Source organism: Macrotis lagotis, chromosome 3 (genome assembly GCF_037893015.1).
Source record: "Macrotis lagotis isolate mMagLag1 chromosome 3, bilby.v1.9.chrom.fasta, whole genome shotgun sequence".
NCBI lineage: Eukaryota > Metazoa > Chordata > Mammalia > Peramelemorphia > Peramelidae > Macrotis > Macrotis lagotis.
The window spans coordinates 288071335-288193230 of record NC_133660.1 but is presented as its reverse complement, the minus strand read 5'-3'; the positions used below and the strand labels follow the sequence as shown (position 1 = coordinate 288193230).

Here is a 121896-nt window from a genome sequence, read left to right as displayed (position 1 = left end):
GAGAGACAATTTGGAGAACTGGATTTAGATGTAAAGTCCCTAGACCTGTGTTTAAGAATTCTGTATGACTTCTGTTTCTCTCTTTTAAAAATTTTTTTGATCAGAGAATCTCCAAGATTCTTAACTAGTTTAAATTCCTTTTATCAAGTCTTTATTTATTACATGTAATGTAATTATTACATACATATATAATAATATATTATATATAATATAATAATGGGTTCTACATTGCTGAAAGGGTATTCATATATACTGAATCATTTGGGGAAAGGCTTTACTCTGTGCTTTTCAAAATCCCACTTATTCTTCCATGAACTTGATTGTTGGAAATCTTCTAAATTTTCCATATTTTTGGTATTTAATATTTACAATAAAATAGAAGAAATCCACAAGTGTAAACTTCCTGGGCTCTTACACAATATCGGTGTCTTAAAGAATATTTCAACACTTTCTGTTTTCAAGCAAGAAACTTTGCATGTGCCCAATGAGTTTGCCTTCCTCAGAACATTTTGGAGTGAAATCCAGAGAAAGAGGAAAAGTTGATGACAGGAAATAATATTTAACACACTGACATTTGCTCACTATGCCTCAACATGGTCTGTGGCTCAGGTTTCTTTTAGGTAAAATGAGAGGATTAGATATGACAAATTCTGTGTTGGTGTTTCTTTCTACCCATACCTCCTTCAGATAAAAGAAGGAGGAAACACCAGCAGTTGTGATATGTGGTTGAAAACTCAGCAGATTGGCTTGGCCTAGGTGGCAAGTGGTGGAAGTGGGAACCAGAGAAGGAAAGGAGACTATTCAGTGGTGGGGGAGAAGCAACCAGGCTATCCTTGGACCCTCAGCCAAACTAGAATAAAGTCCAAGAAATGGAGAACTTTTCTCCTTCAGACTTATGAATCCCAGCAGATGTGGGGAATCTTCTCTCTTCCCTCCTTCCATCCATTTAGACAGGAATTAAAAAACTCTTAGATGTTTTGTTTTCTTATCCATTACTGGTCAAATTTTGGTATACTGAATCTCTGAAAGCAAAGAGAATAGTACAAGGTGTAATATATTTAGACATTTCCATACTAAATCCTATTGATCTACCTCCCTTATATGCCTTTCTGTGACCCAAACCCAGCCTCCTTCCATAGTATATGATGCTTATGGGAAAAACTGAGGATAAGAGTGATGCTGTTCAGAGCAAGCCCTGAGTAAATTGGTAGACTCTTCCCAGGCAAGAAAAGGGAAAGAGAAATAAAAGAATCTAGAATGGAGATGTTATTTTTCAAAATATTTTGGAAAATTTAGTCATTTTCTTATCTTTAGTTGAGAAATATCCATTATAAGAAAATTCTGTCAGAATCTCTATGTTCAAAGGTGACAGTCAAGATGACTTCATGAGAGCAAATGAACCCTGAATCACCAAACCTTCACTGTATGTTTCAGCACTGGGGACTTCTTGCAAATAGGGAGAGAAAGGCATCATGAGAAAGGAAACAGTACCATCCTCATAAATCCCTGCTATGTAGGCCTGGAGATATTGGCCCTGAATGGCAACTTCAGGGGATGTTGCTCTGGGCCCCAACTGCTCTACACAAATACTGTCAGTTTTCTATCTCCTCTTCACTATTCCTCCCTGGCTGGTCTCCGACTTTTCTCCAATGCAGCACACAGAGGACTCTGTCTCTCCTACCTTTCACAGGGATGTTCTACCTGCTTCATCAGAGAAGAGATAATGGTTTTTGGTGATAGGGAAGCATTAAAATAGTTGATATGAGCTCCATAGCATGGACCTGACATTAGCTCCCCAATATGAACAATAGGCAAAGATGCCCAGGTATGTAGGAGGTAGAGATAAAGGAGTGACCATTGCCTAAGATTAGTTGTGTCTTCCTTTGATGTTCTCTCAGAACACAGTTTCTTCAATGTTCTGTCCTGGCCCTCTATCTGCTTCTCACAGTAAAGGCACATGGGACTGTGGAGACCACTCATCATCAGGTTTCTTAAACCAGTCCGCTTATAACTGGTTATATGACACCCAAATCCTGCAAGGTAGAAGAGGGTGAAGAGCAGCAGGAGAACAAGAGGGTACTAGAAGCCTAGTGGCAGGAGGAGGAGTGTTGTGGCCCAGGAGTTCTGCAAGCAAGAAGCTCTCAAGACTTCAACTCTTCTCCTATGATCTCAGACCCCAGTTGCTCCTGCAGGTACTCTCCTTTTTATAGAGAGGAGTTCATCCACACTCCCAGCCAAGATGCTCAAGGGAAGGTCAACTCGGAAGAGCGCATATGGGAGAAGCCCAAGAGAAGGTGGGCAAGCTAGGTAAACCAGTCCTTTCAAGGACTGAATCTAAGTCCCCCCCCAAAAAAAATTTGGGAAGGAAAAATCAGAGGGCAAAAATGTTCACACAAAAGGAATAAAGGAAAATAGGTGGAATCCTCTATAAAGAGAATGAAAATAACATGCTTACAGAAAAGGAGAAACTAAAGAGGGTACGATCTCTGATTCAGCCAGAGAGAAAGAAATCAAATTAGAAAAATATAACAACTCCTTTTCTGGTATGTCAGAAGAATATTTGTACCAATTCATGTACAAATTCCAGTTTTAGTAGCTCTAGAAACACATTTTAAAATCACAATTTTATTTAAAATATTTAAATAAGTGCAAGTTAATCTAAAATGGCTTTGTCAGCTTAGTTTTATATTTGTTTTAATATCACTAGAAACTAATAAAATGTTCATGGAATGGCGTTGTGTGTTATTATGTTTTAGAGCTTTTACAGCTTATTAAATGAAGCATAGACAGTAAATTGGAGAAGTGTCCATGAATTGTGACCTCTCCTCTCCCAGTCTTCCTACATAGTATTCCCTCTTCATTCCCACATGCATCAAAACTTTCCCAGGGCAGAGGAGTGAGATAAGAAGGCCAAGATGAGGAGAGAGAACTATCAGCCTTTGGAGAAAGTTACTCCTGGAACGAGTAGGAGTCATTTTCCATCATTCAAGTGCATGGAGGTGTGTAGACAGATTCTAGATGACAAGAAGAACGGGGGAAGGCCAAGAGTGAGGGATCTCTTTATGAACTTTAAAGTTCATAGAGTTTAAACCAGGATCCGTGCCCTTTCTTATTTAGAAGTCAATCAGGATGTGCTGCTTTCTCTTCCAAAGACATACCCTTGGTCCTTGGTTCCTGGTTTCCAAGCACACTCCAACATATCTACCCAATGGATTAAAATTTAAAATTCCAATTGAAAAGCAATGCAAAAAAATAAGTCTTATAGTCAAAAAGGAAGATTTTTTTGGTTAAAAAACCTGCACGAGACATTCCCCTGCTTTAACCTAAGCCAATGTGTGAAGCATCACAGAGATTGGGCGTTCGGTTCCCTAGCCTACGCCATCAATTAGCAAAGGCAGAAATAATCTTGCTCCATTTTACCAGGAATAGGAGCAACATTCACACTACTTGACCAGTGCCAGGAGATCTGAAAAAAACAGGGAAGTGGGGTGGGAAGGGGAAGTTTATAACATGAGCAAATTCTCTGCAGAGTTGTTCATTCTTGGAAATCCTCCTTGATTCAACCTTCAAGAGATCTATATGGAACTATGTCCAAAGAGTACTAAAGTTGTTCATTCCCTTTGACTCAGCAATTCCAATTCTAGGTCTATATCCAGAAGAAATCATAAAAAAATAGGAAAAGTCCCAGATGTTCCAAAATATTCATAACAGGTCATTTTGTTGTGACAAAGATTTGGAAATTGAGGAGATGCCCATATATTGGGGAATGGTTAAACAAGTTATGGTACATTAATACCCTGGAATGTTATTCTATAAGAAACATAAATGGTCAGACTCTAGAGAAGCATGGAATGAATTACAGGATTTGATGCTGAGTGATGGGGGCAGAACCAAGAGAACAATGTACATATCAAGACATTGTGAGATGATCAACTTTGATGGAAGTAGCTTTTCTCAGCAGTTCAGAGAGCTAGGACAACCATATTAGACCAGCTATGGATAATGTTATTCCCATCCAGAGGAAGAAAAACTAAACAAATTAAAACAAAACAAAAAAGAATTTTTAAAAAATTCTTTAGAATCTTATGAACACTTAATAAAAAAAATCTCTTTCCCTTAATCCGAATTTCTCATACCACAAATATATATGTACAATGTTAGCCTGACCTTGCCACTGAGGAGAAGGTGTTGGGAAGGGTGGGTGGCAGTAAATTTTGCAACTTAAAAATATGCATATGCATAAGAATGAATGTTGATAAACTTTCATAACATGTATTTGTAAGAATAAAATATCAGTAAAAAAGGAAATCCTCCTTGAGCCTGAGGCTAAGATCAAAATTGGGAAGTTCACAACCCATGTGAAACAAAGGAATTTACTTTAAAAGGGACAAATATTTTCAACCTCTCCATCTGAATTGGGAGGTTATAGAACCTTGGATCACAGTTCTCTTGGGCATTGGCTCTCTCCAACAATGATAATCTCCAAAATCCATAGAAACACACATCATCTTCTAAGTAGAGGGTTCCAGTTCTTCAAAGGTTGGATCAGAAAGAGCTGTCCTGAAGTTGGAATTGACATGGTGACCATGAAGTAGGAAAAGTGCTTTTCAGAAAGAGCCAAAAGGAACCTGGTCAGAAATGTCCACTGTGCCCACCAGCCCTCCAGGACTTCCTGATCTCTAAGCCGGATTCTCTTTAAGGAAGGACATTCCCTTCTCAAAAGGAGTTTGTTCTAAGCCTTATTCATCACCACCTACCATATGACCCCAGAAACATGAATCAATTGGACTCTCCCAGAGAAACCCCTTTGGGTTGTGATGGGTAAACCACCAACCCATTGGAGTCCCCCGACAGTCTTCTCTAGTCAAAAAGGGGTCCTGCCTAAAAAAATAAATAAATAAACAAAAAGGGGTCCCAAACAAAGCAATGCATCACTCCATACCATCATAGACATTGTCCATCCCAGACAGTGTCCACTGTGAACAGAGAAATGATGGCCAGAAAGGTTAGCCTTGTCCAGTGACAAACTGCGTTTGGGGTCCCCATGTGGGGCCCTTGAGGACAAAAACCACAGAGAAATCTAACAGAGAGCAGGCTCCTCTTCCACCCAAGAATCATGGACTTCCAGGGAGCAGAATAGAAGCACAAATGAGGACTGACTATGATCCCTTATCTTCCACTAATTTTCTATTAGCCTAACATGCAATCAAGGCCTTGAGTTATTTACAATTTTATTCACTTTCCTAATGAGCTTGGAAAAGTGGGTCCCCTAAGAGTCATATATCTTAAGTTGACCATTTCCCTGGAATCAGTTGTCTTTGGGGCCCCAAAGTCTTCTTTGGGCTTCTCTGTACTGGAAAATAAACAAAAGTCTGTATAGCAGAAGATTGTGCTCCCTTGCCCTAGCCCTGTGGAGAGGCCCAGAATGTAGTCTCAGATATTAATGAAAGATAAAAGGACCTGTTCAAAGGCATGTGAAACTTGAATTCTTTATGATTTGTAAATGCTTTTCTAGTTGAATCAAAGAAGGAACATCCCTACCACTGTGGAAAACAAATTAGTTCTATTTAAGGTTACTGAGTCTCAGAATAGTTGTGTAGGGAGTCTCCTGGACATTGGAGGAGGAGGTTTTTGCCTCTTCTCTCCCTTTCTTACCTCCATCCCTAGTCATGGCATCTTGTATCAGATGTCAGACACAGCTATTCCAAACATCAGATGCCAGGTTGATTCCCACCCAGTCTGTTAAAGTAATTGCCAGCTAGAAGGATGTATGTGGGCCCCTGGCTGGAAGGAATAATTCTCTCCTCCCTCCATCATACTGACCTGCTAGATTTGAGAAAACATACAAAGAGAGAAAGCCCTTCCAAGCCCCTCATGCCTCTATCTAGGTATAGGTCATAGTGAACTAGTTTTTGCCCACTTTCCACACTGACACTGTATATTTGTGAGAGATTGTGTCCTAAACTAATGAACTACCATCCTTGCTGTGTCATTTAGATCAATGCTCTAAATAGGATGTATTTTAGTGTCCTAATTGATTAACAGGAAATACATGGGGAATAGAATTATCAGAATTAACTACCCATTTCTATTAGAATCTCACTTAGCAGCCCACTTGGAAGAACCAAACTATAAGATGGAATAGATATTACGCTGTGACCTAGAGGGATGTTACAATAACAAAACAGCTTGTGTAACTTTTCCTAATCTTGGTTTTAAATGACTTGAGTAATCAGGGACTCTCAACCTTGGAAAGTCACTGGTAAACTAAAGTGGTGTGTAATTGGTTATTGACTTTGGGACCTGGAAGTGCCCCAATTCAATGCTATAGAGAATGGACAGAAAGGAACGTGAAGTGTACCCTCATGAACTGGGGGACCAGGTCAAAGGGTTAAAACAGCCAAATCTGCAATAAGTTATGAATAGACCTTGGGAGTTACCATCACATTTGGGGAAAGGCTGTTGATTAGAGCCATTTTTACCTTGTTTTGTACATCCCAATACCACAGAATAATCTCATTAGAGTTTCTCTGCCTTTTTGTGACTTTGGAAGAACTTAAAGCAGAGCTAACAAGAAATGGTACCCCAATGGGAAACTGAGAGAAATACAGAGATGAGAATTCTACCAGATAGGCAGGCAATTTATGTGATCACAATCTATTGAAAAAAGTCAACAGCAAAGAGCCCCTTTCTTTTATTGGGGTCACTCTAATCTTTAGTGCTAGGTGTAGAGCCAGGACTTGATGAATGTTTATATCAGAAAACTTATTTGATTATTTTATGTTAGCCTAGTGATATGACCCTAGAGTGAAGTCTCTTAGTCAACACTAAGTAAATATGGCAGTTACGGTATTAATTACTGCCAAGCTCTTACAATTTTTCTAAATCACCTATGTGACACTTTTGACCTACACCAAGTAATGGGCTTGCTCGATGTAGGGAGTGGGATGGGAGGAAGGGAGAGAATTTGGAATTCAGGGATTTTGAAGTGAATATCAAGACTTGCTTTTGCTTATAGCTGGGGTAAAAAATAATGTAAAACAATTAAAAAAAAGAAAAAAGAAAAAAGTTCTACAGCACTGGACATTGAAATAAAGAGCCTGCCTTATGAAAAATGAATACTTAAAAAATTTAAATAAATAAATAAATTACCTATGTGAATATTATCCTACCAAGTTCATGGTTACCACTAGAAAAATAACAGAGAGACTGGTGAAAATGTGATTTAGCAAATTAAAAACAATGTTGAGATTTCTATTTCTATTATCATTATTTTTCGTTCATTTATTCATTCACTCACCAGTGATTAGTGTGTACATCCAATGAACAAAACAATTTGGCTAATGTGATCAGGGCTAGAAAAAATGTAAAATTCATCTCATTCTGGGAACCTGTGGATGCATACCTTTTCACAATTGTTCATAGTTTCTGCCCTTGTCCTATCTATCACACTGCCCTCTGACTGATACAAATCTGCTTATTTTTAATCACTACAAAGAGATGACTGGGTGAGAGTGAAAGAAGTATTCTGGAAGGCTTGGAAAACCCAGTTTGAGAGAGAAAATGATCTTTTAGAAATCTCATATACAGATACTTAGTAATTAGCTAGCTGTGTGACCTTGGGCAAGTCACTTAACCCCATTGCCTTGCAAAGAAGGAAGGAAGGAAGGAAGAAATCTCTATACACATAGGAGCTGTGAAGACACCAGTAACTGAAAGAAATGGAGATGTTTCATAATTTACTTTTAGCACTTGAGTTTTAAAAGTTTTCAAGATGAAGGATGCAGGTGCAGAGTTTTGGGCCAGGAGACCCTCACTCTGATGAGGTCCATAGAGACTCTCACTTTGATTCTGATCAAAATATTTTTTACGTGCACCCAAGAGACATGAAAATGCATTGCCTTTCCATAAACCAAGATGATGAGGAATAATATCCAGGAGGGAGGAAACAGCCCATAAAAACAATCCTGCTCTTTCTAGTTTGGGGATCATTCTAAACAGAATTTGACTTCATGTTGCACCTTCTGTTTCCCACATAAGAGAAACTGTTCAAAACTTGAGCATCTTTTAGGGGAAAAAAATGAACAAATCAGGGCTATGTTTTACCTTTCATACTACTTGACTCTTTAGAGATTTGAGATACTGAACATGGGCTTGGGTAAATTGAAGCTCTTGTTCTCTAGATTATGTGTGATCTTGGTTTTACTGTTTCCTCTTTTTGAATACCAGATAATGAAGGGTCCTTGTCATTTAGAAAGAATATATAGTCCCACATATAGAAAAGAAGGAGATGTAATGATAGGGGGCTTCTTCTCCTTGTTTCTGAAGAAAGAGGAAAAAATTGGCAAGGTATTCTTTCAATATTCCCCTACCTGGATGGCTGCAGAAGAAAAGTAAGTCATTATTTTTTTTTTGATTGAAGAAATTGTCATCTCTATTTCTGACTGACTGGTATATTGGGAAAGTTGTGTTTTATTTACCCTCACAATTTTGATTAAGTAAAGACCTGGGTTCTTCTAGAAACCTGATAGTCAAGGAGGTTGATAAATCAAAAGCTCTTAATGTGCAACGCAACAGGTCAGAGCTGCAGAAACTATACATATACACTCTATATAGTCATTTTAAACAGTAAGTCATTCCCATAGATGAAAAAGTACTCACCTAGTATGTAAATTAAAGAGATCTATCATGGAGCAAATGCCCTCAAAGTTTGTGTTTAGATGGCAAAACTATATACCCTAAGAATGAACTTGGTTAAGAAATGGTTATTTGTTCCAAATAAGAAAGGAAAAATTCTTTGTCAGACCAATATATTACAAAGAAGTCCTGGAGATCACTTATGTATGTGAGCCTTAGGTGTGGTTTGGAGTAAGGGAATTTCTGTATCTTTCTGTATCTTCTAACTGAGGGAAAGATCTAATATGAACAATCTTAGACAACAGTTCACAACTCCGGCAACAGCATCTTAATGTCTCATTTCCCCTATATAACCTCCAGCATTTGTCATTTTCTATTTCTGTGTGATTAACCAATCTAATAGTTATAAGGCGGTATCTCAAAATTGCTTTAATTTGCATTTCTCAAATCAATGGAAAATTAGAACATTCAATATGGCCATACAGAACATTGATAACCTCATCTGAAAACTATTGATAGCCTGTGATCATTCGACTTTGGGAAATGACTTTTTTAGATTTGACCTAGTTCTGTATATACTTGAGAAATGTGATCTTATTAAGAAAAACTTGTTTCAATTATTTTTCTCACTTACTATTGCAATCTTTATTTCCCTGTTTTATTCCCCTCATCCATATTCATTCTGTTCTCTTTCTCCTTTCACTTTATCCTTCCAGAAAAGTGTTTTGTTTCTGAAAATCCCTCCCCAAGGGGTTTTTCTTTCTATCACTTCTTTTCCCTTATGCCTCCTCCCCCTCCTACTTTCCTATAGGATAAGTTCTATTTTCAATTGAGTGTATATGTTATTCCTTCTCTGATCCAATACTAAGGAGAGCAAAGTTCATGTAATTCCCTCACTTTTCCCTTCTTCCTCTCCCCTGTAAAACCATTTTCTTGCCCATTTTATATGAGATTCCATTCCTGTCCCCTTCCCAATCCACTCTTCTCTCTCTCTCTCTCTCCTTAACTATTTTATAGAATATGGGAAGGTAAGATAAGGTCTATGAAGGGCAAAAAATAGATCATACATTTACGGTCATAAGGAACAAGTTATAGAAATCAAATGGGGGCAATCCCCTTTGATTAAACAACCTATACAAATAGGAAATGCAAAAGGAGAAAGTAAGCAATAATATAGAATTATGGTTCATTTCTTTTCTTCTGGAGATATCTGATGTGCTTCTGTATGTCTGGATTTTCAGACTCTTTCACATAAAAATCAGTATGATAAGAGAAATATATCAAGCACAAATTTTATCAAGTCAAAGTTCATTTTTCCATTAAAGAAACTTGAAATTTAGAACCTCTTAGATCATATAAACTACATTTTGAATTCTTAATTGTTATACTGAGAACTTAGTCACTATTAGGATAAAAGATTCTATTACAAAAATGAATGTATTAAAGATTACTAAATTTACTTGAGAGTTTTTAACCTATATACTGGATAATAATTTTAGTGTATATCCAGTAAGTGATTTGCCCATAAAACAGTTTAATTTTTTTTCTGATGTTTCAAAAGAATCAATAGTCTTGGGTGAAAATGGATTTCTCTAAATAATTTTTTAAAAATTTGAAATAGATTACAGGTCATGCTGCTTCTGATATACTTGGTTGATTAACATTCCTTTCCTTAAAACAGAATTTGAGATAGTTATGACAGCAAATCATGTTTGCTTAAATATCCCCTTAGCACTTGAAAAGCTACAAGGATCTTAATTTCCATAGAAACATCAGCTGACAAAAGATGCCAAAATTATACTTTATTAGAACTAGATAGTTGCAAGCAAAAATGGCATAAAGTAATGTTATTTTTGTACTGATCACCAGCCATGAATACAGAAATTTAATACAAGGACTAGGGACATAGGAAAGGAAAACTTTCCCTTTTGATTTAGATGTCAGGTAAGTCTATGTGGATGACAAAATGCTGTGAGCAAGATATTCCAAGTCTGCCAGGTGAGACATTAACATAAGTCATATTTGAGAAACCTAGTTAGGAAAGTACAACCTCTGACTTGGTTGAACAATTATTTTTCCAACCTTTCCAAACTATCACCTGCAATGTCCATGTCTGAACTTCATAGGGTTGCTGGTCTCATAGGCATTGATGCAACCTAAATTTCAATACCCACACTCAGCCTCAGAAAGAAGGCTCATTTTCAGTCTCCTGAGGTCTTTAATGGAAATTTCATACAATCATAAAGAGATTTAGATTGAAACGTTATAGTCTTAAGGAATAAAATATGCCATGTGGTGACTATAATCTTATAGTCGCAATAATAATACATTATATCAGAAAACCTTTGCAATTCATTCTATTGTTTTACTTAAGAATTGTATTTAAAAATAAAATATAAATTTGGAATTAAAAATAATCCAATTGCATTTAGAACCAGCCTTTATAAAAAATATTTTATACTGGATTATATTCAGTTATTAACCACATTTAAAAATAAACATAGGGGCGGCTAGCTGGTGCAGTGGATAGAGCACTGGCCCTGGAATCAGGAGTATCTGAGTTCAAACCTGGCCTCTGACACTTAATAATTACCTAGCTATGTGGCCTTGGGCAAGCCACTTAACCCCCATTGCCTTTCCAAAAAAAAAAACCCATAAATGCAAACCAGAGCTTTTTGAATCCCTTTTTAAACAATTAGAACATGTTAATTGACTTAAAAATTCTAACAGGTGCTACTAATTTCAAATATCACTAGAGCTGTCATGAGAACAATCAGCTATCCTGGTAGGACAAGATATGAATTCCATTAAACATGTTTTCATTCACAAATATTATTGCTTAGAATAGTCAAAACCAAAAGGAGGTCCTTACCTTTAACCTTGTAAAGAGATTCTTCAGGGATTGAAACTTATTTTATGCCCTGAAATGATAAAAAGAAATTTCATAAATAAAATGAAAATAAGTAAGTTTTCCCTTCATTTGCATTTGCCAGAGCTAAAATGAAAACAAAATCATATCAGCAAAGCTAACAGTGAAAATCCTGGGACCCCGACCTCATTAGTTAAAGTAGTGAGAACACAATTGTTACCATCAACATAAGATTTTTACAATGAATTAATCTACAAATGAAAATCATTCACAGAAAGAAACTTTTGCAATCGTTTATCACAAATCTCCCAAGTACCAAAAAAGGGTAACAATGAATGCTGTCTCCCATTCAAGGAATGCAATTTCTCCTCATTTCCATGTCTCCAATTGCTATTTTTTTTAAATTTTCAACTCATTTGTCATAAAATCTTTTCTGTTCTCCTAAGCTGTTCAATACTTCCTCCAAATCTTGTGCTGTTACCTTATCTCTAATGTAATATACTGTTTGCTGTATGGACCTGCCTCCTCTGTTGACTAGAATGTCACTGCTTGAGGACAATTTGCTTTGTTTTCTTTTCACTTTTGTCTCTGCCTTCCCATTACTTCCAAATTCCTAAACTCTAGAGGGACCTCAAAAATGCTTATAAACTGACTGAAATCACTTCTTAATCATTTCAGTCTTTGCTCATGGGGAACTCTAGTTTCTGTCTTTCCATTTGTGATTTTGTGGGCATTTATTTAATTTCTCTTCCATGTTCGTTTTGTCTTTCTGAGGTCCTCAATACTGGTGATATTCTCCCCTTGGTGTCTCCTCTCTCTAAGTTTTAGAGACCAGTCTTCCCTGTTCTCCTGCCTACTATTCTTATTTCTCCTGCTCTGTCTCCTTTGTGGATCCACTTCTGATCACACCATCCGACAGTAGGTATCCCTCAGGGATCTGTCTCATACTTGCAAGTTCAGAATTAGATATGTATTTTGTTATATTTACACAAGCTAGAAAAACAGACTTCCTGGTTTTTTCACTTCCATTTCAAGACTAGAAATATTATAATGTCTAAAGCTATGGATAATTTCATTCTGTGTGTGTTTATGTGTATCTTTGAAAGGATCTTGAAAGCGATTTAGTCTCTCCTTTTACAGAGACTGATGATCATGGTGCTGAAATGATTTTCATATGACCATAGTTTTAGGAAATGCTTGGGACAGGAGGTTTTGAGTCCATGTCCAACACTATCTAACATGACAACTTGTCATTTCTGTACATATAAGTTTTGACTAGTTCCTTACAATTGTCCTCTCACGGGGGCAACTAGGTGGCACATTGGGGGCGGCTAGGTGGCACAGTGGACAGAGCACTGGCCCTGGAGTCAGGAGTGCCTGAGTTCAAATCCGGCCTCAGACACTTAATAATTACTGTGCTGTGTGGCCTTGGGCAAGTCACTTAACCCCATTGCCCTGCAAAAAAACCAAAAAACAAACAACAACAGCAACAGCAACAACAAAAAAAAATTGTCCTCTCACTTTAGGTCAATTCTCAACAATTACCAGCATTTGTTTGCTTTCCAATTTGCTGTGAATGAGATCAACAATGACCCCCATTTGCTGCCCAACATCACCTTGGGATACCAGGTGGTCAGCAACTTCCATAATGACATATTTGCTGTGGAAAACTCATTGGTATGGCTGTCAGGAAAGGGTCCAACCATCCCCAACTACAGATGTGACAGGCAACTCAATTCACTGGCCATCATTGGAGGAATGTCAGATAAACTCACCATGGCCATGGCGACCATTCTAAGACTTTATAAAGTTCCACAGGTAAGAAGTCCAATACTGTCACTCCTTTTCATTTCAAACAGTCTTTGTATTTAAATGAACAAATCCTTTATAATCTCTTTTCTGGAGCAGTGAGTCGATCAAACAATTAACAAGAAGTTCTTGGCGCTGTTCTGACAGAGAAGATACAAAAAATGGGAAAGATCCCCTCCATCAGGGAGCTCATTCTATCATCTAGATGAGCTAGTTCTATATCAATTTAACTCTTTTAATTTGAACCAATTAAAAATTGACCCACATAATAGTCCCTACACATCCTAGTTCATCTTTTTTGTTTGTGCTGAACTCTGGAGACTTTAGGTGGAAGAAATATTTCCATTTCCTCATCTCAGAAATTCGAGGGGAAAGGGAATGCTATCTCTCTTCAGTATGAAACTGATTTGTGTACTTTCTATCAAAGGAGAAACCTCTAATACTCGACTTCAACACTTTAGTTAACCAGTAGATCCAATTCTGCTTTTAGAATGATCTTTTAACTTGGATTGAGAATTTGCCCCCAGCTTGAATCTGGGCCCACCTGCGCAAATGTAGGAGATATTACTTCAGAACAGAAATAGCTTATATATTCTACTGAAGCAATGTCTAAGAAATATAATTTTATCAAATATCTTACAAGTATTTTCTAACTGGGTACTCATAGAACTTTATGATGAATCAGACAGGGTCTTTATTGCCATCCAACTAGTGAAAACAAAATTAGTTCAGAAAGGGCCATTGTACCTACCTAAATTTATTATGGTTTCTAGTTCCTGCATTGTGGTGAGAGAGTTCTAATAATCCTACAGGCAAGAAATTTCTTTACATATTCAGGACTGATCTTTGCTTCCTCTGGCCTGGCTCACTGATGATCTCTGTGTCCAGGGTGATATGTCAGATCTTTGACAGGATAGTTCACAGAGGGGCTAATCATCTTGAGATTCTTCTGAATTCATTGTTCCTACTAATGACTCTGCCTGTGTATCTGGATGTAAAGCAAATTTCCCCAAATCTTTCCAAGTTCATATTTTTTCATTTCTAGACACTTGTCAAAATTTCAGAAGAAAATGACTGGAAAAAATCATGTCAATAATTTTGTACTGAACTTTCTTTGTATGCTAGCATTCTGCTTCCCATAGGGATACAAATATATTTGTTGTGAGCATAATTCTGCACCTCAAAAATCTTATGTCTTAGGATGGGAAGTTAATATTTCAAAGGAGGCCTCAGTGAGGGGAATTTCCCAAAAGTTTTGGCTTACCTGTGAGAGGAATGTGAAGAATTCTATAGAGGACGTTGTCTGAGGTGCTAGATGAACTGAGCAACATGTGGAAGCACTTGCAAAGTCAAATTGATCTTCCAGGAAGAGAAGGTTCTTTAGATTCAGTGGGGTAATCTCCTGTTCAGAGCCGTAAGGTACCTAGTTGGGACAATAAAAGAACACAGCTACTATGGGATTCACTAGAATTGTCACCACATTGTGTGAAAGGACTGAGGGAAATATGGAACCTTGATAAGAATCACATCCTAGAAAGTCCTAGATCATCCAAGTCCAAGCTGTTTCCAACATTTCACAGGCTTGAATTGGCAGCAAACAGAGCAAGTCTGCTCATGCTTGATGGACTAGTCTAATAAGTCACATGCCATCAACCTCCACTAAACTAAGGCATACAATGAAATCTGTGCTCAAAATCTTCTCTTCCATGGAAACCCAGAAATGCATAATGTATAAATATATAGATATATAGATACCCATGGATTGTGCATTGTTCTTTTACTTTTCATTCTTTCTTTAAGGTTTGTGAATAAGTGCTTAGGGAAATCATAGAATAATTATTCTACTTTCAACTATTGAAAGGCTTTAACTTTCATCACTGGTCTCTTTATCACCTAGCACTGGTAGTATGAATAATAAAAAATAGCCAAGTCACATCTTTGACCTAATCCACAAGGGTTTTGACCTGTTAACAAAGAATCTTCAGAGAGTGAAATGATCTAGGTAAGGGAGTGGCCAGTCCAGACGTGTTTTGTATTCAAAAACATTCTTTCTCCTCATCCCCTAAGAAAATTCAATTTAACATGAAGAGACCTTTTTATCTGAGTTATTCCACAACCCTTAGAGTCTGATTGACTTTTGGTGATTCTCTGCCAGACCCTCCCTTTGAGAAAGGTCACCAGGTAAATCATTATTCATTGTCTCAGCTCTGCTTCTGAATTTCTGGATTCTGTCTTTAAACCAAAACAATAAGGAGTGCCTTATTCTCCCTACTCTCCTCATTTTGCTGAACTTTATTCCAGTTTGTCTTCTATTATATGTTCAATTGAACAAGTTATATTATATGATTGTGATATAATTATTATTATGTATAATTATATTATATATACTCTATTAGATTATATATAGTATAATGCAGTATTATATATAATAATATATTATAAGAGAATTAATGAGGTAGATTTTTGCAAAAACCTGAGAAGCACATGAACTAATGCACCATGAAGCAAGCAGAATCAGAATATAATATACCATAACAGCAATATTCTACAATCATCAACTGTGAATGAGTTAAACTTTATCAGCAACATAATGACTTGAATACAATTTGTGAGAAGTTTTGATAAGTGTGCCTTGATTATTCAGAGGAAAAAGTGATGGATTTTGAAAGCACATTGAAACTCATTCTTTTCTACTTTATTATTCTTGGGTTTTATTTGGTTTGAGTTTGGGGTCTTCATTTTCTTTTCAATATAAATAATATAGTCACTGCCTATGTTTGATCTATATAAGAAATCTATAAAAAATTTTAATTTCAAGGAAAGAAGAGAATTAGAGGATGTGTAACAGAAAACTATAAAAAACAAATATTAAATTTTGATTGTATAAAATTTAGAAAAATAAAATTGAAATTAAATGTGACACCCTGCTCAAATAAACCAAGGATTTTACTTATTTGAATGGAAATAGCACTTCAGCATAATAATTCACACATAGAAATTAATTGTGGAAAGACAATTACAAAAGAATACAGAAAGTTTACCAATTAGACCTCTTAAGAAACCAGACTTAGCTCTTAAAAATTATCATTGAGATGAGAATTATCATTCATTTTCCATTGACTGGCCCAGTTATAATGACAGAAAAATGTTCAGGTCACTAGAATGATAGACTTATGTACACAGTTTCAAGTCTAATTTACGATACCTCAGATAATGAGTGCCATGAGTGTAAATGAATATATTCATAAAACATAGGTATTAAGAGAAACTTAAACCATTGCGCTGTTTGGTTTAAATTGGATTTATACATATTTGCCTATATACCTTATTTTTCTGCATGCTCTATGGTTTAGTAGGTCTTTCATGGCTATTATTTCTATATTTATTTGCTTTTATTGAACATATTTTCATCTGCCATTGAGATATGTGCATGTGGCATATATTTCTGGTCATTAGCATAATCTACTAAGGGTCACTTGATTTTGTATGGTTTCTGTTGCAAGATTGTTTTGGCTGTTGTTGGTTTTCTTAAATATATATTTTCTCCATTTATTATTACTATTATTTCTCATAAATACCTCATTTTCTTATCTTCAATGAAAGAGTGTTTCCTTGTTTGCAACATACTCAGATCATCTCAGGCACCCACCTAGAGGAGGAAATATATTTTTTTGAAAAAATGTTTATTTATTACATTTTACATTTCAAGTTGTATTTATATCTTCTCCCCTAGCCCTCTTTGTAGAAGCCAAAACTGGAAAGAGATTAATATGGGAACAATACAATATAGATTGTATATATCATTTCTTTATATGGAGATGGATAGTATTTTCCCTTTTGAATCATTCAACATTAATTTTACTTTAAAAAAATTTTTTTTGCTCAGAAAAGCGTAATCATTAAGAGATAGTATCTCAAGCATATTATTGGTGTTGGGTTCAATGTTCTCTAGGTTTTGATGATTTGCATCATTTCAGGTGAGTCTTTGCATGTTTTGTTTTGTTTTGTTTTTCCCTAAAATAAAGATGATTTCATTTCTTATAGCATAGTAATATTCCATTACAATCACATGCAATTTATTCAGTCATTCCTCATTTGATGAACATCCACTTAAATTCTGGTCTTTATGAATCCTAAGAGAGTCACTTCAACTATTTTAGAATATATTTCCTTTTCCCATTATTACCTTGAGAAATAGATCTAAAGTGTTATTGCTCCATCAAAATGCATAATTGTTTTGTACAATTTTCAGTGTAATTTCAAACTGTTCTTCTGTTGGAGCAGTTCAGTTACACCAGCAACACATTAGTATCTCAAATTTTCCACAACTGCTCCCACATTTCTTTTATTACCCATTCTCTCTTTTAGCCAGTTTGATAGATATGAAATAGTATCTAATAGGTGTTTATATTTGCATTTTCATAATAAATAAGAGAAAAGGACACCTTCTTAGCAAATGCAGGTAGAACAGTTCCCAATTCATATAATTTTATAATTTATTAATTAATTTTTTTAGTCCAAGTATGTAAAGATAATTTTTAACATCCAGTTTTATTAAGTTTTCTACTTCCCACTCTCCTGTCCCCTCATAATAAAAAAGCAAGTAATTTGATTTAGGTTAAGCACATACAATCATGTTACATATATATATATATATATACAACAGGATAAGAGGGAAAATCCATGAGAAAGAAAAAAACAAAAAAATATATAAAAAGTGAAAATAGTATGCTTTGATAGGCATTCAGATTCCATTCTTGTTTCCATTCGCATTTCCATTCCGGGTGTGAATGCAATCTTCAGCTCCAGGTCTGTTAGAAATGCCTTTGATCCAGTACTGAATTGCTGAGGACACATAATGTGAGATGTTGATCATCTTACAGTGTTTGTGTTAATGTTCTCCTACTTCGTCTCACTACACTCAGCATCAGTTCAGACAAGTCTCTACAGGTTGTCTCTCAAATCCAGTTGATCGTTATTTCTTACAGAACAGTGGTATTCCACCAGATTCATGTACCACAATTTGTATAGCCATTCTCCAATTGATGGGCATCCTCACCATACCCAATTATTTACCACTACAAAAAGAGCTGCTTTAATAGTTTTGTACATGTGGAATCTTTTCCCCTTTTATGATCTTTTTGGGATAGAGACCTAGTCATGGCAGTTCTTGATCAAAGGAAATTCACAGATTCACAGATTCATAATAGAAATGATGAAGAATTTCATTCAAGACAATGTCAACAATGAGACAACATACCAAACCTTGTGGAATGCAGCCAAAGCAGTTATTCTGGTAAATTTCATATTGTAAACATTTCTTTGAATAAATTAGAGAAAGAGAAGATCAATTAACTGGACTGGACTTGCAATAAGAAAGCTCAAATCAGAAAAGAATTAAAAATTCCCTATTAAAGACCAAATTAGAAATTCTAGCAATCTCTGGGATTTTGCATTGAAATGTAAGAGTGAACTTAAAGGGGAATCAGTGAGACTTACCCTCATACTAAATTGGGTATAGAAATCTATCATACCCTGGAAGGGAGGGAAGATTGTGGAAGGGGATGATCAGATGCAAAACACTTCTGAGGTAGGACAGAGTGAAAGGAGAGAAAGAATAGAATAAATCAAGTGGGGAGAAATAGGATGGCGGGAAATACAGTTAGCAATATGAACTGTGTTGGGGAAAATATTGAAACAAGTTTCTCTGATAAGGATCTCATTTCTCAAGCAGAGAAATGAGTCAAATTTATAAAAAATAAAAGCCATTCCCCAATTGATAAATGATCAACAATTATGAACAATTTTCAGTTGAGATTATCAATGCCATTTAAATTATTTTTAAAAAAAAAAACATGTCCTAACTCACTATTGATAGGAAAAATGCAGATTGGAACTATTCTGAGGAACAACTTTATATCTCCTGGATTGATTAATAATAAGACAGAAAGAAAAAATGACAAATTTTGGCGGGAATGTATGGAAAATAAAACATTAGTACACTGTAGGAGGATTTGTGAAATTATTCAACAATTCTGTAATTTGGAGCTATGCCAAAGGGATAAGCAGTCATACCTACCCTTTGACCTAGCAGTACCACTACTAGGTTTATATTCCAAAAGAGATTAAAAAAAAGAGGAAGGAAAGGGACCTATATGTATATGGATATTTAAAGCAATTCTTTTCTATTAACAGAGAAGATTGAGGGAATGCCCATTGGTTGGGGACTAGCTGAACAAACTGAGGTATGTGAGTATGACAAAATGCTATTCTGTTATTAGAAATGATGAATACAATGCTATCAATAAAAACTCCACATGAGCAGATGCAAAGGGAAATGTGCTTTATGTGTGTGTATTACATACATACATACATACATACATTCATACATATATAAATACAGTAACTGCAATGTTGTCTGATGATCAGCTGTGAATGACTTACTTTTTCTTAGCAATGCTCTGACCCAAGAGAACTCTATAGACATATTGAACTAATAAATAAAACTAAACTGATTTTATGAAAAAAGGTAATGAATTAAACTTCGTTTAATCTGATTTGCAAATTTAAGAATAAAACCAAATTGCCAGTATCAAACATGAAAAGGAAATCACCATAAATGAAAAAGAAGTTAAAGAAATAATTTAGTTATTTTACCCAAGTGCATCAATAAATCAAAGTCAGCAAATCAATAAATTTGACAATCAAAGTGAAACATGAATATTTACAAAAATATAAATTGCCCAAATTTAGATAAGGGGAAATGAAATACTTAAATAATCCCACTTCAGAAAAACTAATTGAACAATGCATCAATTAACTCCCTAAGAAAAAGGAATTCCTAGTCAGATGGATTTACATGCAAATTATGGCACACATTTAATGAGAAATTAAATACTATTTAACATAAACCATTTGAAAAAATAGGTAGAGTCTTGCCAAATTCATTTTAACACATCAACATGGAGCTTATACCTAAACCAATCTCCCTAGTGAATTTTGATGTAAAAATATTAAATAAAATTTTAGCAGAAAGATTACAGCAAGTTATCACTATGATAATGCACTATAATAGGCAGAATTATAACAGATATAAAGGAATGTTTCAATATTTTGAAAACAATCAACAAATTGATCAAAAAGCCTTTGACAAATTACAACATTATTCCTATCAAAAACGACAGAGAGATTAGGAAAAAATGGAGCTTCTCTTAAAATGATAAACAGTATCTATCGAAAACCATCAATGGGCATTATATATAATGGGGACAAACTAGAGGTATTCACAATATGATCAGGGGTAAAACAAGGATGGCCATATCCAAATTACTATTCAATATTGTATTAGATAAGTTCATTATAGCAATAAGAAAAGAAAAAAAATAAGAAATTAGAATACATAATGGGGAAATTAAACTCTCACCCTTTGCATATTATTAAGTGGTAAATTTTAAAAACCCTAGAAAATCAACTAAAAACTACTTAAAACAATTGTGAAATATAGTAAGGTCACAGGAAATAAAATTTACCCATATAAATAATCAGCATTACTTTATAGTGCCAAGAAAACTTTTTGTAAGAGATAGAAAAAGAAATCTCTTTCAAATAACTGTAGACACCATAAATTATTTGTGAATATGCATGCCAAGAGAAACCCTGAAACTATATAAACATAATTACAAAGCACTTTTCATAAAAATAAAGTGAGACATACACAATTGGAAAAATGTTGTTTGCTCATGGTTAGGGGGAGTTAATATAATAAAAAATGAAAATTTTGCCTAAATTAAATTACTTATTCAATGCCATACCAATTAAAATACCAAAAAATATATCATAGAACTAGGAAAAATAGTAAAAAAAATTTCATCTGGAGGAGCAAAAGGACAAGAATATAAAGGGAATTAATGGAAAAAATGCAAAGGAAATGGGTCAAGCCATATCAGATGTTAAACTATATTATAAAGTGGCAGTCATCAAAACTTTCTGGTACTAGCTAAGAATTAGAAATAGAACAAAACTGATGTCAAGATTCAAATAATTATCAGAAGCTACCCCGGGGGGGGGGCGGAATCACAAAACTGATCAACACATTAAAAGGTCTTAAAATGTATGTAATGTAAAATACCCATGGAACTCCCATGTCTTCAGAGAAATGTTGGTGATAGAGGAAATGAACCTAGAATGGGAAAAGTCAAAACATCTGTAAAAAACACATCAAGTATGGGAATGTCATAGCTTAGATGTGGAACCATATTTTGCTATCATTGCTGGTATTTCCATTTAGACTATGCTCTGGCCTGCATGTTCTATTTACTGAACATGAAAAACATATATGAGTACTACCTACAGAAAGCTGTTGGATCACCCATCACAGCATCAAGAGCCCCAGTCTGGACTCAGGCTCTCCCATCCATCATAAAGGTAGAAAAAATGATGAAAATCCTACTACAACACCAAGTCCATGTGGAAATGGAAGAAGATGGCCTGCCCTTCCATGGCACTCATGCTGAAACGATCCAAAAGTTAATTGATTTTGCCATCACATAACACACACACACACACACACACACACACACACACACACACATACATTTTCTTTTTATAATCTCCATTACTTTTCCTAGCTCTCCATTTCCCCACCTCACACATACATATATATATATATATATATATATATATATATATATATATATATATATATATATATAGACAGACAGACAGACTGCATTCTTGTGCCAAGTCAATAGAACCAGACAATAGTAGCATGGGTAAGAATTCATCATCTGGTTGGTGGGTTCTTGTCATTTCTTCTCAAAGAAAATCAAAATGACATCAATATGTGAAACAAATGACAGTGTATCCGACTGTGGCTGATCAGACCAATATGAACTCTGAATGCTCTACTACAGGTCAGGCACAAACAGTCCAGGTGAACACCTGGGGTGCTTACTCTAAACATATGTATGTCAAGTTTCCTTTGAGCTGCTTCCTCATAGAGAGTGGCACCCTCACTAATGAGGACACGCTATGCTGGACAGGTTTCTGCCAGTGTCTCTCATGCTATATAATCAGTTCTAAAGTTACTCAGAGAGACCTTCAGGACTTCCCAATATCACTTCTTCTGACCTCCTTGTGAGTGCTTTCCCTGGGTGACTTATCCATAAAATAATCTTTTTAGTAAAACTATGTCTGGCATTCTAACAACATGCCCAGCCCATGGTAGCTGCATTGTAGTAGCAATGGAATACTACATAGTTTAGCTGGAGAAAGGTCCTCAGTGTCTTGTATCTTCTTCTGCCAGGTGATCTTCAGAATCTTCTTAAGACAATTTAAATGGAAGTGATTCAGTTCCTGGCATGGCACTGGTAGACTGTCCAGGTTTCACAGGCATATAGCAATGAGGTCAGCACAATGGCTCTGTAGACTTTCAATTTGGTAATCAGACTAATATCTCTTCTCTTCCACACATGTTTTGGAACCTCCCAAACACTGAGATAGCTCTGGCAATACATGTGTCAAATTTATAGTCAATGCGTACCTCCCAGGAAAGGACACTGCCAAAGTATCCATTCGCTGTAATTGATGGTCCCACATATGGATGATGTGGTGCTGGCTGATGGAGCACCTGGGTTTTCTTGGTGTTAATTATTGGTTAATTAACACAAGTAGCAGAGAATCAATCCACCTTTGCTGCATCTCCACTTCAGAGGCTGCATTGATGCACAATCATCTGCAAATAGAAGTTCATGCACCAACACTCCCTCTGCTTTGTTCTTGGTTTGTAGCCTTTTCAAGTTGAAGCATTTGCCATAAGTTCAGTAGCTGACCTTGAGGCCATGCTCAGCCTCAGAGAAGGCAATTGATAACATCACTGAAAACATCATGCTAAAGACTGTGGGAGCAAGGACACATCCTTGTTTCACTCCATTGGTAATTGGGAAATCTCGAGAGCATCATGCCATCTTGGAAGTGATATACAATGCTAGTGAACTACTCCAGGCAACCAAACTTTGACATAATTTCCCATAAACCCTTGTAAACCGACATTATCAAAGGCCTTGGTCAGATCTACAAATGTTGTATACAAACCTCTGTTCTATTCTTGGCATTTTTCCTGGAGTTGTTGGTCAGCAAACACTTTATTTACTGTTCTTCTACCCTTTCTGAAGCCACACTGGCTCTCAGGAAGATGACCAATTCCAGGTCAAGGACCAGCCTATTGAGGACTCTGGCAAGAATCTTATCAGAACTAATTTAAAGAGAAATGCCCCTGGGATTGTCACAGTACAATCTATTCCCTTTACCTTTCTAGAGATAGATGGTGGAGGCATCCTTGAATTCTTGGGGGGATAACCTCTTCACGCCATATAACCTAGGAAATGTCAGTGAGTTTTGGGATGAGCAATGGACCCCCCATCTTATAGATATCAACTGGAATAAAATCAGCACCAGGTGCTTTGACACTTGAAAGGAGTCTAAGGGCATTCAAAACCTCTTCTTCAGTTGGAACTTCAGCTAGGGACTGATTGACTTCAACTTGAGATAAGTGGTCCATGACTTCTGCCCTGATTCATGATGGCCTGTTAAGAACACTATGGAAGTGCTCAGCCCATCTTTCTAAGATCAAGTCCCTATCATTAATCAATGTGGATCCATCATCACTCAGTAGTTGAGATGCACCATATGTCTTTGTCCCATAAATAGCTTTCAGGGCATCATAAAGAATTTTGGCTTGTTACTGTCTGCATGAAATTGAATTTCATTTGCCTTCTTACTGAGAATATGAACAGGCAGTTTTCAGATGAAGAAATTGCAACTACTTATATTCATATAAAAATGCTCCAAATCTTTATTCATTAGAGAAATGCAATTCTAAACAACTCTGAGGTGTCACCTCATACCTATCAGCTTGGTTAAGATGACAAAAAGGGAAATGACCAATCTTGGAGAGGATGTGGAAAAACTGGGCACTTAATACCCTGTTTGTAGAGTGATAAACTGATCCAGCAATTCTGGAGAAGAGTTTAGAATTATATCCAAAGGGTAACGAAGCTATGCATATACTTTGATCGTCTAGTTCTGTATCTCAAAGAGGTCATAAGAAAGAGGAAAGGACCCACATGTACAAAATGATTTCTAGCAACTCTTTTTTGTAGTAGTCAAGAATTGGAAATTGATGGAATGCCCATCAATTAGGAAATGGCTGACCATGCTATGGTATATGAATGTTATGGAATATTATTATTCTATAAAGAATCATGACTTTAGAAAAGCATGGAAAGACTTGTATAAATTGATGTTGAGAGAAGTGCACAAAATCAGGACAATATTATATGCACTCACAGCAACATTGTGAGATGATCAACTATGATTGACTCAACTCCTCTTAGCAGCTCCAGGACAAATCCAGAGAGACCTGTTAAGAAAAATGCCATTCATTTCCAGAGGAAAAAGCAATGTTCATGTTACAAAAACTTCCTTTATGCTATTTTTTCTTTCTTTCTTAGGTTATTTTTCCCTTTTAATTCTAGTTCTTTATCAGTTTCACTAATGTAGAAATATGCTAAACCAGATTTTGCATGTACAACCTATATTGTTTGCTGTCATGGGAAGGGATTTGGGAAGGGAGAGTTGTGGGGAAATGTGGAGCTCAAAAGCTAGCAAAAGGATGAATGCTCTTTCTGCCATACTATTTTCCAGTCTTCCCAGCAGTTTCTGTCAAATAATAAGTTCTTCTTCTAGAAACTGGAGTCTTTGGATTGATCAAACAGTAGATGATTATTTATTAATGTGTCTTATCAACCTAACCTATTCTACTAAACTACTTTGTTTCTTAAGCAGTACCAAATAGGTTTCATACCTGACACGATAATATAGTTTTAAATCAGGTACGGCTAGGCTACCCTTCTTTCCATTCTTTTTGATTAATTGCCTTTATGGTTTGTTATTGCAGTTAAAAATTGTTATTAATTTTCTGGCTTGAAAAAGATTTTGATAGTTTGATTGGTTTGACAAGGAATAAGTAGATCATTTAGCTAAGATTTGCAGTTTGATTATATTTACATGGCCTCCCCATGATATTTTTTCAGTTGTTTAGATCTGACTTTATTTTTGAGAAAAATGTTTTATCAGAGTTCTTATATTGCACATGGTTCTCTTATATGAAATTGCTATTTCTACCTCTTGCCATTGGACTTTGTTGCTAATATCTAGGAATGCTGATGATTTATTTGGGTTTATTTTATATCCTGCAACTTTGCTACAGTTGGTTTTTTTTTAAAGTAGTTTTTCAGTTGATTTTCTAGGATTCTTTAAGTATACCATTATATCATCTGCAATGAAGGATATTTTTGAATCCACCTTATTTATTCTAATTCCTTCAATTTATTTTTCTTCTCTCAATGCTAAAGCTAAAATTTTTAGTAAAATATTGAACAATAGTGGACATAGCGGGTATCCTTGTTTCACCCCTGATCTTACTGGCAATTCTTCTAGCTTATTCCCATTACATACAGTGCTTGCTGATAGTTTTTGATAGACATTTTTTATGAGTTTAAGGAAAATTTCATTTATTCATATGTTCTCTAGTGCTTTTAATAGGAATTGGGGATGTGTTTTAGAAAAAGTTTTTTCAGCATCTATCCTTTCATTTAATTTTTTAAAATTTGTTTTCAACTCTATGTACAGATAATTTTCAACATTCATTTTTCTATAATATTTACAATTCCATATTTTTCTACCTCCCTCCCTCCCCTAAGAGTGACTATTGGTTATACATATTCAACTGTGTTAGATTTCCATATTAGAAATGTTCTGAAAGAAGAATCAGAAGAAAAGGGTACAAAATATCATGAGAAGGTAAAAAAAATGCATATATATATATATATATATTTTTTAAATGGAAAATATTATGCTCTGGTCTGCATTTAGACTCCATAGAGTTTTCTCTAGATGTGAGCAGTATTTTCCATAATGAGTTCTTTAGAATTGTCTTTGATTATTCTACTGCTTCAGGTTTGTAGAAGAGTTTCTCTGATTTACATTCACAGTTATGTTAACTAACTGTATTTCCCTTCATCCTACTTTGCTCCATTTATATTGTCTCACTCCTTTTACCCTATTACTCCATATATATTGCTTTTGATCACCAATTCCTTCATTATTTCCCCCCCCCCCTTCTGGTGTCCTATCTTTTCTTCCCCTTCCTGCTACTACTTTTCTCCTCCCTTCTAACAGCCTCTCTTTCCTTTATTTTTCCTTTTCCCTTCCTGCTTCCCTGTAAGTTAAGATAAATTTCTTTTTCTTTTTTTTAGGTTTTTGCAAGACAAATGGGATTAAGTGACTTGCCCAAGGCCACACAGCTAGGTCATTATTAAATGTCTGAGGCCACATTTGATTTCAGGTCCTCCTGACTCCAGGCCGGTGCTCTATCCACTGTGACACCTAGCTGCCCCCTAAGATAAATTTCTAAACCCTATTTTGAGGCTACTTTATTCCTTCTTTGAGCCAAATCTGTCCACTAAGATTCCATCGGTACTCACCCTTTCCTTTCTTTCCTTCTTTGTTCCTCCTCATGTGAGATGTTTCACTCTATTATAGCTCTCCCATTTCCTGACACAATTTTTTTACCTGCCTGTATTGTTTTCCTTTAATATCCTCATAAGCAGTCAAATCATCCCCACATGCCACATCCTTCTAACTCTCCTAATAGTAATACAGTTCTAAGGCATTGTTAGTGTTATCTTCTAATGTAAGGATATAAAGAGTTTAAATTTACTAACATTTTTTCTTTTCTCTCTTCTTTACTTTTTTATATATCTTACTTTTCTCTGTTCATCACATTTCTGTTCATCACATCACACAGAACATTGCAAGGCAATGGGGTTAAGTGGCTTGCCCAAGGCCACACAGCTAGGTCATTATTAAGTGTCTGATGCCTAATTTGAACTCAGGTACTCCTGACTCCAGGGCCTGTGCTCTATCCACTGGGCCATCTAGCCGCCCCCTAAGATAAATTTCTAAACCCTATTTTGAGGCTACTTTATTCCTTCCTTGAACCAAATCTGTCCACTAAGATTCCATCAGTAATTACCCTTTCCTTTCTTTCCTTCTTTGTTCCTCCTCATGTGAGATGTTTCACTCTCTTATAGCTCTCTCATTTCCTGACACAAATTTTTTACTTGACTGATTGCTTTTTTTTAATATCATCATAAGCAGTCAAATTATCCCCACATGCCAAATCCTTCTAACTCTCCTAATAGTAATACAGTTCTAAGGCATTGTTAGTATTATCTTTTCACATAAGGATATAAAGAGTTTAAACTTATTAACATTTTTTTCTTTTCTCTCTTCTTTACTTTTTCATATCTTTTACTTTTTTCTGTTCACCACAGATCTTTTTTTTTTTTTAATTTTTCAAGGCAATGGGGTTAAGTGGCTTGCACATGGCCACACAGCTAGGTCATTATTAAGTGCCTGAAGCCTGATTTGAACTCAGGTACTCCTGACTCCAGGGCCTGGGCTCTATCCACTGTGCCACCTAGCCACCCCCACCACAAGTCTTTTTATTAGGAAAGTTGGAAAGCCTCTTATTTCAACTTCTATTCATATTTTCCCCCCTAAAATATTATTCTTAATTTTGTTCAGTAGTTGATTCTTGGTAGCAATCCAAACTTATTTGACTTCTTGAATATTATATACCTGACCTTTCTATTTTCTAATGTTGATGCTGCTAGGTCCTATGCGATCCTGACTGTGGCTCCATAGTATTTGAATTGTTTCAAATGTTTGAAGCATAATCAGTATCCCTTGACATTTTCACTTCAGGGTCTCTTTCAGGAGGTGATCAGTGGATTCTTTCAGCTCTATATTATTCTCTCATTCTAAGATGTTAGAGGAGTTTTCCTTTTTTTAAATACAGCAATTTTATTATTTTAATCATACACATTTATTCAGTGATTTACTATGCTAGACACTGGTGCTACACAGGAAAAAAGAAATATTCCTGCCTTCAAAGAACTTCTATCTTTTTTTAAAAATTATTATCCCCATTTTATTTATTTATTCATCTATTTATCTATTTATTTATTTGTTTATTTATTTTTATTGATATTCTTTTCCCTAAAATATATGTTATGAAAGCTTTTTTAACATTGATCCATATGCTTTTATACATTTAATTCTAAAAATTTATTAAAAATAATTTTTAAAATTTTCTTCCACTACCCCCTCCCCTCAGTGGCAAACAATCAGGTTAATATAATATTGTACATACATATTTGTGTTAAGCATGTTTACAGATTTAGTCATCTTGGTATGAGGAATTAGGATTAAGGGAAAGAAATATATGAGATTTTTTTTAAGTGAATGTAGTTCCTCAGATTCTGAAGAATCTTTGTTTTGTTTTGTTTACCTTTTCTTCCTCTGGATGGGGATAGCATTGTCCATAGCTGGTCAAATAGGGTTGTCCTAGCTCTCTGAACTGCTGAGAGCAGTTGTATCCAGCAGGGTTGATCATGTCACAATGTTGTGAATGCGTACCTTGTTCTCTTAGTTCTGCTCCCTTCTCTCAGCATCAGATCCTATAAGTAATTCTATTCTTCTCTGACCATTTTTATGGATTCTTATGAAGCAATAATATTCTATCATATTCATGTACCATGCCTTGTTTAATCATTCCCCAATTGATGGGCATTCCCTCAATTCACAATTCTTTGCAACTACACGTGTGTTGACATGAATATTTTGAAACATGTGGAATTTTTCTCATTTTTTTATGATTTCTTCTGGATATAGGTATAGAATTGGAATTGCTGGGTCAAAGGGCATGATCAGTTTTAGTGCTCTTTAGGAACAGTTCCGTATTGTTCTCCAGAATGGTTAGATCCATTCACAACTCCAGCAGCAATGCATCAATGTCCCAATCCTCCCACAATCTCTCCAACATTGATGGTCTTCCCTTTTTGTCAGTCTGATAGGTGTGAGGTGATTCCTCCGAGTTGTTTTAATTTGGAGTTCTCTAATCAATAATAACTGGAAAGTTTCAAGCACAGATTAATACTTGTTTGATGGAGAAACTGGAGAAAGGTTTCTTGGTCAAGCACAGTTTCAGAATTTCCTTCAAAGTGTTGCATACCATAACAGGGATTGCTTTGTAACATAAACTCTTTTTTTTTAGGTTTTTGCAAGGCAAATAGGCTTAAGTGGCTTGCCCAAGGCCACACAGCTAGGTAATTATTAAGTGTCTGAGGCCGGATTTGAATCCAGGTACTCCTGACTCCAGGGCCAGTGCTTTATCCACTGTGCCACCTAACCACCCCCTGTAACATAAAACTCTTAATTAAATTAACAACATTTATTCATTCCCTGCTCTGTGTAAGCCATTGATATTAGCTTGATATACAAATGAAAAGGAAGATAAATTGCTCATGTGAAAGAACTTAAATCACATTCCAATCTCCTTTATTTTTCATTTAGATCAGTTATGGCCCATTTGATCTTCTCCTGACTGATAAATTCCAGTATCCATATGTCTATCAGATGAGCAGCAAGGAATCCATGCTTCACCTTGCATTCATCCAACTGATGCTACATTTTGGCTGGACTTGGGTGGGTCTGCTTCTTTCAGATAACACAAGAGGAGAAAATTTCTTCAGTGATTTGAAAGATGAGATGATCAGGAATGGTTTGTGTGTGGCATTTAAAGAAAGAATTCCCAAAAACTATAATCTTTTAATTGGTGAATATTATGAAGTCTCTTATAGGATCATGGCATCATCCTCAAATGTGATTTTTATCTATGGAGACACAGACTCTCTTCAAGATCTTTCATTTATATTGAATAATTTGGAAATGTATGGGAAGATGTTGGTCGCCACGTCTTCATGGGATTTTTCTGGTGGTTCTGAGTTTGAACTATTAAGACACCTACATGGTGCAATAATATTTTCTCAAACTCAGAGGGAGATTCCTGGTTTTACAGATTTTGTAAAAAGTCTGAATCAAAGTATGAATACTGAGGACATTTTCCTAAGGACTTTCTGGGAAGTTTTCTCAGCCTGCAAGTATTCAGAAAAAAGGCATGCAGAAATCTTACATTCTTTATGCCCAGAAAGACAGTTCATGACCCAAATACCTACATTAAATTTTTACACGCGCATAATAGAATTGTGTTTTAATGTTTACAATGCAGTACATTTTGTGGCACATGCCCTCCAGCAAATGCTCCAGTCTGAGGCAAAAGAGACATCAGAATATGGAAGAAACTCAGATCTTTCTTGGAAGGTAACATTTCTCTTCCACTCTTGAGCTTAGTAGAAGCTACTCACACCACTCAATTAAGTTTTCTGTTTTATAGATGATGTAACAATGACCTGATTCTTCAATATTGGCGTCTTATTTCCTGATTTTCCTGATTTTTTCTATTTTTGATTACATTGGATTCTATGTGAAAACAATTAAATTGCCCAAGACAAATATATTTCAATTGTGACATAGCATCCTTGATTAAATGGTTGATGTTTTTCTCTTATGCATGTCTCTGGGAATGGGTCTGCATAGCAGGAGGCTCATTAAAGTTGTTCCAATTTAGAATCTTTGCAGTGCCTTGGGTTATGACATTGCAAATGCCAAAATACTTTCTGGGATTTCTGATTGATAAATTTTATTTTAATTTCTGTCGTGATCTTTAACTGAGCTGAACAATTGATATTTGTACACATTACTCTAGCTAAAATGATGCACTATTTTTTAAAGGAGAGGAACCAATTCTTGTTGCTGTAATGGAAATTATGTATAACTGGGAACAAGGTAGTGATGATAGGCTAACAGAGTACATGATATAAGAGACAATATCTAGGTGAAAAATTACCAGTAGTTTAGATTTGGAAAGAACATATTTCAAACACATCAAGGAGAAAATTTCTGATGTCTAAAGTTCTGTCAGATCAGTGATCCCAGGATAGGCAACAAGGGGAAAAAGACAGAAAAAGCAAACTTGTTTGTATAGGCCAATGTTGAAGCAACAAAAATTCTGAAGTATACATCATATGTTCAGGAGAAAGAAAAATAGGCATGCAACAGATTGCCAAGACAAAAAAAATGAAATAAGCCATTAAGTATACTTACCAGAGAACCAAAGAACAGAATTAGCTGACTCAGGTGAGAAAATGAGATTAATAGAAACAGTTTGATAAGAATAAATGAAGAACAGAGGAGAACACAGTTCTGGGTGGAAAGAAAAGTGGTAATTTATAGTAAAACTATCTGCTCAGTTTATATTTCCTTGTTTTATCTTCTAGTCAGAATGCATTTGCAAAAGAATATAAAGAAAAAATAAAAATAAATAGCAAACTCAAAAAGCAGATGAGGAATTGTTTGGTCTGGCTCTGAACTGGAAAATGAAATCCCCATGACCAAATTTTCCAGCTAGCAAAATGAACTATTAAGTGTTCTGGTAGAAGACAGCCAGAGCAGTTCAAGGATTAATGTAGACCAAGACCAAGAAACAGACCGTCTGAGTTCAGTTCTTGAGGGCATTTGAGTCTGTCCTCAAAAATAATAGGGAGAAATCCCTGCCATTTGTAAAGGGACTATTATCTTCTTTTCATATTTTGTTTTGGTTTTGTTATTTCTTTTTAAAAAAACTAGACAATTCTGATGATTGCTTTATTGCTGAATCTAGAGTCACGAATCCCTAATCTAGCCTCAGCCACCTCATAGCTGTGTGATCTTGGACATGTCACTTAAGTTCTGTTTTTCTCAGAATACTGCATTAAAATATGGTGAATATATATCTTAGGCTGCTTGCTTCGAAGAGAAAAGAAATTTATATTTGTAAATTATCTAGTACAGAGTCTGGTACATAATAAGAACTGTAGAAATATTTATTTTACTAAAAAAGATAATTGTTCTTTTCATAGTTGCCATTTATAAAATGATCATCAATGATCCAATGTCATTTATTTGTATTATACATAGAATATGAACGCAGGTAAAATGCATATGACAATAATAATGATGATGATATGGATATCATTTCTTCTTTTCTCTTTCTATACTACTGCTGCTGCTGCTGCCGCTGCTGCTGCTGCTGCTATCATTACTACTATCACTATTACTAATAATGTTTCTACTATTATTACTGCTAGTGCTGTCACAAAGGCAACTAAGTACTACTATGATGACAATTAATATTAAAACATTAAACTATTAAATGTTAAAAACATGTTTACTCATGGTAAAATTATAAAATAGATTTTCTTTTTTGCAAGAAATCAGGGTTCATTTATTATTTTATTGATTGATTAGGAAAAAAGACTGCCCACACACTAAGTGATTGCCAGAAAGTTATTAATCAATAAAAACTTAGGGGTGTATTTTTGTTATTAAAACGTCACTGTGTCTTTGCTAGTGAATGTTGGAGAGAGCTGTTAGCTTGTGCAGGGTGAGCTCTTTGGCACTGTACTTCATTCCCATTGATATGAGACAGACCTTCAAAATTGTTCTGGAATGGAAAAATATTCCATTCCCCTTTTGTTTTGTTGGTTCTGCAATTCAAGAATTGCTTTTGAGATATTAATGGAATGCTGTTTGGAGAAAATATTGATATAGCATACATAATGCATCAACATTTTTTGGTCATTTTGGTTCTGCTCTTAATTCTATTTCTTTTTTTTTAAGGTTTTTTTTTGCAAGGCAAACGGGGTTAAGTGGCTTGCCCAAGGCCACACAGCTAGGTCATTATTAAGTGTCTGAGATCGGATTTGAACCCAGGTCCTCCTGACTTCAAGGCTGGTGCTTTATCCACTACGCCACCTAGCTGCCCCTAATTCTATTTCTTAAGATGATTTTCCTTCATCACACTTTGTGCCTCTTTTACTAAGGTCACTTTCTTGTATCACGCTCATTTCTTTTTTCACTACCCTTCCTATCTCATTAAGTTACCTTATTTTTTCCAGAATTCTAGATGATGTTGTATCTACCTCAAATTTTCATTTGGACCTTTGCTGCTTGTTGTTTTTATACTGTTTTGCAGTTTGTGTCTTCCTATTATCTGTCACCAAAGGAGCCTTTTGTAATCAGCTTATGTTTTGGTTCTCTGATTTTCCTGGACTATTTTGTAATTTTGAATTTTAGCCTAAATTTGACCTTGTAGTCTTGGGATGGGATGCAACTTTGCACTATTTCAAATAATTCTGGGGTTTCCATGTCAGAGGTGTTTCTAAGGTTTTTGTTCTCAAGAGAGAAGGGCTGTGATAGCGCTTTATGTCTGGGATTTGCTCTTGACCCAGGAAGAACCACTGTTTTTCTGTAACTGGAAACAGAAGCAGAGTCCTCTGCCTCTGAACCGTGCTCTGAATCCCTGCTTGTTTGTGGTCTCAAAGACACGTCCTCCCCATTACTCTGGAGCATCTTGGGGCTGAGTTCCTGAAGCTAGTGCATCTACAGCACCTTTATTTTTGCCATGTCCACTTTCCTTGCTTCTACAAAATGACTCTTCATGAATTTTCATTGACTATGTTGTTCCAGAATTTATTTTGGTGCATGTTTGCTGAAGAATAGTGACAGAATTCAGCTCTATTGCTGCCTCTGCTCTGTAATTCTTGCTCGAGCAAATTTGAATGATCTAACTTCATAGACTTTCTTTTACTGAGTCAGTATTCTTAATAATTTTCTGTGTACAGCAGAACCCATGTTTTCATTAGCATAGACTTTTTTGTGATATATATATAGTAAATATACTCAGTCACAGTTCCTTCTTTTCTCTTCAGGGTTCTTTCTTCTCTTCTTATACTTTACTGTTAGTTGTATTGATCGATTCTTTGTTTTGGAGTTATTTTTTCTCTTGTACCTTAAATAGAATATAATAATTTATTCCCCTACAAATGGTGTTGATTCTTTCATTATCCACTTTCTGGACATTTACTAAGGATACTTTGTCTTAGTGGTGCCTAAATTTTTCATAATCTTTGCTCCATTTTCTTAGATTTCTGGCACTCTCAAAGATTATGAATACTTATAGATACCACAAGTGTGCATAAAAATGTTCATATATATATATATATATGTATATATATATGCTGTTGCTATATGTGCAATTTAGAAAGCTAAGATCATCTAATTATTCCTTTATTATATTTTATTTACTTTCTTATATACTGAACTGGATAAGAAAACTTGTATTATAGATTGACTTTCTTCTTCATTTTATATTACAATGCCAAACTTGCTTATATTATTCTAATTCTCTTTTGATTTCCTACTTTGGTTTTGTTAACACCTATGAAGAATATGACTTTTTTGGTATTATTTATAGAAAACATTGGCGATCTTCATACAATTGATAAACTTTAGCCTCTTTACTATCACTTGCTGAAACAAAGAATTGAATTACTATGATACTGAGCAGGTTGACTTGGATTCCAGTAGATATCATGCAGTCATTTTTGAGATGATACCCTGTAGTTTTTCTCATTCTTTTATTTACTCCAAGGACTACTGCATTTCATCTAAGAAGTTTTATCTCACTGTGGTTGATGTGATTATTTCTTGAATTAAGCTTTGGTTATATATAGGACATTGTAGTCAAAGCTATAGTTGCTTTTTCCCCATGTGGCAATGCATGGTTGCAAGATGTTGACTATAAGGAAAGCTGCAGGAACAATGTGTTTGAATTACGATGCTGGAGATGACTTGAGTCTCTTGTCGAGCAAGGAAATCAAATCAGTGCAGATTAAATTAATACCGATTCTTCCTGGGAGGTCACATCTTTAAACTGAAACTTAAATACTTTGGTCACATAATAAGAAAATCAGAAAGGATCTTGATGTTGGAAAAGATTGAAGGTAAAAGAAAAAGGGAATGACAGAGGATGAGAAAGATAAATAGTGTAATAAAAACATGAATATTAAGTTGGGCAAACATTAAAACATACTGGACGGAGGGCTTTGAGGTCATGAAAATTTGTACAGGATTTAGCAACTGAACAACAACATGTATTATTAATTCTGGTCTATTAAATTCTTTCTTTCCCCTGGAAATACTGAAACCTTACCACAACATTTCTCAGTGAGAACTATGTAGACTTCATTTCTTTTTTTTATCCTTCTCCATTTCTATCTCCATTTTCATTCTCTCTGGGAAAATTTCTTCAATATATTCCATTCAATTATGCAATCAAGATCCTGTATATGCAAAAGAATTTTCTAGTTTTTAATGGAAGTATCTGTTTTTCAAGTCTTCCTCAAATTCTTTGGCTTCATTTTTTACATTTTATCATTATATGTTTTTTTCAAACTTCTCCCACTGGAAGCAACTCCTTCCTATTTATTTTTACATCACCGATTTTCCAATTTTTTTTAATCTCTTAATCATTTGTATTTACTGTTCCTTTGTTTCTATGAACTGCATCACTTTCAATGTCAAATTGCCCATTATTCCCATTTACTTTATCAATTACTTCAGAAACTCATGACGAACATAGTTTTATTAAAGAGACTTTTGTAGTAAGATTTTTGTATCCCAAATAATCTACCCATCAATACACATTTTTTATGAAGTAATTATTTATTTTTCCAATAACATACAGAGAGAATATTCAACACTCATTTTTGTAAAGTTTTATACCCATCCCTTCTGCCACACTAGAATAGTAAATAATGTGATAAAGGTTATACATGTAAAATTGTGTTATGTATATATATTCTTACTAAGCATATTGTGGAAGAAAACTCAGAAGGAAAAAGGGAAAAATTACCAGAAGGAAAAACAAAGCAAAATTTAAAAAGTGACAATAGTATGCTTTGTTCTGTAGTCAAATTCCCTAGGTCTGTCCGAATATGGATGGCATTTTTCATAACAGACCTTTCAGAATTGTCTTTGATGAGTGTATTGCAGAGAGGATTAAAATGCATCACAGTTTTTCCATCCCACACTTTTGCTATTATAGTGGACAATATTTTCTTGGTTCTGTTGTCTTCATTCAGCATCAATTTATGTAAGCTTTTCCAAGTTTTTTTTCTGAAATTTGCCTAATGATTTTTCTTATAGAACAATAAATTTCCATTACATTTATGTGCCACTTAACCCCATTTGCCCTGCAAAAACCCTAAAAAGGAAATATATATATATATATATATATATTATATATAAATTATCCATATTGCATTTCATACTGTTCCCTATCTCCATCATAAATTCTCCTTTGCTCCATAAATCTAACCAGTAAATTATTCCTTGCTCTTCTAATTGTCTAATAGTATCATCCTTTATATCGAAATCAGGTCAATATACATTTCTTAAGCATGATATTAGGTGATAAAAAAAATGTGTTAAGTTCTGGGGATGCAAAGAAAGGCTAATAAAGTCTCAGTTGTTTTTTTTTTAGTTTTTTGCAAGGCAAATGGGGTTAAGTGGCTTGCCCAAGGCCACACAGCTAGGTAATTATGAAGTGTCTGAGGTTGGATTTGAACCCAGGTACTCCTGACTCCAAGGCCGGTGCTCTATCCCCTGCACCACCTAGCCTCCCCATGAAGTCTCAGTTTTTGAAGGCTCTCACAATCCAAAGGGAAAAAGCAAAACAAAATTTAGTAAACCTTCTGAATGTAGAAGGTGCTAAGTTCTCTGTGACCACAAATTAGATAAGAATTCTGAATGCAAGATATCAGAGATAGTTTGAAGAAATTCCTCATTTGGTGAAATAAGATGAAACATATTTTAAGTTAAATTCAATATCTATGATACATAATTGTTTATTGATATAGTTATTTTTTCTGTTATTCATGTTTTCTTATGGAAATATGGAGAAAAAAGGCAGAGGTCTAAGAGGAGCAAACAAAGAAAAAATTGAATAAACAAGAAAATGACAACTTTTAGAAGCTGTACATTGATTCAAGACTGGGCCATGAATATGAATCTTTCTTTTACCAATGATAAACAAATTTTTCTTGCTTTCAGCTCCATCACTTCCTGAAGTGCATCAGTCCTGTCAATAGTACCAGTGATACACCATGCAGAGAGGGAGCCAGGACAAGTGCCGAGGCATATGACATCCTGAATTTTAAATTCTTCCCTGATCAGATGGAGACTCTGGTGAAAGTGGGTGAAGTGATTCCTCATGGTCAGGGACTCAGCATTGATGAAGAAAACATAGACTGGCCAGCAGATTTCTCTCAGGTAGGAGGCCAGAGAATAATATGAGCTTTATCTCTGTAACTTTTTAAAGTCCTGAATACTGTTATTCCTTTACTGACACCAGGTCATTCCCCAAAGACTCTGGAAATGACTGTGACAGGGAGTTGGTATCTGCTTATTTTTCTTTTATTATTCTGTTTAAGAAAGTGTCCCAATATTCAGTGCTTCTTTCAAATAATTTTCAAATCACTTACATAATGATCTGAAAACTTCCTACAAAGAGAATCTTGAAATATCCCCAATCAAGTTGTCAAATTTGAAAGCCTGCAATCACCATGGCCTCAGTTCATATATCATCCAGTACTCATTCTTACAATGATATTTTTCCCTTTGGGGGAAACACAGACTCCTAGGTCCATGTGCAGTTTGAACTGTGGCCCTGGATTTAAGAAGACATTCCGTGAAGGTCAGCCCATCTGCTGCTTTGATTGCACCCCATGCCCTGAAGGACAGATTTCCAACCAGACAGGTGGGTTCCTAATGATAGAAAACATCCTTCTTCCAAAGTTATAGACATTGTATTTTTATTTTTTGTTTTTTTGGAAATTGGACCTAAAGTGAACTTTACATGCCAAAATGATTTTGGTAATGCTCTATTTATTCGATCACTTTTATTCAATATGCCTTTTGGTCATTCCTGTAACTATTAGTAGCTTCCTCTTATTCAAGATACGAATAAATCTTTGCAAAAAAAATACTCACCAATATTTTACTACAATTGTCTTATTTTAAATTTCCCCAGTTAAGCAGGAAAGAATCTAAAGCTTCATCCTCAAAATAAAATTTTATGAATCAAAACATAAAATCTAATCATTACCTAAATAAAGATGAATTTGTATTGAGAGGAGGAGTTTGGCCATTGCAGGTAGTTTTCATGAAAATATTCCTTGGGAAAAGATTAACCAGACTATACTAGGGAATTAGTTTGTTTTTAAAAACCTGTGTGTGTGTGTGTGTGTGTGTGTGTGTGTGTTTATTTGTTTATTAATTTTGTTCACCAAAATTTGTATAAAGTTCTGACACCCACCCATTCTCTATATTTGGAGTTCAATGTCAAAGTGGATGAGGTCTGATCCTAATTTGTAAAATTCTGGTGTGCATTGGTTAGTAAATCAATGTTTATAAGCTTGAAGTTTTGTTGTTGCTGTTTACTCAGTTTATGATTCACTGAAGACAATGTCCTGTCTCCATTTGTAAACTGTCCCCAATTTTTGTATTGCAGTCACGCCTTAGTTCTGTCTCTTAGAATCTTTGTATTTTTATTATTTTCATTCATTTGTTGTTGCTTTTTGGGGGGGAGGATTTTATATCACTATGATCAAGCCAAGAGAATAGACTCCCCCATTTCCTTAAGAGGCACTCTATAATTGAATTAATATAAGAACTTTGAATAGATTCCATAGATTATTTCATGGACTTCATTGTTATTTAGAAGTTGCTTTCCTTTTTCCCTCAACATTATGGAGTTTTCCATTATATGATGATTCTAGTATATTTCCCAGGTGTTATCTTCACTGATTCCTTTGGATTTTCTAAGTAAAGGACAATGTAATTCAAAAATATTGATAGTTTTACCATTCTTTTTCTATCTTTATTTTCAATTACTCTCATTTTAATGTTCTTAATTACATTTCTCTTACTATACCAATAAAGAGGAGGAGATTTGTCATCTTAATTTTATTCCTATATTTTATGGACAAGATGTAAACGTATATCTTTGCTTCCAATATTTTCTTTTTATAGCTCTATAATTATGATATAAAATTTACATTTTTACATTTACAGTATATTGTTTACATTTACTTGTGTGTTTTTTTCAGAATCAGTGTTTTGCATTGGTAACGTATTTTTCTGCATGTAATAGGAGATTTTTTTCCATTTTGGGGGGAAATTTTTAATTTAATGCATTTTTTTCTTATGTTAAACTATTCTTGTATTACTATATAAATCCAAATTGCAAAGGGTGAATTGTATCTTAGATGAATCACTCTGGATTATTTGAGTTTATTCAAAATTTTTGAATAATTATTTAATAATAATGGTAAAACCATATCACTTGTGTTTCATGCTTCCCTGGGTATTGGACTTTATTTGCCTCATAAAATCTATCCAGAAATGAAGGCAAGGGAGGGAGAACCACTAATTCTTGTTTTGGATCAGTCTCCCCAGACCCTACTTTATTTTAGGGATTTTTAAAATTTTATTTTTAATTTATAGAATAAAACAAGCATTTCCATAGCATAATATAATTTCAAAAAGAAGAGTATACATGAAACTGCATATCTACTATGCACAACTTTCTTTTCCTTTCAAATAAACAACAAATTACCATGTAATTTGTTTCTTTTTCCCTCCCTCCCACTCTAGAAATGGCTAACCATTAGACACAAATATGCACATACATATAAATTTACTTTATACATGCTTATACTTTTCAGTTTTTTCTTTGGATGTAAATAGTGTCTTAGTTCACAAGTCCCTTATGGTTAATTTGTACATTTATAATAGACAAAATAACTTATTATCTCATAGTCATTTATAAAACAATATTGCTATTACTGTATACAATTTTCTCTTGGTTCATTATTTTGTTCAAGCCTTGTTTAACAATTCTACAATAGTATTCTTTGTAAAAGAAAGCGTACCCCCCCCCAACAAAGAGAAATCTCAAGAAAAATAAAGTGAGAGAAAATAAAAAAGTGTGCTTTAGTCTGTATTCAGATACTATCAGCTCTTTGTGGGATGGATCACATTCTTTATCATAAGTCCATTAGAGAAATTCCTTCAATATTTTTCCCACAGTTGCTATTGCTAGCTATATTTCTCACCATCCTATTCCTCCCCACCCCCATTTATCCTATTCTTACTCTCCTTTCATTCTGTCCCTCCTCAAAAGTGTGATCTATCTGATTATCCTTTCCTACAAATCTTCCCTGTCTTCTATCACCTAACCTCCCTCCCTTGCCTCCGTGACTTTTCTTCCATGCCCTTTTCTCTCCTGTTTTCCTTTGGGAAAGATAGATTTATATACTTAATTCATCGTCTATGTTATTTCCTCTCTGAATCATTTCCCATGAGAGTAAGGAACATGCATTCCCCCTCACCTTCCTCACCTCCACTTTGTTGCAAAAACTTTTTCTTATCTCTTTTATGTGAAATAACTTAGCACATTTCAGCTCTCCTTCCCCTTTCTCCTAGCACATTCCTTTCTTTCCCATTAAGTATATCTTTATATCTTCCTAATATATATATATATATATTTATATTTATATCTTTCTAATAGATATATATATATATATGCATATATATATATGTCTATGTAGCAGACAACTTGATGGCACAGATGTATACACACACACACACACACACACACACACACACACACACACACATATATATATATATATATATAGAGAGAGAGAGAGAGAGAGAGAGAGAAAGAGACAGACAGACAGATAGATGGATGGATAGATAGATACATTCCTTCTAACTGCCCTAATAAGGGAGAAGATTCATATGAGTTATCAGTATCATCTTCCCATGCAGAAATATTAAAATTATTCCATCCTCTCTCTGCTTGACCTGTGTCCTGTTCTTGAGAATCAAACTCTCTGTTCAGTTCTGATCGTTTCAACAGAAAAGTTTCAAAGTCTCTTAATTCATTGAATGTCCATCTTTTCCCCTGAAAGAGGGTGTTAAATTTTGCTGGGTAGTTGATTCTTGGTTATCATCTAACCCCTTTTGCCTTCTGGAATATCATATCCCAAGCCCTATGAGCCCTTAATGTAGGCACTGCCAAATCATGTGTAACTCTGTCACTCCATGATATATGAATTCTTTCTTTCTGAGTGCTTGTAATATTTTCTCCATGACATGAGAGTTCTGGAATTTGGCTATAATATTTCTGTGAGTTTTTATTTTGAAATAAAATAAAATAAAATGCTCTCTTCAGAAGGTGATCAGTATCCCTAGAATTCACAACAGTAATATTATATTATATTAGAAAGCATTAAAGCCAATTCAAAGTTTTGTTTAGCAAACATAAGATAGGGGAAGTAATACATTCATCACATTATTCATGTGTGGAGATATGAAGATACTGAAATATGTGTTTAATCTTATTTATTCTCTAGAATTCTTGTCCCTCTGACTTGTAAGAAAAAGTATAAAATGAGACTATTTCAAGTGGAATTACTAAAATTAAACTTTATGATAAATAGAAATTTCTGTTCAATAGGGGATTCAATGAGATTTTTTTTATTTTTTAATATGTTGCTCGCAGATGCAGAGCAGTGTCTTCAGTGCCCTGAAGATCAGTACCCAAGTAAGAAGAGGGATCGATGCCTTGACAAGATTGTGACCTTCCTGGCCTATGAGGAACCTCTGGGGATGACTCTGGCCTGGGCAGCTCTCTTCTTCTCCCTCCTCACTGCTCTGGTCCTGGGAGTTTTTGTGAAGTACAGAGACACCCCCATAGTCAAAGCCAATAATCGCAACCTCAGCTACACTCTGCTCATCTCCCTCATCCTCTGTTTCCTCTGTTCTTTGCTCTTCATTGGCCGCCCTACCTCTGCCACTTGTCTCTTGAGACAAATCACATTTGCAGTTGTCTTCACAGTGGCCATTGCCTCCATTTTAGCCAAAACCATCACGGTGGTTCTGGCATTTAGGGCCACCCAGCCAGGGAGCAGGCTCCGGAGGTGGCTGGGGTCCACAGCTTCTTATTCTCTCATTTTTATCTGTTCTCTTATCCAAATGTGCCTCTGTGGCATCTGGATTGGAACACATCCTCCATTTATTGAGATGGACAAACACTCTGAACGCAGATCTATTGTCATTCAATGTAATGAGGGCTCCATCCTTGCCTTCTACTGTGTGCTGGGCTACATAGCCTTGCTGGCCTTAGGGAGCTTCTCTCTGGCATTCTTGGCCAGGAATCTTCCAGACACTTTCAATGAAGCCAAGTTCCTCACATTCAGCATGCTTGTATTCTGTAGTGTCTGGATCTCCTTTCTGCCCACATATCAGAGCACCAAGGGAAAGGCTATGGTGGCCGTGGAGATCTTTTCCATCTTGGCCTCCAGTGCTGGAATTCTCACCTGCATATTTGCTCCCAAGTGCTATGTGGTCCTTCTGAGGCCAGATAGGAATACTCTGGGGATGCTGAAAAAGAAAGCTAATTCCTGAGACGTAAAGTCTTCACAAGTTCTTCCTCACTTTTTAGTCTCTCTCTCTCTCTCTCTCTCTCTCTCTCTCTCTTTACTTTTTCTGACAGGCAAAAATACATATTCATTAACAAAGCATTAAAAAGTACCTTGAATTTGAGATTCTGTCACCCAATCTAATGTGAGAAGAAAGTGCTAGAAAGATACCTTTTCTGGGAAATAGACCATTTCACATCTTGGTGCCATCATTTATCTACTGCATGTCCTTAGAAAAATCCTACTTTTTGGAATAAGGGGGTTTAATATAAAATGAGAATAAATAAAAATATTTGTCTTCTCTGTGAAGCAGACAAGTTGATGATATGGGATATAGTATAAAGGCAAGAGGAGCTGAGTTCAAATATGTCCTTAGTAAGCTCTGTGAATCTGGGCAAGTCCTTTAATTCTGTTTCCCTCAGTTTCCTTACCTGCAAAATGAGCTGGAGAAGAAAATGACCAATCCCTCTGGGATCTTTGCCAAGGAAATCCCAGATAGGGTCATGAAGACATGCACACAATAAACATACTTTGTAAGGAAGAGGTACTGGAGAGCCCATTTAGGAAAGTGGAAAGAATTCAGATTTTAAGCCACTGAACTTATGTTTAACAATTCTGGTTAATGCGCGTGCGCACACACACAGACACACACACACACACACACACACACACACACACACATGATCTTTGCTTCTCTCTTAAAAAGAGAGTTTTGGATCAGAGAATCTCTAAGATTCTCTCACATTTCCAATCTGAGTTTCTTTCACCATGTCTTTATTAATTCTATGTAAATGCTTGATGATCGATGCATTCCAAGTTTTTGAAGGGTCTTCACATCAGTCATTAGTGGTAATGCCTTACTCTGTATTTTCCAAATTCTTCCTTCTTTCTCCAAGGATCATTATTTATGGGAACCTTCTGCTAAAATTTTCCTATTGCTAACATTTAATATTTACAATAAAAAAGAGAAATGTAGAAATGAAGCCTTGTTGGGTTCTTACATACTAACAGTATCTTCTTTTTGGTTTTTGCAAGGCAATGGGGCTAAGTGACTAACCCAGGGTCACACAGATTGGCAATTATTAAGTGTCTGAGGTCAAATTTGAATTCAGGACTCCTGACTCCAGGATTGGTGCTATATCCATTGTGCCATCCAGTTTCCCCTCTAACATTGTATTAAAGAATATTTCTCACTTCCTCTTTTCTTGCAAGAATCGTTGAAAGTATCTAGTGGGCTGGTATTCCTCAGAGTATCTTACAGTCAAATGCAAAGAATGAAGATAAGAAAATGGCATGAAATAATATTTAACAAAGTAACCTCTGAGACACTTCCTAACCCATCCTTTACTTGGTATGTGGTTCAATTTTCTTCTCCATAAAAATGATAGGATTGGATTAGATAACTTTTGTGTAATACGCATCTTTCTACTCGCATTCCCTTCAGTTGATAAAAGATAGAGGAAACATGAAAGGGACGATGCTTGAGATTGGCACTCTGAGATGTGGGAGGAAACTTAGCAGGATGTGGACTGAGGATAGCAAGAATAGGATGGAAGGGGGAAGCAAGATAAACAAAGGACTCCTTTCAGTTGGGGTGAAAAGTAACCAGACCACCCCCTGGGCTGTCAGCCAGACTGGAAAAAAGACTGAGCAATGGATCACTATCCTCCATTCAAGATTCCAAAGCCAACAACTATAAGAAATCTCCTCTTTTCTCTCCTCCTTTTATCCATTTAGATGGGAATAAAAAAATTCTTGTGTTATTTCTTCCATCTCCAAAATTGATGGCATTTTGGTATTGTTTCTCTGAAAACTAAAGGGAGTAAACCAGATGTAATATAGTGGTCCATTTTCAATCTAATTTCATGCATCTTCTTCCCTCACTCTATCTTTCTGTGACCCTGAACATTAGTGTCCTAGCACAGTGTATGTCATTTAGGGGAAAGCTGAGGAAATGGGTGAGCCATTGAACAAGAGTCTTCTCATTCTAGGAAAGCAAAGTGAGAAAGCACACAAAACAAAGATGCTACTATATTAGCAAATACTTCCAGGAAAATTTAATGCTTTTTTTGTTCTTTAGTTGATACCTTGATACCTATTCATCCTAAGAAAGTACCACCCAAGGTGAAAGAGAAGTTCATTGTTCAAATGCCATAGTCAGAGTAGCTTCTTGGGAACTTGTCCTCTTCAGCATCTGAGCCCTGAATGATCCACCCTTCATTGTGCTTCAGCAGTTGGGACTTCTTGTACATAAAGTCATCATGAGGGTGACCTGAAAAGTCAGCAGATGCCAACCTCATAAATTCCTGGCTCGAAGACCTAGGGGATGGACTCCATTGGAGAGCAACTGAAACAGATGCTTCCCCAATTCCAGGTTTTCAGCATAAATTCTGTCATTCTGCTGTCCCCTCTTTATTATTCCTCCCTTGCTGTTATCCTTCTTTTCCCCTTTGGAGCAGAGAACTCTTCCTCATCTGCTGTTCTCCTCCACAGGAGGAGATAAGAGATAAGAGAAAATGTTGGTCCTAAAGAGACAGCAGGAACCTGCCCTTAAGAGTCCCCATCTGGATAACAGACTAGGATGCCCAAAGGTGTAGGAGATAGACACCAGTAACCCAGGAGGGGTGGGTTGTGTCCACAGTAGAGGTTGTGTCTTCCTTAGATGTTCTCTAAGAAGTTGACACAGTTTCCTTAATGGCTTATCCAGATGCCCTGCCTGCATCTCACAGGTAAAAGCACAATGGACTATGGGTTTCCCAGATTATCAGGTTATATGACATCCAAATCCTGAAAGGTAGATTATAATGAATTAAAAAAGGGTGAAGACCTGCAGGAGCTCATTTCTACCCTAGGAGAAGACCCAGAGGGTCCTTGTAGCCCAGTGGAGAAGGAATGCAAGACCCAGTAGCCCCACTGCTCAAAAGCACTCTCAACGTTGCAGTCCTTTCCCTCTGACTCCAGACCCCAGCTTCCCCTTCAGGTACCCTCCAATGTCTGGAAAGATGAAACTGATACACATGCACAAACAAGATACACAAGGAAGGTCCACAAAGTAAGGGAAGATCCTGATGTGAACTGGGCAAATTAGTCAGGTAAACCAGTCCTTACAAAATCTGAACCTAAGCCCAAAAAAAAGACACCTGGGAAAGAGAAATCAGAGGGCAAAACGTCACCCAGAAGAAAAAAAGGAACATAAAGAAAATCAGCAAAAGTTAGCAACCAAGAAGAGAAACACTGCAGAAAACTGATAAATTAAAAATGAAGACTTTAATTCAGAAGGAGAGAAAGAAACCAAATCTGAATAGCTTCTTATACCTAAACTAATAGTTGTTGCTATTTCAAGCTTCTTCCCTTTATATATAATGCATTTTGATGTTTAGATAGATACTCATTGTTTTAAGGAAGACTCCATTTATTACTATCATCTCTCATGTTTTTAATGGCAAAGTTTGCTGTATTTTATCAAAAGCTTTTTCAAAATCTATTGAAACAATCATATGATTTCTGTGAGCTTTGTTATTGGTAAGGTCAACTATGCTGAGAGTTTTCTAAATAGTGAACCAGTCCTGCATTCCTGCTATAAATCCTACCTGATCGTTGTGCACCATCCTAGTGATAACTTGTAATCACTTTGCTAATATTTTATTTAAAATTTTTACAACCTGGGCCGCTAGGTGGCACAGTGAATAGAGCACCAGCCCGGGAGTCAGAAAGACCTGAGTTCAAATCCTGCCTCAGACACTTAATAATTACCTAGCTGTGTAACCTTGGGCAAGTTGCTTTACCTCATTACCTCAGCAAAAGAAAAAATTAAAATTAAATAAAATAAAATGTTTGTATACATATTCATTAGGGAATTTGGTCTATAATTTTCTATCTCTGCTTTGACTCTTCTTACTTTAGGTATCAGCACCATATTGGGATCCTAGAAGGGATTTGACAGAACTACTTCACCTTTTCTTTTCACTAAATGGTTCATATAAAATTTGAATTAATTCTTCTTTTAATTTTTGCTAGAATTCACTTGTCAATACATTTGATCCTGGAGGTTTTTCTTTAGTGAATTCATTGATGGCTTATTCAATTTCTTTTTTTCTGATATGTATTTATTTAGGTATTGAATTTCTTCTTTTAACCTGGGCAGTTTATGTTTTTATAAGTCTTCAACCATTTATGGAGATTCTCAAATTTATTGACATATAGTTGGACAAAATAGTTTCAAATTATTACTTTAATTTCTAACTCATTGGTGGTGAATTCACCTTTCTCAACTTTCATACTGGTAACTTAGCTTACTTCTTTCTCTTTTTTATCAAATTAGACAAGGGTTGATCTATTTTATTGTCATCTATTTTTATAAAATCAACTTTTATTGTATTTGTTAATTTTTTTAATTTTTTATTTTCTTAAATTACTTCCTTTGATTTTTCTGAATTTTCAACTTGATATCTAATTGTAGATTTTTAATTTGTTCTTTCTCCAGCTTTTTTAGTTGCACACCCAATTCACTGATGTTCTCCTTCTGTTTTATTAAAGAAATCTTTTAGACATTTAAATTTTTCCTTTATAATTGCTTTGACTGTATCCCACACACTTTGATATTTAGTCTCACTGTTGTCATTGTCTTGGATGAAATTATTAATTGATTCTATGATTTGCTGTTTTATCCACTTATTTTAAAAATTAGATCTGTTTTATTTTTCCCTGTTCCTTTTGATTTTTATTATATAATTAGCTGAGAATAATGCATTTAATATTTCTACCTTTCTGCTTTTTTCTGATCTAATAAATGGTCAGTTTTTGTGTAGGTGCCATGTACTGTCAAGAAAAAGGTCTATTCTTTTCTATTCCAATTCAGTTTTCTCCAGAAGACCACCATATCTTACTGTTCTAACATTTGATTCACATCCTTAATTTGACTCTTGTTTATTTAATGATTAGAGTTATCTAATTTTGAGAGAGGAAGGTTGAGGTCCCCCACCAGTATAGATTTGCTATGTTTTCCTGTAACTCATTTAGTTCCTCTAAGAAGTTGGATGAGATACCACTTGGTGCATACATACTTCATATGGCAATTTCTTAATTATCTATGGTACCTTCTATGAAAATGTAATTTCTTTCCTTATGCCTTTTTTTAGGTTTTTTTTTGAAAGGCAAATGGGGTTAAGTGGCTTGCCCAAGGCCACACAGCTAGGTAATTATTGTCTGAGACTGGATTTGAACCCAGCTACTCCTGACTCCAAGGCCAGTGCTTTATCCACTATGCCACCCAGCTGCCCCTCCTTATGCCTTTTAATGAGAACCATTTTTGCTATTGTTTGTTCTGAGTTAAAGATTGCCCTTTGCCTTTTCCCTTCAGCTGAAGTATAAAATATTTGACTTCAGTCTTTTAGCTTTACTCTGTGTGTATTTCTTTGATTCAAATTTGTTTCTGCTAAACAATATATTGCTAACTGCTTCAGTATCATAGGAGAGTTCATCCCATTTACATTCACAGTTATAATTTCTACCTTTTTATTACCCTCCCTCCTTTCTTCCCTCCATTTATATTTTTCTTTCTCCTTTCACCTTATGCCTTCTCACCAGTGTTTTGTTTCTGAATACTGCCTATCATCCATTCCTTTTCTTCTCCCTTTTCCCTTTTACTTGTCCCGTCCTTTCTTCCTTTCCCTCTATCAGTCCCTCCTTCCCTCCCCCCTTCCTTCTTAATGCCTGAAGGGTAAGAAAAATTTCTAAACTCAATTGACTATATTGTTATTTTTTCTTTGAGTCAAATCAGATAAGACTAAGATTCAAGCAATCCTCAAATCCTTCCATCTTTCCATGTACTGAAATAGGCCCTTTGTGCCTCTTCATATGATGTAAATTACCCCTTTCTGCCTCCCCCTTTCTCCCATTGTCTCATTTTTACAATGTCTTCAAACTTTTAAATCATTGCATCAAAATACAATTATGTCCATAACTTCAGTTTAAGTATGTTCCCTCTAATAGAGTTAGAGTTCTCAAGAGTTGTGAGAATCTTTCTTCTATATAGGGTGTAAACTATTTAATCAAATTGAAAATTAGTTTTCTGCTTGTCCCCCATTTACCTTTTCATGTATCTCTTTGAGCCTTCTGTTTGAAGATCAAATGTTTTGTTCATCTCTGGTTGTTTTCATCAGGAAAGTTAGAGAGTCATTTATTTTGTTGAGTATCCATCTTTTCCCCCAAAAGAGTATGCCCTATTTTGCTCAGTACTTGATTCTTGGTTAAAATCCAGGTTCTTTTGCCCTCGGGAAAATCATATTCCAGTCATTTGATCCTTTAATGTTGATGCTATCAGGTCATACTTTATCCTGACTGTGATTATTTGGTGTTTGATTGTATCCCATTTGCACGATTTTCTCCTTGATCTGATAAGTCCAGAATTTGACATGGCAATTTCACTTTGGAACCTTTTCAAGAGGTGATTGGCTGATTCTTTCAATGACCATTTTGCTCTCTGTTTCTTAGATATTAGGGCAGTTTTTCTTGATGATTTTTAGAAAGCTGTTGATGAGATTCTTTTTTTTGAACCTTGGCTTTCAGGTGATCCAAGAATTCATAAAATTTCGCTTCTGGATCTATTTTCTAGATCAGTTTTTTTTTCCTATGAGGTATTTTACATTTTCTTCTATTATCTCATTTTTTTTCATTTTATTTGCCTGATTCTTGTCTTCACATTCCACTTACCCCAGCCTATTCTTACAGGAATAATTTTCTTCAATTAACTTTTCCATAATTTTTTTCATTTCATCAATTTTGTTTGTAAAGCATCTGTTATCTTTTACCATTTTTTTCATTTGAACTGTATTTACTAGGGTTTGCTTTCTTCTGTCAATTGTTGTGCATCCTTTAACAAGATGTTGAATATCTCTTGCATTTGTTTATCCAACTTTTCTACTTGATTTTTCTTTTTTAAATTTGATATTTTATTTTTCCAGATATATGTTATGAAAGTTTTCCAACATTCATCCATATGCATATCTGTGTTACATAATTTCCTTCCACTCTCCCTTCCTACTGCCCCCCTCCTAGCAGTAAACAGTCAGGTGAATATTGTACATAACACATTGTATTAAACCATACTAGACATTTTTGATGTGAAGAATTACGATTAAGGGAAAGAAATACATGAGAATTTTTTTAAAAGTAAATGTAGTGCTCATCAGATTCTGAAGGGGTTTTTTAATTTTGTTTCTGTTTTGTCTTCTTTTGTTTATCTTCCTCTGGAAGAAAATTGTTCATAGCTGGCCAAATAGGGTTGTCCTGGCTCTCTGAACTGCTAAAAGGAGCTGCATCCATCTAAGTTTATCAACTCAGTATGATGTTGCTAATGTTTAGAATGGTATCTTGGTTCTGCTCCCTTGACTCAGCATCAGATACTATAATTCATTCCAAGCTTTTCTAGAGGCCAACCATTCATGTTTTTTAAAGTAATAATAGTATTCCATAACATTCATGTACCATAACTTGTTCAACCATTTCCCAATTGATGGGCATCCCCTAAATTTCCAATTCTTTTCCACTACAAAAAGAGCTGCTATGAATATTTTAGAACATGTGGGGCTTTTCCCATTTTTATGGTTTCTTCTGGTTATAGGTCTATTATTGGAATTGCTGGCTCAAAGGGTATGATCAGTTTTATTGGTCTTTGGACATAGTTCTATATTGTCCTCCAGAATGGTTGGATCAGTTCACAATTCTATCAGCAATGCAATGATGTCCTAATCCTCCCACAACCTCTCCATCATTGATCATTTTCCCTTTTTTGTCACTTTAGCCAATCTGATGGGTGTGAGTTGATACCACAGTGTTGTTTTAATTTTCATTTCTCTAATCAATAATGATTTGGGGCATTTTATATGATTATATATAGATTTAATTTTTTTCATTTATACGTTGTCTGCTTATATCTTTTGACCAATTATCAATTGGGGAATGAATTGCAGCCTTATAAATTTGATCCAATTCTCTACATATTTTAGAAATGAGACCTTTATCAACACTCTTGGCTATGAAAATTGTTTCCCAACATTTGGTTTTCCTTCTAACTTTGTAAGCATTTATTTTATTAGTACAAAAACTTTTAAATTTAATATAGTCAAAATCATCCATTTTGGAATTTATAATATACTCTATTTCTTGCTTGGTCATAAATTTCTCCCCTTTTCATAGATCTCATAGACAGAATACTTCTAGGTCTATTAATTTATCTATGGTGTTGCACTAAATTTATGTCTAAATCCTGTACTTATTTTGACCTTATTTTGGGATAAGGTGTGAGATGTGGGTCTATACCTAGCTTTTGCCATACTATTTTCCATTTCTCCCAACAATTTTTGTCAAATAGGGAGTTCTTATCCCAGCAGCTAATACCTTCGGGTTTGTCAAACAGTAGATTAATATAGTCATTTGCTGCAGTTTCTTTTGAACCTTTCCTAATCCACTGATCTATTACTCTATTTCTTAATCAGTACCTGGCAGTTTTGTTGACTGCTGCTTTATAGTAGAGTTTTAGATCTGGTAAAGCTAGGCCACCTTCGTTGCATTTTTTTCCAGCAGTTCCTTGTATATTCTTGGCTTTTTGTTGCTCCAGATGAATTTTGATACTACTTTTTCTAGCTCAGTCAAATAATTCTTTGCTAGTTTGATTGGTTTGACAGTGAATAAGTAAATTAATTTGGGGAAAATTGTCATTTTTATGATATCTGCTTGACCTAACCATGAGCAATTGACATTTTCCAATTGTTTGAATCTGACTTATTTGTGTGAGAAGTGCTTTGTAATAATTTTGTTCATCCAGTTTGTAGGTTTGCCTTGGGAGGTAGACACCCAAGTATTTAATGTTGTCTGCAGTTCGTTAAATTGAATTTCTATTCTATATCTTGCTCTTGGGCTTTGTGGGTCATATGGAAATGCTGATGATTTGTGTGGGTTTATTTTCTATCCTGCTACTTTGCTGAATTTGTTACTTGTTTCAAGGGGTTCTTGAGATGGTTTTCAAGGGTTCTCTAAGCATACCATCATATCATCTGCAAAGAGTGAAAGCTAAAAGTAAAAGGCTGGAACAAAATATATTATGCTTCAGTTGGAGTGAAAAAAGCAAGGGTAGTAATCTCAAAAAAAAGTAGTTGCAAAAATAGATCTCATTAAAAGAGATAAAGAATACAACTATATCCTCTTAATAGGTATCATAGACAATGAAGTAATTTCAATACTAAACTTGCCTGCACCACATGGCATGGTATCCAAATTCTTAGAGGAGAAGCTGAATGAGTTACAGGAAATCATTGACAGCAGAATTCTACTGGTGGGCTACCCCAATCTTCCTATCTCAGATTTAGATAAATCTAATCATAAAATAAACAAGAATGAAGTTAAATAGTTGAATAGAATATTAGAAAACAGATATTATAGATCTCTGGAAAAAAATGAATCTATCCCGAAAGGAAAGTTTTTTTGAGCAGTACATGGTACCTATTCAAAATTGATCATGCATTATGACATTAAAAGCTCATAATCAAATGCAGAAAAGCAGAAATATTGAATGCATCCTTTTCAGACCATGAAGCAATGAAAATAATTTTCAATAAAGGGCCATGAAAAGATAGCTTTAAAACCAATTGGAGACTAAATAACCTAATTTTAAAGAATAGTGAATCAGTAAGCAAGTTATAGAAATAATTAATGATTTCATTCAAGGCAATGAAAATGATGAGACAACATTGCAAAGCTTATGGAATACAGCCCAAGCAGGCATCAGAGAATGTTATATCTCTGAATGATTACTTGAATAAAATAAAGGGAAAATCAATGAACTGAGCAAGCAACTAAAAAATAAGAGAAAGAACAAATTAAAAATCAAATTAGAAATTCTGAAAATTAAAGTTGTACTAATAAATAAAAGCAAGAGTTTGTTTTATGAAAATAAAGAATAAAACAGATAAATGTCTGGCTAATATGGTTAAGAAAGAAAGAAGAAATACAAATTACTTGTATCAAAAACGAAAAAGGTGAATTCACTACCAATGAGAAGGAAATTAAAGTAAAATAATTTAGAACTATTTTGTCCAAATTGTATGCAAATAAATGTGATAATCTAAGTGAAATGAATGAATAGTTACAAAAAAATATAAATTTCTCAGGCTAAAAGAAGAGGAAATTAAATATTCAATTAACCATATGTCAGAAAAAGAAATTCAACAAACCATCGATGAACTCCTTAAGAAAAATGTCAAAGAAAAATTTTTAAATTTTAAAAAAGAAAATAGGCAAAGGAAATGGAAAGGCAATTCTCAGATGAAGAAATTAAAGCTATCTATAGGCATATAAAAATTGCTTTAAATAATTATTGATTAGAGGAATACAAATTTTAAAAAACTCTGAGGTAATACCTAACACCAATCTGATTGGCCAATATAACTAAAGAGAAAATTGATCAGTATTGGAAGGAATGTGGGAAAACTGGGACACTGATCCCTTATTGGTGTAGTTGTGAACTGATTCAAACTTTCTGGAGAACAATTTGGAATTGTGCCCAAAGGGCAATAAAAATTTATATACCCTTTGATCCAGCAATACCATTTCAGGATCTGTATCCTGAATTCGTGAAAAAAAATTAACAAAAATATTCATAGCAGTTCTTTATGTAGTGGCAAAAAATTAGAAATAGGAGGGATTCCCATTATTTGGGGAATGGCTAAATAAATTGGGGGTACATGTATATGATGGAAAACTATTGTTCTATAAGAAATCATGAGGGACAGGATTTCAAAAAATGGCTGGAAAACTTACATGATGCTGAGTGAAATGCGAAGAACCAGAGGGATATTATACACATTAGCAACAACATGGGGTCATGATCAACCATGATGGATTTGTTCACTTCAACAATATGCTAGTCAAAGAAAACTTTAAACAATGTGTGATGGAATATACCATCTATATCCAGAGGAGTGTGGAATTTAAATGAAGATCAAAGCTAATATTTTCTTCAGTTTTTAAAAGTTTTCTTATGCATTATGTCTTTTTTTCTGTTTTATTTCTTTTGTTTGGATCTGATTCTTCTCTCACAATAAGTTCAATATTGATTTATGTTTAGCATGATTATAAATGTACAGCCTTTTTCAAATTGCTTTCTGCCAGGGGAGGAGGTGAGGCAAAGGTGGGGGGAGGAAAACTGTAAAACTCAAAACTTTACAAAGAATAAAATAAAATCCAAGATTGCTTAAAAATACCATTGCATGTAGTTGGAAGAACAAATATTTTTTTAAAAATTAATAAATAGCTTTTCAAAGTTTTTCATGAGCTCAAATAATACATAATGATTCTTCCAATCTACAATTCTTCCTTTGCAAGCAAATTTATAGAACCAATACAAGAATGTTCAACAGGAGTAAAAAAATGACATTAAAGTTAAAATCTCTGAGACCCAATATATAATCTCATTAAATGCAAAAAAAATTCTTTAAAAAAAAGAAAATGAGGGGCGGCTAGGTGGCACAGTGGATTGAGCATTGACCCTGGAGTCAGGAGTGCCTGAGTTCAAATGTGACCTCAGACATTCAATAGTTATCTAGCTTTGTGGCCTTGGACAAGTCACTTAATCCCATTTGCCTTGCAAAAAAAAACTTAAAAGGAAAAATGAACACTTATTTTAAAAGCACTGCAAAAGCAAATGTATAGAGGAACTCTTTATATCTGAATAATATATTCTTTAAAAGCAAACACTGAATACAACACATACACTAGAATGTTTCCCAAGAAGCACAGAAATAAAGATAAAGTGATAAATCTCTTCCTTATTAATTATAAAAGTTCCAGAAATGTTATTCAGAGCATCAAAATGAAAGAAGTTTAGAGAGAAAGAAAGAAAAAGAAAAAGTTAAAACTCCCTATTTCAAATTTCATGGTGGTGTAACTTAGAAAATCCTGGAAATTCAGGAAAAAAACTTAACTAGTAAAGTTAATAGAATTATTGTGTAAACTATAAACTGAACGGTTTAAAATGCAATATTTTTTATACAATGAACAATCCAAGAGGTTACAAGAGAAAAGGACATCCAATTTTAAATAACTGCAAAAGTGTATAACAGATCAGAATATCTATGAAACCATCAAAATCCTTTTATTGATTCAATTTTGAAGAAGTCCTTAAGTCCTTCATAAAAGAAATAGCATCTTAATTGGAGCAATAGTCTATGCTCCTCCTGACTTGACCATAATGATATAATGAAATGAAAATAAACATTCATTGTTATTAATGAGGCAGAAATAAAAAGTAACTGCAATACAAAAATGAAGGACAAATGGAGACAAGACACATTGTTTTCAGTGAGGATGAGCTGATTGAAAACAACAAAGGTTCAAGCTTTTGACCATATTGCTTTGCTGATATATGCAAGCCAATTGCCTATTAAATCAGGACCAGGCTTCCATAGTTAGAACACTGGAAGTTAAATGCAGAGGGATGATGAGAAGGTATCAGAAATGGAGGATGAGAGAAACATGAGAAACTGAAATGCTCTCAAAAGGAGAAATATTGAAAAATATCTTCTTATGTAATTAGGAAAACTATAAAAAAGATAGAAAAAAGAGCAACAGAGCTAGAGACAAGGACAAACCGAGAGACAGAGACAGTAAGAGAGAGACAGACAGAGGCAGAGACAGACAGAAATAGATAAAAGAACATAATCCCAGAGGAAACAAGAAAAAAAAACTTTGCAGTTTCTATTTTACAATTGCCAATTAAAAACCCTTCCTTGACAATTAAGAGGAAAAAGATGGTTTAAACTAAGGAGTAACATAAAACTGAATCATATTTAATTAAGAAATGAAAAGGTTGATTACCTGAAGAGAGATCCAATGGAATTCATATCCTATCCCACCATTTCTGTGCCCAAATTCTGATGTAAATTATGAAGAACAAATATGCACAATTAAGGATATTGGGGGGACCTGACGAGGAAATAAGAATTTTGAGGGAAAATATGATGTAGAAATTTCACAACTTTACATAATAGGATTGTCATGGCAAATTAAAAGTAAGGTAAACAAAGACTGTAATAAAATAATGCATCTATGTGTAAACTCTTTAGTCTGGGCTCTAAATTTGAAAGGAATCTAATAGCCCTTAAAAATTGATATTTTGATTTTGTTGTTGGAAATCCATAGTTGATTTGAGATATGTTCTGTAATTAGATTATGATATAATGAATTATGTTTGCATATTAGTAGCATCTAAAGCAAAAAGAAAGATGCCGATAAAATACAGGGAAATTCAAATATCACTCTGGTTTCAGAAATATATTTACTGCTTCATCTCAATCAAGAGTCTCTACTTGCCTTAATGTCCTTATCAGTAAAGAGGAAAATAGGAAGACTATCCACCTCCTAGGTTGTTTGTGAGAATCAATTGATGCAATACTTGTAAAGTATTTAACACATTGACTGCCATTTGATAAGAACCATATAAATGCCTATCTCTATTAATATTATATCTTTATTGGAATATAATTTCATTTTAGATTTTAGTATAAAATACCAAAGGTAATAAGATTAATAAAAAGTTAGATGGCATGGTGGACTGGGCTGATAATCAGGAAGTTTCATCTTCATGTGTTCAAATTTGTCTTAGACACTTACTAGCTGTGTGACCCTGGGCAAATCATTTAATTTTGTTTGCCTTGAGGTGAATTCATACTCAAAGTCCAAGGATTACCACTCCATCTTTTTTCCTATCAGATCAGACCATTGGGTGAAATCAAATTACTAACATTTTAAGGAGAGGAGAGGAGAAGGAGGGAGGGAGAGACATACAGTCTTGTAAAATTGAATACTAAAAATTGTCTTGAGACATATTTGGGGAAAATAATATGCTTTTCAAAAATCTATGATTTTAAAATCAAATATAAATATCACGGGGGAAGGAATTCATTTTTATTTTCCCTTTGTATCTCTAGCTTCTGGTCATGTGCCCTGTATATAACTGTATCTGAGAGTGTGATTTTTTGGCATAAGACCAGAATGATTCAGTTAAAGTGAGATATTTTATTTTGAGGGTAATAGGAAAACATTGTAAGTTTTTGAACAATGAGGTGTATAATTAGACTAGTGCTTTTAGAAATTTATTTTGGTAACTTTGGATACTATGAAAAGATAGGAGAGAACTTTAAGGCAAGGAGAAAAATATGAAAAGCCAATGAAAAAGTTAAGGTGAAAAAGAACTGAAGAAAGTCTCTTTTTAAAATTTTTTATTTATTTAAGGCAATGGGGGTAAGTGACGTGATCAATGTCACAGAGCTAGGCAAACATTAAGAGTCTGAGGCTGAGGGGCAGCTAGGTAGAGCAGTAGATAGAGCACCAGCTCTGGATTTAAGAGTACCTGAGTTCAAATCCAACCTCAGACACTTAATAATTACCTAGCTGTGTGGCCTTGGGCAAGTCAATTAACCCCATTTGCCTTGCCACATCCTAAAAAAAGAGTCTGAGGCTGCATTGGGGGTGGCTAGGTGGCACAGTGGATAGAGCACTGACCCTGGAGTCAAGAGGACCTGAGTTCAATTTGGACCTCAGATACTTAATAATTATCTAGCTGTGTGGCCTTGGGCAAGCCACTTAATTCCATTGGCTTGCAAAAACATAAAAAAGTAAATTGTCTTATGATTCCTGGAGCCTAAGCATGGTGTGCAGTGGGAAAGACAACAGTGGAGGTGAGAACCAAAAGGAGACACCAGAAGATGGGCCTTCCCATTGGGGTTGAGCATCTCGGAGATCAAGAGCAAGCAGAGATGCCACTTCCTGCATTGGAAGCAGTAGCAACAAAAGGAAAATTTGATAACCAAGAAAAAAACTTAAAAAAGAAATAGAGGCACTTGGAGATAAGACACCACCAAACCAAGTCCCCAAGACCATCGAAAACTAGAGACTTTAAAATGAGTGTCAGTTGACCCTAACGATGAAGAGATTGCTTAAGATGAAGCTACAGATGAATTGGCTTCTCATATCAAGAGATGGACTTCTCCAAATACCCTTTTTTTTACATCTAACAGACCTTGTGGGAGATCAGTGAGGTTCTGCCAACAGTGGTCCACTGTTATACCTTATTCCCCTGTTTATTACCAAAAAGGATTATCTCTGAAAAGAATTCTCTCCAGTGACTCTATTGAGATTTTTACAGATCTGACTTATTTATGAAGATCAGAAAATACCAGATGGACTTGTTTTAAGTAATTTGCTTCATGGTCCGACTGCTCATGTAAGAATTTCCACAAGGAGATAGAGAGGAAAGGGAAAGAAACCACTCAACATTCACCTGAAGTAATTCTGAACAATTTTAGAAGACAGGGTCATTCCATTGGGCATATGGTTACTTCTCTCTTCCCCTATGATACTCAGTTTATTGGAAGACAAGTTGCAATAGTTCCTAATCAGTAGGATTATATCTATTTTTCAGATTTGGATTTGGACCACATTTTACCTTGAAACTGAGATCTCTTCAAAATATTCCAAATATGGAGAATATCAATGGCTCATAAGCTTTGTGAAAATGGACATAAGTAGAAGAAAATTACATTTATGAAGCACTGAGAAACCAGGAACAGACATTTCTTGACCAGGAATGTTTTGAACTTTGTTAGTTATTTTTGACTGAAGAGGTCTCCTTTCTGAAGACCCCCTCAATTTTCAGTCATCTATTTGTCAATGAAGGTCCTTCCATTGATTGGTTACTTGAATTTATCAACTCCATGTAGTAATAAATGAGTATTGGAGTGTGGTCTTTAATATATTCATTTTTCATAGTTTTCACCTTGAACTGAGACCTGGGAATAAATATAAATAACTTTCTTTAAGTTAACGTATGGCCTGAGAGGGAAAAACACTGAATAGTTGTGGAATGACTAAAAATAAAATTAGACTAGAGTCCAGAAACTAAGATTCTAGTGCTACTCTGTTGCACACCAAGTCATTTAAAGAATCTCTGCATCTATCCATCAGATAGATGATAATCTTACAGTAACATAGCCTTGCATGATGAGGACCAGAAGAAAGAATCAAATAATTAAGCAGAGCTTTTCACTTCTACAGAAATAAATCAAGAAGACATCCTGTGTGAACTATATAAAGCTTATGTACATTGAACTAAATAATATACTATACTTCTTTCGATTCCAGATTTCCCTCAAAATTCATTTTCCCCTTCTTTAATATATTTTATTTTTACCCTATGATTCTCCAAAACCCATTATTAACCCTTAAAGAACAATAAAAATATTATTTTCATCTGAATACTTTATTATATTCTTGTCTGTGTACAAAACAGAAATCAATGAAAATTCAGAGAGGTAAATGAGAAAGTCTGATTCAATTTGAAATTTGGATGATTAACTTGCCCTATTGTTACACACACACACACACACACACACACACACACACACACACAGAGACTCATGTAGATTAAATTTTGGGGCAGGTTTCAGAAAGAACATCATGTCACGTCACACATCTACATATGAAGACTGGATTCAGAGATCTGAAAGAAAATTTAATTTACATAGGAGAACAATTATCCTTAAAGAGGAATATAATTTTCTAACTATATAAAAACAAGTAATCCTAGGAAACACCCAAAATGTGAGAAGAAATAAGAATTAGAAGACATGGATTTAATTCCCACTGTATCCTGCTATGTTGGGAACTTTTTATAAGTCATGATTAGAGTTTCATCTGTATGATAAAGGCCAATTGTCTCAAAGAGTTGTATACCCATTATTCTTTAATTTATAAATAGATTCTAGCACAATGTTAAATGTAGAAAATGCTACTCTGTAACTAGTAATGGAGAAAGCCTTTTGTATTAAAAAATAAAACAGTGCAGTAGCAAAAAAAGCATTGTCTGATATATTATGTCTTTTTTTTCTCTCCAATGTATTTTTCTTCTGTTTGGATTGGATTCTTCTTTCATAGAATGATTAAGGCAGATCTATGTTTAGTTTAGTTACACATATAAAGTCTCTATTAGCATGCTTTCTGTCAGGGGCCTGGGGAAGGGAGGGAGAGAAAAAATATAAAACTGAAAATCTTGCAAAAATGAGTGATGAAAACTACTATCGCATGTTGTTGGAATAAAAAACATATTTTTTAAATATTTTATTTTTTTCTTTCAATTATGTGCCCTAATTTCTTTCTAGAATATAAATGGACTGCAGCAAGTTTTTACCTTCCTGGAATTCACCATCTCTATCTCCCTTTCAGGATTTGGTTGTCATGTGACTTTTTGTAGTCAGAGTGAGTTAAAGTACCTGATGCCCCTTGGTACCCATCGTTCCATGGGACTTTACCTGTGAAATACGGGCATAGGTCTGGACTGGACAATAAGGAAGGTCTATAAAGTTCTGAGAGAACATCTAAGGAAAACACAACTCTTCCTTTGGGATGTGGCTCCTCCTTGGTTATTGGTGTCCCTATCTCCTATACTCCTGGACATCCTAACCTGTCATCCAGATGGGGAGGCCAAGAGGCGGGTCTGTGCTTAGCAATTGACATCTACCAACTGTCCTGATGCTTCCTTTTGCCACAAACCATCATCTCTCTGTGCTGATGCTGGCACAACATCCCTGTGGAGGTGCATGGTGAGAGAGGAAGAGTCCTCTGTTTGTTCAAAGGCTATCAGGGGACCAGATAGGCAGGACCTGGGAGGAGGGGATGGCAGACTGACAGGTTTAGGTTGAGAAGCAGGAACTGGGGATATCCTCTCCTGCAATGGCTTTAATTTATGAGGGGGATGCCTGCTGCCTTTGCAGGTCACCCTCATGATGTCATTCTCTCCCTATAGGCAAGAAGACCCTGGTGCTGAAACATTCAATGAAGGGTTGGTGATTCAGGGCTCAGATGCTGATGAGCACAAGTTCCCCATCCAATGCCAATTATGATTTGAATAGAGCTTTTTGATATCTTTCCATTTCCTTCATTATTTGAGAGGGTTTTTTTCCCTTTTTTGCCTTATCAGGTTTTAGCTAACTTGAAAAATCACTTGGAAATCTCCTCCACTCTTTTGTGTCTCCAGTTAGCTTCTCTTTCATTTTTGATTTTTGAAATTTGAAGGAAACTGAGTTCATCTAAGACACTCTTACTCCTATTTCCAATTTCTTTTCATGATCATCTCAGTGGTTCAACTTCCTTTAATCCCTCTACTGCCTACCACTCTCCTTTCCCGGGCTCTCAGACCTTCTCCAAGGGCACCTCCTCCTCCATCAGGTCTCCCCACAGGACATTGATGGGCATCGTCCTCTTCCTTCCCCCCCCACCCCATCTGCCCTGCCTGACCCCTCCATGGCTAGTGGTAGTAGGTAAAGGAAGTGCCCCAGCCATGCTGCCAGGCTTCCCTTCTGTGCAGAGGCCAGAGCACCCTATGCCTCAGGGATCAGTTAGCTAAAAATTATTTCCTGCCATTTCTTTACCTTTTTCTCTGCATTTGAACTTAATGTGCTCTGAGAAAAACAAGGGTCACTTCCAAGGTTTCTTCCACGAAAAAACAAAAAGTGGAAAACTTCATTAAAAACAAAATAGTATCAATGAGCCCAACAAGCCTCTACATCTTAATTTCTCCTTCTTTATTGTAAATATTAAAAACCAGCAATAGAGAATGTTTAGCAACCAAGTGTCATGGAAAAATAATGAGGGTTTTCGAAGCACTTAGCAAATAATTGCTCCTACATGATTCAAATATATATCTTGGGATCCATCAACCATCAACCAATCACCAAGAGTTTACATATAATAAATAAAGACCTGCAAATAGGAATTCAAATTAGAAGGACTCTTTGAGATCCTCTGATCCAAGAGGGAAGCAGAAGGCAGAGAACATATATATACAGCCGAAATTTTACTTAAAATGCTTTAAATCTGAATTCTTTCAGTTTCTCACAGTCTCTCCAGTGCCCTTTATAAAATATTGTGAAAAATTGTTTCTAAATCTTATATTTTGGATCAAAAACAGATCTCTAATTAAGGTTTATAAGTCTGAATATTAGCCCCTGCTCTTCTCAAGGTCTGTCTCTCCAGTTAGAAATCTGAAGACTGACTCTGTCTGTGTGACCTGGGCTCCTTTTAATTGTATCTACAAGTGTGGCTTTCCCCATTGTCAAAACAGAGGAAGACCATGAGAAAGAAGAAATTTGGTTTCATTATCACTCTAAGAAACTTACATAAATTCTTATACTGGAAAAGAGAGAAATCTCAATGTTTTATATGTCTATGATGTATCTGATGACAACATAAAATATTGTTAGGAAAGGAGACAATAGTCCTGCTGCTAGTTGGAACTTTGCCAATTCAGTCAGAGAATAGATCTTATGAAAAGGTCACAGAAGCATAAAGTAATCAATGATACTTTGATGTATTAATGTATTTCTAAATCTTATATTTCTGATAAAAACTGATCTTTAATTAAGGTTTATTAGTCTGAGTGTTAACCCCCAAGTAGGTTGGTGGGTCACTGGAATTTAGCAATCCTTTGTGAGATTTCTATAAATACTTTTCCTCATTAAACTTTAGGTATCTTTTCTAGTAGGTTTTTGCAAGGCAGTGGGGTTATTTGCCCAAGGCCACACAGCTAGGTCATTATTAAGTGTCTGAGGCCAGATTTGAACTCAGGTACTCCTGACTCCAGAGCTGGTGCTCTATCCACTGCACCACCTCGTCGTTCCAAGCTTTAGGTATCTTTAATGACATATTCAACCTATAGGTTTTACAGTAAATTTTAGAGAACAAAATTTCATACATAACCTAACTTTCTGTTATTTCATTTTAGCCCAAGTGATTAAGGTTGACTGTATGTTAGTTTTCATAACCTTTTTGGAATTGTCTTGGCAAAGAAAATGGAGTGGTTTGTAATATCCTTCTCTAACTTATTTTACAAGTGAGGAAACTGAAGCAAATAGGATTCTGGGTCACCCAGTTTAACAGATGATTTTAAGAACAGATTTGAACCTAGGTTTTCGTGACTCCAGAACAGGTCCCTCTATCCACTGTGACAACTAACTCTCCTTCCACAGATCAGGCAAATTTTTTTCTATTCATTAGTGTCTTTTTATAATTTACACCTCTGTACCTCAAAGGGGGAAATCATTTTTCTCAAGGTCATGTAGTTGATGTATAATGGAACCAGAATGAGAAGTAGTGTGCTTCTCAGAAAAAAGATTCTTTAAACCACATTTGCCTCCCACTTCAGTGGGTGAAAAAATCTCAAATTGAAGGTACTCTAATGCTTTGTTGTAGAACATGACTCTCTGCAGTGGGGGAAAAGAAAGAGAAAAAAAGAGAAAAAAAAGAAAGATGGCAAATAAAGAAAGAAGAAAGAAAGAAAGAAAGAAAGAAAGAAAGAAAGAAAGAAAGAAGGAAGGAAGGAAGGAAGGAAGGAAGGAAGGAAGGAAGGAAGGAAGGAAGGAAGGAAGGAAGGAAGGAAGGAAGAAAGAAAGAAAGAAAGAAAGAAAGAAAGAAAGAAAGAAAGAAAGAAAGAAAGAAAGAAAGAAAGAAAGAAAGAAAGAAGGAATATTTTATGAAGACTAAAAGAGTCGAGGGGGTTACTCCTTTGTGATTGGTGAAGAAAAACTTGAAAATATCTGGCTTCTCAGGAATTAGCTTTCTTTTTCAATTGTTCCAGGGTATTCCTGTCTGCCCTCAGAAGGATCACATAGCACTTGGGAGTAAAGATGCAGATGAGAATCCCAGCACTAGAGGTCAAGATGGAGAATACTTCCATGGCCACCATGGCCTTGCCCTTGGTGCTCTGATATGTGGGCAGAAAGGAGATCCAGACACTACAGAATACAAGCATGCTGAATGTGAGGAACTTGGCTTCATTGAAAGTGTCTGGAAGATTCCTAGCCAGGAAAGCCAGAGTGAAGCTCCCCAAGGCCAGCAAGGCTATGTAGCCCAGCACACAGTAGAAGGCAAGGAGGGAGCCCTCATTACACTGAATGATAATGGATCCAGGCTCAGAGTGGATGTCCATCTCCAGGAATGGGGGATGTGTCCCGAGCCAGATGCCACAGAGACATATTTGGATTAGAGAACAGATAAAAATGAGAGAAAAGGATGTTGTGGAGCCCAGCCACCTCTGGAGCCTGCTCCCTGGCTGGGTGGCCCTAAATGCCAGAACCACCGTGATGGTTTTAGCTAAAATGGAGGCAATGGCTACTGTGAAGACAACTGCAAATGCGGTTTGTCTCAGGAGACAAGTGGCAGAGTTGGGGCGGCCGATGAAGAGCAAAGAGCAGAGGAAACAGAGGATGAGGGAGATGAGCAGAATGTAACTGAGGCTACGGTTATTGGCTTTGACTATGGGGGTGTTTCTGTACTTCACAAAGACTCCCAGGACCAGGGCAGTGAGGAGGGAGAAGCAGAGAGCTGCCCAGGCCAGAGTCATCCCCAAAGGATCTTCATAGGACAAGAAAGTCACAGTCTTGTCCAGGCATCGATCCTTCTCCTTGTTTGGGTATTGATCCTCAGGACACTGCAGACACTGCTCTGCATCTACACACAAAATCAAAATGAAGGGAAAAACATCTCAGTATAACCCATGTAGACCAGAGTTTTCCATCTCTAGTAAGGAATAGTTTTAGACATTCCGTATCAAACTCATTCTCATTTTGTTCTCATCTTGAGTGAAGAGGATAAAAATTCTAGATGCTGAGTAAAAGGAACACATATTTCAGTATCTGCATATTTCCACATGTGGTTAAATAATATGATCAGTGTATTGATTACCTCTCAAATATTTACTAAACAAAAATTTAAATTATCTATAATCCTTTCCAATGTTAAATCACCTACAATGAGCCCTAAGGCGTCTGGTTTTAGATAATTCTATTTTTTTCAGAATAGAAATGAGACATTGACAAAAAAGTTCTGTCCTTTTCCATGACTTAATAATAAATTTGATGAAAAACCTTTTAATGTGTTTCTTTTAATGCAAGGACATAACTATAAACCCTTGGAGGTTTTATAAATCCATGTTTCTACGGCTGCAAATTAAATATTCGTTAAAATAATATTTTCCATAAAAATTTATTTTTAAATCAGAAAATATATTTTGCACAAATTTCCACAATATAGTAAGTGAAAATTTTAAATCCATCTCCACACTAGCCACTCGTCAGTACTATAATGTTATTGTACATTCATGCACTACTCCAACTTCAGGGACTAGTGCTTTCACAGGGGCTATTATTTAAAAGGTTTTTCATATAGGTATGTTTCTTTTATTGTTTGTTGTACTATTAATGAATTGTACAATTATTGACTTTGAGGTTTATTTCCAAGGGATTGAACAAAAGAGTGAAATCCAAAGAATCACTAGTGAAAGCTTATGACAAAACATGTTTCTTTGAGTTATTTAATAAATAGCATTTAATCAAATGGCAATATGGCATTGAGATAATTCCTTACTCAAGAAGATGGAAGTGGCAAATTTATTTACTGCTATGGAAATATTGAGGGAAAAATACTCTGCTTTTGGTAGTTCATAGAGTTTTTGAAAAATGAAGAAATCTTACAACTTATTAAGCATACAGATGACCAGAAGACCAAATAGACATATTGCATAATCTAATATTAGATAAAGAAATTGTACTAATTACAAAGGAATCACCCAAGGAGGGGACTATCCTTGCTTCTGATGGAATCAAAGAAGAATCTGAGGAATCTTATAAAAATAGCAGTGCCAACATTAGAGTCATTATTCTGGAGAGTTTAGAAAGGGACACAAATACAAAAACAAGGACTGCCCTAAGGAGCTTACATTTGAAAACAGGAAGGCAATATATACAAAGTTGGAGTGACCAGGAAAGAGTACTTTGGTCTGAGAAGGTTCAGGGATTGTGAGTGGAATCATAGAGCAATTGATTGACATAGTCGTTATGGGAATGGTACTTTATTTGATTACGGTTGCCAAAGAAAAGGGTCTTAGGAGAGGTAACAGCATGGGAAGACTTCCAGGGTGATTCTAGGGAGGGAACTGGAAGAATATTTAGGAGTCACCCAATAGAAGCAACAGTGACAATAGCTTGGGAAACAAATTTTAGTATAATTAGTAGATTAGACAGTTTCAGATCTCTTTTTCGGGGATTTTGGTGGTGTGTCCCCCTTAGAAATCCTAAACTGGCACTTAAAGACACAGGGTAGTCATTCAGTATTATTTTCCCAAAGCTTCCCTTCTCCATCTTTAAGGAATGGGTCATTCTCAATTATCTTGGCAGATTAAAAACTAGAATCAACCGTCCCACCTGCTGTCTTGCTCTTGATAGTTGCCTCGGATGCATTTCAAGGGGATCTGGAGAGTCTGAGGCCAATCAAGAATCAGTGACCCTCCCTCCCTTGCCAGCAATTACAGATGCATTTTATGAGGCAAATGTAGCCTAACTTCTAAACTAGAGAATAAAAACACAAAGGCAGCATCTTTTAATATCATTACTAAATATCCAATTAAAATTTTTAATCAAGCTTCTGTCAAATATTCTCTAGTGATTCATCCAAGATAGAATTCATCTTTAATTGATCCATTTAAATTTAAATTAATTTATAATTTAATTTAGATTTGTATTAGAGATACAAAAACAGTTAAGCGTGAGAAAAAATGGACATTAAATTTAAAATATCCAAAAGCCAAAATTATCAAATCATTTACCCAAAAAAACCTTTCACCAAATTACAATTGCTTATTCTAAAAATACTACAAAAATAAATATGAAGAGGGATTTGAATAACACAATAATATATTTTTTAAAAAGTAGAAATTGGATGTAAAGATATTCATTATTAATTTTCTCAATAGTTACTGAAAAATTTGAAGCACCTCCTTGTTAACTGATAGAGTGCCAGAAATGGTTCTAATAGCATTAAAATGAGATAAATTGTCATGGCCCCAGCTCTGGACCTTGGCCACCTATGGGCTAGGAGATGCCTGGGGCTGTGAACCCACCCATGGGTGCTGGGAACCCCAGTAACAGGAGTGGCTCCGCCCATGAAGGAGGAACAGGTAGGAGCTCGGGGGAGGAGCAGAGAACTATAAAAGGGATGGGGCTGGGGAAGAGGAGACCCATTTTTCACTGCAATGTAAGCAATAAAGACCTGCTTGTTAGACTGCAACCGGGTGCTCTGTCCAGTTGTTGCCCTCCTTCCCCAAAGGAGGGTCCGTGCATCGGGGAAAGGTATGTATCCAGGCGAAGGCTCGGGATAGGCCCCCGAGCAATAAATTAAGAGATTAAGATAGAAAAAGAAGAGGCAACACCATCACTATTTCTGAATGACGTGATGATTTACTATCAGACTTTGGGGAACTCAACAAAGATACCAACCAGGAAAATTGATAGGGTTATCATTTGATGAAAAATCCAAGAGATTACAAGAGAAAAGGAACTCCAAATAAAAATAACTGTAAAGTGCATAAAATATCATAGTATCTGTAGAACAATTCAAAATCATTTTATTGATTCATTTATGAAGAGCTCCTTACGGAAATTAATAGCAACTTAAATAACTGGAGAAACAGTCTATGCTCCTGACAATTATTATTTTTTTTAGGGTTGTTTTTTTTTGCAAGGCAAACGGGATTAGGTGGCTTGCCCAAGGCCACTCGGCTAGGTGTCTGAGACTGGATTTGAACCCAGGTACTCCTGACTCCAGGGCCAGTGCTTTATCCACTACACCACCTAGTCACCGCCCCCCTCCCCAGCTCCTGACGATTATAATGATGTAATAAACATGAAAATAAAAACCAAAAGGTTCAAGGAACTGAAGTAAGGAGTGATTGCAATACAAAAATATTGTTCAGGTAACAAATGGGGACAGATCATAGTGTTCAGAGCTACCCTCTATCTAACATAATAGAGACAATAGATGAGTGTTTCACAAACTTGGAGAAAATATAAACCAGCAAAATAAGTATTTAACAGATTTATTTGGGAAAATTGCTTGGCAATGTGGCACAAAATGGATTTAGAACTATATCTCATAACATGTATCCCAGAACTCCCCCTGATTTGTAGCCTCAAACAAATATGCAAAATGGGCTTTAAAAAAAAAAGAAAATGAAATTGTGCACTTATTTTTTATTGTAAAATTAGGAAAATCCATTAGAAGGGTGAAATTAAGATGTATTTAAGGACAAAAAAACCCAGAAAAATATGAAAGCAATCTAACCAAAGTAAGAGAATATTTGCAAAAAATGTTGATGTCAAATATAAAAAAGAACTAAAAATCTTCAAAGACAATTCTCAGTCCATAATGGAGAAAGGGTCAATGGGTATAAAGAGATCATTTTCACATGGAAAATGATCTCAATCCAAATTATATAGATTAAAGTATCTGAGATATTTTATCATTGAGAAGTTTTCTAAAAAACATTAGAAATAATGCTTGTGAAACTGAAGAGAGATATTGGTGATAGAGTTAAAGGCATTTTAGAATATAATTTCTCAATAACAATAAATGTTACCAAAATTAATGCATGCTCTTTGATTTGGTCATTGATTGATAGGTATAAACAAGTGTTATCAAAAACAAAAGAGCTATGTGTTCAAAGATTTTGATATTTCATGCTCATTTATAATAAAAAATACTGGATGCAAAAAAAAGTACAGATTGACAAAGCAAAAGTTCAAGTATTGCATGCCATTTACCTAATAAATCTGGAATAGGATTCTTCAGTTTTGATTCTGGACCACAAATGCAGAGGGATGGAGGGTGGGGGCTGTCAGATTTTTATAGTTTTTTTGAGCAAACCTTGAATGAGTCAGGTCTCAACTCCCCAGAAAAAATAGCCTTTCAAAACTCCCTAGAATGCTCTGTTTAATCTTTCCCCAAGACATTCATGAAGTCTTCCTCCAGTGTCCAGACTCCTACTCTTATTCTCAATCAAAATTAATCTGTGCTTAGATGATGTTAAGTTTTTAAGTTTTGAATTTTTAGTATTTCCATTAAAGGCTGCCAGGTTTAGGCTAAATTTTAGAGCAAAGTTTCCCATGGAAGTGTGAAAATTTACAATTGTTATAAGAGCAGGGAAGGATTATGGATTCTAGTAGTAGTAAAATACTGGCGAATTGTCCTTGAATTGATTTTTGTTATGCTGAACCAGGGGATCCTCCAGATAGTTACAGGAATGACTGAAAAGGACACTGAATAAAAGGGATTGTCCAAGTGCAAGATAGAGTATCCTTTGGGTAAGTAAAAGTCACTTCAGGCTTATCATCCTTCCCCCAGACCCCATAAAAATGCAATGATTATTTCCCTGGAAGAAGGACTGTTTTTCTTTAGGAACCAACCTGTCTGGTTAGAAATGTGCCCCTCAGGACATGGGTTGCAGTCAAAGCAGCAGATGGGCTGGTTTTCATAAACGGTCTTCTTGAATCCAGGGCCACAATTCAGATTGCACGTGGAAGTCGGAGTCTGTGTTTCAATCATAGGAAGGAAGAAAATGTCACTGCAAGAATGAGTGGTGAAAGACAGACGCATTGATGTCATGATGATTACATCTCTTTACTGTGGATGACATTTAAAAGAATTTGCATTTCTGCAGGGCAAGGATGATCTATTTCTTGATGGAAATTTTTTTCCTGTATTTCCATTTCCCCTTCAGATCATCTTTTCTCCAATTAACTTGTAAACATTCTCCACTTGGCACAATCAAGTAAAGATTTTTTAAAATTCTTTTTAAATGTAATACATTACCGGCACATGTTTTTTTCCTCCAAAGTACTAGCAAATCTCAAAATTTCTCTCCATTTTTAAATTGGTAAGGTTGAAACAAATCATTGACCACATAAGGGGGAATATTTCTTTAATTTCTCTCAATGTTTCCCCCAAATACCAGGGTTTTTTTTATTTTGATAAAGTTTCCTGAATGTTTCAGGAATTCAGAAAATCATGACTTTGTGGAATAATGAACTAAATTAACAGTTAATTAATTAATTGAATCAAAGTAAGAATCAGATGATTTAATTGACTGTATTTATTCAAAAGTTTATAGCTGGAACCTTCTCTGGGGACCACTCTAAAGGCTGGAGTTAGATTTAAAAAATTCCCCTGATAAATGAAACATGTTTGACATTAACAGAATACATAACCAGAGAAATTAAATTAATAAACTTTTAAAGCAATTGTCCTTTTGGGGAACTCAAACTCAGCAACAAATATTTATGTAATCATAGAATTACAGATATTGGAGAGTCTTTCATGCAATATGTCACATTTGGTAAAATTGTTTTATTCTTCACCTTCCACCCTTTCTTATATTTCAAATTAAACCACTTGATTTCAAGACTCTCTTAGCATAAAAAAACAATTCATATCATTTTATAACATAGCTAGAAGGAATTTGAAAGTAGGATTGAAAAAAAATGGAACCAGACTTCTGTCTTACTCAGAACATAAAAGAGTAAGTGGATGTTAGTGCCCAGCCATAGTCATTACCATTGTCTATGGGGAACTTCCTGGCACCAGTAAAGAAATAACAGTTTTCAGGACTCTCAAAAGGCAAAGTGATAAAGTTCTCATTCTTCTCTGGTCCTTTACCTGAGAGAAATCTCTTGGCCAATTAATGTCTTCTTCATTAATGCTGAATCCCTGACCATGAGAGATCACTTCACCCACTTTCACCAGTATCGCAGTCTCATCAGGGAAGGATTTAAAATTCAGGATGTCATATGTCTCAGCAGCTATCCCAGCTCCATGTCCACATGATTCATCATTGGCATTATGGACAGGATTGATGCACTTCAGGAAATGGTGGAGCTGAAGACCAGAAGAGATATTTACTAAGACTTGGGGAAAGAAGGATTTGTGTTCATCTCCTATAAATGATTCACATAAAATGGGCTCTGTCTATGGAGCTTCTAGAAGTCACTTTATTTCAAATTTTTTTTCTTGAATTCCTCTTAGTGTCCTATAATCTTTTTTTTCTAATTTTCCATAGACAATGAAAAAGTAATAAAGTCAGTAAATAATTATGTGTATTGAATTTATCTCAAAAGAAATTTCTTCTTATCTGCCAAATGTCTCTGGTGACTTATATTCCAAATTCTTTTCTAAAACCTTTAGTCGCAAAGAATTCAGTTCTTCAAGTACAAGGTACTAGTTTTTTTTGTATTATATTGGGAGGTCTTCAAAATCAGGGATTACTTTTCTCTTTCTTCACAGCTTTAGAACTTAGCTTATTTCCTAACATGTAGTAGGTGCTTGAAAACTGTGTCTGGGATAGACTGATTTTTAGGGAAATCCTACTCCTTCAACAAAAATCTCTTTAATAAAAATGTCCTCCAATGTTGTTGATAAGGTTAACTTAGAAATTAAGCAAACTTCACATATTCTAATTATACATATATTCTATACATACATCTATTTTCTATACATATACATATATTTTAGAAGCACTGAAGTAACCCTTATAGCTACTAAAATGATAAGAAAAAGAATACTAGGGTATCATCTCAAGTGACAGAATGAGGCAAACTACTCAATATTATAATAATACAACTCTATCCTATATTAAATTGTTTTCTGTCCAGGGGAGGGTGGAAGGAAGGGAAAGAGGAAGGGAAAGAAAATGTGAAATCCAAAACCTGGCAAAAAATGACTGCTGAAATGTATCAAGCGTAAAGTTCAGAAAATAAGGAAATAAAACCATAAAAGCAATCATAATACAAATCTGTGCTTCAAATGTTGCCAAAGAGGCTAAAGTGAATCAGTTCCAGGATGAGCTCATCCAATCCACGGAGAGAGAGAGAGAGAGAGAGAGAGAGAGAGAGAGAGAGAGAGAGAGAGAGAGAAATACCTCATATTTATCATAGTGCATAGGAAGGTTAAAGTAGGAAATGTAAAGGATTAACAGACATTTGGCCATTAGTACAAAATAAAGATAACATACATAGAAGGAAGTCAATTTATTGCATACCTTTTTAAATCTAGAATTGGAAATATGAAAATAAAATAAAATATAACATAAAATGATTAGAACATATCTTGCAGTACCAAATTTTCTATATGACTAAATCATATATATATACATATATATATATATATATATATATGAGCTTTGGTGCACACTCATGTATACGTATATGTATAAATACATATATATATATGTGTGTGTGTGTGTGTGTATGTGTTTGTATGTGCAATAATATCAACTTTGAATATTCAAGAAATTCCAGAAAATGGGTTGAAGCTTATACAAAAACCTTTGGATATTCTTGAAACAGAGCAGCTCTGGTAAATTTCATGAAAATGGGAAATCAATGAAATAACAAGTCACTCATAAGGGGAAAATAAATATGTCCAGTTTAAGGTCTTGAAGAGACAATAGCAAATAATTTACCACTACATCTGTAAGTAAATAGCAAAGTGGAAAAAGTAATCTTGAAGAGAAAAGAAGGAAGCATGGCTGGGAATATTTAATGTCCAGTAAATGAGTATCACAAATAAAGTCCAAGTTAATGAAGAAAATGGTGAAAGGTATACAGTAGATCCTCTTTACTTCTCCTAGTTAAATAAAAAGAATGTCACCGAAACAAGCTCATTAAAAATTATTTCTAAGAAAAGCAAGGATCGGGGCAGTTAGGTGGCACAGTGGATAAAGCACGGGCCCTGGAGTCAGAAGTACCTGAGTTCAAATCTGACCTCAGACACTTAATAATTACCTAGCTGTGTGGCCTTGGGTAAGCCACTTAACCCCATTTACCTTGCAAAAATGTAACAAAAAAAAAAAAAAGCAAGGATGGTAGACTAGAGGCAGCAACTCAGTTGAAAGCTCTCAAATGTTCTCCAAATATGAATCAAATCTTATTCTCAACTAGCATAGTCAATAGATGGTCATGTTGAAACATTATCTGAGGCCATTACAAGATTGGACAGAGAGGTGTGGGGTACTTAGTTGGGCTCTAAACCAGAGTAAAAGTTCAAAAAAGACAAGCATTAGGCACCGGAAGCAACTGGAGCAGCTTCAGGAATTCAGCCAAAGATTTTCCAGAGCAGAGAGGAGCATGATTCAAGAAAAAATAACTTGGCAAAGGAGTCACAAAAATATAAAAAAGGAAGTATCTCTTTTACATAGAGAATTATTAAGAGAACCAAGTAGACAAAGCCAAGGCAGGGAATTGTCAGGCCTAATACAAATTGCCTTCTAAACAACATTTAAAAATAGGAGAGAGCGAAAAATATTTACAATTTGAGACAACTAAGTACATCAACAGGAAAGGTCAGTAGTGAGATTGGAGTACAGTTCAGATAAGGCCATTCCTGGATAAGACATAACCCTAAATTTTACTGCATTAACACAAATTTCCCACCACTTTGTTTTTTAGATTTTTTTTCCTATCAATAAATACATATAGTCTTGATATATAGTTATATAAGAATCTATTCTAGGAGAAAAATTCAAAATTCAAAAATTTAAGATTCCAAAAACATATCCTAATCTGCAGTTAGGATTAGTTGTAGTCCTTATACCATATATCCTTGAAAATAAGATTGAGTCTATCAATTTTTGTTCCAAAAGATGAATTAGGGCTTATTTTCAGGGGATATGTTATTTTTATTCCAAGTATAAAAATCGACATTTATTCAAATGCATTCATATCATCTTTTTCTGGATCATTGTTATATTTCTCCAAACCCTGAATTCCCATCATAATTTCTTGTGACTCCTTTCCTGTAGATCCATTGGCCTCAATTTCTCATGTATAGCAATAGAGCTCTCCTCATATGAGAATTTCTTGTCCATGTACCCTGCTGCTAGTGGCTTGGAAAGAACTAACTTATTTTATCTCATGAATTCTTCACCCAAGCCACCACTTCTTGCAGCTCGACTACACAAAGTTTCCAGCTGCATTGTTTCCATTCTATTTTCAATGCAGTCATTGATTGTCATGCACAAATGGTCCTTAAGTGACGTGTTTATTGCCATATCAAGAGTTGGAAGACAGGCAGTTATTACTGTAGGAATCATCATTTGATTTTCTCTTTTCTCTTCAAGGAAATTCACCTCTTTAGCCTGATGAATGCTGGCTGAAGGCCAGGTTAACAGACCTCTCAGGTCATCTTGTAAAACAAATAGAAGCAATCAATTAACCCATTTTCTTCTAACTGCTTGTTCACACCCGGACACAATAACATAAAAGTCTGAAACAAGCTCTATCTTAACTTTCTTGCCCTTAATGATGATTAGAGATGCAGCTTTCTTTCTTGGCGAAGCCATCAAGTGTGCACATTATTCCTACATTGTGTCTCTACTCTGGTCATTCCACAATAAGTTTCAGGTTCATCATTTACATAGGGGCCCTCTTGGGTATTGACAGATAATTAATTATCATTTATATTATCAGTTTAAGTATTATTATCAATAATATTTTACTTATATGTGATGATATAACAATGTTATTATTTAATAGTTTAGTATGTCTGTCATGTTTCAGTGGATGTGTGAAATGTCCATCTGGCTGACAATCTTAACTGGGGATTATCTGGGGGGGGTAAGGCTTATATTATAAGCAACATGAAAAATCATGCAAGGGTAATATGGTAGTATTGCTTATTGTTTTCTTTGTGGTAATAGTAATAGTAGTAGTAGTAGTAGTAGTAGTAGTAGTAGTAGTAGTAGTAGTAGTAGTAGTAGTAGTAGTAATAGGAGGAGGAGGAGGAAGGAGGAGGAAGAAGAAGAAGTAGAAATGGTAGTAGTTTTTGGAGAAGGAAAGAGAAGAGAAAAAACAGTGGTGGTATTGTGATAGTGGTAGAAATTGAAATTGTAGTAAAAGTAGGAGTAGAAATAGAGGAAATTATTATATTATTATAATTATTATTATAATATTATTATATAATTGATCTTTTTATCATGTATTTTAAATTATTTATGAAATACCATTATATAACATTGCCATTAGTAATTCTTTCATACTTTATAACTATAAGAATAATTATCATTTTAGGAAAAAAAGCTTTTATATAATACTTATTAGGGAACAGGCTCTGTGCTAGGTAACTTACAAATATAACATTTTTATCCTCATAACAAACATAAAAGTTATGTATAGTAATTGTCAACATATTATAGTAGGGGGAAATGAGAGAAACAGAAGTAAAGTGACTGGCCCAAGGTCACAGTTATTAAGTGTCTGAAGTTGAATTTTAATTGTAGTATTCTTGATTCTAGACTGAGTCTTAACTCAAATACCAGAGTTATCTGGTTCTTAAAAGAGGAAAAAAAGCTAAAATGATTTTTAGAATAATAAAAACAATAAAAAGTAAAAAAAAGGCAGGATTTTCTTACTCTGACTTAGGATCACAGCCTCAAAGTCTCAAATGCCCGGAGAAATTATATTCACTTTAACCAATTCTTGTATCTTTGCCTAAAATAATCTTTGTCCTAGACTGACTCTCTTCACTCTATCCATTTATTAACCTCATTTTGTTAATTGAGAGATTGGTTACAGAGATCTCATCTTATTCACTCCTTGATCAAATAATGTCTCATCCAGTGGTTTGTTTGTCTGCTTGTATTCTATTGTAAAACTCATTCTGAGTGGAAGATTAAAACAAAGAAATAATAATTAAGTAGACATGTTTTCTTAACAGTAATCATTTTTTCATGCACCAAGGGCTGTTCTATTCTTCAATTATTCTATTTCAAACAATCTAAAATCCATCAAAGTAAAAGTCATAGCTTTTTTCTTTTAATTTCACTTTCTCACCAAAGTCAAATAATTTTTGATACTCTTAAAACTATCCTTATAGGATTCTTCCAGACTTTGTCCTGGTAATCTGTTACATTCCCATTCTTCCCTCTCCAATACTTATGATGAATATATCTGAGTGTGTGATTTAGTATTTGGTGCCTCATCATTGGACTTTAAAAGCAAACTTCTTTTCTTCCTCATTATTTCTCTTTCCCATTACTAATTACTATCTTAGAAGATATTATCTATCCTGGGATGATTGATCTCAAAGTATTTCAGACCAGAAAAACTTTCTCATTAAGATATCTGAATTATGCTCTCTCCCAATCTAAAATACAGATCATTCTGCATCCAGATTACTCTCTTTTCTTATAAACTCCATTATGCTAAGATAAATTCCCATGTTCCCAGTTTGCCCTACATTTCCACCTCAGCAGCCTGTTCCTTTAGGCAGTAAAAAGCATATCTAAGAGTCGAATAATTGGTTCCTCTACATTAAAAAAATGCATTAAGAGGCATTTAAGTAGTGCAGTGGATAGAACACCAGCCCTGGAGTCAGGAGGACCTGAGTTCAAATTTGACCTCAGACACTTAATAATTACCTAGCTATGTGACCTTGGGCAAGTCATTTAACCCCACTGCCTTGCAACCCCCTTCTAAATGCATCATTGTAGAAAATATACCCATGTACTCATATATGGGTAATACTAATACTAATCAACTCTTCAGCTCATCTATAAATTTTGACAAAAAAAGAAAAGAAAATTGCTCAATTAGAAATCACACAAAGCACCTTGGCATGTGCAAGATGTTGCCCCAGGTAACTGTAAAGGGCCCAAACCGAAAGAAAAAAATTAATGAAACTCTCCTGCCACAGAGATTTGCAGAAAGTTGTTTAAAATGAAAATTTGAGTTGAAATAAATGCCTATTATCAGAGGTATTTCGTTGTTTTCACCAGAATTAGATGTAAACACAAAGGAAAAACAAAAAAAACAACACAAGTAACAACAAAGATAGTATTGCAAGTCTCTGGTTATGTCTGCATTATTTATACAATTGATAACTTACCATTGGAAGTTGAGTTTAGCCTATGCTAACCCGGGAATCAATAAGAAACTTTACCTTATAAGAAAGGTCTGGGTTTCTGCCAGGTTCATATACTTCTTTTATCTCAGACTGAAGCATTTGTTGCAGAGTATAGGCAAGAAAATACACTGCATTGTAAACATTAAAACTCAGGTCGCTTACCACCAGGGCAAATTTTAGATCAGGTATATCAGTCAAGGATAAATCATCACGACAAAAAGGAAAAAAGAATTCTGCGTGTTTTTTTTCTGAAAGTCTACATGAAAAGAACACCTCCAAGAACACCTTTAAGTAAAAGTTCTCAGATATCACACTCCGATTCAGGTCTTTTACAAAATCAATTAAACCTGGAATGTCCTTCTTGGGAGGAGAAAATAATATTGTACCATGTAAGTTGCTAAAGAGGTTAAGATTACCATCACCAAAAAAATTCCAGGAAGATGTAGTGATCAGCATTTTCTCATATAGTACAAAATACGTCAATATAGTAGAAAAAACCTGGAGGTTGTCTTCACTTCCATAGATGAAAATCACCTTTGATGATGATACAGTGCTCCTATAAAAGATGCCATTGTCATCAAAAGGATTATAGTCTTCAGGAATTAATTCTTTAAATGCCACACAGAGATCATTCCTGACCATTTCTGCTTTTAGATCATTGAAGAAACTTTCCCCTCTCACAGTGTCTGAAAGAATTAGTCCTACCCAAGTCCATTCAAAATGTAGCATCAATTGGATAAACGCGAGGTGAAGGACGGATTCCCTGCTGCCCATCTGATAGATATATGGATACTGGAACTCATCAGTCAGGAGAAGATCAAATGGGCCATAGATGATCTAAATGAAAAAATAATGGGTTGGATTGGTGATTTAAGTCCCTTATTTTGTCTTTGTATTTGTATATGAAGCCATTCTCAGTGGCTACATAGAGCAGATAATGAAGATGTGCTCTTACTTTTAATTTATATTTTTAGGTCACAGAATTTCACTGTTATAGAAGGTGACAATATGAAGAGAGTTTTGAAACTACTCCTGACCAAGAATTCTTTCTCCAGTGCCTCCATCAGGAAATTACCAAGTCTGTGCTTGAAAAACCTTCCAATGATGGAAATCTCAATTCACTCCAAAAAAAAATTCCTCTTTTAGAACACTCTACCAATTAGAACCTTATTTCTTGACTTTGCAATATAATCGTCCTCTTTGGATCATTGACTCAAAGTTTCTGCTTCTTTCATGTATATTCAAGAACATAATATTTGAGCATAGCTATGAGCTATCTCATCTCACCTCTTCATCTAAATCTCAGCCATTCTTTTTATTTAACCTATCTGTGGCATGTGCTCCTCTCTTTTCATGATTCCAGGGAGATTGGTTTATCCTTGATACCAAGAATGAAGTCCCAGAACCTGCTCTAGGAGGAAAAACTTTCTCTAGTCCAAACCCAATCAGAGATGGATATGGAAATCTCCTCACACTGAACTCTATTGCCAAGGTTTACATTAAATGTTATCCATACCCCATGTATGAGTTAAGTTAAAACCAATGAGCATCTAAATGCTAGATCTATAAACAAAAAAAATCGACTAGTATCACACATTCAAGCATCAAATTTATCAGGAAGAGAAAATTTTACATGCAGAGTGTCTCTGCAGTATTCTTCATTCCCAATTTTCAACAAATGAGCAACTGATGCTGAACTCTAATTTTAACCAGGTCCCTAGGAACCCAGTCAGCAAGGATATCCTGAAACAGATACCCAAAATGATGTCCTTGTGAACTGTAACCCCCTCCAATCCCCATGCCCAAGGATTTGGGAGTTTATATTAGCATCTCCCATGTACATTAGTGAGAAGGTAAGAATACAAAACAAAAGTACTTCCCATTCCTTGTCATATAACAATGGGAAATTTTAATGCTCAGATCTATGAGAAAAAATACACAGCTTATGTACAAAAACACGGTAATTTTGCCATCAATAGAGTAATTATGATATGGCTCTCTTGTATCTCCTATCAGAAAGCAAATCTTTTTTTTCTGATGATTTGGAGGCTGTTCTACCAGGCTTATGCTAAGAAAATGTCCTCTCTCCCATATATATATAAATATGCAAATTAAAACAGCTATGAGACAGTATCCTACATCTATCAAATTGTTGAAAATGAATGAAAGGGCAAAGGTCAAATGCAAGGGGCATGTGGAAAAAGTAGAAAAATAATATGCTTGTGTTAAGCGGTGAACCGAACCAATTGTTTTGAAAAGCCATTTGTAATCCTACTCAAGGAGGTATAAAACTACCTGAACACTTTGATCCAGCAATATCAGCACTGGGTTCCAAGGAAATCAGGCCAAAAGGAAAATGTTTATAGCAATAAGCAGCATACCCCTTAAACCATCAACAAACAGTAAATGACAAGGAGATAAACTGGGAGTATTTCCAATAGGATCAGGGGTGAAACAAGGATGTGTCACTATTATTCAATATAGTACTGGAAATATTCGTTTTATCAAAGAAAAGAAAAAGAAATGGAAAGAATTAGAATCAACAATGAGAAACCAAAATGTTCACTCATTGCAAATGATATGATGGTATACAAAGAGAGACTTAGAAAGTCAACTAATCACCTACTTGAAATAATTAAAACTTCATCAAAGTAGCAAAATTTAAAGTAAACCCACATAAATCATCAACATTTCTATATATGAACAAAAAAAGCCCAAGGGTAAGAGATAGAAAGGGAAATTCCATTTAAATTAACTGTAGACAACATAAAATTCTTGGGAATCCACCTCCCAAGACAAAGACAGAAAATGTATGAACATAATCACAAAATACTTTTCATACAAATAAAGATAGATCTAAACAACTGGAAAAATGTCTATTCCTCATGGTTAAGTGGAACTAATATAATAAAAAAATGACAATTCTACCCAAATTAAATTACTCATTCAGTACCATACCAACCAAATCACTAAAAAAATCATTTTATAGAACTAGAAAAATTGTGACAAAATTCATCTGGATCAACAAAAGGTCAAGAATATCAAGGAAATTGATTTAAAAAATGCAAAGGAAGGTGGCCTAACTGTATTAGCTTCTGGGATAAGATCTCAGTATTCCACAAAAATTGTTGGGAAAACTGGAAAATAATATGGCAAAAAAATTACACACATCTCACACCCCATACAAAATAAGATCAAATTTATACATAAAGGACAATACTACAAACTCATTAACAGATCAAGAAATACTCTCTCTTGAATCTAAGAAAAGGGAAGAAATGTATCAACCAACAAGAAATAGAATACATTATAAATTGTGATAATTTAGATTATATTAAACTGAAAAGTTTTTCACAAATAAAACTAATACAGTCAAAATTATAAAGAGAAAGGAAAGCTAAGAAACAATTTTCAGAGCTAGTGGTTCTGATAAATATCTAATTTTGAAAATATATAGGGAATTGTACCAAATTTATAAGGTTCCTAGTCATTTCTCAATTGAATAATGGCCAAAGCATTTAAACAGGTAGTTTTCAAATGAAGAAATTAAAGCCATATTTAATCATAAGGAAAAAAAGCTCCAAATTATTGCTGACTAGAAAAATGCAAATTGAAACAACTATGAGATACTATCTAACACTTATCAGATTGGCTGAGATGACCAAAAGGGAAAATGATCAATGTTGGCAAGATTGTGAGGAAATTGGGACATTAATACATTGTTAGTAGAGTTGTGAACTAATCCAACCACTCAGGAGAGCAATATGGAACTAAACCCAAAGAACAATAAAGCAGATTATACCCGTTGACCCAAGAATAACAATCCTATCCCTATATCCAAAAGAAATCATAAAAAAATGGGAAAAGTTCCACATCACATGCAATATAAAAAGCCATGGTGAAATAGACCTAAAATTAATTGAGAACTAAAAAACATAATTTTAAAAACTGAGTGGATTGAGACACTAGGTGGTACAGTGGATAGAGCACTGGCCCTGGAGTCAGGAATTCCTGAGTTCAAACCCAGCCTCAGACATTTAATGATTACCTAGCTGTGTGACCTTGGGCAAGCCACTTAATCCCATTTGCCTTGCAAAATTCTAAAAAAACAAGAACAAAACAAAACAAAAAACAAAAAAACAACCTAAGAGAAATAATATAATTATCTTTAAATTTTTGTTTTTTATTTCCCCCACTTCCATGCAAAAGTAAATTTCAACATTTACTTCCAGAATCTTGGGTTCAAAATGATCTCCCTTCCTCCTACCCCCCCCCCCCCATTGAGAAAGCACATTCTTAGTGTCGGTCAAAAATGTATAGCCATGAAAAACATTGCTACAAGAGTCATGTTGTAAAAATAAATGTCACCCCCCTCCCCAGACACAAAGAAAGAGAAAAATAAAAGTGAGAAAAAATTTGTTTCAATCTGTATTCAGACACTATCAGCTGTCTCTGAGGTGGATAACATTCTTTATCAAAAGTCCATCAGAGAATTTGCTTCAATATTTTTTCACAGTTAGTTTTGCTAGCTGTATTTCCCTCCATTCCATTCCCCCATCTCCACTCATTCTATTTTTTTTCTCCTTTCATCCTACCCCTCCTCAAAAGTGTGTTGTATCTGACTACCCTTCTCTTCTAACATTTACAGCCTCCCTCCACTCCTCTTGTCCCATTTCTTTCATTCCTTCCCTATCCTATTTTGTTCTAGGTTATGATAGATTCTATACCCAATTGAGTGTGTATGTTACTTCCTCTCTGAGTCACTGAGATTCACTCCTCCTTACCTTCTCCCTCTTCCACTCCACTGCAAAAGATTTTTCTTGACTCTTTTATGTGAAATAACTTATTCCCTTCTACCCCTTCTTTCTCTGTCTCACATTAATTAATCTCTCTCTCATTAATTCCATCTTTTTAATATATTATACCTTCAAATTAAGCTCCCTCCTTACCTTCTAATTGCCTAATGAATGAGATCTATATGAGTTATTAGTATCCTCTTCCCATGCATAAAAAACAAGCATTTCAATATCATTAAGTCCCTTATGATTTGCCTTTCCCATCCACCTTCCTAAGCTTCACCTGAGTCCTATACTTGAAGATCAAACTTTCTGTTCAGTTTTTGCCATTTTATCAGGAAAGTTTGAAAATCCCATATTTCATTGAATATTCAGCCTTTCTCCTGAAAGATGTTCAGTTTTGCTGCGTAGTTGATTCTTAGTTGTAATCCAAACTCTTTTGCCTTCCAAAATATATTTCAAGCAGAAGCTGCTAAATCCCATGTTATCCTCATTGTAGTTCCATGATATTTGAATAGTTTCTTTCTGGACACTTGTAATATTTTCTCTGGTGGTTTTCATTTTGGGATATCTTTCAGGAGGTGATTGGTGGATTCTTTCAATTTGTCATTTACCCTCTGCTTCTAGGGAAGTTTTCCCAGAGGATTTCTTGAAAAATGACAAGCAGGCTCATTTTTTGGTCATGGCTTTTGGGTAATCCAACAATTTTCGAATGATTTCTCCTTAATCTGTTTTCTAAGTCAGTTGTTTTCCCATAATTCCTTTTCTTCTAGTTTTTCATTCTTTTGGTTTTGTATGGATGAAACAACAGAGTTCTACCTGAGGCATAGCAAAGATACCTCTGCAACCTCCCTTATCAGCTATGGGCTAAGTACTCCGGGATCAGTTATAGGATGGTTCCCCAGGCCTGCTCTTGGCCCTCTGCACCGGGTCTGTATAGAGGCCTGTGCTGAACTGGGCACCCCTCTCACCCTGGAATGGCAGAGTTTTCCTGCTGAGCTTCCCAATTGTCTTTGGTAATCCCTGGTCTGAGAGGTCTGGAAACCACCATATCTGCCACTGACCTAGGCATCCCCAAGGACCCAGGAGCCCTGTGGGATATTCTTGGATGGCTGGAACCAGTTCATTCTGGCACAGTCCCTGTGGCACTGTCAACCCCTTCTAACCCCAGTAGCACAGATTCCTGTGAATCTTGCAAGTTGTCTTGGGCTAGAAAATTGTTTCACTCAGTATTTCTGGGGGTTCTGCCACTCTAGAATCTGATTAGAATCATTACTTAAAGATATCTGGGAAGAGCTCCAGTGAGTCTCTTAGATCACATTGCCTTTTGAGAAAATACTGTACTCATACCTATTAAAAACATTAGAGAGCATAGGAATAAATGGAATGATCCTTAAAATGGAAAGCAGATAGGAATAAATGGAATGATCCTTAAAATGGAAAGCAGTATTGATGCAAAACAATCAACAAGCACTATACATAATAATGGGGACAAGTTAGAAGCATTTCCAATAAGATTGGGGTGAAGCAAGGATACTTGTGATCAATATATTTAATCAATATTGTATTATAAATGTTATTTTTAGAAATAAGAGGGAAAAAAGAAATTGAAGGCATTATAAATAGGTAATAGAGAAACAAAACTCTCACTGTTTGTAGATGATGTGATGGTATACCTAGAGAACTCTAGAAAATTACTTAAAACATACTGGAAACAATTAGTATCTTTAGCAATGTTGCAGGATATAAAATCAACCCACAGAAATCATCAGCAATTCTATATATTACTAATAAGACATAGCAAAAAGAGATAGAAAAATCCCATTTAAGATAACTGCAGACAACATAAAATACATAATAGTCAGCCTGCCAAGGCACACTCAGAAACTATATGAAAATAACTATAAAACAATTGTCATAAAAATAAAATCCAATCTAAACAACTGGATAAACATGTCAACAACTCATGGGTATGACAAGCCAATATAATAAAACTGATGGTTCTAACTAAATTAAATTACTTATTTAGTACCATACTAAGGGATCCTGGTTGAGCCAGGGGCAGAGCGCAGAGAGACATCAGGGGCAGTGGGAGAGCCAGATTGGCCTGGGAGAAGCTGCGGAGGCACTGATGGTGGGAGCTGCAGTCCGAGGCCACAGAATCTTTGGCCATGGGGAGTTGTAGCAGGGCTGGAGGGTGAGTTCTAGCACAGAGAGTTGCACAGTGTGGCCGGACATGGCTCCACTGGTCTGGAGGACCATGGGCTCCATACTTTCATTTCAGCAGAGCCCTCTTTTCAGAACAAACAGAGTAACACCCCACCCCCACCCCCAGGCTCAGGCCCAGTGGGGGGAGGCAGCAGAGTTCCCTCAGGTGAAAGGGGGATTACCATTCTTGCCCCAGGGCCCAGCCCACATTTTTCAAGGATTATTTGGACCTTACTGCTTCCCCCACCCCCTCCAGGCCAAGGGAGAGGACCTCAAATTAAGGTCATAGATACTCCAGAGAAAGCAACCAGTGCCCTGTACTGATCGGCCCACATGGAGTTACTTGTTGAGAGCCCCTTGAGTAAGTTTGGGTTAGAAGGTTTGTTATGACTTAAAAAACCTCAGCTTTGGTGACCCTTGAGCTGAAGGCTTTTCAATGGAACTCTGCTTTGATAACACAACTAGGTCATTTGTGGCCTTACTTCTTGATAGCCCTGTACCTGAATTTCTTAACCTGAATTATATCCTGCCAGGTTACATCCTGCCCAAGTTAGAGTTACATCATCGTTTTTATCCTATATGCTAATTTTGTAGTTTTCTGCTGAAAGAACTGTTTAGGCAGTTCTCTTACTCAAGGTAACCTGGAAAAGAGCAGAAAGGCTCTGCTCCCTGGGTCACAGCAGCGGGGGGAGTCTCCGGAGCTACACCCCGGGGAGCACCGGACACAAAGTGGAGGAACAGCGGGGGGACCTCTGCCAGAGCAAGCACATGGAGCCCAGCCCTCAGGACACACAGCCAGCAGTGTGGTCTTTCAGCAGCCCAGATCCAGGAACAGAAGCAGGCAGAGCCAGTAAGCAGGAGCCTCCAGGGCATGAGTCCATTGAGCTGAGGGAGGGGAGTGAAGAGAGACTGCAGAGCTCTGTCCTCTGCCTCTGGAATAGGACTCTGGGGCTCTGAACACATTCAGATACTTATCGCAGTCTAGCCCTCCCCCCATAAAACAGCAGGACCCCCTCCACCTCAGCCCCATAGCAGAGGGGGGCACATATGGTCATTCATAGACCAGGAGGGAGGACAGAGCCTGACACACTGAGACCCTTGTGGGAGTGCCTCAAAAGCTCAGGAAGCACCCCCCAAAACAGGCTTAGGCTGGGAAAATGAGCAAGCAGAGAAAAAAAGAGGGACACCATTGAGAAATACATTATATATGATCCCAAGAAGGATCAATATACTCAGTCTGAAGATGAGGAAACACAAGCTCCTGCATCTAAAGACTCCCAGAAAAACAGAAACTGGGATCAGGCTATGACAGAGCTCAAAAAAAGACTTTGAAAATCAAATGAGGGAGTTAGAAGAAAAACTGGGAAAAGAAATGAGAGAGATACAGGAAAAACATGAAAATGAAGTCAGCAGCTTAATCAAGGAAATCCAAAAAAAGAGCTGAAGAAAATAGCATGCTAAAAACCAGCTTAGGTCAAATGGATAAAACAGTTCAAAAAAGTTATTGAGGAGAAGAATGCTTTAAAAAGCAAAATTGGCCAGATGGAAAAAAGAGATAAGAAAACTCTGAGGAGAACAAATCCTTCAGACAAAGAATAGAATTCAGGGAGATTGATGAATTTAACAGAAATCAGGAATCAATATTTCAAAACCAAAAAATAATGAAAAATTAGAAGAAAATGTGAAATATCTCATTGAAAAAACAACTGATATGGAAAACAGACTTAGGAAAGATAATTTAAAAATTATTGGAATACCTGAAAGTCATGTTCAGGAAAAGAGCCTTGACATCATTTTCAAAGAATTACTACAGGAAAATTGCCCTGATATCCTAGAAACAGAGGGCAAAATAGAAATGAAGAGAATCCACCGATCCCGCCGAGAAAGAGATCCCCCCCAAAAAAAAAAACCCTGGGAATATTATAGCCAAGTTCCAGAACTCCCAAGTCAAAGAGAAAACATTACAAGCAGCCAGAAGGACACAGTTCAAATATCGTGGAGCTGCAGTCAGGATCACACAGGACTTAGCAGCAACTACATTGGAAGCTCATAGGGCTTGGAATATAATATACCGGAAGGCAAAAGAGCTTAGAATGCAGCCAAGAATGAACTACCCAGCAAGGCTGAATGTCCTCTTCCAGGGAAAAAGATGGACTTTCAATGAACCAGGGCAATTTCAAAGGTTCTTTGTGGAATGGCCAGAGCTGAACAGAAGGTTTGATCTTCAGATATAGGACTCAGGTGAAGCATGGAGATTGGAGGAGAGGGGGAAAATATGAGGGACTTAATGATGATGAACATCATGTATAGAAAAATGACACTGATAATACTCATATGAACCTTCTCAGCTAATAGAGCAGGTAGAGAGAGCTTTTATAGTTGAAGCACAGGAGAAAGCTGAATGTGAAGATAAAATATGGTGTAAAAATAGAGTCAATAGAAAAAAAGGGAAATGTAATGGGAGAAAGAAAAAGGAGAGGGGGAATAGGCCAAGATATTTCATATAATAAGATTTTTCTTTATTACAATGAGCTATTGCAATGATATAGAAGGGGAGAGGCAACAGGGAATGAGGGAACCTTTGCTCTCATCAGAGGTGGCTAGAAGAGGAAACAGCATATATACTCAATGGGGTATAGACATCTGGAGTAAGAAGGAGGGGGGAGCAGGGGGAAGGGTTGGGGATATGAATAAAGGAGGAGAGGATGGACCATGGGGGAGAGTGGTCAGATATAACACATTTTCTTTTTTACTTCTTGCAAGGGGCTGGGATTGGAAGGCCTGTCCAGGACCACAGGGCCAGGTGGATTCTGGGCCTAAGGGGTGGTATGGGGGCTCAGGGCCTCTTGGCCCCAGGACCAGGGATCTGTCTGCTGTGCCACTCAGCGACCCTAAGCAGAGTCAGAGTGAAAGGAGAGAGAAAATATAGTACATGGTAGTAGAGAAATAAGAAAGGAGGGCGTTGCGATCAGCAATGGCAATGTTGGAAAAATATGGAAGTAACTTTTGTGATGGACTTACCATAAAGAATGTGATCCACCCATGATAGAGATGTTGGTGTTGGAACAAAGACTGAAGCACATTTTTTATTATTATTATTTGGGGGAGGGTGCAGGGCAAATGGGGCTGGGTGGCCTGCCTGGGCCCACATAGCAGGGTGATCTTTGGGTGTCTGAGGCCAGATTTGGATCCGGGTGCCCCTGGCTTAAGGGCCAATGCTCTGTCTGCCACCCAGCCACCCCTACTATTATTACTGGGTTTTTTTTTATTTAGGGTCTTTTTTTTTTCTTCTTTTTGGTTTTTGCAGGGCAATGGGGATCAGGTGGCTTGCATGTCACACGGCTGGGTGATAGTTCGCTCTACGGGGCTAGATGTGGGCTCGGGTGCTTGTGGCTCCAGGGCTGGTGCTTCATCCATTGTGCCACCTGGCCATACCTACAATTATTACTATTTTTTTATTTTAATTTTTTTTCTCTCCCCTTTACTTTATCGCTCAAGCAAGTCTATATTCATGGGGGCGGTATTTTGTTTACTCTTTAAACAAGAATATTTTATTAATGTAAAAAAAAATTTGTACAAAATGAGAATAAAAAAATAAAATTAAAAAAAAAAACTGTTTGTTACTACCAATAAGCTGCTCTGCTAATTGTCCTGCTAGCACCCCACCTGTGTGTACACATTTCTTTGCCCTCTTGAGCCAATCTAATCCTCCTGCTGGTCAGAGGGTCCTATTAGTTAGTGAGAAGAGCCTCTAGCATCCCCTACTGGCTGGATCAAATGGAGTTACTAAGCCCAATGAGCAAAGTCTCTAGAGATCTCAACACCACAGTACATGGCATTTACACAAAAATTGACCATGTACTAGGCCATGAAAATCTAATAATCAAATGCAGAAAGGCAGAAATAGTGAATACATCCTTCTCAAATCATAATGCAATAAAAATTACATGCAATATGGGACAGGGAGATATAGACCGTATACCAATTGGAAACTAAATTATCTCATATTAATGGTTGTTTGAATGGATCAAACAACAACGTATAGAAAGAATTAATGATTTCATCATAGATAATGACAATATGAAACAAGGTAAAAAAACTCATGAAATACAGTCAAGGCAGTTGTCAGGTGATATATTATATCTTTAAATACTTGCATGAATAAATTAGAGAAAGAGTAAATCAATGAACTAAACATGCAACTAAAAAAATTAGAGAAAGAACAAATTAAAACCCCAAAATTCAATACCAAACTAGAAATTCTAAAAATTAAAGGAGAAATAAATAAATCAAAACAAAGAAAATTATTGAATTAATAATAAAATCAAGAGTTGGTTTTATGAAAAAAAAATAAAATAGATAAAACTCTGGTTAATTTTATTTAAAAAAAAGAAGAAAAACAAATTGCTAATATCATAAATGAAAAAGGTGAATTCCTCACCAATGAGGAGGAAATTAAAGTAATAATTCAGAATAATTTTGACTAATTCTATGCCAATAAATTTGATAATCTAAGTGAAATGGATGAATATTTACAAAAATATAAGTTGCACAGGTTAAATGAAGAGGAAATTAAATACCTAAATAACCCTATCTCAGAAAAAGAAATTCAACAAGCCATTATTGAATTCCCTAAGGAAAAAAATCTCCAGAGCCAGATGGATATCAGACATTTAAGGAACAATTGGTTCCAATTCTACATAAAATCTTTGGGGAAATAGGTGAAGAAGGAATTCTGCCTAACTCTTTCTCTGACATCAATATGATGCTGATACCTAAAGAAGGAGGAATCAAAAGAGAGAAACAAAATTATAGATCTCTCTCTCTGATGAATATAGCTGCAAAAATGTTAAATAAAATCTTAACAAAATGATTACATCAAGTTATCACTAGGATAATACACTATGACCATGTAGGATTTATCCCAGGATTGCAGGGTTGGTTCAATATTGGGAAAACTGATAGTATAATTAGTTATATCAACAAACCTATCAGAAATCATATGAATAGACGCTGGAAAAGCCTTTGACAAAATACAGCACCCATTCCTACTAAAAATACTAGAGAGCAAAGGAATAAATGGATTGTTACTTAGAATAATTAGCACTGTCTATCTGAAACCATCAACAAGCATTATATGCAATGGGGATGGTCTAGAGGCATTCCCAATAAGATCAGGGGTGAAACAAGGGTGCCCATTATCACCACTACTATTCAATATCGTATTAGAAATGTTAGCTTCAGCAATTAGAGAAGAAAAAGAAATTGAAAGAAGTAGATTTGGGAAGGAAGAGAGACAAAACTCTCACTCTTTGCAGATGACATGATGGTATACCTGGAGAATCCCAAAAACTCATCTAAAAAACTACTAGAAATAATTTGCAACTTTAGCAAAGTCGCAGGATATAGAATAAACCCTCATAAATCCTCAACATTTCTATACATGACTAGCAAGATGCAGCAGAAAGAGCTAGAAAGAGAAATCCCATTCAAAGTAACTTCAGGCAATATAAAATACCCGAGAGTCCACCTGCCAAGACAGACTCAGAAACTTTTTGAAAACAATTACAAAACACTTCTCATACAAATAAAGTCAGATTTAAATAACTGGGAAAATATCAACTTCTCACGGATAGGCCAAGCGAATATAATAAAAATGACAATTCTACCTAAATAAACTACTTATCTAGTGCCCTACCGATCAAAATTCCAAAAAATTACTTTAATGAGCTAGAAAAAAATTGTAAGTAAATTCATATGGAGAAATAAAAACTCAAGAATCTCCAGGGATTCAATGAAAAAAAAGTGCAAAAGAAGGTGGCCTGGCCCTACCAGATCTAAAATTATATTATAAAGCATCAGTCATAAAAACTGTCTGGTATTGGCTAAGAAATTGAGTGGTGGATCCGTGGAATAGACCAAGTGCAAAAGAGATAGCAAGAAATGTTTATAGTAATCTGCAGTTTTATAAGCCCAAAGAGCTTTGCAGATAAAATTTCTCTCTTCGATAAAACTGTGGGAAAATTGGAAGTTAATACGGCAGAAACTCGGATTAGACCACACCTCACACCCTATACCAAGATAAGATCAAAATGGATACAGGACTTAGACATAAAAGACAATATTATAAGCAAACTAGGAGATCAAGGAATCATTTACCTGTCAGATCTATGGAAAGGGAAGTATTTATGAACAAGGAAGAGATAGAGAATATCATTAAAAGAACCAGACAATTTTGATCACCTTAAATTAAAAAGCTTTTGCACAGAGAAAACTACTGTAACGAAGATCAAAAGAAATGTAGTAAATTGGGAAACAATATTTACAACTAGTATTTCTGACAAAGGACTCATTCACTATTCCCCAATTGACAAATGGTGAAAGGATATATAGAAACAATTTACAGATGAGGAAATCAAAGAGGTCCACAGTCATATGAAAAATTCCTCTAAATCATTACTTATTAGAGAAATGCAAATTAAAACATATCTGAGGTACCATCTCACACCTCTCAGACTGGCCAACATGATCAGAAAGGACAACGATCAATGTTGGAAGGGATGTGAGAAATCTGGGACACTAATACATTGCTGGTGGAGCTGTGAATTCATCCAACCTTTCTGGAGAGTAATTAGGAATTACACTCAAAGGGCAATAAAAATGTGCATATCCTTTGATCCAGCAATACCACTACTGGGTCTATACCCTGAAGACATCATAAAAAAAAGTGTAAAAACATTACTTGTACAAAAAATAATCATAGCAGCCCTGTTTGTGGTGGCAAAGAATTGGAAATTGAGTGAACGTCCATCAATTGGGGAATGGATTAACAAACTGGTATATGTATGTGATGAAACACTATTGTTCTATTAGAAACCAGGAGGGATTGGAATTCAGAGAAGCATGGAAGGATTTGCATGAACTGATGCTGAGTGAGATGAACAGAACCAGAAGAACACCATAACAGCAACATGGGATTGGTGATCCATCTTTATGGACTTGCTCCATTCTATCAGTGCAACAATCAGGCACAGTTTGGGGGTGTCTGTGACAGAGAATACCATCTGTATCCAGAGAAAGAATTATGGAGTTTAAACAAAGACCAAAGACTATTACCTTTAATTTAAAATAAAATTTATTTTATTATGCAATTTTGCTATCTCTTATATTTTTATTATTTTTTTCCTTAAGGATATGATTTCTCTCTCAACACATTCAACTTAGATCAATGTATAGCATGGAAACAATGTAAAAGACTAACAGACTGCCTTCTGGTGGGGAGGGTGGGGGGAGTGAAGTGAGATTGGGGAAACATTATAAAATTCAAAAATAAATTAATAATTTTAAAAGGATACAAGTCATTCCTCAATTTATGTGTTTAAATGATATGAAAAGGCGACATCATATAAAAGAATTAGAGCTAACTCTAGTCATATAAATATGCTCTAAATCATTATTGAATAGAGAAATGCAAATTAAAACAACTGAGGAATCACCTCATTCCTAAAAAGGAGGATGATCTATATTGGAGAGGATGTGGTCACACTAGCACATGAATGTATTATTGATGGAGTTATGAACTTATCCAACCTGCCTGGAGAGCAATTGGGAATTCTGCCATAAAAGAGCAATAAAACTATGAATATTCACTGATCCAGGAAAACCACTACATGGTCTGTATCCCAAAGAGAACAAGAAAATGCTGAACAAATTGCTGTATATGTAAGTGATAGAACACTTGTTCTGTACACTTTGTGCTGTAAGAAATCATAATGGATAGTACTTCAGAGTTGCCTGGAAAGACTTAACAAGGTGATACTCAATGAAGTAACCAGAATAACTCATACACACTAACAACAACATGGGATGATGATCAACTTTGATGGACTTGATCATTTCTGAAGTACAGTAATCAAAGACAATATTAAAAGATTTGTGATGGAGAATATCACCCACATCCAGAGAAGGGACTATGAAGTTCTAAAGCAAAACAGTTAGTTTCATTTTTTTGCAAAAAGTTATCTTTTTTGTCTCTATTTTTTCTTTTCTCTTTAATTTTAATGTGATTCTTCTTTCACAACATGAATAATATGGAGCTGTACTTTGCATGGTTACAGTTGAAGAACCTATAACCCATCTGTGAGGGAATGGGGGTAGGAAGGGAGGGATGCAAAAAAAATGTAACAAAATGTTTTTGAAAATGGCCATTACATGTAGTTGAAAAAATAAAAAAAGAAATGAAAAAAATACAGAATATACCACAGGCCCAATTCCCTAATTCCCCCATGGTATTCATTAGAATAGCATAGCAAGCCCACCTTAACTAACACCTATTTAAGCCAGTTAATAAGAATATACCACAGGCCCAATTTCCAAACTCCCCCATAGCACCTAATAGAAAAGAATAGCAAACACAACTGAACTAGCTCCTGTTTAAATCAGCCAGTATGAAAACAAGACCATAGGGCTTTGGACCTGGAACCCTGGACTATTAATTACAGAGGGAACTTTTGCTAGAGCCATTCAAGGCTACTACTCTGATGATACAGAATGCTGTCCATTACCAGAAAAAGCATTGATGGTGTCTGAATGCAGGTTGAAGCATATTTTTATACTTTATCTTTCCTGAGATTTCTTTTGAGGCATCTACATTTTCATTCATAATATGATTAATAAGGTAATGTTTTGCATGCCTACACATTTATAGCAAATCCCATTTATAGCTTGAATTTTCAGTAAGGAGATGGGGTGGGAATAAGAGAATTTGTAAAATCAAAGTTTTGGAAATGAAAGTTAAAATTGTTTTTGCTTGTAACTGGAGAAAAATAAAATATTTAATAAATAAATCTAAAATATAATCAACTTGTCAGAATTCTATACCTATATAAGTAAGAATTAAAATGATAATGACCATTAGTTAGACACATTTTCACTTGGTTAAAAACCATGATAGTTAAATCAATAGAGCACCTCCTCATCTAGAGCATAGAATACATTTCTTGAGGGAAAGGAATGTTTCCCTACTTTTTGTATATTCTTTTGTCAGAATAGTACCTGGAAATTCTGGTCAAATGTTAATCATCAGACTAATACTGCACCAAAATAGATTATAAGGGTTTGTTACTTTAAATTAAAAAAAAAGAATATACTGGATGAAAATGATTGACATATTGAATTCCCTTACCTGTGGAAGTTTATAAAGCTTTAGAATGGTGGCCATGGACATGGACAGAGAAGCTGATATCCCTCCGATGGCAGCCACTGAATTGGAAAGCCTGCTGCAGCTATAGTTAGGGATGATTGGACCTCCCCCTGCCATCCATATCAAGGTGCTTTCCACAGCTAGACTATTTTTATGAAAGTCACTGACAACCTGGTATCCCAAGGTTATGTTGGGCAGCAAATGAGGGGTCTTGTTGATCTCATCCACAGCATATAAAAAAGCAAACAAAGGTTGATAATATGTTAACATTGACCTAAAGTGAAAGGAAAAATGTAAAAGACAATGAAAAATGGCAAAACTCTATATGCATAGTATCATAAGTAAGAGTATTGGATATGAAGTCAGAAACTTCTTTCATAAATGTTGCCCCAAACATTCCCTAACAGTGTGAATCTAGGCAAATCATTTCACCAACTTGGGCATTATTATCTATATCTATAAAATGAGACACTCCTCTACGTTCCTTTTTAAGAATCCACACGGATAAAAAATGATGATTTGCATTTTAATGTGTCTGGTCTTGAAAAGGACTGAGCCAGGTAGTCTGGTTTTCTATCTTGACCAAATATAGAAAGAGGAACTTTGAATTGTGAACTCATAATTTGAAGTTGTTTTGGATGACCCCTTTGACCACGCAAAGCAAAATACCTAGAAATAGAAAAATATATTCTAAATCTAGGTTCTAATTGTTTTGACATGAATTTTACTAGTATATGTTAAAGCAAAAAAGAAATATGCTTATTTCAAAAGAAGAATTTGCATTAAAAATGTAATGGGTGACACTGAAGTATTCAAGATGAAATATTCAAATCACTCTTGTTAAAATAACTCTCTGAGCTAAAGGAGGAAGATTCTCAAAAGTTGGAATTTCAGGGCACCTTTATTGGTTTTGCAGTCCATCCTCCTGTCTTCCTCAGGTATGTACCTATTATTACTCTCTTTGAAGCTGGACTCTGAGACTCAAGGAATCAATCAGTCAACACTCATGAAGCACCTCCTTTCTGCCTGTTACTATGTTAATCAAAGAAGGTACCAAGGAACCAAAGAAAAGCCTTTCCTCAAGGAGATTTCAGTTTAAGGTCAATAGATCCTGTATATAGAAATACATACAGAGAGAGTAAGAGAGATAGACAGATAAACAGAAGCAGAGACAGACAAACACAGAAAATGACAGAGACAGACAAAGAGAGAGAAAGGATATAGTTAAGGATGCATTAATACAGATTGACATATGGACAATGAGTCACAAATAAAATAGACATTGGGGGTGGCTAGGTGGTGTAGTGGATAAAGCACTGGCCTTGGAGTCAGGAGTACCTGGGTTCAAATCCGGTCTCAGACACTTAATTACCTAGCTGTGTGGCCTTGGGCAAGCCACTTAACCCTGTTTGCCTTGCAAAAATAAAAATAAAAATAAAATAAAATAAAATAGACATTGCCAATATGAAACTGAAAGGCCTTGGTAATAACATCTATATTTGAGATCAGAGATAGAGAAAAATTTAGCATTGATAGAATTTTGGAAACCAGAGAGTACCAGAGGAAAGGGTTATGTCTACAGTAATAGGATATGTGGGAGGGGGAAGAGTTTAGGGACAAGAGACAACGGTTCCCATTTTGAATATACGAGCTAAAGAGCATTTAGTTCAAGATAATCTGAAATGCAGTTGTTAATATGAGAAGAGAGTTTGGGCCAGTGCAGGTGAATCTGAGAATCAGCAGAATAGATATACTATGTAAATTATGGGATCTGAAAAGATAGCAAAGGGAAGGAACGGAATGTGATAGAGATAGATGCCTGATAGTCAGCCAGAGGAGACAGTGTGTTCTGGAGAGGAATCCAGCAAAGGAAATAGAAAAAGAATCAGCAGCATAAATATACTGTGTAAATCATGAGATCTGAAAAGATTAAAAAAAGTATGAGAACAGAATATGTTAGAAATACATCCCTGAAGGTCACCTAAAGGAGACTGTGTGTCTGAAGAGGACCCATAATGAAGACAGAAAAGGAACAGTAAGAAAAGGAGAAGAACAAGGAAATCCTTGTCTCTATATCTCAGAGGGAAGAGATTATCAAGGCAAAGAGAATGATGTGTGAAAGGTTGCAAAGCAGGCAATGAGAATGAGGAAGAGAAATTTTAAAAATTCTGAAGTTCAAACAGATGTACAAATACTGGAAGTCCCAATAGATATAGTCAGAAATGATACACAAGTAGTTTCAATCATTTTATGAGCATTTTTGAGGCCTCTACTAGAGTTCAGGAATTTGAAAGTCAAAGTGATATATAGGTAAAAGCAGAGAGAGAGAGAGAGAAAACAACTTAATAACTACTCAAAGTAGTTACACTCTGGTCAGCAGAGAAAACATCTCTATAAAGCAGGCAGTACATTAGAGATACAGTTGACAAAATCTGATTTGAAGGAAGTTACTAACAACTCAGGTTGAGTAGAAAAGTCTTCTTGTCAAATAAGTATAAATTTAAATGATAAAAAGGAATGCTGAGTCATGGAAATAAGAAGATATTACATTCCTGGAATGGGGGACAGCATTTCCAAAAGCATGAAAATGAAACCTGGAGTGTGGAACAAGAAAAGGATGAGATCTCTTTGACTCCATTAACGAGGTCATGAAATGTGGTGGAGAACAAATGTAGATATTGAGATTGGGACCAACCAATGCTTGTGAAATTTACTTTAGACCAGAGTAGTATGAGAAAGTGATTTGAATTTAGCAAATAGGGAAGAGTCATGCCAAGTGCAGTACTTTATGAAAATATCTTAAACACATGAGGGGAGACTTGCAAAAGTCAGAAGGGGTATGTGGCAGGGGAGCCAGTAGGAGGCTGTTTCAATGTTCCATAGAAGATGTGAAAAATTCTTCTTGGAAAGTCATTGAATGGGGGGGGAGGCAAATAGCAAATATAAGACTATAGGTTGTTAGAAATTCTGAATGTACAAATAAATGGGGAGAATCTACAATTACATGAATATGAGAAGAGGAGGGGAAAAATTTTATGTTACCAGTATGTTTTAAGGCAATGTCCTCAGCTGAGAATGGGGAATGAGGTGAGATTGGATGTTTTCAAATGCAAGTGAAGATTTTGGTTAGCTGCTGTGGAAAAAATAGGCAATCACTTGGGAAGCAGTACAAGGAGTGAAAGCCCAGTCCAGGTGACTGTCCTAGATTTATTTCACAATGCTTTATGACTTTCTTAAGTTGGTTTTAGTAACAATTGAGAATAGTATTTGAAGAAGTTATTTGGAGTAGGGATTTAACAAGGCTCAATTAGAAATCATTTGTTCTTTTAGGGAAGGCATGAAATCAAAGAATTTCCACAATGGGAAAGATAAATTTTTGGTCCCGTTTTCTGGTTTGTTCATTTTTTTATATGCACATGTGTATGCACACAAAGTTCATGTATGAATATATATATTTGGATGTATCCATATATACACATGTATGCATATTCAAAATATATGTATGAGTATATAAATGTAGATATGATATAAATATAATAATAAGGGCAAATACATCAGGATATTCAAATGCTTTTCTTATACCTTTTGAAAATCCAATTAATTTGCCCATAAAATTTAATCTTTATAAAATAAATTTTCCTGCCCTTTTATTTAATATCCCCACTGCAGAGGACCCCATAATCTCCAAAGGGAAGCAGTCCCATATTAGCATATCTTGAATCATTACTTAGTATTTTTTTTCCTATAAGTGCTAAATTTGTCTAACCAATGCTCTTTATTATTACCTTTAGAGTTAAAATTTTTTTTAGGGTTTTTTTTTTTGCAAGGCAATGGAGTTAAGTGACTTGCCCAAGGTCACACAGCTAGGTAATTAAGTGTCTGAGGCCGGATATGAATTCAGGTACTCCTGACCCCAGGGCCGGTGCTTTATCCACTGCACCACCTAGCTGCCCCTAAGAGTTAAAATTTAAAAAAATGGGGGGAGAGAGAGAGAGACAGACAGACTCTTCCAAATCAGAGGCTTTTGTCCAATGTAACAGTTATCATATTCTCCTTGGCTTTCTTAAACAATCCTGATTTACTTACATTGATTTCCAAGTGACATTGACTTAAGGATTGTTGTCATGCTTTCCATCTACTTCTCCAACTTCTTGCAGCATTTTTTACAATGTTATCCCCAGAAAGTGATATAAGAAACTAAATATTGTCTAACTATAGTCATACTAACACACTATCTAATTCTTTTAACAGGAGAAAATTATTTTCTTTCAATCAATTAATAGTTCAATACAATCCTCAAATAATTTTTTGATGGTATCCAAACCTCAATCCTAGTGTAATTATGTTGATTTTGAAGGAACAATGAAAAGTACATTGATCACTACTAAGTTTCTTCTTGATTGATTTAGTGCCATCCTTGAACATTCCAAGATTGTGAAATATCCTGAGTTCTTTATCACACTCTCCTAGTTCTGTCATCTGCAAGTTTTATAAGCTGCTCTCTTTTCTTCACTAAGTCCTTGCACAAGATGATGTTTGCATCATTTCATTTGAAATTAAATGACTGGGGGGCAGCTAGGTGGTGCAGTGGATAAAGCACCAGCGCTGGAGTCAGGAGGACCTGGGTTCAAATCCGGTCTCAGACACTTAATCATTACCTAGCTGTGGGGCCTTGGGCAAGCCACTTCACCCTGTTTGCCTTGCAAAAACCTAAAAAAAAAAAAATTAAATGACTGGGATTGTTCCCAATGCATACAGAAAGTTGATCAGAAAAAAAACTTCTTTGGCTTTTAATAAAAAATAGGAAAATCCTAACAGTTAATAATTACAAAAAAAAAAGTCACTCATTATTGCTACAGAGCTACTCTTTCAAAAGTGTAGAGACTTGATTAGAAGACAGTCAGGATAAAGGCTGAAAAGAAGTCAATAAAGGCCACCTCGGCGTGTGGGGCGGCTCAGGCTCTGCCTCCCCGCCTCCCGGCCTGGGCCACAGGGAGGACTCGAACCCGGGACTGCAGAGCCGGGTGTCACGATTCTGCTCACCCACAAAATCTTGCGATGATTGGATTGGACCCCCAGATAGATATTCAAACCTTCGGCCAATCAAATTTTACATCCCTGAAAATCAATCTCCTTTGGAACAGCAGCTTAGGAAACGAAGACAAGAAACACAAGAATGGAACCAACAATATTGGGCAAACCAGAATCAGATGTTTAGTAAGGAAAAAGAAGAATTTATTCACCCAAGATTAAAAGCTAGAGGTCTGGGATTGAAAGATGAAACAGGTAAAAAAATAACGTTAAATGCAGAGGAAATGGCTGATTTTTACAAGGAATTCTTAAGTAAAGATTTTCAGAAGCATTTATACTATAACAGAGACTGGTACAAATGTAATTTTACTATCACCTTGTTCATGGGAAGAGTGGCCTTAGAGAAGATTTGGAGGAAACTTGGATTCAAACAGGTGAAGAACAGTAGAAGTATACCTCCATCTGCCTTCACCAACTCCTGTATTGACCATCAGATTCAGACACTGGTCTAACTGACATCCTATTTACCTCGAACATAAGCATATCATATGAAAGAGACTGACAGACTCAATTTATGAGGATGATAAAAAAAAATTTTTAAGTAACAAAAAACTTTCAGAAATTTTTCTGTTTGTAGGTCACTTTTGTCTTCCCTCCCACAACCACCTGAGCAGTTAATGTAATTTTCATGAACTGAACACATTTTGGAAGAGTATTTCAGGACAAAGGTGTGGCCGAGAGAACATACAGGTCTTAGCTTGCTTTTGCTCCGCATGTCTTTTCCTGAGGGAATTAAGTATTATGGTCACATTAATTCCCGAATTGGTAGTTTTGGTCTGCATGTTTTCCAAGATAAGATTCCGACTCTGTAATTCTTTGTGCCATACTTGCCAAAGATATACTTTTCAAATGATGGGGTTCCCTTTATTGTGTAATCACTTATAATCTGAGGTAATTAAGCCATCCTAACATTAACTGTCCCCAATGTAGCCACTTGCTGATCAGACATCATATTGGTTGTCAGAGTTTTAGAGAAATATTTTGTACTTATTTTGAAATGGTTATCCTTTGAAACAAAGGTTTGAAGTGTGAGTATACTGTAAGTAAAAAGTTGTGGTTTTGTTTTAACAATGTACAAAAAATGTATACTTCCAAATGAAATTATTACTGTTGTTTAAATATTTCTGGAATTCTTCTCTAAAGGTTACCTCCTAGTCTTTTGAACATTTTCATTTATAATAGATCTTTATTCTTAAAGAGGGATTGGAATTTTTAAAATATTGAGAGCAGATGAAGTAGGTGATACTACTGGTTGGCACAGTTTGGGGTTCAAAACACACTGTGATTCTAAAAATAATGAGTGGTTTTCTTCTGGAGCTGGTTAAATTTGCCCTAAGTGACCCATAAGAGGTTTCTAGAATTCCTTTTAAGATCCCTTTCAACTCTGAGCTTCTGTGTTTTAAACAGGGGCAAAATTATAACCTTGAGTGTGCCTCTCTCTAAGGATGATTACTTTGAAAAGGGGCAACACATTCAAATATACAAATCCTGGTCTGTTGTTTAAAAATAGTTACATTGCTTTAAATTTACACTTTGCACTAAACCCTCTAATAAAAGACTACAGTAATCAGCCCCATTCTCTTCAGAATTATAAGCACATTGCAGAGGATGTTAACTTTTCTTACTACAATAATTCCTGTCACCATTCTATTGCAATTGCAGGTCTTTTTAAGTACCTTAAGTAGCCCAACCAGCAGAGATAGCAGAGTATTTGAATTTGCCAGCTCTTTTAGTAAATGACATCTCAACGTGATTATATCCCATTGGCCTTTTTACTCTAGGGTCCAGAAAGGGACAAGTAAATTTTAAGAAAGGAAAGATATTTTTGAGGTAAATGTTAAATATAAGAGGTGACATGAAGTCCTTTAGAACACACAGATTTGTTCTCACTGAAGGATTAGTAGTTGTTGAATTCCAAATGGTTGACAGGGATGAATGAATAGGGTATATATATAAAGGACAGTGGGAAAAGGAGTGTTTTTTAGCTGGGGAAATATGAAAAGAATGGTGAACAGATGATTCATATCTTGAGAGTTGTAAGGGCATTGGATTTTTATTTTCTGCTAAGGCTTACATTTTAAGACTAAGAAATGGTTTTGGGGAGGGTTCTTTTTGTTTTACTTGTTTTTTTAATTTAGGAGTTAAATATTTTTAGGCAGAGAAAATAAAAATGGTTACTTTAATTTTAAAATATAATTGAGAAATCATATTTTTTAAAAAAAGGCTTTAGTTTAATCTATATTCATTAGAGTGTCAGAGCTGAAAGGGACCTTAGAGATCTAGTCCAATTTAAGGTCAAGACAGGTGGTACAGCCAGGATGACCAAGTATCCAGATGCACAAGCCAATATTTTTCTATTTTTCTATCTTGATTTTGCTGCTTCCCATTAGGTATTTTATTTGTCTTAATCCCTTCTACATTAAATATTTCAAGGATATGTGATGTTGTCATGTGACCCCCCCCCCCCCCAGCAATGGAGATCACAATCTTTTATATGCCTTAGTTTGGTATTGGAGAATTGGTGTGGCTGAAAAATTCATTACCTTATAGCCATTTAATCCAACTGCTGTTTGATGAACCTTTCTGGATTATAAGTAGACAAATAGATCTGTTACCTCTTGTTGAAACCATTCCAGCCTATTAAGACCTGCCAGGACCTCTCTTCCACTAATATTGAAATTTGAAAAGACAGGGTCACCTGCATGCCTCAATGAGGCACTTTAAATCCATTAAGTTTGCTTAATAACCTGTGATCTCCATGATGCTGTGTTAGCAATATGCATGTTGATCTAGTAAAAGAATCTTATTTTATCCTATTGGCTTAAATCCTTCCTTCGGTGAGGGGACGAACCAACACTGACAAGCACTGCTACTGATTAAGAGTCATTGGGCTATTAGCATGAACCCCTGGAAAGTAAGAATGAAGAGTTCCAGTACTCTGGAACTGACTCAAAAATTTTCATATGAATATTGTATTCCTCTCAAGAAGAAAATTGAATTGAATTATAGAACATATGTTCAAAAATTCAAGACATCTGACTTATATTCACAAAAGAAAAAATATCCACAATTTCACAATAGATTGAAGCTAAACTATCAAGACTATCCTGGCTAAGGATTCTGGAGGCTTTATTGTCAGAGAGCTCCTTGCAGATCTATTCATTTTTAAACTTTGGCTTAACCTCTGCTGAATTTATATGCCTTTGTCATCAGTGTTGAGGGCATCTGGTGTTGAAGAAAAGCTGTATGATATAATGGAGAAAGCAGAAAACTAAGAATTAGGAAACTTTTAATTCTGGCTGTGACCCTTTATCCTTATATGACCTTGGGAAGGTCACTTCTTTCTAGATGTTAGGTAAAAGATCCATATTCCAGCATACTTCTCCCAATATCTTTTTCAGTTTATAGAGCTTCTGTTGGCAGGATGCTTTTAGTAATTGAATATATAAGTATGGTTACTGAAATCAAAATTGATCAGAACATCTTTTAAAAATTAATGATTATACCTTAATGTCAAATATTAACTTGATTCGTTAGTGTCAATACTGTTTATTACTAGAGGTATAAATGTGCTGATGGAATTGATAGGAAATGAAGAGGTACTCGGGTTTTGATCTTTTCCTGAATTTTAAATATTTAAGCTAAGTAATCATTTTAATGTCACTTGATGTCCCAGAGAAACTGAAGCAAATAATTTCAGTCATTTTAAATTGACTCTGATGTCTATATATGTTCACCAAAAATTATATCATTTCACTTTAAAAAAAAATCTTCCATGGGCAGCTAGGTGGAGCAGTGGATAAAGTACCAGCCCTGAAGTCAGGAGTACCTAAGTTCAAATCCAGCCTCAGACACTTAGTAATTGCCTAGCTGTGTGGCCTTGGGCAAGTCACTTAACCTCATTGCTTTGCAAAAACCTAAAAAAAATAAAAATTAAAAAATTAAAATAGATCTTCCTCTCAATTTTCTGTAGCTTCATAAGTAACCATCTTCAGATTTTTGGATTTTACTTTGGTTGTATCAGTACTTGAAGTTCTAAATATTTGTTAGTGGTCACAAATGTTATATTTTCCATTTTGGCTTTTCCCACATATTTCTATTTGATGGAAATGTTCTATAATTTGGGCTTTTAAAAAATAAATTTAAAATTCTGTATTTTCCATTTTTTTAAAAAAGAAGTCAATAAAAAGGATATTTCATTAAAAGAACCGCTTAAAGAGATCTTTGAGGCAAGAATATGATGCCAAGTACAATGGAAAAGAAACAAGATCGAGGGAAAGAGTTTTCAGAGACCATCCAAACTCAGATCTTAGAAAACTCCACTCGCGTAAGTAAGACATACAGAAGGAATCATAAATATTGTACATTTCAAAAGTAAACTTTAGAGAAATGTGCAAAGCAGTCTATGTTATTAAGACTTATTATAAGCCATGTTATAGAGAAAAAATAGCAATGGTCTGGAAGATTTCATCTTGAATCCCTCCTCTGCTACTAAGTAATATTTGTAAACTTATCCAAGTCAGTTTCCTTCTCTAGGTCATAAATTTTTTTCATCTTTGAAATGAGAGAATTATATTTGAAAATATGTATATGGGAGAAAGGGAATATCAGTGTATATATTGGTTTATCTTATAAGTTACATACAAAGTTTTCAAAAATTCTTGCTATAATTTTAAATTGTTACAAAGTCTATAATTTTACTCTCAAATCTAATTTGAACTTTTATTTAAAAAAATATTGTACATTTCATACACCTCATTCTGAAGAGATAATAAAAGGGAATTCAGTCATTATCTCTGCTGGCATTGCGACAACCTCCTAAAGACAATTCCAAAATCCAAAAGTATCACTAAGTTCTCTTTTACGATTTCAAAAACTTCAGAGGGTTAAGAAATAGTAGCTAAGGAAATGAATGAGAGCAAAGAAAAAAAAAAGACTGAGATAATAATGAGAATTAAAAGGATTGTTTTCAATCCTAGTCTCTAAACCTTCAGAAGGAAAAATTTCATTAATGAGAGATTATTTGCATAAATGAATATCTCAAATACTAGGCAGTATTGTAATGATTGTAAATGAAACAATTCAGGATGGTATTTGGTAATCTCTAGTTCATGGCCTGCCATGTCTCCAGATTGTTCATTAGATGGAAATTGCAGTAGAGTTTATATTTTCTACACATAAAAGAACTGAAAACTCCATGAAATTGAAGAATCGTTCCCTGGTAAGATTTTCTTTGTATTTGTGGACATTGTTAGGCTTATGTTTGATGTTTTACAAATAAATTTAATTTTATACTCATAATTATGGAACTCCAATATGGAATGACTTAGACAAAGTGCTCCTAAAGCCTATCCAGTGTTACAGGCAAGCATAAACATTTTGTCCTTTTCTGCAGCTAACTCCCTCCAGGAAGATGAAACTTTAAGATCTAGGTTAGATGAAACTCTGGAGAGAGGGGCGCATTCTAAATTCATTTATTTTTTGGTGCCTCAGAGAATGAATTTTAGATTCTATGCCCACCTCAGTTTGTAATGTAAAAACACAGAAACTCCCCCTACCCAAACAAAGCTCATCAGAGGTTAGCATTCACAAGTGACCTAGAAGACTTCCTTATCAGGTATGGGTCCAATGAGAAAGATTTCCTCCCTTAGTTGATAACAGTACCAGATTCTGAACTAGGTCCATTTTGGGAGACTAAATAAAAAACAACTCTACTAACAAATCTGTCCATCAGAAATATGGATGATTATTTCATTATTCTAGAAAAAATAATAGAACAATCACTTACTGTGAGGCTACAGAAGTCAAGGCAGGACGATGTTTAAAGGCTTCCTTGTTGATTTTATCCTCTATCTTCACAAACAAGGAGAAGAAGCCTCCTATGACAAGGTCTCCTTCTTTTCTATATGTGGGATTGTAAACTCTTTCTATATGGCATGGGCTTTTCCCCATCTGATACTCAAAATATACCAGAGGCAAAAGTAAGATCAAGCATAACCTGGGGAGCAAGTCCCACAGCTTATCCAAACCCATGGCCAATTTCCTAAACTCTAAACAGCCAAGGAGCTGGATAGTGTAAGGTGATTAGGAGTCATTGTTCATGCAACTATAGGCACATTCTTTCTGCTAAAGAATTTTCTTTCCTATTAAATACCCAAACTTCAAACCATCTCTCTCACTTGAAAAATAGAAAGTGAAGCAATGAAGCCAACCTCTATTTAGGACAAAAGCAAAAGCTAGAAAGAATAGGGATCATTTATAGGAAATTTTTGCCTTCTGGTTATTATTCTCTTTGTTCCCGATGGACGGATAAAGAGAGGTCATGCAGCTTCATATCTCTTGTGTGCAAGTGAAAAATATTTTGATCAATCAGAGATGGAGAGTCTCTGAGGACTCTCCCATTTAGCAGCTCGGCAACTGCATCCTTTATCTTCAAAACTTTGAAAACTCATATGAAAAAAGGCAATTTTGAAACGTCTTCCCTACCTTGTTTCTGGAGCCTTCACATCTTTGATGGACTCTGAGATGACCACAAGATTATCTGTCCTCTCTCATAGGAGATTTCATAGGCCTTCTGGATTGTTATTTCCATTCCCTCCAAACTAAAACTCTGCAGTGGTTCAAAATTTCCAGATGTTGCAGAGGATAATGCGATATAAAAAGAAGATAGTGTAAATGGTAGTGACAAGGTAAACACACAGAAACTCCCCCTACCCAAACAAAGCTCATCAGAGGTTAGCATTCATAAGTGACCTAGAAGACTTCCTTATCAGGTATGGGTCCAATAAGAAAGATTTCCTCCCTTAGTTGATAACAGTACCAGATTCTGAACTAGGTCCATTTTGGGAGACTAAATAAAAAACAACTCTACTAACAAATCTGTCAGTCAGAAATATGGATGTTTATTTCATTATTCTAGGAAAAATAATAGAACAATCACTTACTGTGAGGCTACAGAAGTCAAGGCAAATTTTCAAACCAGGATGAATTTTGAAGTTTTCTGACCTTGACGCCATTTAACATAAGGGTTATATATATATATATATATATATATATATATATATATATATATATATATATACACTGAACCATATGAAATTGAATGAATAATAATCAGATGAGGAGTCTCAATAATAAATTTAGGTTGATTATTCTCAGATTTCACAGTCTGCCTGTTATCTCACTATGGTCAGGAAGGTACTCCTAGTTTTGAGAATCATTATAAGTAACTGGGTCATGACATAACTGCCCTACTTTCATTGGGGTTCATGCAGACTCTTCACTCAGAAAGTTAATAACACTAAGCTAACACCAAGGTTAAATAATTTATCTGCAATAAGCATTCAATATTTCCAGATACTATACCAAGGATTATGTTGACATTATACTGACTTGATTCACCCCAGTAAACCAAAGGTCTCAACACTGTGAGCTTTCTCTCTCAGGAGCTTGTGATCACAACCCTGATAAGCCAACCTATCTTGGGACTCTGTCTTCCTCTCAATTTTCCAATGGGGAAGCAACCCTTGTCCCATAACTCTTCCTGATTTCTTCCAAAATCATAAAAGAACCAATGGATCACTACCACTTCAAAAGTTGCCAATATCATTTTATTTATTTTTATTCTAATGTTAATTTTTTTTTCAGTTACATTCAACATACACCATTTGCTAAGCTTTTGAGGCTGAAATTTTGCTACCTCTCTCTCTTCTTCCCTCCTCAGGACAGAAAGTAATCTGATATTATGTTGACCATAATTGTCATAATGTTTATCACTACACTAGAGTGGCTAGATGGTGTATGGGCTAGAGTACAGGCCCTGAAGTCAGGAGAACCTGAATACAACTGACCTCAGATACTTACTAGCTGTGTTATCTTGGGCAAGATACATAACACTGATTCCTTCACATCGAAGGCTGTCTCCAGTCATCTTGATTCATATCTGATCATTGAATGCAGGTGACTTTAGAGTAGATAGTGAGACTGAGGACCTAGCACAGACCCCTCATCATTCAAATCCAATTTACATGCTTCTCATGGCATCCCCTTCCTGATGTAATAAGTTTCTTCATAAACGCAGGACAACATTATTATTATCATTACTCTTAATATGTAACCAGACACCTTAACTTTACTAATCTCATTTAATGAATGATTGTATTTTTGCTGGTTTTCCCCTTCATAAGACTTTTCTTGTATTATGATACATCTTGTAATCTGGTACATCTATGAAGAAAATAATTTTAAACTACTGTGAGGAATATAGGGTTTTGGTCTTCACAGGGTGTGGAGGGGAGCCCTTAGGGAAGCCATTACAAAGGGGGAATGGCCCAGCCAATCACAAGACTGGGAGAGTTTTCCTAATCCCATTCCAGGCATAGCAAGCCCCAAACCAGTTCTCAACTGGTCAAGAGTGACTTAGAGATCTTGACCTAATTCAACTGAGTTTGAACAATTAGGTAATTGAATATTAACCCACACACCCCCCTGTGACTATTGGGGTTCATTAGCATATCATGTGTCCTATGATGTGTGGGGGGGGATCATATTAGGGCCATGTCATGGAATGGGTGGACCTTTTAGATTGTAACTCAAACTCTGATTGCCTATGCAAATCCAAGAGGGAGGGGAGTTTCTGAGGACCATAAATTACCTGACTTTCCAAGACCAATTTGTGCCTCACTCCTAGGTGCATGTAAGGTGCATCTTGCAAGGTTCGTGAATAAAATGTATAATTTTCTCTCACTCTAGCGGGTTTTTCTTTTCATTCATTTATAACACTACTTTACCCTTTTAATCAAAGAATTGGAATTAACCTTGCTATCTTTATGATAACCTAAGCATCAAGATTTCTGTAAAAATGGAAGGAGGGAGGAAAAGAAAGTAGGAGAACATTCCCCCCAGCTACTGAGTTTTAGGAGTTTTAACAGTGAAGAGTTCTCCATTACTCACCCCTTCTTCAAGTTTGGTAGATAACCCAAGAGGCAGAGTATTTGCTTGTCATCTCCAATGAGCAGCCTCCCTTCCCTCTTAGGCTCCCATTTTCAACCAAGTCTTGTTGCTCCTCAGATCAAGACCTTCAGCATAGTGTACTACCATATCTCACAGCTCGATAACAAGATCTCTTCCTTTCTCATATTTCTTCCAGGGGGAGGGGCATGGTAGAAATACATACATGAAATAGAAGTCATCAAACTCAATTCTATATTTTCAGTGAGAAAAATACAAAAATAAAGCTGAACCACAGATTAAGATGCATGGTTAGGGGGTGTTAGAGGGTGAGAAAGTAAACTTAGGAGTCAATTTGCTAAATATAATTTCCAGCTATTTTAAAATTCTCATTCTCTGCTTGTGACCCTAAGATATTCTGAGGAAGACAAGTTCTTTGGATAATTTCAGAGTTTCTTCCATGGAAACAGGAAGTACTTAATATTCTTTAAGACATAAATTGTTTGAAAGAGCCCAGCAAGTCTCTGCTTCTGAATTATTCCTTTTTTATTGTTAATATAAAATGCCAGCAATAGAGAAAGTTTAGCAGGTTTCTAGCAATCTAATTTCACAGAGCAATGAGGAGAATTTTGGAAAATTTAAAAGAATTAATTCCTTCAAATGATTCTTTAGATCTGAAGGTGGTGCTTTGGGATCTTGAATCCATCAAGCAATCACCTAACATTATAAAATAATAAATAAAGGCTTTGTGAAAGGAATTCAAATTGGAATGAGTCTTAGAGATCCTCTCATCCTAATACTTCTTTTTACAGAGCAAAGCAGAAGCAAATTTAAACACTGATTCAATAACTTTAAATCTAGACCCGAGATCTGGAAACAGAGATAGATACAGGATGAAGGTAAAAGTCTGGGGCAAAATATATTACACCTCAGCTGAAGTAAAACCATTAGGGGTAGCGATCCTAATCTCAGATAAAGTAAAAGCAAAAATCAATCTCATTAAAAGGGATAAGGAAGGAAATTACATCTTCTTAAATGGCACCATTGGTAATGAAGAGATATCATTACTAAACATGTATGAACTTAGTGGTATAGCATCTAAATTCCGGCGGGGGGGGGGGGACTGAGTGAATTGCAAGGAGACATAGACAGCAAAACTTTAATAGTGGTAGACATCAATCTCCCTCTCTCAGAACTAGATAAACTATCAACAAAATAAAAAAGAAGGAAGTTAAGAAGGTGAATAAAATCTTAGAAAACTTAGATATGATACATCTCTGGAGAAAGCTGAATGGGGATAGAAAAGAATATACCTTTTTCTCGCAGTACATGGCACATATACCAAAACTGCCCATGTTCTAGGGTACAAAATATAATCAAATGAAAAAAGGTAGAAATAATAAATACACACTTCTCAAACCATGAGGCAATAAAAATTACATGTAATAAAGGGTCATGGAAGGAGAAACCAAGAACTAATTGGCATTTAAATAACTTTATATTAAATAATGGGTGAATCAAAAAACAAATAATAGAAATAATCAATAATTATATCCAAGAAAATGATAATAATGAGACATCATACCAAAATTTATGAGATGCATCCAAGGACCTTTTGAGGGGAAACTTTATAACTCTAAATGTCTGTATGAATAGAATAGGGAAAGAAGAGATCAATGAATTGGGAATACAAATAAAAATGCTAGAAAAAGAACGAAGTAAAGATCCCCAATTAAATACCAAATTAGAAATTCTGAAAATCAAGGGAGAGTTTACTAGAACTGGAAGCAAGAAAACCATTAATCTCATAATGAAACTGAGTCAGTTTTATGAAAAAGCCAATAAAATAAACAAGCCTTTGGATATTCTGATTAAGAAAAGATGATTACCAAATTACCAGTATCAAAAATGAAAAAGAGGTGAACTAACCAACAGTGAGGAAGAAATTAAAGAGATAATCCAGACATGCTTTGCCAAACTGTATGTCAATAAATGAGATATCCTGAATGAAATGGATAGTTACAAAAGCACAATCTGCCAAGATTAACAGAAGAGGAAATAAATTACTTAAATAACTATTTCAGAAAAAGAAATTGAAGAAACCATCAATAAACTCCCTAGGAAAAGTCTCCAGGTCCAAATGGATTTACATGTGAATTCTACCAAACATTTAAGGGACAATTATTCCTATTGTACATAAACTATTTTAAAAAATAGGAGAAGGAGATCTGCCAAACTCCTTTTATAACCACAAAGTGGTGCTGATACCTAAACCAGAAAGAACCAAAAAAGACAAAGAAAATTATAGCTCAATCTCCCTAAAGAATATTGATGCAAAAATCTTATGTAGGTGATGGAACGCTACTGTTTTATAAAAAAATCATGAGAGATGGGATTGCAGACAGCTTGGAAAGACTGGCATAAACTGGTGCTGAGTGAAGTAAGCAGAATCAGAAAAACATTGTGCAAACTAACAGCAACATTGGGTGATGATCAACTGTGATGGACTTGTTCTTTCAGCAGTAAAATAATCAAAGACAATTCTAACACGTGATGGGAAAAATCATCAATGTTCAGAGAAGGAATTGAGTTTCAATGCAGACCAAACCTTACTATCTTCAAATTTTAAGTTATCTTATGTATTATGTTTTCTTCTGTTTTTCCCATTTTGTTTGATTCTTCTTTCACAACATGATTAATATGGATCTCTTTCTAGCATGGTTATACACATATAACATTTATTAGATTGCTTTCTGTCATCAGATGTGAAATTCAAAACCTCACAACAAAAGAAAGGTTGAAACTCACCTTATATCTTATTGGAAAAATAAATGATTGAAAAAATATTTTTAAATGACATGTTTTTCCTCATCTTATAAGTTTGATTTATTTCAGAACTTGACATGGACAATAAGCCATTTCCAGTTCCCTGCAATGCTCATGCATCCCTTTTAGTGATTATCTCCTGTCTCTCCTGTCTCACGCTTTTCTGTACAGAATTGTTTGCAAGTTTTCCCCCACTGACCTAGGAGCTCCCTGAGAGCCAGACTGTTCTTGGTCTTTCTTTGTATCCCCAGCCCTCCGCAGAGACACCATGGCCACCCAATAAACACCGGCTGACTGACTCTAGGCAGTATAGGTCCTTCAGTGCTTGCATTATCTCTCTGGAGGATCATTTCTAGAAGAAGCCAAGTGAGATTGCTACTTGGTCTGATCTCCATCAGAACCACAGGGTCTTATCCATCTAAGGTCAGGGACAGATTGGGCCCAGAGGCAGTGACCCAAGAGTGGGGACCTCAATGAGCTTTTCAGGCAGATCTCTCCTAGTCTCCTTCATGGACACTGAGGACAGAGGATACTCCCTAAAAATCAACATTCCATCTGACCTTGATGTGTTGTGTACCCAGCATACAGTCCCACCCTCCCCCATACTCCCATATTTTAGAACCCACAGATTTGGGCAAGGCTCAACTCAAAGGGGGTTTCCTACAGGAAACTTTTCTCTCTCTGTGGCTCTTTCTGTCTGTCTGCCTGTCTCTCCCTCATTTCTTTTTTCTTTCTCTGTCTCTCTCTGTCTGTCTCTGTCCCTGTCTCTCTCTGTCTTTCTGTATCTCTGTCTCTGTCTCTTTCTCTCTGTCTCTGTCTCTCTCTGTCTCTCTGTCTCTCTGTCTCTCTGTCTCTCTGTCTCTGTCTCTCTCTGTCTGTCTCTGTCCCTGTCTCTCTCTGTCTCTGTCTCTGTCTCTATCTCTCTGTCTCTGTCTCTCTGTCTGTCTGTTGTTCTGTCTGTCTCTCTCTCTCTCTCTCTCCCCCTCCCTCCCCTGATCTCTCTATGTCTTTCTATCCAAAGGCCACAATCAACCCTAAAATCAGACCTTCCCGTTAGCCTCCCAGTCTGAACAATAGACTAGGAGAGTCCAGAGGTGGAAGTCATGGAGACACAAATTGCACAAGATGGGCAGTATCACACATTAGAAGCAGTGTCTTCCTTAGATGTTCTCTCAGAAACTTATTTAGTTTTCTATCTTGAAAAAGGTATGAACAAGTTTGATTTCATTTAAATAGAGAGATTTGTCATTGCATTGGTATATCTATATAGTCAACCTGAGGAAGTATCTAAATTAGTATAAGTAATAGTTATATCATCTAGATGATTAATTAGAGTATATTTAGAAAAAAGGATACAGGCTTGTGAAACAAAAATATAAAATCCATCTAGGTATGAAATTCAGGTAAAAAAATGTTACTGTGGTTTTTGCTTTGTTCTAATAAATGAGGTTTCCAAATGAAAACATGATATTAATTATATTTAATTATATTATTCATTTAAATAGAAAGATGGGGTATGAAAGGGTTTTAGGGGTAACTTGATTTTGAAAGCTAATGTGAAAATATATGAAATGCTTAGACTAATTATTGAAGTTATAAAGTTCATGCTCTGTATGATAACTTCTAGACAGATTGGAAATTTATCCTCATCATCATTCTAAATGGAATGAATGTTTTATTGGGAATCCTCCTTTTATTCTTTTGGATATTCGAATTCAACTGTTATAAGACTAATTTGAAATAATTAGCTGTAGCTTATCATCTGAATTGGGGTATCATTAAGTTTCCATAGTCTAGCCCTATGCTAAAATGTCTTCAATATATAAGTGATTCAATTTCAGTCAGAAATATGCAAAAAGTCAAGATTTTTCCTTTAGAAATCATTCTATCAGTTTAAATCAGGAGATAAAATTTGCAAACAGTTTAGTGAACCAGAATAGCTCACAGGCTTTTGCTCCCTTATATCCATCCTGATATCCCTCCCGTCCAAAGAACTGGAGTATAGCCTACATTAAGAGGGAATAGCATACTAAATTTTCATTCTGTAATCTTATAGCTCTCATGGAAATTTCTATTCTTAAAAACAAAAATGGGAGCTGTGTCATTGCATTATTACATCTATATAGTCAACCTGAAGAAGTATCTAAATTGTTACAAGTAACAATTATATCATCTATATGATTAAATTTTTTTTAGGTTTTTTTTTTTTGCAAGGCAATGGGGTTAAGTGGCTTGCCCAAGGCCACACAGCTAGGTAATTATTAAGTATCTGAGGCTGGATTTGAACTCAGGTACTCCTGATTCCAGGGCCAGTGCTCCACTGTGCCACCTAGCTGCCCCTTATGATTAAATTCTTGAAAAATCTTTTTCCTTCTTGCAAATGGTATTAAGTATTAAATATAATTAGAGTATATTTAGACAAAAGTATACAGGCTTATGAAAGAAAAATATAAAATCCATCCAGTTATGGAATTCAGGTTAAAAAACCATTTCTGTGGTGTTTGCTTTGTTCTAATAAATAAGGTTTCCATATGGAAACATGATATTAATTATATTTAGTGATATCATGTGATCAACTCATTTGGAAATCTGATTTTTCTTGTGTTTCTTTCATCAGAAGTTAGGACACCTGTAGAAAAAAAAGTCACCTAAGATAGTCACATTATTTAAAAAACTCTGAATGCAATCATTTAATGTTTATATCTATCCAAACATGGTTAATAATTGAACATGTTTTTACTGCAGACAATGTTTTCTAAATTCAGAAGACCAATTTGTAGTCTCACAAATAGCAAATTCTAATATCCAGAACTTCGGGCAAATTCAGCATCCAAAGATCAAATGTTGGCTACAGTCGCACACTGCTTACAGTAAGAGATTATCACAGAAAAAATATCACACACACACACACACACACACACACACACACACACACACACACACACACAGACACAGACACAAAACCTCATTCTATCATTGGTACTGCTTCAAAGTGCAAAACAAAAGACTTGGCATGTAACAATACAATAATCCCAAATGGCATATAGAAACAGATTCTCCTCCCATGTTCCAGATCTTTATGCTAAATTACTCTAATCATGGTCAAGTGGACAGCAGTAAAGCATTATTGGGTCAAGGATCCAAGTCAAGCCTTGTTGGTCGACAGTTATCCAAAATCTAATAGGCAGCTGCTTAGCTGCTACTGGCTACACGTTCCTGTGACATTTGAGATCTTTGGATTTCTCACAATGCTAAGGAGATTTTCAGTAAAATGAAAAAGATGTGACATCTGGGGGCAGCTAGGTGGTACAGTGGATAGAGTACCAGCCCTGGAATCAGGAGTTCCTGAGTTCAAATCCGGCCTCAGACACTTAATAATGACCTAGCTGTGTGGCCTTGGGCAAGTCATTTAACCCCACTGCCCTGCAAAAAATCCTAGAAAAAAAAATGATTTCCTCTCATAGCAGTCCCAGTTTCTGTTTGAAGGAAGGAACTAATTATATCAGAAGAAGGATATCCTGTGGTCTATTTTAAAATTGTCTAAAAATTATTTTCTGCTAAGGATTTCAAATTATTTTAAACATTGGAAAAATGTTACACATATTTTACTTGTAATTCACTGTTCTAAAATGATTATACAGACTCGGGGTAGTGTAGCAGCTTTTAATGAATTCATTGCTGGTACTAGAATTTATATTTTTATATGCTGATGTATTGGTAGAACCTCACTCTTCAAATGAGTGAAGTGAATAATATCAATTGAAAAACTAAGTTTAACTTTTTGATTTTGCTTTTTTAAAAAATTTCAATAGATTCTTCTTACTTCCAGAATTATTTGGTTTTCAGAGTCCTCATAACTTGACCCCTTCCCATTTCTCCAGGTTTTCTAAATTTTCTAAATTTTACTGCTCTCCAAGTATCCTCTCCAAGCTACCATCCAGTAACATGGGCCTTGTTGACGCCCCTTACATGACTCCATGACTTTTCAATGGCTATTTCCAATGTGTGAAGTCCTTGCCTTCTTTATCTCCTCTTTTTTTAATTGACCATTTTATTTTATTTTTCCTATTACAAATTATGAACGTTTTTCAACATTCATCCACTTGCATATTTATAAATTGCACTTTTTCTACTACCCTCCCTTCCCGCCCCCCTCCCCCTCAGTGGTGAACAGTCTGGCAAAAGATGTACAAGTATTTTTGTGCTTAACATATTTACATATTAATCATTTTGTGTCTGAAAAATTAGAACTAAGGAAAATGAAAGAAAACCATGGTATAAGAAGGGAAAACATAAGATAATTTTTTTTCTTTAAAAGTGAACATAGACCTGGGTTCGAATCCGGTCTCAGACACTTAATAATTACCTAGGTGTTTGGCCTTGGGCAAGCCACTTAACCCCATTGCCTTGCAAAAAAAAACTAAAAAAAAAGTGAACATAGTATCAATTCAGATTCTGTGGGATTTTTTTTTTGTTTCTTATTTTTATTTTCTCTGTGTATGAATGGCATTGTCCATAACAGATCTCCCAGGGTTGTCCTAGATTAATTTGTTTTCCACACTAGGAAGGATATTCCTTCTTTGTCTCAATCAGAAAGGAAAGCAAATTAATCATTTCTAAGGGAAATTTAAATAGCTAAGTCTTGGGAGACTTAAGGCTGTTGGGACTTGGAATAGTTGTGTAAGGAGGCTCCAGGACAGCAAGGGAAGAGATTTTTGTCTCTTCTTTTCCCTTCTGACACCCAAATTACCAATAACTCCTAGATATGGACTAGATCAGACCTGGGTTCAAATCCTACCTCTAATCTTTAACAACTCATGGCCATGGGAAAGTGCATTAACCTGTTGAACTTTAGATTTCTTATGTATTGATGCTATTGTTCAGTCCCTTTTCAGTCATAAAAACCCATTACTAGGGTTCCCCTTCAATCTCTTTCTGAGCAGATTTCCAATCCAATGAAACCCTGAAGCTATAGCTACCCTCAATTCCAATGATGGCCTTGGTCTCTGTATCACCCCACAACCCAGATGTTTCAGGTTTCTCCTTCTCTCCCATCAGTTGGTAGGTATTCCTTATTAACTGACAGGACTGCTGTTTCAGGTGACAATGGGGACTCTCCTGGCTGTGGTATACAGGCTCATACCATCATCAGTTGCTGCAGAAAATGCTCCCATTGGCAATATGGATGATGGTGTTGTTCATGTCTATATATCTATTTTTGCTATCTTCTTCTGACCACCTGGGGTGGAAAAAAAGGGCTTCAGTGATTCACTCATGGTTTATTAATTAGTCAAAATTTGTTATATTTTTTGAATCCTTATGCAAAGAAATCTTATGAAATTCTAGTCTAATATTTGTTCTGCTTTTTTCCTCTTCTGATATATATCCCCCCCATACACATGCTTTCTTTGTATTTATATTCAGCAGTTTTGTATTTCACATTTTGTTATATTGATTGCTACTGTTCTTATTAAACTAGGATGTCATCCTGTGACCTGTTTGTAAAGAGATGATCAGTTCAGAATATCTTATACGTTTTCAGATAATATATTATTAATTTTAAAAATCTAAATGTTTTCCCCAAAGCCTCAAAAATAGACAAAGGGACAGATTTTATCCATAGGTAGATAGTGAGACTCCAATTGACAGTTTTTTACACTCTACTATTGACTGAGATTAAATCATTTTGCTCTCTCTCGACCTTGCCCTTTAGAGCAAATAGTCGATTAGAATCTGTAAATCATGTATATTAGGAGCAAAGCACTGTGTCCTTAGCCACTGTGGCTATAATGAGATGCCCTTGTCCACTTAGTCTGTAGCTAATCTTGGACTCAGAATGAAATGGGTGCTAACTACTTCAGAAAGGGTCACAACACCAAGTTACCATGAGAACAAGAACTATAATTTTCTGATGGAAAAGGTAAAATGATTTTCAGATCTCTGAATAGGTGTCATTAGATGTGAGCATGTTACAATAAAAGTCTTTTGAAGCAAAAACCAGTGATAATATGGTCATTTATTAAATGCATTGATAAAATATAAGGCGGTAATCTCAGATCAGGAGCTAAGAGTAGAGATAACTGAAGAAGTGCTAGAATGGTCCATGGGTACTTTTGCAATTTTGGAAGAATTTAGGGAAGAGTTGTAGGACAAGGGTGGTATGCCATTGGGAAACTGATAGGGAGAAAGAGATGAGAGGCCCACCTGAGAGGCAGACAATCTGTGTGATCACAATCTATTGAGAAAAAAGTTAACAGTAAAGAGAGAATTCATCTATTGGGGTCATTCTTGTCTTTAGTGTTTGGTACAGTATCAAGACTTGATGAATGTTTATTGCAGATAAATTATTTAATCTTGATGTTAGCCAAAGTGACATTGCACTAGAGTAAATACTCTGAATGCACATCACTTAATATTTCAGTGGCAGTATAATATTGTGTCACCTCTTACAATCCTTCTCAATTACCTGTGAGGATTATCCTTCTGAGTCCATTGTTTCCACTAAAGAAATAATAGGGAAACTGGTGATTTATCAAGCTGAAAGCACTGCTGAGAGTTCTATTTCTGGCATTATTTATTTATTTATTTATTTATTTATCATTGATTTAGTGTGTATATCCAATGGGTGAAATGATTTGGTTAATCTTCTCTGGGCTAGAAAAATGAAAAGTTCATTTCAGTCTGGGGAACTTGAGGGTCTAAGGTTTGTCACTATAGTTCATAATCTCTGCCCTTGTCATATCACACTGCCTTCTAATTGATGCAAATCTGCTTATTTTGAACCACTGCAGAGATTTGGCCAGTTGAGAATGGAAGGGCTACTCTTGAAGGCCTGAGAGAGGGCAGAGGCTTGTAGGTCTCAGAATACATAGAAGTCATGATGGCACCAGAGACTGAAGGAGATTTACAATCAACTTTGGGGACTTGAGTTTTAGAAGTTTTCAAGATGAAGGCTGCAGGTGCTTAGTCACAAGGCAGGGGAGTCCATAGAGACCCTCACTCTCTAACTCTAATCAAAATATTTTTTTACATGCACCCAAGAGACTTGAAGTTGTATTGGCTTAACTTATCCATCCACCAGGAGGAATGATGATAATATCCAGGGGACCAAAAAAACCAACAAAAAGATTACTGCTCTTTCAAACTTTGATCCTTTATCCTAAAGGGAAGTTCACTTTGTGTTGCACCTTCTTTTTCCCACATAAGAGTATCTTTTAGGGGGAAAAAAAACTTTAAAAATGAAAATATGTCTATAGATGCATGAACAATGATTGTCAATAGTTTTACCCTACCCTACTATTTGATTCTTTAGAATTTTGGAATCTTGAACATGGGCACAGGTAAACTGGGGCACCTGTTCTCTAGATTACGTGTGATTCTGGTTTTGCAGTTTTCCCTTTTTGAGTACCAGATGGTGAAGAGTCCTTGTCATTTAGAAAGACCTTATAGTCCCACATATAGAAAAGAAGGAGGCCTAATGATAGGAGGCTCATTCTCCTTATTTCTGAAGAAAGAGAATAAAATTGGCAAGGCATATTTCCAATATCCTCCTGAATGTATTGCTGCAGAAGAAAAGTAAGTCATGATTTACTTGATTTTTAATGAAGATATTGTCAACTCCATTTCTGACTGTCTGGTTTATTGGGAGTGTTGTATTTTATTTACTGTCTTACTTTTGATTAAATCAAAGACCTGGGTTTATCTGGAAATCTGGTACTCAGCAAGCTGATCGATGAAAAGGTTTTATATACAATGCAACAAGCAGAGCTATAGAAACTATGCATACATACTCCATTTGTCATTATAAACAGTCAGTTTCATTCCTATAGATGAATAAAAACTCACCCAGCTCACTCAGTACAAAAATAAAGAGATCCATCTTGCACTCTAAATACACTCAAAATTGAGGTTCAGGTGGCAAAACTATATTCCCTAAGAATGGATTTGTTTGGGAACCAATTATTTGTTCCAAATAAGGGAGGAAATATTACTTATCAGATCCATATGTGACAAGGAAGTTCTGGAGATCTCTAATTTAGTTTGGGTAGGGGAATTGCTATATCTTTCTACCCCAAACTGAGGGAAAGCTCTATCTTCAACTATTTTAGGCAACAAAATGGAGATTGCATTCACTATACTCCAGGGAGTTCAGAGTTTCACCCACTCCAAAGCCTCAAGTTTTGACAGAGAGCTATCACTGGAAATGGACAAAATGTATAGTTTTGCCTATAGCTCTGACCGACTTTAGCAATGCCTCATTTAAGTGACTTTTTTTTCAGTTTTTGCAAGGCAATGGGGTTAAGTGGCTTGCCCAAGGCCACACAGCTAGGTAATTATTAGGTGTCTGAGGCCGGATTTGAACTCAGGTACTCCTGACTCCAGGGCCAGTGCTCTATCCACTGTGCCACCTAGTCGCCCCTTTAAGTGATTTCTTATGGGAGTTCTTATCATTTTAAGTATAACAATAAACCATATCTAAAATGCAAAAGAATATAGCATTTACAATGTCCACCTATGTCAGTTACATCAAGCCAATGAAAGTGTCACTAATTTCATGGAACTTTCATTCATTTTATGATTAGGAGAAATAAACCAGAACAATTCATCTTAAATGATTGCTTCATTGAGAAAGCAAGCAGTTTAATTTAGGTTATAAATATGTGGTAATGCAAAATATTTCAGGTTTGTGACAGAAAATATCAACCCCACCCCCACAAAAAAGAAACCTCAGGAAAATGAATCTTTTAAGAAGTATGCTTCTATTTTTATTCTAAAAACTATCAGTTAGATATGGATAGCATTCTTTACTATATGTCCTTCAACGTTGTTTTGAGTCAATGTATTACTAAGAAAAGCAAAATCTTTCAAAGCTAATCATCCTACAACTTTGCTGTTACTTTGTATATAGGACATTGCACTTTGCATTAGTCCTTGTAAGCTTTTCCAGATTCTTCTGAGAGTGTCCTACTCATCATTTCTTATAGCAGAATAGAAATCCATCATCATGGCAGAATTTGTTCAGTTCTTTCCAACTAATGGATATGCCCTCAATTCTCAAATCCATGCCACCAGAATGGACATGGCTGAAATATCTTATAAAATAAAAGTCCTTTTTCTTTTTGTCTTTCTTCTCTTTTTGGATACAGGCATAGTGACATCTCTAGGTCAAAGGGTATACATGGTTTTATCATTTCAAAGAACTCTATATAATAGTCAATCAGTTCACAACTCTACCAACAGCACCTTAATGTCTCATTTTCCCCCATATAACCTCCCGCATTTGTCATTTTCCATTTCTTTCTTATTAGTCAATCTGATAGCTATAAGGCAGTACCCCAAAATTGTTTTAAATTTCATTTCTCCAATCAATGGAAAATTAGAACATTTATATGGTTATACAGAGCATTGATTTCCTTCTTTGAAAACTGTTCATTTCTTTTGTTCATTCGTCATTAGGAAATTGCTCGCTAAGGATTTGATTTGTTTTCCTATGTTTGACAAATGCGGCCTTGATCAGAGAAACTTGCTTCAATTTTTTTACCTATTAACTATTGCAATCTGTATTCTCTTCATCCTATGCCCCTCACCCATGTTTATTCTATTCTCTCTCTCCTTTCACCCTGTTCTTCCTAAAAAATGTTATTTCTGAATATTCCCTCCCCCAATCTACCCTTCTTTCCATCACTCCATTTCCCTTATGCCTCCCCCTGCCTTTAGAATAAGGTGAATTTCAATACCCATTTGAGTGTACATGTTATTCCCTCTTTGAACCAGGTCTAAAGAGAGAAAAGTTCACTTAATTTCCTCACCTTTCCCTACTTCCCCTCCACTGTAAAAGCTTTTCTTACCCATTTTATGTGAGATAGTTTAGCCTATTATACCTTATCCCCTGTCCTTTGACCCCATACACTATTTTCTCTCCCCTTAATTTTACTTTATAAAATATGGCAGGCAGCATAAGGTCTAATCATGATACAAAGATGGAGGACTCTTTTATAGTCACAAGAGACAAGTTAGAGAAATCAAAAGGGGACAGTTCCCTTTGATTAAGCAGTCTAGAGGCAGAAGAAACACAAAAGAAGAAAGTAAACAATAACATAAAAGTCTGGTCCATTTCCTTTCTTTTGGAGACATCTGATATGTATCACTGGATTCCAGGCCCTTCCACAAAAAAATTCAGTTTATTTAGAGATATCTTTCTTTATAGGAAAAGAAATATCTTAAACACAGATTGAACCAATTCAAATCTCATTTTTCCCTTAAAGAAAAATGAAATTTAAAATTTCTTGGATCATAGAAACTAAATTTGATTTCCTAATTGTTACATAGAGAACTTGAGCAAATAGGAAGAGGATGCTATTACAAAAGTAAATTTACTTAAGATTGCCAAATTAACTTGCCTTTGAAGTATGTACATTTGATAATCATTTTAGAATAATGTGTATCCAGTAAATGATTTATCAATAAAATGGTTTTAAACATTTTTCAAGGTTTTAAAAGAATTAAAGACTTGATTGAAAATGGATTTCTTAAAAATTTTTTTTTTATTTAAAACAATCCACAGGTCATGTGCCTTCTGATATATTTAGTTGATTAACGTTCCTTTCCTTAAAACAGAACTTGAGATAGCTGTGATAATCATATCTCCCCTTAAATAGTTCCTCATAGGATTTGAAAAGCTAGAAGAATCTTAATTCCCATAGGAACATGTAGCTGACAACAGATGCCAAGAGCTATACATTATCCTAGCTGACGATTAGAACTAGATAGTTGGAAGCAATGGTCTAAATTCTTGGGGTTTTTTCCTACTGCTCACCTGCCGTGATTGCAGGAATTTACATACGGATCAGGGATATAAGAAAGGAAAACTTTCTTTTTTTGTATATATAGTTGTCAGTTTTCAGATAAAGTTATGTGGATGACCAAATGCTGAGAGTCAGATTTTAAATCTGCCAAGTGAGACATTAGCAAATGGCACATTTGAGAAACCGAGTTAGGAGAATGCAACCTCTGAACTTGTTGAACAGTTGTTTTACCAGTCTTTCCCAATGAGACTGTCACTTGCAAAGTCCATATGGGGTTGGCCATATGGTTGCTGGCCTTGTGGGCATTGGTCTAACCTCAATTTCATTACTCAGACTTGATCTCAGATAAAAGGCTAATTTTCAGTCCCATGAGAACTTTAATAGCAATTTCCTACAATCAAACATAGAATTAGGTCTAAACTTTATGACTAAAAGGATTAAAATATGTCACATGGGGACTATAATCTTACAGTGGCAATAATATATTATCTCAGAAAAACCTCACATCTCTTTATTTTGGGCAATTGATTACAAGTGAAATAAAAGTCTGGGATTAAAAATTATCCAATTGCATTTAGAACTTGACTTTAGGGGTGTAGCCAAGATGGCGACATGAAGGGATCCAATCTTAGGAGCTCTCTGATAAAAATCATAAGCTAAGGACTCTAACTAAACTTTAGAGAGACAGAACCCACAAAGGGACCCAGTGAGGCAGTTCTCCTACTCAAGGTAACCTGGAAAAGAGCAGAAAGGCTCTGCTCCCCAGGGTCGGAGGGGCGGCCCACTGGAGAACTTCAACCTCCTGGAGGCAGCCCCAGGGTGCTGGGAGCCCCGGCTCACAGCTGGGGGGGGGGAGTCTCCTGAGCTGCACCCCAGGGAGCACTGGGCACAAAGTGGGGGAACAGCAGGGGACCTCTGCCAGAGCGAGCACGTGGAGCCAGTAAGCAGGAGCTCCCAGGGCATGAGCCCATTGAGCTGAGGGAGGGGAGTGGAGAGAGAGACTGCCAAGCTCTGTCCTCTGCCCCTGGAGCAGGACTCTGGGGCTCTGAACACATTCAGATCCTGATCCCAGTCTAGGCCCCCCCCATAGAACAACAGGGCCCCCCCCTCCTTGGCCCCACGTCAGAGGGGGGCACTTGTGGTCATTCACAGACCAGGAGGGAGGACAGAGCCTCACACATTGAGACCCTTGTGGGAGTGCCTCAAAAGCTCAGGAAGCACCCCAAAACCAGGCCCAGGCTGGGAAAATGAGCAAGCAGAGAAATAAGAGGAAGACCATTGAGAAATATTTTGCAAATGAGCCCAAGAAGAATCAAAATACTCAGTCTGAAGATGAGGAAGCACAAGGTCCTGCATCTAAAGACTCCAAGAAAAACAGAAATTGGGCTCAGGCTATGACAGAGCTCCAAAAACGACTTTGAAAGTCAAATGAGGGAGTTGGAAGAAAAACTGGGAAAAGAAATAAGAGAGATGCAGG

The 121896-nt window shown here is 35.6% G+C and overlaps 2 protein-coding genes and 1 pseudogene across 2 annotated transcripts; 2 read left to right on the top strand and 1 right to left on the bottom strand.

Annotated features, from left to right (window-relative positions):
- The first annotated feature begins 8148 nt into the window (after positions 1-8148).
- Positions 8149-42697, top strand: LOC141516647 (vomeronasal type-2 receptor 26-like). The gene is made up of 6 exons (XM_074227650.1): positions 8149-8393; positions 13033-13324; positions 29795-30601; positions 37274-37492; positions 37856-37979; positions 41793-42697. The coding sequence occupies exons 1-6, from the start codon at positions 8149-8151 to the stop codon at positions 42695-42697; spliced, it is 2592 nt and encodes an 863-aa protein (XP_074083751.1).
- Positions 42698-45418: 2721 nt separating this feature from the next.
- Positions 45419-58312, top strand: LOC141519417 (ribosome production factor 1 pseudogene; annotated as a pseudogene).
- Positions 58313-63361: 5049 nt separating this feature from the next.
- On the bottom strand, positions 63362-103872 carry LOC141519416 (vomeronasal type-2 receptor 26-like). Its single transcript, XM_074231661.1, has 6 exons — positions 103628-103872; positions 92731-93022; positions 76579-77379; positions 70303-70521; positions 69054-69177; positions 63362-64266 (listed from the first exon to the last, which is right to left on the bottom strand). Exons 1-6 carry the CDS (start codon positions 103870-103872, stop codon positions 63362-63364), a joined length of 2586 nt encoding a protein of 861 aa, XP_074087762.1.
- Between the last annotated feature and the right edge of the window lie 18024 nt (positions 103873-121896).

Excerpts from the sequence above, each read along its gene's own strand:
- LOC141516647 (XM_074227650.1), top strand. The coding sequence starts at position 8,149 with ATGGGCTTGGGTAAATTGAAGCTCTTGTTCTCTAGATTATGTGTGATC. Across the intron at positions 37,493-37,855 it reads GGCCAGCAGATTTCTCTCAG|ACTCCTAGGTCCATGTGCAG; the intron begins GTAGGAGGCCAG and ends GGGGAAACACAG. Across the intron at positions 37,980-41,792 it reads ACAGATTTCCAACCAGACAG|ATGCAGAGCAGTGTCTTCAG; the intron begins GTGGGTTCCTAA and ends TGTTGCTCGCAG.
- LOC141519416 (XM_074231661.1), bottom strand. The coding sequence starts at position 103,872 with ATGGGTTTGGATAAGCTGTGGGACTTGCTCCCCAGGTTATGCTTGATC. Across the intron at positions 93,023-103,627 it reads TTGACTTCTGTAGCCTCACA|GTCAATGTTAACATATTATC; the intron begins GTAAGTGATTGT and ends CTTTCACTTTAG. Across the intron at positions 77,380-92,730 it reads AGCTTTATAAACTTCCACAG|ATCATCTATGGCCCATTTGA; the intron begins GTAAGGGAATTC and ends TTTTTCATTTAG.